The 144,179-nt window shown below is 43.8% G+C and overlaps 1 protein-coding gene across 2 annotated transcripts; it reads left to right on the top strand.

Moving 5' to 3' along the window:
- Nucleotides 1–9,339: 9,339 nt before the first annotated feature.
- On the top strand, nucleotides 9,340–110,314 carry SLC27A6 (solute carrier family 27 member 6; the record flags this gene model as incomplete). Of its 2 annotated transcripts, none has more annotated exons than XM_082243860.1 (11): nucleotides 9,340–9,479; nucleotides 9,625–10,227; nucleotides 19,357–19,566; nucleotides 25,743–25,901; nucleotides 41,816–41,940; nucleotides 61,565–61,759; nucleotides 64,139–64,229; nucleotides 80,049–80,247; nucleotides 104,821–104,918; nucleotides 107,528–107,658; nucleotides 110,138–110,314. In XM_082243860.1, the coding sequence occupies exons 2-11, from the start codon at nucleotides 9,747–9,749 to the stop codon at nucleotides 110,312–110,314; spliced, it is 1,866 nt and encodes a 621-aa protein (XP_082099986.1). In that variant the 5' UTR covers nucleotides 9,340–9,479; nucleotides 9,625–9,746. The 2 variants fall into 2 exon arrangements, with proteins under 2 accessions (XP_082099986.1, XP_082099987.1); XM_082243861.1 differs by having other exon boundaries at nucleotides 9,340–9,475.
- Nucleotides 110,315–144,179: the final 33,865 nt, after the last annotated feature.

A 144,179-nucleotide genomic window follows, 5' to 3' on the forward strand; every position in this document is an offset into this window, starting at 1 on the left:
GTCTGTAGTGGTTAGGAGTAAGCGAGTGTAAACTCGTGAAACGCGTCAACCTTTGTCCTTGTCCGTGATGTATTGATGTCCAGTTTGGATTTACAGTGGTGAATAAACTTCACATGTTTACTTACATCGGAGTGCGGTCATCACTTAATACTGCTCTGTCTCTCACCCCATCCATCTCCCACCCACTCGATACCAGTTACCAGTCCATCTCTCACCCACTTGCCGTAAGTGACACCCGGGTGATACCGCTCCGTCCGGCATACGATGATGGTCTCGGAGGTCACGTGGTCACACCGGGCGTGACCACGCATGTGACCTCCGAGATCGTAATGCCAGGCGGAGCGGTATCACCCGGGTGTAACTTATGACAAGTGGGTGAGAGACGGACTGGTATCGGGTGGGTAGGAGATGGAGGGGGTAAGAGACAGAGCAGTATTGAGTGGATGCCGAAAGGAGCGGTATCACCCGGGTATTACTTACGGAAAGTGGGTGAGAGATACCAATCTGCTAATGTGGAATTGCTTACATCTTTAATTTGCACATATGTGAGTGGCATATTGAATAACATTTGTAAACAGAATTATGCTATGTGACATCATTTTACCCTTAAATGAGCATCACCACCTAATGGTTGGAGGAGGAGAAGACTAGTCTCGGACCCTGACATATGCGATGTCCAAAATATCGGTATTGGCATGAAAAATATCGGTCAATCCCTAGTATGGACCCAGCTGATCACATGGTAAAGTCCTCAGTGGTCCCAGAGCATGCCTGCCGTGTGCCACAGGAGGTGCGTAGGGGGCAGGGTTCTGGTAAAAAGTCTTTTGACGCCCTCCCAGAACTGGAAGATCGTGCTGAAGTCGTCATTCTGCTATAGCGCAGTCGGCAAGTGGTTTAACAGTAACTACACTTTTGTTGAGATTGAGAACTTCCCCTCTGGGTGATCTATGTACATTGCAAATATTTTGAATGAATAGCTGTTTGTCTGTGTCCATGTGCCGAGTAAAACTGCATGGAAGCGGTTTTTATAATTATCAATCAGCTGCTGCACTTGCAGAGCTATAATGAGGACAGTGGCAAGGTTTGCATCCCTTTTTAGACATTATTTCCTTTGGGAATGTATCAGGGGATACCCAAATATTAATCAGATCTTAGTGCAGACTTGGTAAAATCAGTGAGGCAATCACACAAGCAGGAAATTACATTTTGGGGGGGTAGTCTGTTCACCATCTGTGTACAGAATGCCCTCAGGTAGCCATATTGCATTTTACAGAAAATTACAGAGCTGCAGATTGTAAAAGGAAAGGTAATTTTTTATAACATTCAGTTACAATATGACTTGTGTCGCAGTTGTATGTGATATATAGTTTTTAGTTGTTATATTTTCCCTCAAAAGTGGAGTTACCTTTTAACCATTTTCCGACCAGGCTTTTTCTGGCACTTTTTATTTACAATTTTAAATCAGTATTTTTTGCTACAAAAGTAACCCCCAAACATTATGCAATTTATTTATTTTTTTAAACAGAGACCCTGGGGAATAAAATGGCAATCGTTGCAAATTTTTATGTTACACGGTATTTTAGCAGCGGTTTTGCAAACGCAATTTTTTTTTTAAACAAAAAAAAAGTTACCACAATTTATTTGTATAATATGAAAGATGATGTTACGCAGAGTAAATAGATACCTAACATGTCATGCTTTAAAATTGAGCATGCTCCTGGAATGGTGACAAAGTACAGTACTTAAAAAATCTTCATATGTAGCATCCTCCTAGGTAGGTGCTAGTGAGAGAGTATCGTTTTGAGCTCTGTCTGCTTACCAGAGGAGCTGCAGGTAAATCTATATTGCTTTCTGCCTACCAGAGAGCAGGATCTGTTAGTGAGGTCTGCTCATTGTGCTCAGTATGTGGTTCATTCAGTCTAAAGAGTGTTTCACGCTGGTCCAATAGGGAGGCATGTTGGACAGTGGGTGGAAACCCGACGAATGGGTGCATAGGCTTTTGATACAGTCCTGGTGATTGTTAGAGGGCAGGTCGCCTTGGTGCATTCTGGGATACTGTATAAAAGCCGTGAGCACATGTGTCTTTGGCTGGAGAGCAGAGTCCCAGAGGGAGGGGGTGGCTGCCTCCTCCTATGAAGAGGTGCCATGTGGTCGCAGGAGGTCATCCTGAGGGCCTAAAGAATGGATGAGAGGAGCTGAACCCAGAGGTCCAAGAGAGATGACTGAGAGGGGGAGACACTGGAGACCCTGGGACCACAGTATTGTGAGTACAGGAACTGGTGTCAAGAGGCCTGACCTGAGGGGGGCCACCCCTAAGTGTAGGATAGTCAGTGGACGGGTGTCAACAATGAAGAAGAAAAAGGATGCTAGTAAGAATGTCCTGAAGATAATTGTTGGTTCACCAAGTCGTCTTAAGGGAAAGAGACTCAATCCAAGTTCATCCATAGTGGCAGGGTGAATAAACAGCCTGGCTGTATCGTAAGATAGGAGTCCTCAAGCATTGTCTATAGTTCAAATTGGAGTATCCCACTATTCCCTTCCCCTATCCTCATTAAAAATAAAACAAAAACAACAACCAAATACCACTGGACTGATTATTGGAGTGAGCCAAGGCAGGAGAAAATAAGAACTTCATACTGTCATTATTGTATGCTGGTAACCCAGGGGGACCCGTAAAGTGAAATCTGGCGGTCCTTACGGGGCAGTGCTACATTTAGGGGCATAGTCCGGGAGGTACCACTGGGTTACAGCATTGGTTGCTAGCGGCAAGGCCGACCAGTCGCATCAAGTAATGCCATGTTTTTCCAAGTAATGTGCTGGAGTGTCAGTGAAGAAAGTAATGTCTGCTCTACAGTGACCAGTGAAAGTGTGTCGATAAGTCATGATTGTAGCAGTGGTTGCTATGGGCAGCGAACGGACATTTACCAAAGAAACAGTATGTTTTCCCTAGTAAAGTGCTGGAGAGTTGATGGAGAAAAAATGCACTGTGTCTGCTTTACAGTAATTGGTGCAAGTGTGCTTTCAAGTGTTGACAGAGAAATCTCATCAAGGACGCAGAGATCGGTGCGTCGGGGGTCATGTCTGTACATGTACTGTGGAGAAAAGTGTTGGCCATGCAGTTAATGACAGCAGGACAGTTTTCACTAACAGTATGGGAAGTCAGTTGGCTTGTGAAGAAGGAAGTGCAACTGAGGCCCAAGTACAGATGGAGGAGGTGGATGTGTGTGTGTGTGTCGGTGAACACAGTCTGCAATGCAGTGCCATTCATGCTGACTGAGCAGAGCTATAGCAGCAGCGAAGGGGTTACTGCACTGAAGAGATCTGCCTTACAGGAGGATCCACTGCCAGAGAGTCACCTACTCTGGAGTCGTGGGCGGAGTCCCTGCCCGTGAACTGCCAATCCGAGTGGAGGAAGAGAGCTGAGACACCATTTACGCCATCGGGTGTAGCTAAGGAGCAGACACGTGTGTGGAGGAGCAAGATGGCGGATGCCGGAGTGAGCCGGAGTGCATGGGCTATACCATGTGTTGGCGGAGTACCTGGAGAGCAAACTGAATCACCAGATTCGGTCCTGTGAGATTCAGGAGTGCGATTAATGCCCATTGGGAGACTGGTGCTGTGCAGCAGGGGGGACAAGGAGCATCTGAGGCTGGTATGTAGCCGATGCTTGAATGTGTCCATGCAGCTGCGGACATGGAGTCAATGTGGGCACTGTGGTGATATGCTCGTGCAGGCGGTGCGGAATGATTGTCGGCCCAGAAAGCGGAGTATGAGCTGGGAGACAGGATTCACTCAAGAATTGCTGGTGCCTATGAGGATCCTGTGGGCAGAGGAAGAGGATTGTTGAAAGCACTGCTGGGGCCGGGACCAGTGGAGCAGACACACATTGTGTGTCCACAATGTCTGTGTGGAGGTGCACCGCCCAAACAGAAAAGGTCAGGCTTGGGCTGTTCGGGTACAGGACTCTACAGGGAAGACTGTTCGGGGTGCCGCACCCTGATTACTACTGTTGAAGGTACAGAGTTCATACCCCTGTAGAAGAGTTGTTGTGTCACAAGGCTGGCTAGCCTGGAAGTTTGTTGAAAAGGGGCTGGAGAGCCTGAAGAGAGTTCAACACGGAACAAAATTGTTGTTAGAGCCGGAAGCCCTATTTCCAAATCCCCCTTTCCCTTCTATGCTTGCAAAAGGGATTGGGAACCAGCAGAACAACCACAACTATGCAGTATTTTAAAGAGGGCAAACCCTCGAACCCACAAAGACCTCCTGTTCAGAGAACTTCAGTAGGAACTCAGCTTTGTGCCTTAGTTTGCTACCAGAAGAAAAGTTCACTGGTTATTTGTGAAGTACAGAAGAAGAGGACCCCTTTACTAAGATACTTTGTTCAAAGGATGAAGATCCTGTTGGGCCAGTGAGCAAGGTGAAAGGACTATGTGTAAGTTGCTACCTTGGGAAAGGAGGTAGTGGCTCATTGTCTCTTCAGAGAAGGGGATGCCAGAGTGAAGGGCCCCTTGAAGAGATTGCAAAACTCACAAGTTGAACAAGTTTGCTCAGGCTCCAGCAAAATAGCTTCTCGCAGAAGATGCGTTGCCTCTGTGTTACAGAAGGAGGGGACACTGTGAACACCAGTCGGGTGGACTCCGCATTTCTTTCATTCTGAACTTGTGGGTCTGACTATAATAGGAGAGAGTCGTTACCCTAGTGTTGGAGAGGGACTGTGCCTATATTATTTAGTCAACAAAATAGTTTTCAGAAAGAACTAATGGTTAGGTGTTAGATAGCTTGATAGGGTCTGTTTGTTGTCTATTTCAGGCATAACAACAGAACTTCGAATCAAGCGTGGCCTTAGGGGGCCTGGAATAAGGAAGATCTCTACAAGAATGTCACAGTTAGAAATAAATGTGGTGAGAAGGTCGCCTCTGAGGAGAGGGCAGTCTCACCGTGAGTAGGTAACAATGTATCAACTTGTGCTTAACTGTATTCCCTTTGCAGGCTTGCGTAGGACTTCCGGGTCTGGCTAGGCCCTCCGCTATTCAATGAACATTTCCATGCAATGTAGATATTGGATTTAGTTAGTCAGGGTACTGTCAAGCAGATTTATGTTTGGTGGGGGGTTCGTTGGTTTGAATGCACCTGGTATGTGTAATAAATATGTGAATATTTGTACAGTAGAGTCATATATGTTTCCACGTAATTTATTGTATCTACTGGCCACATATGGGGTATGCCCCATGGCCCTGTACATTTGTTATTTTCCCTTTTTCCCCCTTTTGCAAGTTTGTGGGATACTCCGTGAAATTTTTGTGCTTTAATTTTTTTATTTATTTTACTTTTGTTTTTTATTTTTACGCTGTCCCTTTTTTTTAGTTTATATATTTTTTGGATCACCTTTACTCCTATTACAAGGAATGTAAAACCTCCCTTGTAATAGAAATAAGGATGACCGGTCCTCTTTATGGAGAGATCTGGGGTCAAAAAGACCCCAAATCTTTTCTTTACTTGTTGATCTTTCGCTTAAAAGAAAAAAAACAAAACAAATTTTCTTCCAGCCTGGACCGATCATGATGTCGCTCTGGTCCTCCAAGGCCACAGAGTCAATTACGAGTGTTAACTCTTTGATCACCTATGGGAGTAGCCGGCCACACCGTCGTATGGTTTCTTGGGCTAACCGGATGTACAGCCATAATTCCGGTAAACCACTTTGAAACTGTAACGTGTATGTGTATTGCGATCAGCAAGTGGCCATACAAGAGAAGAATTTCACTAGAAACCTTTCACATCAAGAACATTCATTAATTAGTGGGGTCAAATTGACGTTCATTTTCGACCACATCGATCAGAAAATTTGAAGGAGCAGGATAGATAATTTTTCTCAAATTAATTTCAAACAGTAAGTATGATAAAGACATCCTGAAATCCTATATTAAAAGCAAACAAAATTTTGAAGTACTTTTTAAGAACATTCGTCATGTCATCGAATGAACTGATGAAAATTTTTGTATGAACGTTCGTTGGGAAAATTAATGGCCAGCTTTGGTCCAACTAATAACAGTATCTCTTTATGAAGTCATTTTAATCACCCCAGTGGTATTTGTTGTATGCTGAGATAAATCCTGATTTGATGACCTTCTGTACTGTAATAAAAGAAATTAACATTTTTGCTTCTCTGGTTTCATTCACTGCTGTTTGCCGCTTTGAAAAGGGTGATAGTATTTCTCGTCAGCAGTACTATATGCTCTAGAAGGCTGCACACCTTGTGCACTTTATTTATCAAATTAAGGTACAAAAATATAAAATCACAATGGGGGAAGGAAATATATTTATATTAGATATATTTGATGCATTTCGTGCTATACTAGAGCTTATTTAGCCACTTGCCCAACGCCTGCTGCAGATATACTTTGGCAGGCTGGCTCGGCTGCACAAACCGCCGTACCTATACGGCTTTTCACGAGAGCTCTCCCGGGGGCAGCGGTGAAGCCGATTCATGGGGCCGGCGCCCGCAATTGGTGCCGGGTGCACGCGATCGGTCCCTGTGGAGGTCAGCTGTTGTAAACACAGCAGATTGTTGTTCTCTCTGGAATGAACACAGGTCTTTGTGGTAATTCCACAAGTCCCTCCCCCATACAGTTAGAAACCACATGCGTGGTGCTGGGGGGCGAGCGCGCGCTGCCATCGGCGCGCTTCCGCTCCCACTAGGCAGCAGGGATGCTGATCCACAGGACCGGCAGCTGTGATTGCCGCCGGGCACGTGCGATCGCTCCCCGCTGAGAGAGGACGATCAGCTGTTGTAAACACAGCTGACCGTTCTTCTCTCTGAAATGATCACTGAGCACCTGTGATCCTTCTATATAGGATCACAGGTCTCTATGGTCATTTCACAAGTCCATCCCCCATACAGTTCTAAAACACTCCCCTAGGCTCACATTTAACCCTTTGATCGCCCTGGGTTAACCCCTTCCCTGCCAGTGTCATTATTACAGTAATAGTGCATATTTTTAGCACTGATTACTGTAGCAATGTCACTGGTCCACCCAAAAGTGTCAAAAATGTCAGTTAGGGGTCCGATCTGTCCGCCGCAATGTCGCAGACCTGCTAAAAATCACAGATCATCGCCATTACTAGCAAAAAAATACATAAATAGAAATGACATAAATCTTCCCCTAGTTTGTAGACGTGCTAACTTTTGCGCAAACCAAACAAACTACGCTTATTGGGATTTTTTTTTTACCAAAAATATGTAGCAGAATACAAATTGGCCTACAAGGATAAAAAAAATTAGATTTTTAATTTTTTTTTCTTTTTTGGGAATGTTATATAGCAGAAAGTGAATTTTTTTTTCAGAATTGTTGCTCTTTTTTTTTGGTTATAGCGCAATAAATAAAAATCGCAGAGGTGATCAAATACTAACAAAAGAAAGCTCTATTTGTGGGGAAAAAAGGACATCAATTTAATTTAGGTGCAGCATTGCACGACCGCGCAATAGTCCGTTAAAGTAACGCAGTGCTGAATCGCAAAAAATGTCCTGGTCATTAAGGGGGTAAATCCTTCCGGTCCTAAAGTGGTTAATACCAATAATTACGGTATTCATAACCATGAAGTGCTAGTCTAGTGTGAAACGCGTCAAATCTCTTTCCTTCCCCCCCCACTGTGATTTTATATTTACGTTTCTGAATTTAACCACTTGCCGACCGCCCACAGTATATTTACTGCGGCGGTCAGCCCCTCACAGGCAAAGCGACGTAGTACTACGCTGCTAGCCTGTGATGCTCTAGGGACCCCCCCCCCCCCCCCGCGCGCGCGATCGTCCGCTGTGAAGGGAGAAAAGGCGGCTAATGTAAACAAAGCCACCTGTCATTCTCCCCTGTGTAACAGCAGAGATCATACGGTCCTGCTATGCAGGATCGTATATCTCTGTTGTTACACAACCAACCACATCCCTGCACAGTTAGAAGCATGCCCCTAGGGACACACTTAACCCCTCCTTCTCCAATAAAGTTAACCCCTTCCCTGCCAGTGTCATTTTTACAGTAACAGTGCATATGTATAGCACTGATTACTATAGTAATGTCACTGGTAACCCCAAAAGTGTCAAAAATGTCAGTCAAGGGTCCGATCTGTCCGCCGCAATGTCGCAGTCCCGCAAAAAAAAAAAATGGCAGATCGCCGCCATTACATGTTAAAAAAACAACAAAAATGACAAAAATCTTTCCCCCAGCTAGTAAACGCAATAACTTTTGTGTAAACCAATCAAAATACACTTTTTACCAAATATATGTAGCAGAAAACAAATTGGCCTAAAATGTTAAAAAAAATTTGATTTTTACTTTTTTTTTTTTGGGAATTTCATATAAAAAAATCTGAAAAATATTGTTATTTTTGCAAAATTGGCATTCTTTTTTTGTTTATAGCGCATGATCAAAAAAAATAGCACAGGTGATCAAATACCACCAAAAGAAAGCTCTGTTTGTGTGAAAAAAAGGATGTCAAATTAGTTTAGGTACAGCGTCGCACGACCGCACAATTGTCCGTTAAAGTCACACAGTGCCGAATCGCAAAATAGGCCCTGGTCAGGAAGGGGGTAAAATCTTCCGGGGCTTAAGTTATTAATAAAATCCACAGGGTATTCAGCCATCTGGAGCTTCTCTTCATTTCTACAGTCAATAAAGATATTTTGTGTGAAAAGAAAAGTGCGCTGGTCTGTGATAAGCAGCTCCCAGAAAAAATGTAAAATGATAAGTAAAATGATGGTGCGCTTTATCTAATAATAGTGATATGCAATAAATATAAAACAATCACAAGTGCAATTTTGAATTGCACTTGTGATTGTTTTATATTTATTGCATATCACTATTATTAGATAAAGCCCACCATCATTTTACTTAATAAAGATATTTTACCTGTCCTCACTGGATGCTTCTGCATCCTCAGATAGGATTACTAGGGTTTAAAATTTCTTATACAGCATGCAATATCTGAATTAGTAGTTTGCCAACTAGTTGTGCTGAGTGAGCCTTCTCTGTCTAACTAGAAGCAACACGATTAATCAGCTTATTTGCTCTTATTAAATCTCCAAGCCTCGCATGTCCTCCACAGTAGCTATAACGTAACAGTTAATTGTATAACACAAGACACTTCCTCATTGCTAGTCTGCTCCCCCCTCCTGACAGGTTTCCTTTGCAGCAATGAGTGAGGCGTTTTATCTGGGTGTTATCTAAGCGTTGCCTTGTAAACAAGTAGGCTGTGTCTACTGATCAGTTGGGAGTGGATGGATTCCATAGCTCATCAGTCTCAGATCCCATCCCCTTTTTTTTTTTTGAAAGCCATGAAACCCACAATGCTTTCCTTTAAGGCTGAGTGGGGGATTTTCAGCACTGCAGACTTGCAGCGAAAACATGGAACTGAGAAGAAAGTCTTCCTCGCTTCCTTCGGTTATGTAAAGAATTATTTGTAGTAGGATCCTGCACAGAGCCTGAAAGTAGGTGAGAGGCAAGAGAAGAGATTACTATATTGACTCAGGTTTTACGCTTCCAGAGTATGAAGAGCTTCTGGGTCTTTTATTGCCGCTACTTTGCAAACCTTTCTTCTGTTGATGTCTGATTTTCTATTTTTCTACTTGTATTTTAGTTGATGAAGGCATGCTCGGTCGCTGTTCTTGGTGATCTATGGCATCTACTGGACCCACCTGTCTACTCATTCATCCTTCAATTGTATAACCTGTTCCATCTTGTGTTGTAACCTAGTCCACTATGGCTCTTTGTTGGATAACCGGATTTGTGACGGGCCTGGCAGCTCTCCATTTCCTGCAGAAGAAGTTTTTCCCGTACTTTTGGGTCGATCTGAGATACCTGTTGAAAGTAGTCCGCTACGGACTTCTGATTGAGACCTATAAAAAGACCGGTCATGTGGTGACTGTTGTAGATCGATTCATTCAGCAAGCTCAGCGTATCCCTGATAAGGCATTTATAATATTCCACGGAGATGTCTACACTTATCGAGATGTGGACAAGAGGAGCAATCAGGTGTCCCACTGTTTCCTGAAGCATTCGTCATTGAAAAAGGGGGATACGGTAGCTATGCTTATGAACAATGAACCAGATTTTCTGAATGTGTGGTTTGGGTTGGCAAAACTCGGCTGTCAGGTGGCATTTCTTAATTACAACATTCGATCCCGGTCCTTGCTGCATTGCTTCCACAGCTGTGGAGCCAAGATTCTTATTGTGGGAGCAGGTAATAGTCATTTAAGTATTTTCAGTTGTCTTGGTGATATAATTTACATATTTGTAAAGCACAGAATATTTACTGGTTAATCATGAATTCAGACAAAGCATTATTGCATTTGTAATCATTGCGGGCGTTCATTCCATTTAAAACTTATTTGTCACCTTGGACAATGTTTGCAAAACTGAGTAAGAATATACACACGAGGACATATGAATATGCTGCAACTAGTACGCAGGATCCTGCTGGCAGAAGTTGAAAGATCCTGTGTAAAAAGTGTTCTGCATGTTGTATGCATGTAATGTTTCCATGTGTACAAGGATACAGCAATAATGTAGCCAATTGGTTGCTAGGATGCAGATAGCTGATGCTGCCTAGCATCCTCAGTTGCTAGTACACAGGCAGCTATTGCCGTCTAGTATCCTTTGTTGCTAGGACGGAAGTGGCTATTTCCTTCCAACAACCTCCATAGGACGCAGGCAGCTCTTGCACCCCAACAGAGTACATTTAAACTAGGGATCGACCGATTATCGGCAATGCCGATATATCGGGGGCCGATATGCACTTTCCCCGTTATATCGGAATCGGCCCCTGAGGTTACCGATATTGCCGATATTTAGGGAAAGTGCTGTACCGGAGTGATGCCTGCAGCTACAGGCATCACCCCAGTACCGGCGTCCATAGCCGACGGTCGGCTGTCTTGTAATTGGAGACCCGGGCATCCTACCTGCACGGCCGCCGAAGAGAAGACCCGATCAATGCCGCATTCGGCTCTGATCGGGTCTCCATTTAAAAAACCCTGAAGAGATATCATGACATCGCACTCGGGTACTTGGCGGCAAATTCCAAAAAATGTGAGCATTCAAAACAGTCAAACTTGACTAAAGCTGGATACACACTGTACAACTTTTGTTGTCAGATTTCCTTTAGATTTACCTTTTCTATGTAGTGCAAGGGCCTGCCTGATTGCATACAAATTGAAAGTGTTTAGATTTGACCTCATATTATATGGTTTTGGTAAATCTAAAGGAAAAAGTCTAAAGAAAATTGTATAGTGTGTATGGCCCATTAGTGCAGAGGAGGGGTTTGGGTTTTTTTTTTAGAAACCCTCCCCCCCCCCCAGATCCCTCAACCACAGTACCTTTTTAATAAAAATTGGTACAGTGTAAATTATGGTCTAAATGTAGAGCTCCTCAGATGCAGATTTAAAAAAAAAAAGTTGTTTACAGATCTTTACGCAGTTGTGTGCACGGGCCCACAGAAAACCGTACACCTGCGTTCAGATCCATAAAAATGGACAAGATGCAGGATGTTTTTGTGGCCGTGTGCATGACCCTCAAACATTTAATATCCTGAAGACTTCAGAAAAACACTTAGACTGCATTCGCACTAGTCCGACTTGGACCGCGACTTCAGCCCATCGGCATTCTTCATCAAAGTCTGGTCACGCTCCCATTATGCGACACAGGAGCCGTTCTCCGACTTAGAAAAAGGGTCCTATACTACTTCGGGGCGACCTGGAGGCGACTTGCATAGACATTAATTTTATGAAGTCCGTGCAAGTTGCGCCGAAGTCACGCTGCACGTGACTTCACAGGTCGTCCCCTAAGTCGGAGCGACCTAGTGTGAACCGAGACTAAAATAGGAAAATGTAACATCTCCTGTCTAAACAAAGATACATGCATTCATTATGTGGATGCAAAACTGCACAAATACTCTTTCGCATGGTCGCATGGTAGCCTAGCACCTATATGAGTGGTGATCCACTTCACAGGGAGTATTGCTTCAAGCCTTGCTGCCCTCTAGGACTGGGGGTGTCCTTAGTGTCACTAGGAAATGGAAAGAAAGAGGGCGCACCAGCCTAGTGCATTATCCCACATGTATTTATTGCATAATAAAGTGATAACAAACTGCTCACAAGCATGAGAACATTAGTTTGCTCATACAAGCCACTTGTCCGTAGCTATATAGTCCTGCAATCAACAGTGTCCAGATTGTGGGGGGACCACGCAAGGGCCCCTGCTGACTGACGAGTATGGAAGGTTCGCTCAGAGCCTCTGAGGAAGAAAGAGAATCCTTCGATACGCGTTAGCCATCAGGGGCACTCTCGTGGTCCCCCCACATTCTGGACACTGTTGATTCCACGACTGTATAGATCTGGACAAGTGGCTTGTATGAGCGAACGAATGTCCTCATACTTGTGAGTAGTTTTTTATCATTCTATTATGCAATAAATACACGTGGGATAATGCACTAGGCTGCTGCGCCTTCTTTCTTTCCATTCTCTAATGCATTTATTATGCCCTGTTTTTATATTTTTCGGTACTAACTGCAAAAATGACTTTTAGTGCCGGTTCACACTACGTCGCTCCGACTTAGGGGGCGACCTGTGAAGTCACGGGCAGCGCGACTTCGGCGCGACTTGCACGGCCTTTATATAATGACTGTCTATGCAAGTCGCCTCCAGGTCGCCCTGAAGTAGTACAGGACCCTTTTTCTAAGTCGGAGGGACTTGTGTCGCTCCTATTAGAACCGGTCCTGTACTACTCAATGGACCGCGACGGTACACGACTTGCCAGGCTGACCAAGTCGCCTGACAAGTCGTATTAGTTTAAACCGGCACTTAGTCATATAGTGTGAAGTCCACTCAAAGAAATGTATGTTTGATGTGATTTGATACACAATAGCAAAACAGCATCTTCGAAAAACAAAAGTTTGCCCAATGCTAATATTTGTTTGCTGGTCTGTATTTACCACAATGCACGTGTGGCCCTATGTTTAGAGTCGGTTCACACTAAGAGCCCATTCAGACTAGCACGACACGACTTTGGGGGGCGACCTGTGAAATCGCGTGCACCGCGACTTCGGCGCGACTTGCAGAGACTTCACATAATGGAAGTCTATGCAAGTCGCTCCGAGGTCGCCCCAAAGTAGTACAGGACCCTTTTTCTAAGTCGGAGCGACTTGTGTCGCTCCTATTAGAACGGGTCCTGTGCTAATCAATGGACCGCGACTTGTCAGGCTGACAAGTCGCCTGACAAGTTGCGCTAAAGTGAATGGACTCTAATTCGACTCGGAAGTCTCCCCGTGCAGCGCGATTTCAGCGCGGCTTGCAACAACTTCTCATAATAGAAGTCAGTGCAAGTCGCTCCGACTTTGCAAATAAAATAGTGCAGGAACCTTTTTCTAAGTCGGAGCGACTTGAGTCGCTCTGATTAGAATGGTTCCATAGCACCGCATTGGAAGCTACTTGTCAGCCGACCAAGTCGCCTGACAAGTCTGATCAGTGTGAACCGGCAGTAGAGTACCTGGAGTAGAAGGGCAGTATCAACCCTCAGGCTGGTTTCACACTGGTACGATGTCAGGCAGCACATGTGATTCGCACCGCATTGCTGTGCACATTACATGCGATGTCTGAGCAATGTGAATTCAGCCATACAGTTTGTATGGCTAAAATCACATAGCATTCGCACCAAAATGGTGCAGGACTTTTTTTTTTTGATCCGCACTGCATTCGGATCGCATGGACCGTAGACAGACCTATGCGATCCAATTCCATCTGGTTTCACAGTTCGAACTGCGTCCTGCAAACGGATTTGGGGGTGTCATTAATTTTATATTGACATCCGCAGCGGTTTGCAGAGAGCAGTGTGAACTGCCTGCGAGTCAGATGCGATACGGGAACAAGCACAGGAATCGCTGTGGTTCCCACATCACACCATTGTGAACTCAGCCTCAAACTATACAAACTGTAATAAATGGGATTGTATTTTTACAAATCTATAAAATTGTGAGGCTTTTTAGATGTTGGAAACAAAATAAGTAGACTCTTTTCAGGGATAGGGGATTTTTTTTTTTTTTTTTTGGGGGGTGCGGGGGTCCACTGAGGTTCAGCTACAACTTTTATTTGTAGTAAATGTATGAAAGGACACACGGAGTAAGTGTAATCTAATTATATGTAATTGTATAAGTATTTTGCTGTTATCATAATTTCCATCTGACCAGTGCAAATTATAGCAAAATTGTTGGGGAAAAGGTTATTTTTTTGCCTTTTCCCCTTTAAATTTCACAGGCTGCAGTGAAAAGGTTAATATTTAGAATTTCTGAGCTGCTATTGAGGCCTCAGTTAGGGTACGCCCTGTTCCTGTGTTCACTGCCATGTGCTTCTTCTATTATGTACTTCATGCATTTCACAAAAGAACAAGAAACACGCCGCGCATATGTAAAGCCAGCACAGACCTTTTGGCTCTATCCTACAGCAATCTAGCAACAAAAATATGCAGAAGATAACGGTATATGAACAATCACATCGAAGATATCCCATTACCGTTCACTCCTGTGCATTTTTTAAGAAGATAACATTACTTGTCCTAACTTAAATGACAGTTCATAGAACACCGTGTGCATGAAGTTGCTTACCACTTCATATTGGGCAATGCAAAGCCTACTCAACTCTTAGGTGCCTATAATTCTGTTATGCTAGGCATTAGGCCCCTTTTTCACGGGCGGTTGTTGTGCCGCTGGTAAAAACATGTTTTGTTCTTTTGAAATTCCAACACTCCGGGCACTAAGATTATTCCCATTTCTACATTGCGATTTATGTGCGATTAATTGCGTTTACATGCTGCTGCGGTAATGAATTCTTGCCTTTTGTATAGCAACTGTTTACTTAATTTTTCTTTGTACTGCGATTAACTGAGTTTATATACAAATAGCTGCGGTACATCGCTCTTGGACGATGTCAACTTTATTTTTCTTAAACGCACAAAACCGCATGCTATGAAAACGTTGCTAAACGCAGTGTGTGAATGGGCTCAAAGGGATGCATTGTCTGCATTTAGCTGCGGTAAATAAGTGCCGGTTCACACTTGTGCGGTTTGCGAGATCGCATGTAATTTGGAGTGCACTGCTCCTTCATTACATGCGATCTCATGTGCGGAAGCGAGTTCAGCCATACACTTTGTATGGCTGAATTCGCAGCGCATCCGCAGCAAACTCGCACATGAGGCTTTTTTTGAGCCGCATCAGAATCGGATTGCACAGTGGTTCACATTTGTGCGATCCGATTCTGTGCGAACTTGCAGATCGCACTGCAATATGCGCTCGCAACTGGGGGTGTCGTTAACTTTTAATTGACACCCCCTGCATATCGTATATGGCAGTGTGAACTGCCAGATGTGCGGATGCGATGCGGGAACAGGCTGCATATTTGCAGCGTTCCCGCATCGCACAAGTGTGAACCGGCACTAAGTTCCTCTTTCCGCAGCTAAAAGCTGAATTCTAACCGTTCCTGTGAAAGGGACCCTAAAGTAGTTAAAGAGCAGCTATGATCCAAGTGTTATGTCCACTCGTTGAACAAATAATTATTTTGACATTTTAGCAATGTGATCAGACTGTGGCCTCATGCACACTGACGCAAAACAAATAAATTGCGTATTCATATCCTCTTCTTTTTTTTTTTTTTTTTTCTTTTTCCGCATCTGAATGCAGCTTATAAATCCAATGTGTCCATCTGTATAGGGGCATTTTTCCTCTGTTTACTAGAGGAGCATTCGGAACCGTAATCCTGAAAATCCCACATTCTGAGGAGACTTTGAGGCCTGGTTCACACCTATGCATTTTGTAAAGCGTTTTCAGTTTTGCTGAAACACACTACAGTTTATTTAACATAGTTTCCTATGGGTCAGTGTTCACATCTGTACATTTTATGAAAGGGCCAGGGACTTTTTTCTGGTTTTTGGTTCCATAGACTTCATTGGATCAAAAATGTGTATTGAAAAACGCAAAATGCACCTGGAATATGCAAACTGCAACCTGCATAGGTGTGAACCAAGCCTTATAGTGTTTGGTCACTGTGTGCATGTAAACATTTTTGATAAGATTTATAATGCGTATAGCATACAGTGAAAAATGCATTCTATTGGAGCTGCTTGGTTCCTAGCCAGGAAGGAGGCTGGGAGGTAGGCGGCCCTATTGGCCTTGGCCACTGCCAATTTTTAAATAATAGTGTCCAATTAGCAGGCAGTCCAGAATGAATGAGTCATTCATGCAGCGGGGCTGGTCACTCTCAACATGCGTGGTCACTGATGAATAATTCATTCATTTAGAGTTGATATTATTATAATACAGGATTTTTAAAGGGCCAAGAGTTTACACAGCACTTTAAAACATAAGGGCAGACAGTACAATTACAATACAGTAGGAATCAGAGGGTCCTGCTTCTTAGAGTTTACAATCCAAGAGATATGTAAACAAAGGAGGATGCATTCAGCATGGGGCATTGCGATTTCTCATCAAGTCCAGTTTGATGGCTGTTGACAGGAGCCGTTTCTTGTGTGTGTATAGTTTGATTAGCTGGTCGGGGGGAGCTGCGGGCAGAGCCATCATGGTTGGATAATCCACCATGTCTGATCTGATGGCTGGTGAGAAGAGCTGTATAATGGGACAGTAGGCAGGATTTACTATTATTAAAACTTAACTTAAGCGGAGTTCCAGCCTAATCACACACTCACCTGTCTAACGGTCCAGCGATGCGGCCGCCCGAAGCCTCGCTCTTCTCCCTCTCTGCTCTGCGGCGCCGGCATCACTGGTGTAGGCACTCGGCTGTGACAGTTTGCGGCTTCACAGCCGGGTACGCACTTCGCATGCGCGAGTTGCGCTACGCGTCGTGATTGACCGGCAATCTTCTGGGACCTCTGACATGTCCCAGAAGATTGCAGGGAGGGAGGGGGAGAGGAGAACTTCCGCTCATGGTGCCGCGGCGCTCCGAGCGGAAGTGGGAGCGGGTGCCTGTCAAAACTAGGTACCCGCTCCCCCCCCCCCCCCCCAAACAAAATGACATGCCAAATGTGGCATGTCAGGGGGTTAGGACTACCTAAAGCGGAAGTTCCACTTTTGGGTGGAGCTCCACTTTAACCACTTCCCGCCCGCCCTATTACAAATTGACGGCGGGAATGTGGTTGTTATCCTGACCGGACGTCATATGACGGCGGCAGGATAACACAGCTCTGGGCGCCCCCCGGGGGCACGCAGAGCGGCGATCGGTGATGCGAGGTGTCAGTCTGACACCCTGCATCTCTGATCTCGGTAAAGAGCCTCTGACGGAGGCTCTTTACCATGTGATCAGCCGTGTCCAATCACGGCTGGTCACATAGTAAATAGGAATAGCCGCTGATCGGCTTTCCTTAGTTCGTGCCTGACAGGCACGAGTAAAGCAGCGCCGATCAGCGGCTCCCCTGACAGGGGGGGGGGGGTCGGCACTGGTAATCAGATCATTGATTACCAGTGCAGACCCTCGGGGGGGATGCCACTAGATCCACCAGGGATGCCCACTATGACCCCAGGGATGCCCACTATGACCCCAGGGATGCCCACTATGGCCACCAGGGATGGCAATCAGGGCTCAGGGAGCCCCCCATTGCCCTCCCCATCAGTGATGCCCACCAGTGTCCTCCCTATCAGTGCTGCCCACAAGTGCCCATCATTGCCATCCTTTAGTGTCGCCCACCAGTGCCCATTATTGCCCACCAGTGCCGCCTATCAGTACCCATTAGTGCCCATCAGTGCCGCCCATCAGTGCCCACCAGTGCCGCCTATCAGTGCCACCTATCAGTGCCCGTCAGTGCCACCTATCAGTGTCCATCAATGCCGCCTATCAGTGCCCAGCAGTGCCGCCTATCAGTGCCCAACATAAACAAAAAAACTTTTTTTTTTTTTCAAACTTTTCGGTCTTTTTTTATTTGTTTAGCAAAAAGTAAAAATCGCACAGGTGATCAAATACCACCAAAAGAAAGCTCTATTTGTGGGGGGAAAATGACATAAATTTGGTGTAGGTACAGTGTTGTATGACCGCGCAATTGTCATTCAAAATGCAACAGCGCTAAAAGGGGAAAATTGGCCTGGGCAGGAAGGGAGGGAAGTGCCCTGTATTAAAGTGGTTAAATAAAAAGCAGACACCTGTATTCTAGTGGAAAAATTATTGGCCGCGGCCGTTTATTACTGGTTTTAAAACTTTCAATAAATATATAATAAAAACATCAACACTCTCAACAGCCTAGCCACCACGGCTCAGGCTGGATAAATAAAATTACAGTTAAAACCATAAACTTCTACTCAAATATAAACCGTCCCCCTTTGCTATAGCAAAGGTGACCCACCACATAATATACAGCCGCGACAAGGGAGGGGGGGTTGGGGAACTCACACCGCTGAGTCTTCTGAGGCGAATGAGCCCCTCTGAGGCGAGCTTCACTTTATATAGGGGCCTCAGATATCTCTAGAAGCTTCTACACTAAACCTATTCCTATAGGTGCTCTGACCCCTGCAAAAGTCACGCCCACTACAGCTGTTCCCTCAGGATACCCTGAATCTCCCTTCTTTTTTACCTGAGGGGAAAAAAGGAGGGAAATATTACCTCATGAACCAATTTTCTTTTCCAGCCACTCTCCCATCTCCCATGAGGAAAAGGGGGCTTATTACAGCCTTCCCTTTTCCTTTCATTAAATTCACCCTAGCCAAATTAAACACAGGTACAAACCGCTCCTCCCACTGGATGTCAAATCAGACCTGATAGGAAACTGATAGTGGATTCTCCAAAGAAAAATAGAAAGAACTAATGAGGTGAGTCAGAGGGGTAAGGGATCAGTGAAGGCCACGTTGGATATTTGGGTTTTTAACTTGACCCATAACCATTCAAAAATTATGCATTTAAATGTTCATGCAGTTTATCTTAAAGCCATAATTCCAGTTTCCCCAAATGGTTTTAGACAAAACCTCTTAGATTATGTCTGGTTCCCCTTTGGAACAGTTTGGCCTTACTTCCTGTCCAAAGGTCAATGGGAAAAGAATTAAGAAGATGGAGACCCAGACACCATAAATACGTGCAGAGGATCCAGTTCCTCCCCACTGTTCTGAATGGTTTTTATTGTGATGTGAGGCCCTACTGCGGAGAACTCTATTTTCTATCTTGTTAACCGCTGACCGCTGGGACAGGAAGCTAGAAAAAGTTTTCCCATAGAGGATATAGACAGTTTGTCAGAATCTAGAAAAATATTGATTTACTTTTTTAACAGAGTTCCATTTTATTGCTAACAAATCACCATACTTGTATTGATATATATATATATTTTTTCTTCCCAGACTTGCTTGATTCATTGGAAGAGATTCTACCAAGCCTGCAAGAAGACAATATTACAGTTTGGGTAATGGCTAGGGAATCTAGTCTCCCAGGGGTAAATACTGTCCTAGACAAACTGGATTCAGTACCAGATGAGCCTGTACCTGCACACCTGCGCTTTGTGGGCAGCACCAATGCTGCAACGCTTTATATCTTCACATCAGGGACTACAGGTATCATTGCGATGTCATTTCATGTAACTTGAAAAGTACTATCTGATGTAAAAATCATGATGTACCTTTCATATGTAGCACCCTTTTAGGTAGGTGCTAGAGAAAGAGTATGGTTTTGAATCCTGTCTGCTTACCAGAGGGATTGCAGGTAAATCTATATTGTTCTCTGCCTACCAGAGAGCAGGATCTGCTAGTGAGGTCTGCTCAATGTGCTCAGGTGCAACTCAGTCTGTCTGAAGAGGGTTTTACACTGGTCCAATAGGGAGGCATATTGTATAGTGGGAGTAAACCTGACAAATGAGTGCACAGGCATTTAGTACAGCCCTGGTGATTTGACAGAGGAGCGTGCATTGGTGCATGCTGGGATACTGTATAAATGTCAGGAGCACATGTGCTTTGTGTCTTTCATCTGGATAGTGGAGTCTCAAAGGGAGGGGGCAGCTGCCTCCTCCTCTGTAGAGGTTTAATGCGACCTCAGGTAGTAGACCTGAGGGCCTAAAGAGCTAGAGAGGAACTGAACCTGGAGGTCCTGTGGAGCTGACTGAGAGGGGAGACACTGAAGGATCTGATTCTGCAGTAGAGTGAGTAAAGATCTGTGTCAAGGGGCCTGACCTGAGGGGGGCCACCCCTGCAGCTAGAAGAGTCAGTGGATGAGTGTCGATATAGGGGATGCTAGAGAGTGTCCTGAAGAGAATGTAGATCACCAAGTCTATTGCTGGAGAAAGAGAAAGGAGACTTAACCCTTTCCGTACATGTGGCAGTATGGTTTAAGCAGTGTGACTGCTTCCACAAGCAATCTGGTAAGACCAAGTGAGAGTTGTCCTTATCCGATCTACATAGTTCAGCTGGAGTATCCCACTACTCCCTTCTCCCATCCAAGTTCCACAATAAATACTAAAAAACCAATACCCCTGAACTGTTTATTGAGCAATGAACCATTGGGACTAAGGATGATTGTGTGAACTGTACCCTAAGGCCCCTTTCACACAGGGAGTCCGTCAGGTGGACTCCGTTTTTCTCAACGGGGGATCGATCCGCACTCTGTGCGGAGACACAGCCGTCAGGTCCCGCTGTTCTCTATGGGGGAATCAGATGGGAACGGACCGCCTGTCCGTTCTCATTCGATCCGCTGGATGGATGGAAAATAGGGTTTCCATCCGTCCAGATTTGACGGATCGGATGGGATGTCAGAGGACATGTCTCCCCTGACATCCGATGCCCCATAGAGATACATGAGGCATCCATTCAGATCCCCCAAAAAAACGGACAGGCAGATCTGAACGGTCCACCTGTGTCAAAGGGGCCTAAGTGACTGTGTGCTGGTAATCAGAGGAGGCCCAAAAAGTTCTCACACAGCAAGCCCTATGGGAACAGTGATACACATAGGCAAAAATCCAAAACACAAAATGGCACTTTTTTGGCACTAGTTATCTGCGCCTAATTCAGGCATTCATTTGCGCCAGATTCAGTGTCAGGCAGTTTCTATAACCATTTTAGGAACTTTACAACAACAGATTCTTGGGGAGCTTCCACCAGTTTGCAGATTAGGAAACTGGCGGTAATTAAGACCAGCTCTGAGCTGGCTTGCAGAGCTATAACAGTACTGAGCTGGGCATGTCTGTACTGAGAAGCTGTCATTAATGTGGCAGCTTCCTGCTCAACACTGTATCCCCGTCTATATTCAGCTGTGGGATAAGGGATTACCTGGACCAGAGATAAATGTAAACAAAGTAGCTGGGGATACTGGTGATGTCATAACTCAAATATGGCAATTCCCATATTTGGGAAATTACTTCAGTAACTGCTTGGGCAGAGTTTGATGGGGAACTGAGAAACTAGTTCCCAAACAGGTCAGCCTAATAAAAAAAGGGCTGATTAGAAAACCTTGCACTGAATAGTGGCTATTGGCCTACCGGCTCCCATGTACTGTCAATCAACTAGTCGCTCAGTTCCCCTTGGGACTCCACCTACCCCTACTACAAAACTCCATGCCCATGCCTCTGTCAGTGTGACAAGTGCAGTGGCCAGGGAGGGAGTGTGCTGAGGAAGGAATGTCCACTATGCAAGAAGCTATCAAGTGAAAACCAAATTGGTCAGCACTGAAATTAAATAAAAAAATGATCACTCTAACTGTTCATAAAAATAATAAAATTATTGAAAATATTTAATTGTTAATAAAATATTTCTGACAAATATGCCTATTAGCATGTGGTAAATCATCCCTTTAACAGTCAACCCACTATTGCACTGTAACAATCTCATCTTGTCCCTTTGAAAAAAATAATGTAAAACAGAAACTAACACTGTTCTATCCTACAATCTCCTTATGCTGCATATTATGGATAGTAAAAAAAAAAAAAAAAAAATCATTAACCTTATTTCCATTTTCCTAATCTTTATTTTATTACAAAGCTTTACCGATTCATGTATACTTGATCTTTTTTTAATCTTTTTTAATGTGCTGTTCCTTCTGATCCTTAACAACTGACTTTTCGGTATTGCAGATATCCACCTAGGATGATGGCAGATCTTGTTGGAACATCTTAATTTCAATCAGTTTTTTTTTTTTTTTTATTTAAAGCCCATTTTCAGACAGAACAAAAATGCTTCCTTACAGTGGGATTGCCCCACACTGCAAGGGTTAAATGCTCATTTATGTCTAGCGGGTCCCAAAAAGGACTTCTACTTACGTGATCCTTGGCCCCCGGCAGCCCTCCTGCACTCTCCAATATTCCTATGCTCTATGGCAGTCTTCACATTCCATGCCTTGGTATGGGCTCTGCAATAATTGTAATGATGTCAGAGGGCCAGGGAATAGGTGAGAAGATACTTCAAGGATCAGGTAAATAAAAGTGCCTTATTAGCAGTGAGAGTCTCCCTACAATGGAGCATTTTACCCCGGAGTTCATATGTAAGTTTTCATACCCTGGCAGAATTTATGATTTCTTGGCCATTTTTCAGAGAATATAAATGAAAACACAAAAACTTTTCTTTCACTAAGTCCCCGTTCACACTGGGGCGACCTGTGAGGCCACCTGGTCGTCTCACAGGTCGCCTTCCATAGGGAAGCTGCGGACCCGTTCTAATAGGAGTGACACAAGTCGCTCCGACTTAGAAAAAGGGTCCGGAGCTTCTTTGGGGCGACCCGGAGCGACCGTCATAGACTTCAATGTTATGAAGTCCGTGCCGGCCGCTCCGAGGTCGCGGCGTGCTGCTCGCACCGCGACCTCGGAGGTCGCTCCGGGAAGTCGGATCGCCCCAGTGTGAACGGGGCCTCATGGTTAGTGTTTGGCAGAAGCCATTTATTATCAATCAACTGTGTTTACTCTTTTTAAATTATAATGACAACAGAAACTACCCAAATGACCCTGATCAAAAGTTTACATACCCCAGTTCTTAATACCGTGTATTGCCCCCTTTAACATCAATGAAAGTTTGAAGTCTTTTGTTTTTTAGCTTATGATAGACTTTTTTTGTTTTGTTTTTTGTTTATTTAATAATAAACATGTTATACTTACCTGCTGTGTGCAATGGTTGTGCACAGAGCAGGCTGGATCCTCGGGTCCCATGCCAGCACTCCTGGATCCTGCCGGATACCCCCACACAAACCGCTTGCTTTGGGGGCACCGTTACCGAGCCGAAGCTCTGTGTGTCCATTAACACACGGAGCTGTGGCTTGGCCCAGCCCCTCCATCTCCTGATTGGCTCACTGGCTGTGATTGACAGCAGCGATAGACAATGGCTCAGCTTCGGGCAAAAGCCAATCAGTAGTGTGAGTCCCCAAAGAGATAAGGCTCTTGTGGATATCGATGGACATAGGCGTGCGCACGGGGTGTGCCGGGTATGCCTGGGCACACCCTAATCACCATGTGTCTGTTAGTGTAGGGCCAGCTGTCTCCCAAGATCTCCATCTTTGGCACTAAGGGTAGTGAGATACTCGGTGGAGAGGCGGCTGTGCTGTTGGCTCCAGCAGATAGTGAGGCTTGCCAGAGCCGCTCAGTGTGTGTGACGCTGTCAGGTAATGTTAATGCTTGCAGGGAGAAAGACAAGCTGAAGCTCCGCCCCTTTCTTAAGCAGCCCAATCATTGGCTGGTGTTTGACAGCTGCTTGATCCCACCCACCCCCGACATCACCGCTGAGTTTTGACAGCTGGTCTTTCTCCCTGCAAGCAGTAACATTACATGACAGCGTCACACACTGAACGGCTCTGGCAAGCCTCACTATCTGCTGAATGTGAACCTCCCCCCTCTCCCCTGTTAGTGTCCATAAGTGGTTCCAAGTAGTGCCACCTCATCAGTGCCCACCAGTGCTGCCTCATCAGTGCCCAGTAGTGACACCTATCAGTGCCCACCAGTGCCGCCTCATCAGTGCCTATCAGTGTCACCTAACAACGCCTATCAGTGCCCAGTAGTGCCACCTATCAGTGCCCACCAGTGCTACCTCATCAGTGCCTATCGGTGCCACCTATCAGTGCCACCTCATCAGTGTCACCTATCAGTGCCCACCAGTGCTCCCTATCAGTGCCACCCTATCAATGCCTATCAGTGCTACCTATCAGTGCCACCAATCAGTGCCCACCAATGCCGCCTATAAGTAGCCATCAGTGCTGCCTATTAGTGCCCAGCAGTGCTGCCAATCAGCGCTGCCTATCAGTGCCACCTATCAGTACCCATCAGTGCTGCCAATAAGTGCCACCTCTCAGTGCTGCCAATCAGTGTCAATCAGTGCTGCCAATCAGTGACCATCAGTGCAGCCCCATCAGTGCCAATCAGTGCTGAGAACGAGTGCCCATTAGTGCTGCCTATCAGTCCCTATCAGTGCCTCACATGTAATTTCACCTGTAATACACATCAAAAGGAAAATAAGGCATACATCTTTTTCAAAACTTAGCAGGGATGGTGGAACCCCTCTACAGATATTTGCCATACAATTTAACTTAAGTGCAAAAACGTTTTAGTTGGAAGGTTTACACCAGTAGAGCACTTTATAATTTTTATTTTTTAGATTGTTACACTTAATTTTATATGTTTTAGTTACTATTATAATGTAAATTATTGCACTTGAAGTTAATTTTCCACCACCCATGCTAAGTCCATGTCTTTATGGACCTTGCTTTGTGCACTGATGCGCAGTCATGTTGGAACAGGAAGGGGCCATCCCCAAACTGTTACCACAAAGTTGGGAGCATGAAATTGTCCAAAATGTCTTAGTATGCTGATGCCCTAAGAGTCTAAGGGGCCAAACCCAGCCCCTGAAAAACACCCCACACTATAACCCCCCTCCACCAAATTATTTGGACCAGTGCACAAAGCAAGGTTCATAGAGACATGGATGAGCGAGTTTTAGGTGGAGGAACTTGACTGGCCTGCATAGAGTCCTGACATTCAACCCGATAGAACACCTTTGGGATGAATTAGAACAAAGACTACGAGACAGGCCTTCTCGTCCAACATCAGTACCTGACCTCACTAATTCGCTTCTGGAAAAATGGTAAAACATTCCCATAGACACACTCCTAAACCTTGTGGACAGCCTTCTCAGAAGAGTTGATGCTGGCATAGCTGCAAAGGGTGGGCCAACTCAATATTGAACCCTACGGACTAAGACTGGGATGCCATTAAAGTTCATGTGTGTGTAAAGGCAGGTGTCCCAATACTTTTGACAAGTGTGTATGTATATATAGTGTGTGTGTGTGTGTGTGTATGTATATGTGTGTATATATATATATATATATATATATATATATATATATATATATATATATATATAATACACACACGCGTGTGTGTGTTTGAGCTTTGGGGTGCACACCCTAATGCAATAGGCTACGCACACCTATGTCGATGGATCGAGAAGGGGGGGGGGGGGGCTGCTGCACACAAAAACACAAAAGGGTTTTTACCTTCATGCAATGCATGAAGGTAAAAAACCTTGTGCCTTTACAACAACTTGAGGAGTGAGTGGTGAATTGATATAGATCATTCATTTAAAATGACAAACTGAGGTTTAACTGCTAGGCAGGTGGTTTTATTAACTAGTTATGCTACTACTGTGAAATGTTAGTAAAGTAACAAAATTTGCTTTCAGTGTGTTGTATGCTTGGATCAAATGCATAAAACTGCACATCAGTAGGTAATGTTTTTTTTTTTTTGTTTGTTTTTTTTTTTTCTTTGTAGGTCTCCCAAAAGCAGCTGTTATCAGCCAGCTTCAAGCTCTGCGGGGTGCTGCTGGAATATGGGCATTCGGGGGCAATCCAGATGATATTGTATATATCACACTACCACTCTACCATAGTGCAGCCTCCCTCATTGGGATCGGTGGATGCGTCTACCTTGGTACGTTATCTGTATTCAGCTTTATCTTGAACATTTTATAAAGTATCTTTATATAAACCTGTATGATGAGAAGAAAAAAAATATTTTAGCCCTAACATTTCAAAAATCACTTTGACCTATGGCTTTAGTAAATGACTTGATTATGATGAGAATGCTCAAACACCCAGAATTGAGATAAAATGGGATCTATTTTGACATCATGGATCACTACTATTTTTGCCTGTATTATCGAGGTGTTTGACTTTTTAACAGACATTGGTGATACTCCCAAGGTATGCAGTTTTTACCATGCACAGTTATTGAGTCATAGCTAGTGTATAGTCAAACATAATTATTACCTATTATTGATGCTTCGTGGTAAATAAAAGACAAGGAGTTGAGAACCTTTACTCAGTACTCTGGGGTTGATTTACTGAAGGCAAATAGTGTGTGCACTTTGCAATTTCAGTTGCTCCAGAGCTTAGGCCGGCCCTACATTATGCAATTTTTTCTTTTCTTCAACTTTGGGTTAAAGGTAAGAGGATTGCTTAAGTAACTTCACCCAAACTTCACCCTCTGCCCTTCCCTCCCCACAGCCTTCTGGGACATGTCACAAGTCCCAGAGGACTGCGGGATCATTCACAAAGTGCAGCGTGGTTCAAGCATGCACAGTGAGCAGCCAGCTGTAAGCAGCCCAGCCAGCTGCCCACAGTTATGATGCTGGCGCCAGGAACCCAAAGTCGAATGAAAAACTAGCCCTGATGAGCACGGTGCTGGATCCAGGGGTGGATCCAGTGTCTAGTCTCGGAAGGGGCACTGCCAGAAAATAAGGTGTTGCTTAAAGAACTGTATTTAACGTATCATACAGTCCTAACCTTGTTTAAAACAGTGACACAAGTAGGGCTTGACTGTATAGAAAAAGAAAAACTTTGCAATTTATGATACACTGTGTGTTGTGCAATATAGAGCCGTTGTGAGGCAGCATTTAAAGGTGAGATGTTGTATAGTTTAAATGTCTACTTTAAATGTGAGCCTTTTGCAGTCCTTTGTACAGCAGAGCTCAGAGAGGGAAGTAGAAACAGCAAAGTAACTAACTAAACAGGTGTGTTGTAGTGCAAGGAGCAAACTGATAGGAGGAGAGAGCAGAGCAACAAAAAGACAAGCTCATCAGTCTGCTGCCTCTCCTTTTACTGTCCAATCCCAGGCTGCAGAGGGACAAGATCTGTAAGGCCGCTTTTTTACATGGGCTTAGAGATGCAGAAAAGTCTCACATACCAAAGCATAATGTTTTAACGCTTTCTTACAGTTGCAATTAATAATTCTGGAACATGACCACTGTTCTTTAAGGCTTCTTTCACACGGCCGCTCCGCTGCTTTAGTCCGCTGTGGGACTTTTTTTTTTTTTCACGGAGCGGATGACATTTGTGTCATCCGCTCCGTGTGCCCGCATATCATCCCATCCGTTTGCGGATGATATGCGGACATAATGTAAGTATATGGCATTGCGGATGTCAGCGGATGACACCGCTGACATCCGATTTTCCTTCCTTTCCCTTTTTTTACACGGATGAAAAAATAGGGTTCTGTTCCGTTCCAAAAAACGGAACACAACTGAAAGGAGGAAAATCGGATGTCAGCGGATGGTATTCCGCTGACATCCGCAGTGCCATTCACTTACATTATGTCCGCAAATCATCCGCAAAAAAATAGGATGATTTGCGGACACACGGAGCGGCCGTGTGAAAGGACCCTAACAGTGATCTCCTTTTTAAAATGTGAGCCACATCATACACTTTACAAATATTTGCAGGACATATTTCTCCTATTTCAGCTTTGTGGGTCCAATTTAGTCATGCCCGCAGTAACCCCCTTGTTGTGAGCTCTGAATGTCATCCTGTACTAAAGTAGATATGAAAGTGATACATTCCCTCACATGCACAGACTATATACTGTAAAAGTAAATGCATCATAAGGCTTTGCGTATTCCTAAAACCCCTATACAGTCAGACCACCCCTCCACCACTTATTCATGGAAGGAAGTGGCTCTTCACAGGCCATAGGATGCAATTCCAACCCATAGTTCTTTATAAAGCCACCTGGCCCCTTCCTGTGTCTGCTCTGGTAATCCAACCATATACCAATTAAGTATCTTCACTTTCCCAAAGGGCCTTCAGGGTTTATGGCTGATGTGTCAGAAATGATAAATTCTGCTCTGGGTTCTAGAGACTGGGCTGGAGTCTGGAGGCTTTGCAGAGCAGCAGAACTAGTTTGGGCAGGTTAAAGCCTTCAATACTCCACATCATCTTACTTAGAGATGATCTTTTTTCTTAGAGTGACTCTCAGCTGTCCAACAGTCTGCCTGCCTTTATGTAATGTGTGTGAGCACTGCAAGATGACTGATTCCTCCTGGCACCAGCTGGCAGGTTGGCAGGCACAGTTCTCTTCCCTCACTCACGTCACGCTGGTGCCAGGAGAAGATACAGGGAGGAGGTGGGTGGAGCCAACATTCACACTAGGCGTGGAGGAGGAAGAAGGTAAATCCTCCTCCGCTCTGAATGCTGGGACCTTGCTCTCCTCCTCCCCAGCTCGGATGTGACATCACTGGTCGCTAGACGCCAGGCGGCAGCCAATAGCAACCAGTTCAGGGGGCAGTAGAAGCCAGCGGCGCGGCGGTGCATCAACAAGAGTCTCTCGGCTCTGTTGCTGGCCTGCTGCTGATTCTGAATGTGACCGAGAGACTCGAGAGTCAGTAAGACTTTTTGGGGGGGGGGGGGGGCAATTGCCCCTGGCTGGATTCCTGGACGGGATTTGTAGCTGCTGACTTTTTTTTTCTAGAATGAAGAACCTTTTTAATTCCTCCTTCCCACTGCGCTATTGTATTATGACAGCGGGAGGTTTTCCCACCATCAGAATACAATGATTCTACAGCAGTAATCGCACAAAAAAATCCAGACCGGCTGGTTATACTAAAGATTGACTTCAGTACAACCAGCCTGCCCACGGATGGATGGAAATTCACCCGGTTCTTGCTGAACAGGATGAATTTCGGTCAGTCTATGACTGGCTTTAGTACATGAGGTGAAGCTCTGCTGACTTTAATAAGCTTCAAGCAAAAATGCTGTGTTTTTAATTTCCTTGCATTTGATTGGGTATTCTTTGCAAATTGAAGCCTATTTTCTAAGTACTAGGGCAACTGCACTTACAAAGTGCTCAATCTATAGCCTTTCCACATGCCTTTTTTAAATCATCCGCATAGTGTGACTATTCACTTAAACTATCCAATCATGTAAACAGCAAATTTCCTGTTCACTTTGGAGATTCATTCATGTGCTTTTAAAATAAGTGAACAGAAGTTTGCATTTCACATAACTGAACAAATCTCTGATACTGCAAAGGAATGATAAGCCTACTAAACAAAATAAGTAGCCCGGATACCTTATTCTATTGAATCAAAATAATGTTTAAATTAATCAGAGCAATGGTACTTTCTTGTACCACAGCGATTACTGCCCAACTCCACCCAAAACTTTTCTTTATCCTTTTTACCTTACTTCCTGTCTATTTAACACGTAGTAGGCCCATTTTGCACGTGCAGAGCCGCCTGCTCAGTGGAGGATCTGTCCACTGATCCCCACTAAGCAGGCGGATGACAGATCCGTGTCTGTTCCACTTATGCAGAGCAGACACTGACAAAGGCTGCTGTCCTCTATGGGCTATCAAATGTAAACAGACCGCTTGTCTGTTTACATCTAACTGTCATCCAATCCACTAGATCAGTGGTCTCCAAACTGTCCCGGGGCCAGATTTGGACAGATTGCTTGCTCTTATCTAGCCCTTGGGACACTATTCCTCCCACTGACATCAGTGGTGGGTCACTATTCCCCCCCACTGACGCCAGTGGTGGGGCACTATTCCTCCCACTGACGCCAGTGGTGGGGCCCTATTCCTCCCACTGACGCCAGTGGTGGGGCCCTATTCCTCCCACTGACGCCAGTGGTGGGGCCCTATTCCTCCCACTGACGCCAGTGGTGGGGCCCTATTCCTCCCACTGATGCCAGTGGTGGGGCCCTATTCCTCCTACTGACGCCAGTGGTGGGGCAATATTCCTCCCACTGACGCCAGTGGTGGAGCCCCCTATTCCTCCCACTGACGCCAGTGGTGGAGCCCCCTATTCCTCCCACTGACGCCAGTGGTGGGGCCCCCTATTCCTCCCACTGACGCCAGTGGTGGGGCCCCCTATTCCTCCCACTGACGCCAGTGGTGGGGCCCCCTATTCCTCCCACTGACGCCAGTGGTGGGGCCCCCTATTGTTCCCACTGACACCAGTGGTGGGGCACTATTGTTCCCACTAAAACCAATGATGGGGAATGGTTTACTCCCACTGATGCTGTGGCATTTTCTTCTCCAACTGGCCACAGTCTGGCCCCCCTGGAGTCTAAAGGACAATAAACTGGCTCTTTCTTTGGAACGCTTGGAGACCTCTGCATTAGATGGATGGGGAACAGGTCCCTTACCCTCTGTTTTTAGGGAATGCAGGTGGGTGTAAATGGACACCTGTCCATTTACATCCGCTGCTCTATAGAGGACAATGGATGCTCCAATCGGGTCTGCCTTAAAAACGAACAGGCGTACTGGATCAACCCCTCCATGTGAAAGGGGCCTTGGAACATGACACAAGGACAAATCTCTCCATTAGGGGCACAGATAGCAACATTTTTTTCTAGCAAAATTAGGAAGGATTAGAACCTTTGCAACTTTTTATTACTGTGTGCCCCCCCCCCCCCCCCCTTATGGAGCTTTCTCTTTACTTTAATCAAAGTGACGGTTGTCAACCAAATAAAGTTTGGGCAAAATCTCACCAGTGGGGGCACAATACATAATATGACCAAGGTTCTAACATTCACTCACTCTCTTTACAAAGCTTTCATTTTGTATAGAGCTCAGTTTTAACTGAAAATGTGAGTGCAAGTATAAAACAAAGAGTGTGATATGGGGGCTGCTAACCTTTTATCCTGCTAATCCAGTAGCTTCAGTTTGTTTGATCTGGAATACATGTAGATATGGAGATCTGATTTTGTATTGAAGTTGCTTGTTTCAGGTCGGCAACTAAAGGCCGGTACACACGATAAGAAAATTTGAAGTAAAATTTCGTCCTAGGAACGATCTGCCGATTTTCAGATCCTTAGTATGGTGCTTTTAATTATGAATTTTCGTACAACAATAACTGAATGTGCAGGCTATAAAATTTTTATTGTAAGTGAACACAACGTCCGATTTTTTTTTTTTTTTTTTTAATAGTTAGTACAGTTTTGGTCCAAAAACAATCGTAAGAGCAAGACTACGCATGCTCAGAAATGAAAGAATACATACAAAATAATTCAACACATTGCATCACTTCTGAATTTGAATTCTGTCGTATGAGAATTTTCTTATGAAAGTAACCTCTTCACTTTCCATATGAGACTAGCATGCAACAAAAAAATGGAGAAAAATCTGTCCGATAATCTAAACATGTGTACGAGGCTTTAGGGTGCATTCACACTTGCAAATGCACCATGCCAGCCATTATATGCAAGAACCCCAACATGGGTTCCTGCGATGAGCTGCAAGAGGCTGCCCCATTGAAAGCAATGGAAGGCTGCCGGCTTCTGCAGATAATTTTAGTCTTACCCACTGACATGTAATCTCTCTCATGCAGCGAGAACATGCAAATGATTGGCCCTGGACACAGACAGGCAGCTGCATGTATTTGCCTAGCAGATGCATTGCCAAGCATGAATGCACTCGTAAGCTGGGTATACATAAGTCATTTCTTAAACAAAAATGTTAGTTTTAAGAACATTCGTTTGGTTTTCTAATTGTTTGTTGGATGAAATCAACGTTCATTTTTGAGCACGATGATGAGAAAATTTGAAGCAGCAGGATGGAACATTTTTATTAAATGAACGCTTTTCTACGACTGTATGTGGGTTTCGTTCAGGAAACTATGTTCATTTAAAAATCGAATGTTAATAGCAAACAAGATTTTGAATGATATTTGTCAAGCCATTGAGAATTTTCTTACAAATCTTCGTGCAAATTTTTGGAGTTTTTGTTCAAAAATCTAATGTATATTCAGTTTAAGTAATTATTGAAGCCAGTGAAAGCTTGGCAGATAGTCCTTTCACGCAGAGGTCACTAATTGCAACCTTCTTATGTTGCCCAGTTTAGGTTTCCATTAAATGATGATAGTTTTAGAACACATGCATTATAATTGTATCCAAAGAGAACAAACGACATTGAATATCTGACTTCTGTCTGCATTTCTTTCTCTATTCTAGAAAAACTGTCTTTACAGGTGCAGGTCAGTATAGACATTTCTGGTTTGTGACCTTTCTAGTGTTTGGAGCACAGTGTAGTAGACAAATCATACATTTTTGTCTCCAAGCTCTAAAGGCATCAAACAAACAAGTAGCTGCTACCCTCTTGATGGTGTCATTAATCAATGCAGACAAGCAGAGCACTGAATGTAAATAAAGCAATGCTTACATTAACCTGGGCTGGTAATGACCGCTTTTAAAGAAGGAAAGCAAAGGGCAGAGGTGAGAGATTATTTGTAAAGTTGCTTGGTGATCCTTGTTATATTAAAATGGCTAATGTGTTTTCCAACCAAGTTATCCTTTAAGTCATACTGTGACTATGGCATGTAAAGTCTGACACTATTTAACCACACCTTCTAAAACCACTCCCATGTTGGGACCACAGTGCTAGCTACAATGTTTGTTTGTCTTGTAAGGGTTGCCAAGCTTACCCTAAGGGTCCTTTCACACTGGCTTTCCGCCAGACGGACTCCGTTTTGCTCAGTGGGGATCGATCCGCTGATCCCCGCTGAGCAGGCGGATGACAAGTCCATACTGCTTACTTTGCAGAGACAGACCTTTCAGATCCCTGCTTTCCTCTATGGGAGATCGAATGAAAATGGACTGCCTGTCTGTTTTCATCAGATCCTATCTGACCCGATCCTCCAGACGGATGGAAAATAGGATTTCTATCCATCTGGATTTCACAGACAGGATTGGATCGGATAACAGTGGGTGTCAGCGGACATGTCACCGCTAACATTCCGCCGCTCCATAGGGGTGCATGCAGCATCCGATCAGGTCCGCCTGAAAAACTGACAGGCGGACCTGATTGGAAAGCCCGTGTAGGGGCCTAAAGCCCCATACACACACGCAGATCGTCGTCATACAAATGTTCATCTTTTCTCCCCGGGATGTCGGTGTCTGTTGAAAAGTGCAAAGACAGCACAAGGACAGCACAAGAATTTTGTCTGCAGACTTCAGCTGACTGCAGAAGTGATGTCATGTAATGGTTAACTTTCCCTGTGTTTTTTATTTTCTGAGCATGCCCAGTCTTGCAAATCTGCGGTCTGTCGGCTGATTTCTGTACTGACAGGCAAACAATTGTCCGTTCTGGTGTCTGCAGACAAAAATTTTCATGTTTGCAAGAAAGACTCTTGTCCGCAGATTGTGTGCAGACATCTGTCGGAGGCACCATACTAACACGCATACAATCGGCAGATCTTTCGTCCGCCGACGTTTGTATGAAGACGATCTGCGTGTGTGTACGGGGCTTAAGACTTTTATAGTCACATCAATGCTCCAGGATGAACACTTATATGCACTTGGACCAATGATTAGTACACCCACCCCCCCCCCCTCCCCCACAACTCCCCAGCAAAATTGTATTCATTCAATGGTAAAGAAAATATTAATGTAACTGTGTACTGAAAACAAATATGCCTCAATGCACGCTTTTACTTCATAACTTTAGTTTGATTTTTTGCAGCCTACGGTCAAATAAAACCAAACTCCAGAAAAACTGCTCAATACGTGGCTATTTACAGTGTCTTGTGAAAGTATTCGGCCCCTTGAACTTTTCGACCTTTTGCCACATTTTAGGCTTCAAACATAAAGATATAAAACTGTAATTTTTTGTGAAGAATCAACAACAAGTGGGACACAATCATGAAGTGGAATGAAATTTATTGGATATTTCAAACTTTTTTTTAACAAATAAAAAAACTGAAAAATTGGGTGTGCAAAATTATTCAGCCCCCTTAAGTTAATACTTTGTAGCGCCACCTTTTGCTGCGATTACAGCTGTAAGTCGCTTGGGGTATGTCTCTATCGGTTTTGCACATCGAGAGACTGAAATTTTTGCCCATTCCTCCTTGCTAAACAGCTCGAGCTCAGTGAGGTTGGATGGAAAGCGTTTTGTGAACAGCAGTTTTCAGTTCTTTCCACAGATTCTCGATTGGATTCAGGTCTGGACTTTGACTTGGCCATTCTAACACCTGGATATGTTTATTTGTGAACCATTCCATTGTAGATTTTGCTTTATGTTTTGGATCATTGTCTTGTTGGAAGACAAATCTCTGTCCCAGTCTCAGGTCTTTTGCAGATTCCATCAGGTTTTCTTCCAGAATGGTCCTGTATTTGGCTCCATCCATCTTCCCATCAATTTTAACCATCTTCCCTGTCCCTGCTGAAGAAAAGCAGGCCCAAACCATGATGCTGCCACCACCATGTTTGACAGTGGGGATGGTGTGTTCAGGGTGATGAGCTGTGTTGCTTTTACGCCAAACATAACGTTTTTCATTGTTCCCAAAAAGTTTGATTTTGGTTTCATCTGACCAGAGCACCTTCTTCCACATGTTTGGTGTGTCTCCCAGGTGGCTTGTGGCAAACTTTAAATGACACTTTTTATGGATATCTTTAAGAAATGGCTTTCTTCTTGCCACTCTTCCATAAAGGCCAGATTTGTGCAGTATACGACTGATTGTTGTCCTATGGACAGAGTCTTCCCACCTCAGCTGTAGATCTCTGCAGTTCATCCAGAGTGATCATGGGCCTCTTGGCTGCATCTCTGATCAGTCTTCTCCTTGTATGAGCTGAAAGTTTAGAGGGACGGCCAGGTCTTCGTAGATTTGCAGTGGTCTGATACTCCTTCCATTTCAATATTATCGCTTGCACAGTGCTCCTTGGGATGTTTAAAGCTTGGGAAATCTTTTGTATCCAAATCCGGATTTAAACTTCTCCACAACAGTATCTCAAACCTGCCTGGTGTGTTCCTTGTTCTTCATGATGCTCTCTGCGCTTTAAACGGACCTCTGATACTATCACAGTGCAGGTGCATTCATACAGAGACTTGATTACACACAGGTGGATTCTATTTATCATCATTAGTGATTTAGGTAAACATTGGATCATTCAGAGATCCTCACTGAACTTCTGGAGAGAGTTTGCTGCACTGAAAGTAAAGGGGCTGAATAATTTTGGACGCCCAATTATTCAGTTTTTTATTTGTTAACAAAGTTTGAAATATCCAATAAATTTTGTTCCACTTCATGATTGTGTCCCACTTGTTGATTCTTCACAAAAAAGTACAGTTTTATATCTTTATGTTTGAAGCCTAAAATGTGGCAAAAGGTTGAAAAGTTCAAGGGGGCCGAATACTTTCGCAAGGCACTGTATTTGGGAAATAATTTGGCTGCTAAGTTTTTTTGTTCTTTTTCACACAATCCTGATGTCTCTGCCAGTCAGCATAATCAGGTCACTGGTCTTGCTTTTCTCCATTGCTGTAAAGCAATGCAGCTTGGTCACTAGCCCACCACCAGCATGCTGACTGTACATAGAAGGAGCATCATTACACAGATGTTGTCTTCACTCGCTCTTTCCATGTTAATAAGCTCAATGTTTTATACTGACAGAGAAAGGGGGACTCACAGTGCTGCTCTTTCCCAGTTGGCCTAATGTTTGTGTCTATGTATGTATGCAAGTGAGATAGGGACATTAGTTTGTAAGCTCCTTGAGGCCGTGGACTTATGTAAATGTAGAGTATGTAAAATGTTGCATAAAATGGCACTCCTACATAAATGGCTGTAAAAACATAGACTAGCTAATGTGCAGATATAAACACAGTGAGGTAAAACATTTGATCCCCTGCTGATTTTGTACGTTGTCCCACTGACAAAGAAATGATCGGTCTAGAATTTTAATGGTAGGTTTATTTTAACAGTGAGAGACAGAATAACAACAAAAAAAAAATCTAGAAAAACACATTTCAAAAAAGTTATAAATTCATTTGCATTTTAATGAGTGAAATAAGTATTTGACCCCTTCGCAAAACATGATCTAGTATTTGGTGACAAAACCCTTTTTGGCAATCACAGAGTTCAGAGGTTTCTTGCAGTTGGTCACCAGGTTTGCACACATCTTAGGAGGGATTTTGTCCCACTCCTCTTTACAGATCCCCTTCAAGTTATTAGGGTTTTGAGGCTGACGAACCTTGAACTTTCAGCTTCCCCCACGTATTTTCTATGGGTTTAAGGTCTGGAGATTGGCAAAGCCACTCCAGGATCTTAATGTGTTTCTTCTTGAGCCACTCCTTTGTTGCCTTGGCCGTGAATTTTTGGTCATTGTCATGCTGAAATACCCATCTCACCCAAGATTGGACGGTACATGGCCTGGTCCATCATCCCGTTGATGTGGTGAAGTTGTCCTGTCCCCTTAGCAGAAAAACACCCCCAAAGCATAATGTTTCCACCTCCCATGTTTGATAGTGGGGATGGTTTTCTTGGGGTCATAGGCAGCATTCCCTCTCCTCCAAACACGACAAGTTGAGCTGATGCCAAAGAGTTTGATTTTGGTCCCATCTGAACACTTTTACCCAGTTCTCCTATGGATAATTCAGATGTTTATTAGCATTCTTAAGACAGGCCTGTACATGTGCTTTCTTGAGCAGGTGGACCTTGCAGGTGCTGCAGGATTTCAGTCTTTCACAGCGTAGTGTGTTACCAATTGTTTTCTTAGTGACAAGATTCTCCTGTGTAGCTCTGGGCTGATTCCTCACCATTCTCATGATCTTTGAAACTTCACAAGGTGAGATCTTGCATGAAGCCCCAGACTGAGGGAGATTGACAGTTTATTTGGTGTTTTCTTCCAGTTGCGAATAATCACACCAACTGTTGTCACCCTCTCACCAAGCTGCTTGGCAATGGTTTTGTAGCCCATTCCAGCTTTGTGTAGGCCTACAACCTTTTCCCTGACGTCCTTGGAACAGCTCTTTGGTCTTGGCCATGGTGGAGAGATTGGAATCTGATTGATTGCTTCCATTGAAATGAAATCTGAAAGACAGGTGTCTTTTATACAGGTAACAAGCTGAGACTAGGAGCACTCCCTTTAAGAGAATGCTCCTAATCTCAGCTCGTTAACTGAGAGCCAGAAATCTTGCTGATTGTTAGAGATCAAATGATTATTTCACTTATTTAAAATGCAAATCAATTTATAATGCTTTTGAAATGCATTTTTTCTTGGGGTTTTTTGCTGTTATTCTGTCTCTCACTGTCAAAATAAACCAGACCACTTCACTCATATATAGTGGGCGGCCCTTCAGTGGGAAATCGCATACCTGTACGTGATTTTTTTTTTTCTTCGGGTCGGGAGCGCACATGCGCGCTGCTGGCAGCCCACTTCCACTGTGATTGGACACAGCGGAAGCCAATCAGCGGGTCATGGGAACCCAATGTCTGCCGAGACCCGACGATTGTTCCCAAGGTAGACAGAGCAGCGGTCTGCCTATGGTAAACAAGACGGAACGCTGTTCTGTCAGAGGGGAAGATGGAGATCCTGTGTTTCTGCGAAGCAGGAACACAGATCTCTGTCTTCCCCCAGTCAAAGCACATCCCCCCCCCTCCACCCAAAGTTGTCTACTGCAATATCGCAGTCCTGATCAAAATCACTGACTGCCGCCATTACTAGTAAAAAAAAAAAATAATTAAAAATACCATAAATATATCCCACAGTTTGTAGACTGTATAACTTTTGTGCAAACCAATCAATATACGCTTATTGGGATTTTTTTTACCAAAAATATGTAACAGAATATATATTGGGCTAAATTGATGAATACATTTGATTTTTTTTACATATCTTTTTATTGGGTATGTTTTACAGCAGGAGGTAAAAAAAATATATATTTTTTTTTTTCAAAATTGATGGTCTTTTTTTTTTTTTTTTTTATAGCGCAAAAAATAAAAACCGCAGAGGTGATCAAATACCACCAAAAGAAAGCTCTATTTTTGAGAAAAAAAAAGGACATCAGTTTATTTGGGTACAGCGTCCCATGACCACGCAATTGTCAATTAAAGTAACCCAATGCTGTACCGCAAAAAATGACCTGGTCATGAAGGGGGGTAAATCTTCCTGAGCTGAAGTAGTTAAAATTATAGACTGATCATTTCTTCGTCAGTGGGTAAATGTACAAAATCAGCAGGGTATAAAACACTTTTTTCCTCACTGTATATATAAAAAAGTCCTCCACAAACCACTGGCTATGGCTAAAACCCTTCCAGATCTCTTGTGAAAGCGGGCAATTCTTGCAGTAGACCCTGGCAATTCTAGTCTTACCATGACCCTTACAGACCAAAATGGAGGTTGAAGGCCCTCTTTAAAGCCCCGACATGCAACCTGCAGTTAGTTCTTTGGCAGTGTACCAGACCACCTTGGTTTGGATTAAACGCATTACGAGATCCTAGTTCCATCCTAGCAGATGTCTCAGTCCACAGTCAATTAGACCATTCACCTCAGCCTTCCACTACTGGGGGAACGGCTTAGCTGACACACTTTGTCACATAGCTAGGATGAGTCTTCTCTCCATTCAAATTCAAATGCCTGTTAGGTACCTCCTTGGAGAAGTACATGAGAGAGATTACAGGCGGTAAGACTACTCTCCTCCCCCCAGAAAAAGAAGGCACGTGCCTCCACAAGTAGGACTTCTACTCATGATGAAGTTAGGAAAGTTCCTTTTGTCCCTTTCAGTCTTCCAGTTTCAAACCAAAGGCAGGTACATACTCTCTAAAGATGACATAGCCCTCCAACTTAGCTAAGGGTGATTTAGGGGCTTCCAAGATGTGAGAGGACATCTGTGGCCTTTTTGGCCCTCTGAAACCAGAAAATCTTACCAGGCACTTAGGTCCAGACTGTTATTTCCATGGGCTACAAACTGGAGTTTCATACTCTACCTTTATTCCTGCTTCATGCTTTCAAACTTGCCTTTTTCCCCATTACAATGGGCATATCTTCTTTCTGCTGTCCAGCAGATCTTCTATCAAGGGGTCATTACACATGTGCCACCAGAAGAATGCTTTCAAGGCTTCTACTCAAACCTCTTTATGCTTTCAAAATGAAAGGGAGGAGTCCAGCCCATTGTGTATCTAAAGAATTTCAAATTGTTTTTGCAGGTTCAAAAATTCTGCATAGAAACTGCCATGTCTCTTAATGGCTTCCTAACATCTACAGGATTTTCTGGGTTCAGTAGAGGGAAGCTTACTTGCATATTCCCATCTTTCTTTCTGGATCAACACTGTCTGCCTTTCATAGTGGGCGATCAGCATTACCAATTTATCACCACACATACACATACACATACACATACACACACACACACACACACACACACACACCAGTCCTTCCTATCCCAGTAAGCCAACATGTAGCACGCTGTACTACAGACTCTGCAGAGCATTGGTTGGATACCTAATCTGAGGAAGTCATCCCTGTTCCATCTCACAGATTGGAGTACTTGGACCTGACACTAGTCATGGTCCTGTCCAGGATCTTCCTGCCTTGGAACAAACTTTTGTACCTGTGCTCTCATACCAAGACCTTCCCAGCCCCAGGACGTTTCTTGCTTTGTACCTACATGGGCCTAATGTTTGCCTCCCATTGAGGCTTTTTTGAACACCCAGTTCCACTCCAGACCATTGGAACTCAATATTCAGGCAGCATGGAAAAAACAGACTTGTCCCTTGAACTGCTCTTGCATCTGACCCTAAATCCAGGTTTTTTTTACCCTAAATCCAGGTTCCCTGTATCGTGGTCCGTTTTCAACCCAGTAACAAAGAAATGGCCCCTGCCCCATCTATAACGTGCCTTCACAGCAAGGAGCACATGGAAGGATAAACGCATAAAAGGTAAAACCAGAGAAAATTCTCAACTGACCAACCGGTCTACTTACCAACCAAATTAATCTGTCCAACAGTATGCGTTAAACAGGGGTTTAGTTAGCACACATTTGCAAACGCATGTGTAAGCTGCAAGATCCCTTCATGGCACCCTATATTACTTGGAGGCCTAACCCTTCATAAACCCTTCTAAATTTATGAGAGTCTCTACAGTAGAGGCACATGCATTCTAATGGATAGATAAAGGGCAGGTGGGCCTGGAGGTAGCCCAGTCCTCCTTAAAGGCACAAAACCAGAGAAAATTCCAAGCTCAACTCACCAAACAGACTGCTTAATGCTTACCAACCAAATTAACCTGTCCAACAGTATGCATTAGAAACAGGGGTTTAGTTAGCACACATTTGCAAATACATGTATAAGCAGACTGGTTGGTGAGTTGAGCTGGGAATTTTCTCTTGTTTTATCTTTCATGCGTTTGCCCTTCCATGTGCTCCTTGCTGTGAATGCCAGTTGTAGCTGGGGGCAGGGGACATTTCTTTGTTACTGGTGTAAACATTGATGAGGGGACACACTGGACACCTTTGCTGCCATTGTGCTATGTGCTGGGTGTCCACAGTGCCCCTGCCCCTTTAAGAAGGAGTGGACTACCAGGCCCACCTGCCCCTTATCTATCCATTAAAGTGCATGTGCTTCCACTGTGGAGCCTCTCATGAATTTAGAAGGGTTAGAACTGCAAGTAATAGAGGGGGCCTTGCAGCTTATACATGCATTTGCAAATGTTTGCTAGATAAACCCCTGTTTTTAATGCCTACTGTTGGACAGGTTAATTTGGTTTGTAAGCAGACTGGTTGGTGAGTTGAGCAGAGAATTTTCTCTGGTTTTGTCTTTCAGTTTTTAACCCAGTGCTGGGGTCAGGTAAACTCTTTTCCACAAAGAGGCGAAAAGTTCTCATGCTGGGTGCCAGCCTGGAAGCTCTCTTAGTGCAGGGGACTTGATTGATGGGAAAGCCCATCTTCCCATCAACAATCCAGAGCTCAGACCACTTCTGTTATCCCTTCAATGTTGGACCCCCTCAATTGTGAGGGCATCCATTGAGAATCCAGGACAATGCAATGGCCTTGACTACATGAACCATCAAGGTACATAGTACACGATGGGCTACAAGTATACTGATGTTTGACAATTAATGGCACCCCCCTCGCATCTGCTAAACAGCAGTGAGTTTTTCCTACTGGTGTGGGAATGCGTGCGATTTACACACCACCTTGTACCCTCAATAGTGTTCACCTAGTCTTTTTCACAACCTAAAGCCTACACATGGTGGCTTCTTCTTGCCAGCAAACAGAGAAGTAGAGTCAGGAAGAAAACTACAAGCAACTGCAGGAACCACCATTAAAGCGACATTAAAACTTCAGGTTTTCTTTTCCTTTTAACCCTCTCTTTTGAGGTCCCCCGGCAGTGCCTCTAGTTTCTTCTATTTGGCTAGTGCCCCCATGGGAAGCCGAGACAGGGCGACTCTGCCCCGCCTCCGCTCACTCATCATAGAATATGATTGACAGCAGTGGGAGCCAATGGTGCCTGCTTCTATCAATCTGTATAGTGAGGCAGGAGAGAGTAGGGAAAGCTGTTGCTTTAATGCACATCGCTGGAACAGGATCGGGCTTGGGTTAGGTTTAAGGGGGTGCTGGGTAAACCCATGTAGCAAAGAAGGTTTTTTGCATAGGATTCATTAAGGTAAAAAACCCTAAGCCTCTACAACCTCTTTAAAGTAAACCTTCAACTTTGTCCTAAATGAACAAGAACAGTTTCCCTGTAAATATAAGGTCATGAGTACTGTTCTGTTGGTAACATTCTCTTGCTTTTAAACCTATGATGTTCAATTAATGATGATTGCAATTTTAAATGTATGATGCTTAAATAATATATGCAGGTGCAACGTGTGTACTAAGGAAGAAGTTTTCAGCAAGTCAATTTTGGATCGACTGCAAAAAGAATAATGTTACAGTGTTCCAGTACATTGGTGAACTGTGTCGTTACTTATGTAAACAGCCTGTGGTAAGTTAAAATATACATGTGTACTAGCTACAAAAAATAGAACAGATCAATAAGATAAATTTAGTAATATACTGTACTAAGAAATGAACTTGAGGAACTTTGTGCCATAGGCTCTATTCACACCCGAGCTTTATGTAGCTTGATGCACCAAAGCTACATGAGCTACTTTTGCAACAGAATTAGGCATTTTTGGATGCACATACTTGAATGGGAACTCCTGAAAATATGCAAATCAGTTGGTTTTTGTGTGTTTTTCCAGGCTTTTTCTTTCTTTTCTCTTTTTTTTTTTTTTTTAGCCTGTAAAAACTGGTCTTCTCCCCCAAGTGCTTTTCATTGTCTAAAACAAAAAAAATGTCTGAAGCTTGAATACACATGTAAAAGGCTTGAAATGTGCTTCTAAAATGCATGTATATGCATGCGAAAATGCTAAACAAAAATAGAGTTTGACACATGATACTCTTAATACACTGAAAAACATGCAATATAGAAGTATTACCAAAGTCCAAAAAGGCCAACATCTTAGTGTGGCGTTCTAATTTTCAATAAGTTAATTGATGGACCAAAAGAGGAATTCCAGATGTACTTGCTAAACAAAATTGAAATTAGAGTGTGCAAACTTCTGATGTCACGCGTGTTCTTCACTTCAGAATTTTTGAACAGCATGAACTTTCTGAGTTCATGATCCCTGACTCTCATTTCAAATAGCAACAATCCTCAAAATACAAGAAGTATCTATATTCCTGTCAAACAGTCTTTTAAATATTAGGTTGATTTTTAGTTACTTCTGCAGTTCAAGGGACGCCAAGTCCTTTCCCTCAAAAATTACATGTTGAAGACCGGGGTAGTCAGAGGTGTAGCACTACCGATGCAGGAGGCGCTTGGTAGATTGGGTTCTCTGTCCCTCTGCCTCAACTCTGAGAACAACCTCAATCGCACTGGCAAACCAGATTAAGCAAACAGATACTGTACTGCTCTGCTACTGGAAGCACGAATATAGATACCCTGCACACATAGGTACAGTATAAAAAAAGTAAACATCAGACAGGTCAGTGGTAAATGAACCCAATGTAATGTCACAGGTTGCAGTAAATAGCAGTATGCTCCTAAATGATTAGGGTCATCTCAGTTCACTAAACAATATTTTCACTAGGCTATGACAGCACTGAATGGTGTTCTATGCAGCTAAATTAGAGTAAACCTGGTAATCCACAAAATGAGCAATAGATAATGCCATTAGAAAACCATAACCGCAATCATAATCAATACTGCAATAACTCCTCTGCTAAGAGTGGGCTATATCCACTTTAGAGGGCACTCTACATGAATGGCAGAAATTAAATTTAAAACTCCCTAAAGAGGTGCCTCTTACTATGGATAATAGGCATAGTTCTTGTGAAGCAGTGGGTAGTCTTTGTTCTTTAGCCCTAGTTCTTCGGCTGGCTAGTGTTGGGGCTCAGTCTTTAGGTGGGGTGTATGAGTTCAGTCCCAGTAAAGAATGCTGCTAGTTAGAACGGCCAGTCCCTATGTGCTCATTCTCTGCTAGAACCAACAGGTTAATGACAGCAGTGTCCACTCACCAGTCCCAGGGATACAGCCACTGGGGTCTTACTGTTCAGATGTCAGCTCACTTCTGGATTTGCCTGGAGCGACTCCCGTCCTTAGCACATGGCTGCAGGCTTGTAGTAGATTGATGTGCACGCAGGCGTAGCTATTTGCACACCCCAGTCTCCTTGCACTAAAGAGAGTCCCCCAGTACTATGCCTGTTAAATACAGCTCTCTTTTTGCCCGGCTCACATTGGGAATTGAAGTCAAATCGTTCATAGACTGCAATATTACAGTTTCTTTTCTGAAGTTCATCTCCCATGATTCAAAACTGCCAACCAGCCAGTCTCTTAAGCTCCTTCTGCTTATCAGCTCCCCTTAGTGGATGGAGACTAGGTAACGTTAACCCATTCAGCTGAAGTTCATTGGGAGCACAGAGAGCACCCCGGGTCAGTGTCCTAAATCACTCTTTGTCTCTAGCCAAGCACCTGGCTACAGAGTACATTTTAAGTATCCCAAGGACATCACTGGTAACAGCATAGGCTCCTCTATTCTATATCTTGCTCTTTGGTACACCACAAGATCTAAAGGAAGAAAAGTGTGCTATAAAAAAAAAAAAAGAAATGGTGCCCATTGGAACCAGTCAGTCCAGGTATAAAAATGGAACTGTGGGCAAAATAAAAAATGACATGTATGATGTAGTCTCACGTTGGCATTAACACAGCAGTCCTTTTTTTTTTTTTGATTAATCCTGCCAGTAAGTCTGTTATTTTTCAGCTTTCTTTAACCGCCCTAGTTGTCCAACAAAAATAAAAGTTCAAATGATGAGACAAACCAGTTGACACTAACAGGTATGCTTGCAATGTTCAGATTTTATTAATTTAGCTAAAACCTTTATCCCACAAGGAAATAAAAACCGGTTGATGTAACTGCTTAAAAAACATTAGCTGGAGTTAGGTTCTAATTTGTCAGTCACTTAGGTAAAGTCATTTTTACTTCTAGCAGTCCATTTCACACTACCCTCTCTACAGTTTGATATTGATGCTGAACAAGGGTGGCTAGTATGCTCTCCATATATACAGTGGAGTGTAGCCACCCAAAAGCTGGCCGTTGCAGTAGGTTTTTCTTCTTTTTTTTTTTTTCATTCATCTAGTGGCCTGATGGGAAAACAAAATAAGATTCCTATGTCCACCTCTTTTGTGGGGGGGATTTCCTCCCACTGGGACATTGTATTCTGACAACTGCACCCAAGACTGTCAGCAAACACTGATCAGCAGCTGCAGCCACTGATTAATGGGCCATACACACTATACAATTGTCTTTAGGTTTTTTCCTTTAGATTTACCAAATCCATATAATATGAGGGCAAACCTAAACATTTTTAATTTGTATGCAATCAGGCAGGCCCCTGCACTACATAGTTGAAGGTAAATCTAAAGGAAATCTAACAACAAAAGTTTTATAGTGTGTATCCAGCTTAAGAAATGTTTTTCCAAACTCCCTCGACAGAAGTCCATCAAACAATCAATTTCTGTCTGGCAGGGATGGCCACTATTTGAAATTTGGCTGGTCCAGCCTAACGCAGGAAGTGTTTTTCTGGCCAGATCACCAAAAATGAATGCAACCACCACATCTGAAGATTGATAATCTGTTGTATATTACATTTTTGTTTTAAGGTTAGAGTGTCCTGACTGCCATTGGCTGGATGAAACATTCCAGTTAGTACACTTTTCATACATCATTCACTGTGAGATCTTACCATCCTCAGAATTTCTTGTTTAGTGCCACCTTGATATCTTGCTTTTTACTCGTTGAGGGTAAAGACCCTTAGCCCTCATTCACATTGACTGCGGCTTTGAAATTGTGCAACGTCATCTGAAATTGCACAATTTCAAAGCCGCGTGTCAGTGAAACTTCGGGAGTGACTTTGTGCGGCTTCATGCACATATGTCTATGCAAGTCACACCCAAAATAGCCATAAGTAGTGCAGGAACTACTTTTTTAAATTGATGTGACACCGCAAAGTCAGCATCGCACTGATTTAAACTGCTGGCAATAAGATGCGACTTGTCATTTGATTTGAAGTTGCTCCAATGTGAACGAGGGCTCAAAGAGGGATGAAAAATCTTATACAAAAATTGTAGCTATGAAAGGATGATTTGCCAGCATGTGTAAAATTTCTTCAGAACGTAGAATCAATGTATTCAGCACATGGAATCAAATGTAACTAAAACTAAGCGCGAACTGAATACAGTGTTTAGAACCATGGTTAAACTGCAATAGAAAATTGTAACCTAGGCCTTTTGTCTGTCCAGTCTTTGTTACATTGTTGAATAGGGGTTACATAGAGATCTTATTACATCATCCTAAACAATGCTATACTGTGCTTCCTGACCAGAAAAATGCTTGATTATTCCATCAGCCTAAATCACTCAAAGGACCACCTTTGACAAACCTATTGTATTCTGGTAATTGTATGTGTCTAATAGTTTTCTGTATGTCTCAGTAGTTTTTTTGATTCACATGCTTTTATCCTTGAATTTCCTGCTGTCTAGAAAATATCACAGTGACAGAGGTTGGGAGAAACTATAAAAGCTCACTACACTTTACCATCTGATTTGTACAAATTTCTACTTTACCGTAATGCGAGGTTCTGCCTAATAAGATTCCGATTTTTTTTTTTTGTAAAGTTTGAGTACTCATATTTCAAAGTTTTGGTAAATTTAAAGTTGTACAAAGAACGTATAGTCAGATTGTAATGCGGACGGGGACACTAACATGAACTAAGTGTTTTAAATCACATTTTCTTTCAGGCTTTTTTATTTTAAAGGAAAAAAAAACAGCACACGGATCACAAAGGTTCCCCAAATTACATTCCCTATGTATTCTGGGAGACCTTTGGGGTCTGTGTGCTGAAGTTTAATTTGCTGGCAATTTCAACCATCCCTTTTTTTTTTTTTTTCATAAATGTCACTTTTTCTGTAGCACATCCTAAAGCAAGAATGGAAAAAAAATTGCATACACTCCCCCAGAATGCATAGTATACCATTTTGAGTCTGGTATGGATTTTAGGAGGGCACACCGCATTAAAATCTATACCAGACCCTTTTGGACTGGTGCAGAAAATTGATGGGCTGCACACAAAATCAAACAAAAATGTAGTGCAAAGTTTCCTTATAAATCGATACTAGACCCGTAATGCAAGCATGTAGCCTGACTGGTAAGGAAATGGCACGAAGATGAGTGTGAGACCACTCAGCAAGAGGGGGGTACCTTGCCTTTAACAATGAGGGGGCCCCCAGATAACACTCCCCTACATAAATGAGTATGGGGTATTCCTTGATGTAAATCTAAATCCATTGTCAATCACAATGCCCACAGACACGCAGCAAAAAAAAAAAATCTAGATGACCTGATGCACACAACTGATCCTGATGAGACGCTAAGCTGTCATCAACTTTATAATAGAGGGGGCTAGGATAGTGATGACATCATTACCAAATATGGCCATGGCCATTTTTTGGCAGTAATGTCAGCACTGTCCTTGCCCCTTTGCTCACATGGCAGGGACTGCTGGTGAAATCCGTGGTTTTTAGGGACACAGTAGATGCAAACACCCACTGCTTCCTTGGCAATCATTGACTGTGAAAAGCTGTCCTATAAAGAAGCCATAGAAATACTGCTTCTACATATGTTTTTCTCCTGCGTCCCTTCTCCGCAGCTCACCTCTGCGTCCCTTCTCTGCAGCTCACCTCTGCGTCCCTTCTCCACAGCTCACCTCCTGCATCCCTTCTTCACAGCACACCTCTGCGTCCCTTCTTCACAGCACACCTCTGCGTCCCTTCTTCACAGCACACCTCTGCGTCCCTTCTTCACAGCACACCTCTGCGTCCCTTCTTCACAGCACACCTCTGCGTCCCTTCTCTACAGCTCACCTCTGCGTCCCTTCTCTACAGCTCACCTCTGCGTCCCTTCTCTACAGCTCACCTCTGCGTCCCTTCTCTACAGCTCACCTCTGCGTCCCTTCTCTACAGCTCATCTCTGCGTCCCTTCTCTACAGCTCACCTGTGCGTCCCTTCTCTACAGCTCACCTGTGCGTCCCTTCTCTACAGCTCACCTGTGCGTCCCTTCTCTACAGCTCACCTCTGCGTCCCTTCACTACAGCTCACCTCTGCGTCCCTTCTCTACAGCTCACCTCTGCGTCCCTTCTCTACAGCTCACCTCTGCGTCCCTTCTCTACAGCTCATCTCTGTGTCCCTTCTCTACAGCTCATCTCTGCGTCCCTTCTCTACAGCTCATCTCTGCGTCCCTTCTCTACAGCTCATCTCTGCGTCCCTTCTCTACAGCTCATCTCTGCGTCCCTTCTCTACAGCTCATCTCTGAATACCTTCTCTACAGCTCATCTCTGAATACCTTCTCCACGGGTCATCTTTGCCCCCCACACCCCACTCTGGCAACTTCTGTCAACAGCCATCTATAGTTTTTACCTCGGCACTTGGCAGTTCCCCTTCCCTCCTATATTTATCCCTCTCTCCTGTGCCCAGCACCCTGACCACCCATCCACGTCTACTTTTAGTTGCTTCACACTCTAGTCTTTATAAATCTCATTGCCTCTTCTCCTCATAGCAGCTGACATGGTTTCAGTAGGCAGCGGCCAGCACACTCTCTGCTCTGCCTCTCTCGTTCAGTGGCAATGTGCAGGGAAGCATTGCTGGTGGGTGACATTGGCAACCGGAGCAACAGACTTAGAATGAGGCAGAGACATGAAACCAGCACTAATTTCTGTCCAATCTGAATGCAGCCAAATTCTTTCAATGGGCCTGTACACACACAGATGCCTATATAGCAGTATACTAGATCATCACAGAGGACAAGGGGGCACTCTTTATGCCTGGAGGAAAAGAGATTTAACCTCCAAATACGGAAAGGCTTCTTCACAGTAAGAGCTCACAGTAAGAGTAAGGTTCTGTCCAGCTCAGTAGATTGCTTTAAAAAAGGCCTGGATTCTTTCCTAAATGTACATAATATAACTGGATACTAAAGGTTATAGGTAAAGTTGATCCAGGGAATATCCAAAAGCCTCTTTGGGGATCAGGAGGGATTTTTTTCCCCTGCTGGAGCAAATTGGATCATGCTTTGCTTGTGTTTTTTTTTTTTTTGCCTTCTTCTGGATCAACTGTGGGTATGGAATTGTGTATAAAGGATTGTAAAATTGTTATTCCCCCACCCCCTTTTTATTGAACTAGATGGACTTGTGTATTTTTTTCAACCAGACTAACTATGTAACTAGCACAGCGTTTAGATCAGTAAAAAAACAAAATATATGTTACCAGTCAGTATTTTATGCGCGTACATGCAAATGCGTCCATAAATCGCCACTCGTAAATGTTTACGTGCCTATATAGATTATACTCCTGTTTTTGGGCAGCAACTCTCTGCCAGGAAGATTTGGCATTCATACATCAGTATTGCATGCAAGGCCCATTTAAGCCCCGTACACACGTACCGATCGTCGGCCGAACGATCGGCCGTCTTTTGTCCAGGGCTGTCGTGTCTGTTGAAAACTGCAAAAGACTGCACACGAATTTTGTCGGCCAACAACAGCCGACTGCAGAAGTGATGTCATGTGATGGTTAACTTTCCGTGTGTTTTTTCTTCTCTGAGCATGCCCAGTCTTGCAAATCTGCTGTCTGTCGGCCGAATTCTGTACTGACTGGCGAACAATCGGCCGTTCTGGTGTCGGCATACAAAAATTTTAATGCTTGCACGACAGATTCTGTTCGGCCGAAAGTGCGCTGTCGGCTGTCGGAAGCATCATACTAACAAGCCGAAAATTGGCCGATCGTTCGGCGGCCGAACAGTTTCGGCCGACAAACGGTACGTGTGTACGGGCCTCTGGATCCACTTTTTAAACTGTAGGATGAAAACAAATAATGAATTGCTATTCAGTAGGATTAACCAACTAAAACCCCTCTATAAACTATTCAAATGATGTTGGTCAGAGTTCAACTTTAAGGCTGAGCTCTAGGCAGATATAACAAGTCACAAATAACTAATGCAGCTCTGTGATCATTAATATATCATTAAATATATTTTTAAATGATCACAGTGCAAGTACTTAAATTTGGTCCGGTATTGGCCCCTGGTAGTGCCTATACAGCAAGGCTGGACTGTGAGGAAGAAAACAGTACTAAGTGGAAATCAGTTCATGTGTTGACAAGGAGCATCCTGATAGAAAGGGAAAGCAGAGTGACAAAAAAGTTCATAATTGTGCTGCTACTCTTTTCACAGTCATGGGCTGGTGTGGGTCCAGGACAACCCAGGCTCAGAGGAAATAAATTGAATAGTGTTAACCATCAGACTGGGGACACCTAGTGACAGAAAACGTAACCTCTGGGTTAAAGCTTAAAGGAGTTGTAAAGTCAGGAAGGTTTTTTATCCTAATGCATTCTATGCATTAAGATAAAAAGCCTTCTGTGTGTAGCAGCCTCCCCAGCACCCCTATTACTTATCTGTGCCCCCCTCTCTGTCCAGCGATGTCCACGAGTCCCTCGGCCATCCTGGGACTCTCCCTCCTGATTGGCTGAGATACAGTCCCCACCCCATTGGCTCCCGTGGCTGTCAATCAGTCAGTGAGCCAATCAGGAGAGAAAGGGGGCAGGGCCGAACAGTAGCCTTGTGTCTGAATGGACACACGGAGATGCAGCTCGGCTCGGGTGCCCCCATAGTAAGCTGCTTGCTGTGGGGGAACTCGATAGGAACGAGGGACCCGAGAAGAGGAAAATCCGGGCTTCTCTGTGCAAAACCAACTGCACAGAGGAGGTAAGTATCACCTGTTTGTTTTTGTTTTTTAAAACAAGACTTTACAATCACTTTAATAATGCTGCAAAAGCTGGTTTTGCTGTATTATCTCTTAATGCTTTAATACATTTTTTTATTTGTTAATCTTGTCTGTAGTTCTACATTAAGAGATGGCCTCCTACTTAATAAGTGATATGAAATGCCACCAAAAATTCTATGCCAATGCCAATTGCTGATAGTCAGAGTTTTCATAGGGCTAAGCAAACCCCTACACATCTGCCCTTTATACACAAAACAGTACTCTAGCCTAGCGATTGGTTGAGTCCTGCATTGTGGGAGGCTGGAAGATGTGTACATAAGTGCCTCATACCTCTTTTACTTGAGGTTCAGTTCAGAGGATCGAGGGGGAAATCAGTAATTTAAAGTATAGTGGAGAGGGATTAGAATGCTTGTCAGTTTTTCTTGCTGTCTGTGCCCCTGTTAAGGAGATTCACTCTATTTGTCCTGTTTACCATTATTATTTAAAGTGAAAGTAAAAAAATCCCAAATTTTGGGTTGTCCCCATAAAAGTAATAAAGGGGAAATCTTCCAATGGGGACACTCATTTTGGTCCTCCCTGGGACTGATGCTCCCACTAAAAGACACTGTCACATGCTCCCTCAGGATTTATTCTCAATCCCAGGATGCATTGCAGCAATGCCCGCCAACTGGGACAGTCATAAACCCTGGTGTGCTATTGGCTAGGTTTCCTCCACTGTCCAACAAGATCCCTCATTGGATACAGTGGGGAGACTCCCCAGACTCAACAGACCACACCTGGAAGCATGTGACAGATTAGCTAACAGATCAGGCCCCCCTGATAAGAAGATAGGGCCATATATATGCTTTTTCTCTTTCGTCCTCCGACAGTCGCCGCCTCTCCATATTCGTCACTATGGGGTTATTGACCTTTTCTCCGTAGGAGTAGCTAGGCAACAGAATATGTCAATATTAAAGCTTTTAGCATATCCCACCCCCAGGGGGTGGTCCCCTCATTCAATACCCTCCTGCTTCCTGTATCCATACCTCAGTTTCATTGTCTAGCTATCAGGAGTAGCAGGCTGTTTCTGTGCTGGGGCATTTTGTCTCAGCCTTTCTCTATTCTTTTTTGATTTTTGTTTGAGTTTTTTCTCTCTCTTTACTTAGCTGTTATTTTTGTCAGCATTAGTTAGTTCTTCTGATGAAGAGGATTTGTGCGGGCTGGGTCTCGGGCTGGCCCCCCTGGTCGCAGGTTGTGGGCCAGTGGCTTCCCAGCCTGCCATCGAGCGTTCAGTCAGGTTTTTTCCTGGCATGTGTGAACGACCTATCCCTGTTCGCTGCAGGGATGCTGCGGTGAGGTGGCTACCTCACTGGACGCCATGCGGTTTCGCACCGCAGTTCTACTGCGTCCTGGCTGCGACTCTCCCTGTCCTCTGTGCAGCAGCTTGATCGCTTGTGCGGGCTCCCCACGCCATTCAGAAGGTAAGTGTACTCTGTGTGGGGACCTGTCTGTTTAGTGGGTGTCAGTCTGGGACTGTGTAACCCTGCATTTCTGTACACACTATTGGGCTCCCTGTCTGGTTTGCTGCCTTCTGTGGGCTGCAAGGAGGGGGGCTATCCTGCACTGTTCTGTGTTACAGGCTGTATGTTTTTCTGTGTGACATGCTGTATGCTGTGGGGCATGATGTGAGACATGTTTTTCCTGGGTTGTTGCTCCTGTTGAGCAAAGTTTTTTTCATGCTGCCCAGCTGGTTTCCTTCCTTTGGTAAGGTTCCTTTTTTTCTGCTGTGGGTACTGCGTTGCCTTAGGCGCGGCTGCGTTTCCCACCCCTCATGTATGCACTGCTTTGGGACGTCCCCATAGTGACGAATATGGAGAGGCGGCGACTGTTGGAGGACATAAGAGAAAACGGAATTTTTGTAAAATCTTACCTGTAAAATTCCTTTCTCTGAGTCCTCCGACAGTCGCCGCCCCCCGTCCCTCTTTTGGGGTTTGTTTATGTACTCTACTGCTATTCTACTGAAACTGAGGTATGGATACAGGAAGCAGGAGGGTATTGACTGAGGGGACCACCCCCTGGGGGTGGGATATGCTAAAAGCTTTAATATTGACATATTCTGTTGCCTAGCTACTCCTACGGAGAAAAGGTCAATAACCCCATAGTGACGAATATGGAGAGGCGGCGACTGTCGGAGGACTCAGAGAAAGGAATTTTACAGGTAAGATTTTACAAAAATTCTGTTTTTCTACCACCTACCTAGGAGGGTGCTAAACAATATAGAAAACAAATGTGCCTATAGTTCTACTTTTAGATAGAAGCAGGAACTTTAATGTTCCTGCTGTACACTGCCAGTGAGTGTTTTTGTAAAGTAAATTCAAGTTTGCTTTTAACTTGTACTATGGCCAAAAACACTAAAAATGTTTGATTACTACAAACTACCATCCTGTTTCATAAACCATTTACCATTAGTTATCTGTAACTATCAAGGTTCAAGCACAAACTGTATTAAATGAGGCAGCCCCTGTAGTTTCTTACGGTCCCTCTAAAATGTAAAAAAAAAAACGCAGTGGGTCCCCCCCCAGAATCCATACCAGACCCTTGTCCGAGTATGCAGCCTGGCAGGTCAGGAAAGGGGGGGGGGGGATGAGCGAGCAGCCCCAGCCCTCCTGAACCATACCAATATATAGACACTTACCTGTCCAGGGAGACCATGATGTCAGCACCCCAGCCAATTTTTGGGTCAGCTGCCATGTGCTGCCGCCGCTATTCGTTCTAAGGGAAACTGGCAGCGAAGCCTTTCCACTTCACAGCCAGTTCCCTACTACACATACTGCGAAGCGTGCTGCGCATTCTAATTGGCTTGGCAGCGGGGGAAGGAAAAGGGGCCGAACTTCAGAGGGACAGTGCCGCGGCGCTGTCTCCCGGAAGTGGGGAAGGATACCTGTCAAAAACAGGTACCTGTTCCCCCCCCTCCCCCCCTGAAAGGTGCCAAATGTGGCACCAGAGGGGGGGGGGGGCAGGAAGCAGATTCCACTTTTGGGTGGAACTCCGCTTTAACATTAGCATCTATGGGAAATACTGGTTACATGGCACTGCTCCCTGGTTTTAATATTGGCATCTATTGGAAATCTTTGTCAGCTTGACATGGCACTGCTCACGAACCATAAGTGACAGGGACACCAAACTTGGGGAGCACCGGGAGGGGACCCAGGACTACAACATATCCATATCGGCAGGTGAACTTCTCCCTGAGCGCCCCATTTGTTTGTGTGTTCAGCGAACACATAAACAGCTGACTCGACTCGAACACACAGCCCATCCCTACAAGATACTAGTTCCCTATCAGGTCTGCCTTGCTTTCTATTGGCAGTAGCAGTGGGTGGATTAAGAAAACGCTATTAAACTGAATAGCAGCTGTGGATCTGCCCACTTTTGTGCCCTTTCAGCGAAAAGAAAGGCGGTCCGGATGGGGAACTAGTCTCTCAGTTCCAAATAGGCTCTGTCCACTCTGACAGGTACATGAATCTGGCACAAACACTGCCAATTTTAGGGTTAAGGCACAATGGAATTCTAAAGGGTAGTGTTGTTTATTATGTAAAATGCATGTGTAATTATGTTATTTTTAAGAAGGTTATTATTTTGAATCAAACGGTTTTCTGTATAATACAGATTTTAGGTGTTTTGCAGAAAAATACATTTTATCAACCTTTTTTAACAAAATGAGTCTGAAAGAATTTGAACCCAGTTAGGCTGTCTGAACGAAATATGTAGGTGTCTGTTTTCTGCCAGCTGCCTGAAAGCCTATCTTTGTTGTCTTCTGCTAATATTCTAGAATATTGCAGTATATTCAGGAATGTCACCAACTCCTGCTCAGTGAGCTATGCTTCTGCTCTCACAGCTATGTATGCTAGGGCAGCGTGAACTAGATATTCATTCACATAAAAATCGAATTTATCAGAGCTTCATTTTGCTACTAGCTGATTTCTTTGCATTAGATGTGTGAAGCTTGTGAAGGTTTACAATAACTTTGCAGATTTTGAAAACCGAAGGAACAATAAACTGTTACCAACACCGGCTAATCAGACCCCTTTTCAATATCTTTAATATTTTTATCGACCTTATTTTTACAATGCTGAAAAATATCAGCAGATTAATACATTGTATTATAAAAATGCCAACAAACCATCAGTTTTATATTGTAAATCCAACAAAATATTAAACAAGTAAACCTAAAGTATATGAAAACACCCACCTTGTAAACTGTTGTTTAAAGAGGAAGTAAACCCTCCTCTGACACTTTTACCTATAGGTAAGCCTATATTAAGGCTTACCTATAGGTGCTGTAAATATCTCCTAACATGTACCGTTTAGGAGATATTTACCTTACATGCAGCCAGTGACGTCACTGGCACATGCACTCTGAAGGAAAGGCCGCTGGTGCCGTTTCTTCAGAGCCCCGTGCCGTGACTGTCGGCTCCCGAGCGCGTGCGTGATGTCACCGCGGCTCCGGCCAATCAGATGGCCGGATGCCGCGATCCCGGAAGACGGGCGACTGGACATGTCGCCTGTCATAGAGGTAAGCGGGCGGCACGGCAGGGGCTCGTTCGAAGGTAAGTATTTCATAATGAGCTAGTATGCGATGCATACTAGCTCATTATGTCTTTCTCTTACAGGTTGCAAAAAAAAAAAAAGTTGTATGGGTTTACAACCTCTTTAAAATAGAAATGAAAGGCAAAACGTGTGTATATGTATTGTGACATAGGGTAGTTAGCTCTTGTGGTAGATGCATTTATACAGTGAATCCACAGCAGACAGGAACTATATTTAAGGGCCTGGTAGCCCACTTTTATTAAAACGGCTGAAAATTAAACAGTCCAACATAAAGTTTCCCACGCAGGGGATCTTCTCCATCTTCAGCAGAATACAAACATTGGAAAATGTCAAGCCACCTGGCTCATAAGCTCTTTCAGCTTCAACTGCAGAACCACACTGCACCTCTTGCCAGTCTCTCTGACTGATCTGTTGTCAAGTCTCCTGGATATTTGGCTATCTACCCTTTAGTCGCAACACCCTGCTGCACAGCCCACTTCTGACCAATGGATTGGGGTTCTCCTAACATCCTGATAGGAGCCAACTTGACTCCTGGAATGAGACCTGCTGTCTCCTGGCTTCTATCTGGGCTCTTCTGACCCCTTGATGAGACCCTCTGTCTCCTGGCTTCTGGCTGGGGCCCCTTGATCCCTGAGTGAGACCTTCAGTTTCCCACACTGGGAGCAGTCTTCAAACTCTGAGCTATCCTCAGACCTAAGTATATAATGGCCCTGCAAACCTGTGTACTCATCCAGGTTGCAGGGGTCTAGCAAAACCCAGACACAGGATTGAGTGTTCTGATTCAGCACTATAGAACATTCGATCATGTGTCTGGGTTTTTACTAGAACCCTGGAACCTGGAGTACACAGGTGCATAGGGTTGTTATATACTCATGTCTGTATAAAACATTATAAATACCTTTTTTTCCTTTTTTATATGTGATCAAATAATCTCTGTTCTCAGCTGTCTAACCACTGGAGGAGGAAAAACCGCAGCATGCTTATCTTCCCAGTGAATGGCTGCACATGGGGATATGTGTCGTTATGAGTCTGATCATTGGAGGAGAGCAGGAAGAGGTCCCAGCACAGCTAGAGAACTGACAATGCTGTGCTTTTAGACCTAGTGTGGTCAGTTTTTGATAAGGCAGGAACACCAGGTATTCCACACAAAGGAAGCAATACAAGGAGAATATGATACCTTTTCATACAAGTACATGGTACAGCAGGCTCATATTAGAAATACCAAATGTTGGATTTACATTCTTTAACCCATTACTGGAGTTAGAGAGGTGGTTACGGCTATCTCTTGTATCTTTGATCTGCAGTAATGGGGAATACTAAAAGAAAAAAAAAAAGCTGTGCTGTAAAAGTCAATTGACACAATAATTATGAATAAACATCAAGATGAACTGTGAAACACAAAAATATAAAAAATTGATAATCACACAAAAATTTTAAAAAATAAATTAAAAATGGATGTATTAAGTCCAAGACGGGTGAAAGATTAGACAAATACTGTACAAGTGAACAAAAATGATCAGTGACTTAAATTGTCCACCACCAGTTCAGTGTATCCACCACCACACAGATTGATTGCTTACCAGAAGGGGACACCCAGAGGGTCAAACACGCCAAAGGTAAGCAGATGGATAAGTAACCAGAAGGGCCTCACTGTTGTACTCATTGAAGGTAGATTCTGCATGGTATCAAATGGCCAGAAGAGAAGGCTCGATGTAGATCTGACACGTCACGGGTATATGGGATATATGACCAGTATAAATCTCCGCTGCAATCCTCAAAGGGTATTCAACTTGGCAGCCAATGACGGTTCGTGATGATGCTACCGAGTACAGCGTTATCTCAGAAGGATGGGTGCTAGTAATTGCCGGCCAGCTTCTTTTTATGTCCGATGTTTACTTCTTTGATGTAAGTGCAATATTTACGTTTTAACAAAGTGTTACTCTATGGCGGTTTTATGCTTTTATCTATAGGGATCATTGGCTGCCAAGTTGAATTTGTCTATTATCTATTTATTGTTATAAAGAATGCACCACACAAAGCTCAAAATCATTACTTGGCCAAAAGTCAAGACCTACATGGTTTTTATGGTATTCAGAGCAAGGAACCCACGCCAGAGTGATTGTGAGAAATAGCAAGCCACCTGCTCATCCAATATACTGTAGATACATTTTTGAATATTTAAGGGGCTGGTGGACAGTAATGATGGAAGATCTCCAGCGTAGCAAGTAAATGATTCAAAATTCCAAGCCAAAAGCACTATTGTGTTCTGATTACATGGATTAATGAAATCTTGCTGTGGGTTATAAGGCTTTGTGTACATCCTTCTTACTTATTAAGCTTGTACTTTATATAAGTGCCAAGTGACATACACAGCCAAATAAGCGAGCCTTGAAGATATACTAACAAGGAGGAACATGTGGAACAAAGTGTCATCAGGTTGGAATTTAAAAATCCAATTAATAGAGACTTACAGTGTGCATGTCATTACGTTACGAGTCAAAGAAATATGAAAAGCAGGTAGAGGTAGCATTTGTGAAATTATGAATAAAGTCAAAGGGAGTACGAAGATAAAATAAAGTTACAAGAAGATCTAGGACAGGGTCATTTGCACAACACCAAAAAGCCAAGAAAAACAAACATAGGCGTGCACACAGGGTGTGCCGGGTGTGCCTGGGCACACCCTAATCACCTAGGGCACATTAGCATTATCGCTCTGTTTGCCAGTGAGGAGATGGGAAAGATCTCCCTCGGACCTGCTCTGCCATAAGAGAAGTGCCACACACTTCTATTTCACTTTGCCAGCAGGGAGAGTAATGTACCGGGGCTAAATACATGTAGGCAAACACATGCATGTGTATTTAAACTTTGGGGTGCACACCCTAATGCAATAGGCTGCGCACACCTATGAAAACAAAGCTGTTGTTAAAGGTTGAATCTACCCAAAATGAATTCCGTTTTTGTAGATGCTTGCAAGCTAAACCACCTGAGAGCTGTATATCTCTAGGAGGCTCTGTTGATGAGATCTTTAGCCTTAAATTCTTTGATCTGCACGCTTGTACTCTCAATGAGATTAATTCATTTTAAGACTGTAGGTGCTGTAAAACTCCAATGTGGATGTGATCAACCAATCGCGTGGACAAGAATGGCTAGGAATAATGGCAGGGTGATCTACGGTTGGCTCTTTCAGATGTATGCAAAAGAAATACTGGAAAAAAACACAAATATTAAAGTGACAGTGAAGGCTAATTGATTTTTTTTCTAATAACAAACGTCATACTTACCTGATCTATGCAGTTGGTTTTGCACAGAGCAGCCCTGATCCTCCTCCTCTCTGGTCACCCGTCAGTGCTCCTGGCCTATCCCTCCTGCTGAGTGCCCCTACAGCAAGCAGCTTCCTATGGAGGCAGCCGAGCAGCCTAGCTCCCGAGCCACTTCTCTGTCTGTCCATGTAGACACAGAGCACGGTTGGCTCTGCTCTCTCCTCATTGGCACACTGGCTGTGATTAACAGTAGCAGGAGGTCCCGCTGCTGTCTTAGCCAATGAGGTGGCAGAGACCCTAGACAGATTCTGCTCTCATGCACATCGCTGGATTGAGATGGGGTTCAGGTAAGTATTAGGTGGGGGGGGCTTCTGCACATGGAAGCTTTTTTACCTTAATGCATACTCCTGTATATGTAAACCAGTAACCTCAAAAAAAGAGTAAAAAGGCCAAATGTTGATGTTCTTAATTAAAGCTGAACTCTGTGAAAAGTAAAATTCCCCCTTGTAGTGGGGCTGCCCCCACACTGCAATGGTTAAATGCTCATTTATGTCTAAGTAACTGATAAAAGCAGTTGCACTTACCTGATCCTTCGTCCCCCTGCCCACCCCCCCCCCCCCCAGGTTGCTCTGCACTGCAAGTCCGATCCCCACAGCCTCTTGTCCCCCGTACTATGGCAGTCAGATGCCTTCTGACATCTTTAACCACTTTAAGACCAGAAGGATTTCACACTAGACGCGTTTCACACTAGACTAGCACTTTATGGTTATGAATAATTATTGGTATTAACCACTTCTGGACCGGAAAGATTTGCCCCCTTAATGACCAGGCCATTTTTTTTGCGATTCAGCACTGCGTAAATTTAACGGACAATTGCGCGGTCGTGCGATGCTGTACCCAAATAAAATTGATGTACTTTTTTTCCCACAAATAGATCTTTCTTTGGGTGGTATTTGATCACCTGTGCGATTTTTTTTTTTTTTTTTTTTTTTTTTTTTTTGCACTATAAACAAAAAAAGAGTGACAATTTTGAAAAAAAAAAAAAAAAAAACAATATTTTTCATATTCTGTTATATGACATTCTCAAAAAAAAATGTAAAAATCTAAATTTTTTTTAACATTTTAGGCCAATTTGTTTTCTGCTACATATTTTTGGTAGAAAAAAATCGCAATAAGCGTATTTTGATTGGTTTGTTATCGCGTCTACTAACTAAGGGAAAGATTTGTCATTTTATATTGTAGTTTTTTTTTTTTTTTTTTTTTCTTTTTTTTGTGGGACTGTGACATTGCGGCGGACCGATCGGACCCCTAACTGACATTTTTTACACTTTTAGGGGAACCAGTGACATTACTACAGTAATCAGTGCTAAAACTTTGCACTGTTACTTTAATAATGACCCTGGCAGGGAAGGGGTTAACCCTATAGGTGATCAATGGGTTAAATGCCTAGGGGAGTGATTCTAACTCTGGAGGGGCGTGGCTTGTGAAAGGACCATAGAGACATATGATCCTATATAGAAGGATAACATGAGCTCTGTGAACATTTCAGGGAGAAGAACGGTTGGCTGTGTTTACAACAGTCGACTGTCCTTCTCTCTCAGCGGGTAGCGATCGCGGGTGTCGGGTGGCAATCGGAGCATCCTGAAACACGCATCGGCTTCCCCGCTGCCGAGTGGGGGCGGGAGCGTGTCGGCGGCGGCAGCGCGCTCGCCCCCTAGCTTCCCGTGCACGTCAATTTGCGCAGGAGAGCCACCCTGCCGCAGTAGAAAGGCGATGGGTGGTTGGGAAGTGGTTAAGATCAATGCAGGACCCATAGCACTGCATTGGACATGAGTATGCTGGGAAACAGTCCACCCCTGGAACACTCAGTGCCATCTGCTAGGGAGTGAAGTAATGGGTAAAGGCCCGTACACACGATAAGGAAATCGGAAAGTAAAATTTTGTCTGACGAACGATCTGCCGATTTTCGGATCGATAGTATAGTGCTTTCGACAGCTGATTGTGAATTTTCCTTTGACAAAAGCTATACAATTTTTAATGTACGTGAACACAACGTCCGATGTTCGTTTCATTAGTATAGGTTTCATCTGAAAAAAATTGTAAGAGCAAGACTACGTGTACTCGGAAACGAAAAAATACATATAAAAATTCAACACATGAAATCACGTCTGAAGTTATATTGTGTCGTACAAAAGCAATCTCTTCACTTTCGATATGAGACTAGCATGCAACAAAAAATGGACGAAAATTAGTCTGATAATCTGATCATGTGTACTAAACTTAAGTAAAACTGCTTTTTGATCTGCTTCGGCACTTTTTTTTTTTTTTTACGGACACGGATGACACCTGTGTCATCCGGTCCGTATGTCCATTTATCTCCCATCCGTTTGCGGATGATAAACGGAGATAATGTATGTCAATGGGATTGCGGATGTCAGCGGATGACACCGCTGACATCCCTTTTTGCGTCTGTTCCGTTTTTTTAAACGGAAGAAAAATAGGGTTCTCTTCCGTTCCAAAAAATGGAACTGATCAGAAAGGACGCAAATCGGATGTCAGCGGATGGTCATCCGCTGACATCCGCAATCCCATTGACATGCATTATGTCTGTTTTTCATCCGCAAAAAAACGGGATGAAAAACGGACATACGGACCGCCCGCGTGAAAGGACCCTAAAGGCCCGTACACACTTGACGGAAATCGGACGAAATATCCTCCTATTTTCTCTCTTGCTCAGGGTTCATAACCGTTTTTAGTTGACAGTGCATAAATGTTCACAAAATTTCTCGTCCGATTTTTTTTTTTTTTGGGACATTTTGTTCCTAGACTTCCGGGTTGTCAGCAACTTCAGATCAAGCGCGGTCCTTCGTATCCGATTTTTCGCGGACGTACTGAATACATATTAAACGAAAATTGGTCGTCTGGGGACGGACGATAAAAAGTTTGGTGTTTGTCCCTCTGTTTTTTTTCGTTGTAAATGTCGGCATCGGCTGCTGAAAGTTGTGTACAAACTAGCCGAAAATCGTACGATTTTACCTCGGACGGGAATTTTCGGCAGATTTTCTACTAGTGTGTACCCCACTTAAGGGAGGATTTTTACTTTTTCCTAGAGCTGTGCTTAGAGTTTAAGTTGACATAAAGTAAAGAGAGCTATTAACAAAGGGATAGATAAAATACAAAAACAATCAAGTCCTTTAAACATGATTAAATAACTGAATCAGATTTCTCAAACTGTAGAAAATGTATTTAGACTATATTGAATTACAAATCAAATGGCAAAAGTTACTTTATTTTAGTCCAATTAAGATGATGAATTACTAAACATCAACATTTCAGTAAAAAGGAAATGTTAAGCCCTTTGTACGTATTTATTTCTTTTTTATTTTTTAGAGCGAAAGAGAAAAGGATCACAAGGTCCGTATGGCTGTTGGTAATGGTGTTCGCAGTGATGTATGGAAAGAATTCATTGCAAGGTTTGGTGACATCAAGATGTGTGAGCTGTACGGAGCAACTGAAGGGAACATTTGTTTCATGAACCATACTGGAAAAATTGGATCTGTTGGGCGCACCAATTTCTTTTATAAGGTAATATACTTAAGATTTATGTGATTTTCTTCTACAAAGCATGGAAACCATTGAAAGTGTTTTGTTACAATTGTTCTATTAGTGCAAAAAATACTGACCTGTGCATGCTTACAGGGTTATTACAAGGAAAGGAATTAGCCCTCCTAGTTGTTATCTTGAGACTACAAAATGATTAGCCTTTATGTTGCAGAGATGGGAGAGTGGGTCTGAGTAATTTAGCAAAAAATATTTCTAACGTCACTTACTGTAAGTCTGGTATACACTATAGGTTTAAGCAGGCCGGAACCCACTGATGGAATGCTGGTTTTCTAGATTCTGGTGGAGGAGGAGCTGCACACATGGGCCAAAGTGCACTTTTTTTTTTCTCTGTACTTGCAGGGTTTTTATTCACTTGACCCCAGGCCAATTCTGACATTACTCACATACATCTAAAAGAAATCTGCATTTTTTTCTAGAAAATTACTTAGAACCCACAAGCATTTTATACTTTTTTTTATATATATAAGCAGAGACCCTGTAGACTAAATTGGTGGGTGTTGCAATTTTTTTTTTTGTCACACAATATATTGTGCATTGGTTTTTTTTTAAAACGCAACTTTTTTGGGAAAAAAATCTTCTTTTAATTAATTTTATAGAACACAAATAAAATAGAATACCCTTTTTTTTTTTTTTTGGTCAAATATAAAAGATGGTGTTAGGCTGAGTAAATGAATGCAAAACATGTCTTTGCTTTAAAATTGCACACGCCCGTAGAACAGAGCCAAACTATGATATATTAAATGATCCACAGGCGATGTTGTAAGAGCTTTTACAGGTTACCAGTTTAGAGTTGCACAGGATGTCTAACCCCAGACTTATTGCTCTTACTCTGACGTTTGTGGTGATACCTCACATGTGTGGTGCAATCGCCGTTTAAATATGTGCATGGAACCCATGTGCTTTTTGCATGTGAACACAGGGGTGCTTTTAAATTTATTTTATTTACTTTACTTATTTATTTACTTTTTTTTTTCACTGTCCCTTTTATTTTATTTTTTTCAACTTTATTGCTTTTACAAGGGATGAATAACATCCATTATGATAGTATGAGCTGTGACAGGTCCTCTTTATGGAGAGATCTGGGGTCTAATATATCTCTCGAAAACAACTAGCCACTGCCCCCACCTATACCTTTCCTTCGCGGCAAGAAACACATGGAAGGGCAATGCATGCAAAACAAAACCAAAGAAAATTCCCAGCTCAACTCACAGCCAGTCTGCGTGTTTTCATGCAGACTTTTTGCATGTTTGCATTTAAACACAGGGGTTTCGTTTGCACACATTTGCAAATACATGCGTAAGCTGCAGTGCCGCTCCAAGACACCCTAATATTATCTACAGTCTTAAATTTATGAGAGCCTCCGTAGTAGAAGGACATGCATTCTAGACGATAGATAGAGGGCAAGTGAGCCTAGAGGTAGCCACCTCTCCTTAAAGGCACAGGTACACACTGGCCTCCCAGCATATAGCACTGACCTCTGACCTCCAAAGTATAAACACTGAGTTTGGCTTGATCAAATGCTGTACAAGCTGTCAACAGCTTGTAAAGTAAATAAACCAACCAAAACCGGAAGTGATTCAATTCTCATCGCTTCAGGTATCTGATGTGAAACAGTGGGAGGAACAACATGAGTTCCTCTCTGTGTACGGCCCCAAACATAGCATTTGGGGCTACTTACTCACATCTGCACACCTGTCAAATGAAAACCCACCGCTGTGTACATACGGCCAATGCATCCCAATAGAGGAACAGGCGGCTCTAGTCACACAAACAAACCCCACATTCACGCTGTATGGCCTAGAGAACTTGTGTGAATGAGCCCTTCATTTTTAAAATGACTTTGCAATTTCTATAACAATCCAGTTGGGTGGGGGAGGGGCTTTGGTGAAAGACCCTTGATGTCTCACTTTTGAGACACAGTAAGTGATTGAGGACACCGAATCCTCAATCCATTTCTCTGTCTGCAGCCTCAGATATACTGCAGAATGAATGAACAGAAAGCACTATGTACCTGGCAAGGGGGAGGGGGTGATCATTGTGGTGGGGGAGGAATTACTGGAGCTGATCCCCCTTTGGTTCCCCCTGCTTCAACTGTTAGCCATCAGAAGAGAGAGGATGATAAGGAGGCTGTGCTGCAGGGGAAGCCACAGGGGAATAAGTTTTAGGTAATTGCCCTTCCCCTGCCACACTGATCACCCTCCCTACAAATGTGCAGGCATTTATAGGATTTATTTTGACTATAGATGACGCACTGACACAGTCTGTGTTTATCAAATAACAAATAATTTTATAATTACAACTTGAGCACTAGTAACCTTATATCATTTATCTCCTGCACAGCTTGCTTTTCCCTTTGAACTAATAAAATATGATATTCAGAAAGACGAACCAATAAAAAATAAATATGGCTGGTGTGAAAGAGTCAAGAAAGGTAACCCATTTTTTTTCTTATTATGCTTTCTTGAGCACATTCTTTCCTGTATATATTTAAAGCTTAATTGTACATTAAAAAAAATAAACTAATGCAGGTTACAATAATACAGCACTATTTTTTTTCTTTTTTTCCCCAAAGTTCCCTTGGTCCCAGCAGAAAATGTCATCCCTGTCTGGAGGCTATAGCTATAGACCACTACAATTGATGTATAAGCAGTGATCTGTGTACAGCAGTCCGACATGCTCCCTGCCTTGTCACCACTCCAGTGTTAAAATCAGCAGGGAGCACGAGCATTGAAGCTGCTTATAATGATGGTGTCTTGTATTTAAAGTGGTTGTAAACCTCAGGCATGAAATCTGAACAAAGCATATCCCTCTATAGTGTGTACTTGTCTCAATTAAGAGAACAAAGTGTCACTTGTGTGTGATGCTTCGTTCCACTGCTATCAGTATAAGTCAGTTCTGACAAGTTTTCCTGACACCAGGAGAAAAATGGTGACAAGGGAGGGACCTCCAGCTGATTGACAGATTCAGCTCTGTTTCTGTGTGCTGTGTGGAGGGGGTGTGTCCCTTCCCTGTAATCAGAGCTCTTCTCACTGAGCTTTGCAGAGTGTAACTCCAGCTCTCCTTCCCCTTTTTGTCTGAACTCTCAGACAACCTTTAAAAGTCAGTACTTTGAACAGATGTAGAGAAGAGAGAGCTGCAGATAGCTACAACCTATGTAGGAGGATCTGTTTCATCTCTGTATCACCTGAGACCAGTCACTTCACTGGGTATATGTGAGGGTTTACAACCAATTAAATTTTTCCATAAAACAATGGCCTGGCCAATCCTGTCAACACCACAGTCCAAAACATAGAAACATGAAAAAATAGGAGACCGCTGGACTTTTACGGTGTTGGCCTCCACCTTCAGAAAGACTCAAAATAAGCAATTCTGTCATAAAAAAATATTGCTTTAGTCAATTACAAACATAAAAAGGTTTAAACGAAATTTGGTCGTAGACCACATGACGTAAAATCAGATCCAAAAAATATTACATATCATAATGGGTAACTCATGATAATACCACCTACAAGCTAAAGGAGATCCCCCCCCCCCCCCCCCTTCCAAATTTGCTGTATATTACAGTAAAACCAGAATGTGAAGAGGACAGCAAACTCCTTCCGACGTGTTTCACCTTTTGTCTTCTTCGGGGGTGTCTGTAAAGAGGGTTCAAGTGGGTTGCTAAAGACACAAAGAAAAAACACACTAATACAAAATACATTTCTATATGATACACACTGCACTTAAAGCGGAGTTCCGGGCACAGAAATGATTTTTCAACAAACATACCCCCGGAACAGTCAGGGATAGTACATTCCACAATGGCTAGCCTCTGATCTGTCCCGGTTTGCACTTACCTTTTAGAAGAAATACTTACTTATAAAATTTCCACAAGACAGGCCCTTAGTAAACATACCTCGTCTCCAAAAAGATATGGTAGGAAGAGAGGAGTCAGTCATATTGCTTATGCTCTCACGGAAGAAGTAATAGGTCCAAAATATACCTATTTAAACAGACAGACAAAAAGGGGTATACATTTCCGTTTCTAGAGTACAATCCAAGCAAAATCACTGATGCCCCATCCACGTACAGGTATCCAAAAATATATTACCTCCAAACACTGCCACTAACTCCAGACACTGCATCAAACTACCACTCAAACGTCTTCCTCTGACTCCTCTCTCTAAACTCAGTCTTTTTTATAGAGGATGGTGTCAAATCATCTCCCCGCTCCACCCACCGCCATCGCTGCCTCCAGCGTGTATGCGCCGGAAGACTGCATGTAAGAAAATGCTATTGTGCATGCTCGACAATGGCGGGACATATGGTCACTGCCCTCCCGCCGCGTCATTCACCTCCTCAGCCGCAAGGGCGTACGTCGCGTAATTATCGCGCATGTGTGAGAGATCCCGCATACACGCTGGAGGCGGCCATGGTGGGGGGTTGAGCGGGGAGACAATTTGATGCCAATAATCCTCTATAAAGAGACTGAGTTTTGAGAGAGAAATTAGAGGCAGACGTTTTAGGGGACCTGTGCTGAGGTGTCTGGAGTTAGTGGCAGTGTTGGGAAGTAATATATTTTTGGATACCTGTACATGGATGGGGCATCAGTGATTTTGTTTGGATTGTACTCTAGAAATATAAATTTACACCCCTCTTTGTCTGTCTTTGTTTCCTCCTCTTCTTCTGCCCTGATTGGATGCCTATTTTGGGTGGGTCTCCCCTCCCTCCGGGCGTGGATTCACTCTACCTTGATCCCTTGGTCATTGGGGGACCACCTGACCGAACTGAAGCGAGTACCTATAACTCCTCTGAGATTACAACTCAATTTTGTAAGTTACAATAATCTTGAATTTTAAGTGTGTGTCATATAGAAATGTATTTTGTATTGGTGTGTTTACAAACACCCTTGAAGAAGCCAAAATGCAAAATGCGTCGGGAAGAGTTTTCTGTCTTCTTCACATTCTGGTTTTACTGTAATATAAGGCAGATTTGGAAGGAGGGATCTCCTTTAGTTTGCAGGTAGTGTTATCATGAGTTACCCATTATGATATGTAATATCATTTTTGGATCTGGTTTTACATCATGTAGTCTACTACCAAATTTCTTTTAAACCTTTTTATGTTTGTAATTGAATAAAGCAATATTTTTTATGATATAATTGCCTATTTTGAGTCTTACTGAAGGGGGAGAACAACACCGTAAAATGTCCCGCTGTCTCCTATTTTTTCATGCTTACAACAACTTTATTTACACAGAGTACACTATCCTATATGAAATTGAAGTGCTTTCACTTTGTCTTTGTGGGTTTTGTTCATTATACTCAAGTTTCTTCTGAATTAAAAAAAATTATAGTAGGTAGTTTAGCTGCCATGTGATCAGACTGACTTTAGGGTATATGTGTGCATCTTGATGGCAGTCTCAGAAAAAGAAAGCGTAGAAAGCATTATGATGGCTACTAACAGAGTTTTATCAAGTACCATACCAGTTTGGTGCCACTCCAAGTCCACTGTATCCGTCTCTTGGTTTTTCACTCTGTATTCAGGTGCTGGCAGATCTTGTTTTTAAAATACAATATAGAATTCAAGTATTGCTGTACACTGGATTCCGCTCCAGTGTAAATTAAATGAAAGACATGCCTCAGCTCAAATCTCTGCCCATTGGTCATGCTCCTCTGACATGCTTCACCCACATTGGGCTTAATCATAAAGGCCAATTCACACTGGAGTTGGAATACAGTGGGGTTGATTTACTAAAACTGGAGAGTACAAAGTCTGGTGCAGCTCTGCATAGAAACCAGCTTCCAGTTATTTTTGTCAAAGCTTAATTGAACAAGCAGAAGTTAGCAGCTGATTGGCTACCTTGCACAGCTGCACCACATTTTTCACTCTCCAGTTTTAGTAAATCAACCCCAGTGTGTGGCGATACTCATTTGCTACGACACTTCATAGAATTGTTTGGTCGCTAATCTGACAAACTTGGAACTACCGGTCCTGGAAATTTACAATGAAGATTCTACGGATAAGAGATTGTGTATGGAGTGTCTACAAGGGTACAGAACAAACTCCCCTACAGGAGTGGACAGAGAGAGACCAAAAAGCTCAAATTACTAAATCTCTAAGCATTATCGTAACATGCAGCATGAAACCTTTGAATGTTTTGTATGCAGAAAGACAGATCAATTAAAGGCAAGCTACAAAATTTGGAAAGCTAAAATGAACCAACAAGAGACAAGTTCAACAAGAGGCCACAAATGTTAAAGAAGAAATAGAAGAACCTTCAGATACTAGGGCTAGGTTCACACTGATGCGGTGCAGGTTAAATCCGTTTTGCAGTGCGATTTCAAGGATCAGCTCCAGTGCGAGTTGATGCAATTCAGATGCAATTCTGATGGGTTTTTAACATGATTTGGATACATCTGTGGTGATTTTTTTTTTTTTTTTTTTTTCCTCTCCCTCGCTCTCTCTCATGGTCCAGGGAAAAGAGGTGAGGAGGAAAGCTATGACTTCTGAAAATTCTAGAATCGTGTTACTATAGGACAGAAAAGGGAAGTGCAAGTCTATGGAGCTAAAAAAAATTGCACCACACTAAATTTGTACAGGACCCTTTTTATTATCGCTTTAGATTTGTACTGCATATATGTGAACGGTCTCCACAGAAACTCATGTTATTTCACTTGTCATACGATCCCATGCATTCTGGAATGCATCAGAAATTGTATAAGTGTAAACCAAGACTAATGTGCCTTTCACTCCAAAGAGATCACCTCATCATTTTTTTACCTGGAGCAATGACTCTGGGGGGCTACAAATCATATGACCAATTATAAAAGTGTTTTTTTTTTTTTTGTTTGTTTTTTACTCACCTGGATCAAAGCAAGACAGAAAAACATTACACCAGATAATTGCCAGTATATGGTCTGATGGAATTGGGAAAGGTTATATACAGTACACTGTCCTCTATCTCAGTCACCAGAAGAACACATGTTAAATTTGTACTATATCTTCCTCTTGAATGCCACCTATTGCCAGTGAAAAAGCTCACCAACAAGGAAATGTAGTGACATTCACAGGTAATAGAGGTAGTATCCCAAAAGGAATCCATGCACTACCAAAAAGAAAATCACAAATTAACTGTATCAGCTTAAGTGCAGTCAAGTGGTAACTCTGTGAAATGGGAAAAACATTTGAGCGGTATTCATACCAGGTGCTTCCTGATACCCAGGAATCCTGAAACTTTTAGGACTCTATCTGAAGATCAGCATGCCAGTGATATAAAAATTGACCCATGCGGTAAAAAAATGGTGCACCAATTGCATAAAGGGGAAAAATTACCAGAAAATCGTTTCCCAAAAGTAGCAACAGCAGAGCCTGACAGCCCCTGGACCTAAATCACCCTATCTATGTGGTGCTTTGAAAACTCAAGATTTCAGAAAAAAACATACTGATGATTACACAGCAGATGAAGTTCCAGATAAACCTGAATATTGTCTTGCCCAAGTAAGCAACAAATTTGACAAAAGGCCTAAAATACTCCCATGCAGATAATGGCAGAGTACACAAGTGTTAAAGCACAAGCTATTTTGAAGAAGTATAGAATTATATTTTCTCTGTCCTTCGACAGTCGCCGCCTCCTCTAAGTCATCACTGTTGGGTATTGACTTCCGCTCCGCAGGAGTAGCTAGGCATAAAGACTTAGTCAAAAGAACAAAGGCATTTGCATATACACACCCAAGGGGGCTGTCCCATCTGTTCAATACCCCCCTGCAGTGACCACTTCCAACTCAGTTTCATTCTGCCTAGCGTCAGGAGTAGTTAGGCTTCCCTGTGCTGGGGCTACAGTCTCAGCCTATCTAATCTTTTTTTAGTTGATTTTCTTTTGAAAATGTCAGTTTTTTTCTTACTTTACTAGCTGTTTATTTTGTCAGCTTTAGTTTTAGTCGATTCTTCAGAAAAAGATGGATTCATGCGGTGCTGGGATTTGGACTGACCGCTCTGATTCTCCAGGGCAGAGGGTCAGATGGACCCCCAGCCCGCCATTGAGCGTTCAGCCATGGTTCATCCTGGCACTATGAACGACCCATCCCTGTTCGCAGCAGGGATGCAGCCGTGAGGTGGCTACCTCACAGGACACATCTGCGATGCTGCAGTGTCATGTCCCTGGCTAACGGCACTCCCTGTCAGATGAGGACAGCGGCTTTCCGTTCATAGAGGCACCCCATGCCATCTGGTACAGGTAAGTACTTCTGTGTGGGGCCTCTGTCTGGGGTGGCAGTCTGTGTTGCTGTGTGTCCCCCATGTCTGTGCCTGTGTGACTCTGCGGGGATCGCTTGTGCATGCGCTGCGGTGCTGTATGTTTTTGGGGGTCCCCTTCCCTGTGTCACTTCGGTGCTTGTTGGGGGTGCAGACTGTGTGTGTGGCGGCCGCAGCGGGGAAGATCCGCGCGGTCCGCCATTTTAGGTATGGGCAGGCATGTTTGGCTTCTCTATGGGCAATATACATGCTGTTTTTTGGCGCCATCCGCCGCCATTTTGCGGTAGCAGAACAATCGTTCCGACCGCATGCTCGGCGGCCATTTTGGCGGAGCCTTCCATGCTTTCCTATGGGGCAGCCATTTTCCTGAGTCATGCAGCCTATAAGTTCAGCCTACTCTAGCAGCACTTCCTTTTCCTCTGAAGCAGGACATCGGTGGCAACACTCTGCGGGGCTCTGCAGGTTATTGCTCTCAATATCTTTCTGAACGTGCTGCTAAAAAGAGGCCCAGATTGTCTCTCTCTCCTCTGATTCAGATGGTGATATGGCTGCTGCTGCTGCGAGCGTGCCCTTTTCAGGGTCTCGCTCATCCTTGGACCCGCTGGGGTCTGAGGGGGAGGCAGAGGTGGAAGGGGTTGATACCTCTTCCTTGGGGTTGCCTGAAGAGCGGGCGACCATGGATGAATTAATTGTTTCTGTTAAGGAAACACTACATTTGGAGGATGAGCCCTGTCCTCCGGGCGTTGTGTCCTCATTTGGGATGCACAGGACCCGCAAGTCGGCGCAGGTTTTTCCCTGCCCAGCTGAGTTTCATTACACTGTTAATGAAATGTGGCGCACGTTATAACGTCCATTCCTGGTGCCTAGTCGGTTCAAATTGCTTTATCCCTTTGCACCGGCTACGGAATCACGATGATGTGTGCCTCCACAGGTAGATCACACTGTGGCCATGTTAAACAAGGCTACCTTGGTTCCTTCTGAGGACACCCCGGTTTTCCGGGATCCCACGGACCGGCGGTTGCAGTCTCTAGCCCGCCATTCCTATACGGTGGCGGGCTCGTTGCTCAGACCCATTTTCGCGTCCGTTTTGGTGGCTCAGGCGGTGGCTGATTGGACGAAGGTGCTTAGGAGCAACCTCGTGTCTGATGATGTTCCGCCTGCCCGGCTGGAAATGGTGGATCAAATTCACCAAGGAATCATGTATTTGTGTGATGCGGCCTTAAATGAGGCCCCTTTAGTGGCACACCTCTCTAGTGTCTCGGGGCTTAACTGGCGACTGATATGGCTGAAGAGCTGGTCAGCTGACCAGTCCTCGCGGAAAACAGTTGCTGATTTTCCCTATGCTGGCTCTCGCCTTTTTGGCGAGGCGTTGAATACCCTGGTAAAAGGCGTCACGGGGGCAAGAGCACCTTGCTGCCCCAGAACCCGAAGATCAAGTCCTTTCGAGGCAAGCGGGGTTCTGCGCCTAGATCCACTCAGGGGTCCTTTCGTGCCTTTCGGAACCAATCCAAACGCAAGCCCTTCAAGGCCCAGGGCAGTCAGAAGAAGCCCTGGGCGGGTAAGCAAAAGTCAGGCAATGCCGGCTCGGCGGGTCAGTCCGCCTCTGCCTGAAGGGGCGCCCTCACCCGTTTCAGGGGTGGGGGGGCGTTTGCGCGGTTTCCTCCAACCTTGGCTGCTTCGGGTATCGGACAGGTGGGTTCTGGAAATCGTTCGATCGGGATACAAGATCGAATTCCTTTCCCGGCCGGGCGGACAGATTCTTTCCCTCAAATCTTCATTTGCCTCTGGGGCATCTGCAGGACCTGCACCAAGCGGTGCAGGACCTTCTTGCTCAGGGGGTGATTGTCCCGGTGCCTCATCTGGACAAGTTTCGGGGGTTTTATTCAAATCTGTTCACTGTGCCCAGAAAGGAGGGCAAAGTGCATCCTATTCTGGACCTGACAGCGCTGAACCGCTTTGTGCATGTTCGGAAGTTCCGTATGGAGTCTCTCCGTTCAGTGGTGGCCTCCTTGAGTCCAGGAGAATTCCTGGCCTCGATAGATCTAAAAGATGCGTACCTGCACATCCCCATTTTCGAGGGTCATCAGCGGTACCTTCGATTTGCTATCGCAGAGGACCACTACCAGTTTGTGGCGTTACCTTTCGGTCTAGCTTCGGCACCAAGGGTTTTTACCAAAGTGTTGGTGCCGGTTCTGGGCCTGCTGAGGGCTCAGGGCATTGCGGTCTTGGGTTACCTGGACGATCTACTTCTGAGATCACGTGCCAGCGAGGACCTAGTGCGCGATCTGTCCACCACGGTACAGACGCTCCAGGAGTTCGGATGGACCATCAACGTTCAGAAATCGACGTTGTCTCCATTGATTCGTCTTCCCTACCTGGGAATGCTTCTGGACTCTGCTCAGGCAAAGGTGTTCTTGCCGGAGGACAAGCTCCGGACTTTGCGGGACGAGATCAGGTCCCTCAGGGACAGCCAATCCTCGTCACTCAGGGCCTGTATGCGGGACCTGGGGTTGATGGTTTCGGCCTTCGAGGTGATACCCTTTGCTCATTCACACGCGGGCTCTCCAAGTGGAGATCCTGGACAGGTGGGACAGACTGCCTCAGTCCCTGGATCTGAGTGTCTCCTTGAGTCGTCAGACCAGATTGGCTCTTCCGTGGTGGCTCCAGTCCCGGTCGGTGGCGGAAGGCAAGTCCTTCCGTTCGTTGGTGTGGACAGTGATTACCACGGATGCCAGCCTGTCAGGCTGGGGTGGAGTCCTGGGCAACCTGTCTGCCCAGGGCACTTGGTCGGAGGAGGAGTCCTCCCTCCCGATTAAATGTGCTGGAATTGCGAGCGATAAAACTCTGTCTCTTCCAGTGGTCGGACCGTCTTTGGGGCCGTCCTGTCCGGGTACAGACGGACAATGCTACCGCGGTGGCTTTCATCAACCACCAAGGGGGCACCAGGAGTGCTCCAGCGGCCCGGGAGGTGACCGACATTCTGTCTTGGGCCGAGAATCATGTCCCGGCAATTTCAGCAGTCCACATTCCGGGTGAGGAGAATTTGCAGGCCGACTATCTGAGCCGCCAGGCCCTGGACCAGGGGGAATGGTCCCTACACCCGGAGGTCTTCCAAATGCTGTATGCGAAGTGGGGATATCCCCAGACGTGGATCTGTTTGCATCTCGGCTAAACCGAAAGGTGGAAAGGTTTGTGGCAAGAACGCGCGATCCGCTGGCGGACGCCTCGGATGCGTTAGTGGCCCCTTGGCATCTGTATCGTCTGATGTATGCCTTTCCTCCGATTCAGTTGCTATCCAGGTTCCTCCGCAGGTTAGCCTCAGAACCGCACCTGGTGATTCTGGTGGCGCCGAACTGGCCACGCCGGTCCTGGTACGCGACGTTGTTCACCTGGCAGTGGCGCCTGCCTCTGCGGGAAGATCTCCTGTCTCAGGGTCTGATCTTCCATCCTGCTTTACAGTCGCTGGCTTTAACGGCCTGGCTGTTGAGACCCAGGTCCTGAGGGACAGGGGTCTCTCCTCTGAGGTCATTCCTACCCTTGTCAAGGCTAGAAAAACCTCCTCTGGTAAAATCTATTACCGTACCTGGAAGGCTTATTTCGCCTGGTGTGAGTCCAGGGGGTTCTCCCCTCACTCGTACTCGGTGTCGAGAGTTTTGGCCTTCCTCCAGTCTGGTGTGGACCAGCGCCTGGCGCTGGCCACGATCAAGGGCCAGGTGTCCGCACTGGCTATTCTTTTCCAACGCCCTGTGGCGTCTCATTCTCTGGTTCGCACCTTCATTCAAGGTGTGCGACATTTGGCTCCTCCCAGGAAGGAGCCTTTACCTCCATGGGACTTGAACTTGGTTCTGTCCGTGTTACAGCGGGCTCCCTTTGAAAATATTCGGGATATATCGTTGCCTCTGCTGTCTAAGAAGGTTGCCTTTTTGGTGGCGATCACTTCGGCTCGCAGGGTGTTGGAACTGGCAGCGTTATCTTGCCGTTCTCCATACTTGGTGATTCACCGGGATAAGTGGGTCTTGCATCCGCATCCCTCCTTTCTTCCTAAGGTGGTCTGAGTTCCACATTAATGAGGACATTGTCCTACCTTCGCTTTGTACGAAGCCTAAGCATCCTAAGGAGGTTGCTCTGCATTCCTTGGATGTTGTCAGGGCGATCAGGGTTTACCTGTCGTCTACGGAGTCCTTTCGGGAAGACGGACTCACTCTTTGCCCTTCCTGAGGGACCTCGGAAGGGCATGGCTGCATCTGCAGCGACTATTGCCAAATGGATCAGACAGACCATTGAACAGGCTTATGCTTTGAAGGAACGGGTTCCACCCTTCCCTGTTAAGGCGCACTCTTCCAGATCTGTGAGTGTGTCCTGGGCCTATTGGCATCGGGCCTCGGTGGCCCAGGTGTGCAAGGCTGCGACTTGGTCGTTGGTGCAAACTTTTTCCAAATTCTACAAAGTAGATGTTCTGGCATCAGCTGATGCCTCCTTTGGCCGCAAGGTTCTCAGTGCGGCAGTGCCATGAAGGACCCTTGTTTTTTATGGGTCCCTGGCTGTTGGTATTTGCTTTCCTGGGCTCTTGCTCCTGTTGAGCACTGTTTTCTGTTGCCCAGAGGTTCTCTTACTGTGCATGTAAGGTTCCTTTCTCTGATGTGGGTACTGCGTTGCCTTTTCTACGGTTGCGTCTCCCACCCCTCATGTCTATACTGCTTTGGGACATCCCAACAGTGATGACTTAGAGGAGGCGGCGACTGTCGGAGGACGTAAGAGAAAACTGAATTCTTGTAAAATCTTACCTGTAAAATTCCTTTCTCTGAGTCCTCCGACAGTCGCCGCCCCCGTCCCTCTTTTGGGGTTCTTATTACCTACTGCTATGCTACCAAACTGAGTTGGGAGTGGTCACTGCAGGGGGGTATTGACCAGATGGGACAGCCCCCATGGGTGTGTATATGCAAATGCCTTTGTTCTTTTGACTAAGTCTTTATGCCTAGCTACTCCTGCGGAGCGGAAGTCAATACCCAACAGTGATGACTTAGAGGAGGCGGCGACTTTCGGAGGACTCAGAGAAAGGAATTTTACAGGGAAGATTTTACAAAAATTCAGTTTTTATCCTACTGTACCATACAATCCAGAGCAAAATGGTGTTTCAAAAAGAATGAACCGCACCATATGTGAAAGTCGCAAAACCATTCTTTTTGATGCAGATAGGTCAAAAACATACTGGGGAGATACCATTTTGACAACCTGCTATCTTCAAAACCACTTCCCTGAAAAACAAACAAAAAAATGTTTATGATTTATGGGATGAAAATTAAGCCTGACCTGAAACACATTAAAATCTTTGGAAGCAAATCGTACCTGCATGTTCCTAAAGAAAATACCACAAAATTAGAACCTTGCGCTAAGGAAAATATACTGTATGTGAGGCTACGATGAGTCTCAAAATGGTTACAGAATTCTACACCCAGACACCAGTATGGTAACAATAAGTAAAAGTGTAATTAATGAAACCCTTACGTGTCAAAAGCTTCATAAAATGGCAGTGTCAGCATTGCCTGAAGGACAACCTAAGCAAGAAGCCTAGTACTGCTCGATAAAGAACAGAACAACTAAAATTGTGTAGCGCACCCCACGTAGGAGCTGCAGGTTAAAGGGATCCCCCCACTCATGCACACTGAATCTTCATAAGCATCAAAGAGACAGAGAACAGTCCATAGCTTTGGTTTTATGTTTTTTTAGACAGTTGTAACTTGGATAACGATGGGAGGTTATGGGATGCCCACTTGACTTCAACAACTTCAGGGACAACTTCCTATATACAGTCTCTCTATATACAGCTTCCACTTCTCCAGCCACCTGCACACACTTGATTCCTTCTTCTCTCCTCATCTTCTGTTGGCTCACTTCTTTAGGGGAGCTGACAAGGCCTTCTTGTCAGCTCAGCGACAGCCCATTACAGGAAGGAACTCAAAGTCCCTTAACAGTAGCACACTGGAGTGACACCACTAATGCTTTCTCCTTTACTTCCTTTGTGGTCACTGAGCCCTGCACCACCTCTTCAGGCAATGCCAGCCCACCTGGCTGAATCTGCCCCTCTACACCAGCCCATCCGGATGACTCTCAGGATATCTGTAGGCAAAGGCCTGAAGATTGAAGCAAATAACTGTTTTCAAGGGAGACTGACTATGTGTGGGAGTCTCCCCCCCTTTGTAGCCCCCACAGTGCTACTCACTCTGTCCTCTCTTGCTCCCGTGCCTTCAGGAAGGGCTTCCTCTTGTGTGTTGTAGAAGGATCCTTCCAGCACCTGAGCCCTGGCCCAAGGTCACCCCCCAGACTAGGGGGCACGCCTAAGGGCCACCAACTCTCTCTTTAGTGCTTCGTCTCTATCTTTCACCTGACTTTCGGCATGGCCCATGTCTATTTATGAGGTAAGCTCTGCCCCCTGCCAGCCCCTCCTTACTTCCACCCTCTAGTTCTGGAAATGTTTACAAACTTCCAGACCAGGGGGAAGTGCCAGAGAGAGCTGGCAGATGTCATCCAGCCCTGAGTCACTAAACCCAGACCCAGATTCCACAACTCTGGCTTAGCCCTGAGCTAAATTAAATTTTGCCTACTCAAACACAACCTACACTATTTCTAGCACAAACTTGAGGGTGCTACACTTGAATTTGGCATCAGTTATTTATCTGTAAAGGAAGAGACTGAACCACCTGCATCATCTGTGAGATCCAGTAAGGGTTTCCCAACTATATGCATGTCATAAACAGTATGTACCACAGCCTGATCCAACACCATGTGAAGAAAGGTGAAAGCTACCTGTTTATGACAAGCAGATGTATGCTTGGGAATTTACAGAAGATCTTCTACACAACAGTAGACAATACAGACAAACAGTGCGGATGCTCTTAAACTGTACATTGTGTAGCACCCTCCTGGGTAGGTGCTAGTGAGAAAGTATAGTTTGAGCTCTGTAGGCTTACCAGAAGAGCTGCAGGTAAATCTATATTGTTCTCTGTCTACCAGAGAGCAGGATCTGTTAGTGAAGTCTGCTCATTGTGCTCAGGATGTAACTCATTCTGTCGAGAGTGTTTCACACTGGTCCAATAGGGAGGCATGTTGGACAGTGGAAGGTAACCTGACGAATGGGTGCATGGGCTTTGGATACAGTCCAGATGATTGACGAAGGGAAAGTGCCTCGGCACATGTTGGGAAACTGTATAAAAGCCAGGATCACGTGTGCTCATGGTCTTTCTTCTGGATAGCGGAGTCCCAGAGGCAGGGGGGCTGCTGCCACCTCCTCTGTAGAGGTATAATGCGGCCTCAGGGGGTCATCCTGAGGGCCTGGAGAGTAGCAATGAGGAACTGAACCCAGAGGTCCAGAGAAGCTGACTGAGAGGGGAGACACTGGATGATCTGTCTGTGCAGTACAGTGAGTACAGAACCTCATGTCAAGGGGCCTAACCTGAGGGGGGCCACCCCTGCTCTTGAGATAGTCAGTATACGGGTGTCAGTTGAAAGGGGATACTAGTGAGAGTGTCCTGAAGGTAAGTTTTCTTCCACCAAGTTGTCTTGTCAGAGAGTGAAGAGAGCAAGAGACTTAACCCTTTCTACACTTTGGTAGTGTGGATTACAGCCTGGCTGTTTCTAATTGATATGAAAGTCCAGAAGATAGAAGTCTTCAACCAATGCGAATAGTTCAGTTAGAGTATCCTACTTTTCCCTTCTCCTATCCCAATCACAAATAAACAACAAAAAACCAACACCCCTAGACTTTTCGTTTATGTGAGGAGCCATCAGGAGCAAGGAGGGATCCAGGACTATATCTAAAGGTAACCATGTGCTGGTAATCAGAGGAGCCCGTCAAGACACTATTTAGCAGGCCCATCAGGGACAGTGCTACAATTGCAACTACCATCAAAGCCTAAGTTTGAAGAACATTAAAAGAAGATAATGGTTGCTGAGTGGGGGTATTACTTTGCTGTTATACCAATATAGGTTCAACAAGCATTCTCATTACATCTGTATAGTGTGATTACTAGATCTGCCACTAGGTGATAGTGTTCTTGAATAATGTAATATTATTTCTAGTGGAACTACATAGTTATGTTGTTTACCATCTCTGTGTTTTGTTGTTTTTCCAATAAAACAAGTGCTTAGCCACATGTATAGTTCCCAACTGTTCTGGATTTCGAGGGACTGTGCCTGATTTGGGACAAAGTCCCCCGGCCCTTCTTTCTTCCTCATTTTGTCCCTCATTTTGGTCTGATCTATATAGTTGTATATAAAATGCACTTTTTGTCTTTCAAAAAGTGTTTCCCAGTCCATCCAATTTAAATTTGCTACATTTGTAAATCTCAAAAGCCAGTATAAAGGAATGGTAGTGGTAAAAAAAAACACTTTTGGGTTTAATTTGTAGCACACCCCTCGAGAGCTGCTGAATTGGGGTTCCCCACTACTACACAGTCAGTAACACAGCAATTCCTTCATGCACTCAAACACAGAAAACAGTCCTGCTGAATCACTTCATGTTTTTTTTTTTAGTTAATTCAGCAACATACTATTACAGGCTAGGGACATCCTGTCCCTTTGTGGATAAAGTAGCACATTGTGGAGTAAACAGCATCACCTTCTGCTTTCCTGTAGATTCTGAGCCCAGTTCTCCTGCTGCAGAATATAGCAGCCCACCTGGCTGCTTGCTTTCCTCAGTCATCCTAAATGGTACACTTCCCCAGCCATTCTGACTGGCACACTACACATGGAGATCTCCCAGGGCAAGGTTAGATGAAGACTTGGCACACCGCAGTCTTCAAGAGAGACCTGTTACAGCTGACAGTCTCTCCCCTTGTCTGTCCCTGCATGTTCTGAACTATTCACTGTCTCTGCTGCTACTTCCTCCTGCATCTCTGGTCTGAATCCCTCCACGGCCTCCCAGGTCAGCTTTCCTGAGCTCCCAGCCTGGGTCCCCCCCAGCCTGGTGTCCAATATTCTAGACACCAGATGGAAGTCCCAGAGAGCTGCCCGAAAGAGTCATCCAGACCTGGCCTCCAATAACCCTGACCCAATTAATTGACTCCTAGAGCCAGACAATGCTTTTACCTGCACTACATTTTATAGAAGCACACACTAGAGGGTGCTACAAACTTAATCTTTTTTCTCCTTTTAAAAATCATGGCATGGGGTGTGTCCAATGCCTACATACTGTTGCTAATGGGTATCCCTCATTCCCATCTTAAAAAGTTGGAAGGCATGCATGTGTCCAGCAACATCTTGATTGGTAAGAGTCATATCTGCAGCAGCTTTCTAACATGAAGGAAGGCAGAAGATGTTTCTATGTACATACAGTATCTAGGTGGAGGCCTGTTCAATGCAGAGACTGATGTAAATAGTCAATGCACAGACTGATGTAAATAGACAAAAAGTAGTCCATGATGATGATTTTATTAATCAGTGGTTATGAGATCAGAGTACAATGCATATTTCACACACAAAGCACTAACATGCTAGCTGAGGCTCCAACTAAAGATGAACAAATTGTTCTGTTTGAATCCAGGTCTTGCATGGGTCATCCTCACTTGACTGCTCACAGACAAGAGGATGGAATGCTAATCTCTACTGAAAATGCATTTCAGTATATCAAAGCCAGGCTTACACTTTTTATATCCTCATGTATTTATTGTAATTGAAAGGAGCAGGACCTGTATACGTATTTTATGTATGGCTAGCATTATTATATAGTCAAGAGTGCTATGAAATTTAAATGGGGACTATACCCTTTGTAATATTTGTGCTGCAATTTTTCTTGTTTTTTTTTTTTTAATTTTTGCTTTGCTGATCATCCACTGTTGATTTATGTTTATTGGTTTATTGTAAATTTTAAGGTCAGGTCAACTAGGTGGTCTGCCAATAACAAATAAATTATTTGTGGCTGTCAATTTGTTATTTGCTCACTACTCTTGCAAGTACATTCAAACTATTTCTGCTGTACATCCATTAATAATAACACTGATTCCTATTTGCTTTCCATACAATAGGTGAAACTGGACTGCTCATATCTAAAGTGAATCATACCAACCCTTTTTTTGGTTATGCTGGAAATAAAAAACACACAACAAAGAAGTTAATGTGTGACGTGTTCAAAAAAGGAGATGTCTATTTTAATACCGGTGACTTGATGATGCAGGATCCTGATAATTTTCTGTACTTTCGAGACAGAATTGGAGATACTTTCAGGTAATATATTCTTCTATTTTAAATATGTTGGCTTTTCAGTTACAAATGAAATGACATATTTATGCAGTTTTGGAACGAACAATGTTTTTTTCATGCAAATCAGAGATGCTTTTGGGAACCAGTCTGCTGTGTTTTACAAAAGTCCAAAATTCCATTCGCCCTCGTATACATGTAGTTGACAATGGTTATGGAACTTGTTCTAAAAGGCAGCATATGAAAAAAAAAAAGTGAATCTATTTCCGATCCCAACTCTAGTAAGAAGGCCTTTAAAAATTATTCCATATCAATTATGTATATTGCAAGGCTTTGGCACAGTTCTTTGCAGACTCTTTCCTGCTCTTGCTTAATGGAAAACGGATTCCAGTTATTTCCTGCATTCTCTAAACTGAAGTGGAAAGCAAGTCAAAGCTTAATGCCTGATACACATGGTAAGTTCTTTTTTTTATTTGTTCAGCCCAAAAAAAACAAAAAAAAAAAAAATCTGAGGAGCTCACTGTACTAACAATGCAATAGTACTACAGCCATCTTCCCGCTGTGCTATTGTGTTCTGACAGGGGGACCACTCCCCGACAGGACACATCGGTCAGCGCTCACAGCCATTGGTGGCAAGCACCGATCAGATTCCGACTGGCTGCTGGTTTTCCAGCTTGCCCATTCAACATATGTTAGGCCACCTTCTGTCAGACAGGCTGTTCTGTTGAACCGGCCGGTATTCAGCCTGTCTGTACCAGCCTTTACTAAGCTTAAATCTACTCCCAACTAAAATTCTAAGCCTATTATATCTACACTGTAAAAGGAAAGATGCCAATATTTTCCTATACTGAAGTCGTTCCGGTCTGGTCACAGGATCTCTCCAGATCTGGCTTCAGTGAAGAGGAGAGATTGCCGACAATGGCTGCAGAGCCTGTGCAATTATGTCACCTATAGGCTTGCGGATTTCCCCGCATCCAATTCGAATGACAGGAGACACTTGACCAGCTCTCAATGGAGCCGGTTCACACATCTTCAGGGTGGCCGCCAAGCACAATGCAAAGGGCCCTGTGCTACTTTGGCTCCGTGCACAAGAGCAGCAGCTCTCTCACCCCTCATAGGCTCAGAGATGGCAGCAGGAACCGTTGGTTGCTCTGGACACAGTGTACAGAATGTTCAATACATGCAAGCAAAATGGAAAAATAAAAATAATGTTCTACTTTCTGAAAATGCTAGTACTTTTGCTGCACAAAGATAAAGCCATTCCCTTAAACAGGTAGAAGGGAACTTCTCCACTAATCTTAAACACAACACATACACCCAAACCCAGGTGGATCCAAGCTCTACCTCCTCCTATATATTCGAAATTATATGGGTTCCTATTATACCTGTAAGCACCATCAACCCAATTCACTATGAAGTTGACGGAGAATAAGTGGTTAATAATGTGCGGCTACACCCATTTGCATAATGGTTTTAACCTCCTATCCGACATAGGAATGTTGGGATGCGGAGATGTGTAATGTGTAATTACTGTTCCTATATAGTGGAAGGTGATAGATTGGTCTTGCCGACGGGAAGGACCCTCAGGTGCAATCAAAAGGCGACATGTGACACCACGGGGGTTGTCAAAAACGTTTGCAGGATCATATTTATGATATTGAAACGAATCATCATAAAGCCTCTATTGCCTGTCATGTGTGTCTACAACACAACAGGGATTCAAGATGCTTAAGCATTCGGGTAATCAAAGCAATTCCAGACAAAAGGAGAGGGGTTAGTATGATCGCATTGTCCTGCAGCAAGAAGCAAGATGGATTTGGGAGCTTGAGGCAACAAAGCCCCTTGACCTCAATGATAGCTTGAGATTTTCTCCATTTCTACCCTGAAATAATTCTTTAACATCATTTTTTTTATTTTTTTTTTATTTATTTTTTTTAAAGTGTTTTTTATTGAGTTTTTCAAATACAGTAAATAAGCAACGTACATAAACATATGAAACCATATTTGCAATGCGATTAACGTACATTGAAGTATAAAGATAAATATCTATAAGCACTGTTAGTATCACAGTGATTGTAAAGACCCACAATATAGGATGAACTTTCACATCTTGAACAATAACACATTGAAACCGTATGAACCTGTTTGTCCAGGGAAGGAGGAGAGGGGGCAAATACCCGTCATTTGCAACCTTTATAGTGGACAACGCCACCGGGAAAGGACGCCCCATAAGGGAACATAATGCGTCCTCCCTTCAAACGCCCACTCCCTCTCCCCCCCCCAGGACCCCAGCAAATTCAACAATACTGCAAACAATCATCAGAAATCATTGGGGGCCATGATACCCTACATAAGTGGTCCATATGGACCACCTGGAGTGAAATTGTTGTAACGTGAACGCCTGTAAGGCCAGAGTCTTCTCATACACACACGACTCCCCTACTATTTGGATGACCTCCCTCCGAGTTGGGGGGTCGGCACACTTCCACTTACGTGCTATGGACAACCTAGCAACGAACAAAATATTCTGGACCACTGTCCTATATTGGGGTGGGTATTTGTCCATATTCACACCCAAAATCGCCTGTTCAACTGAAATTTTGTTAAGTATCCCGGTGACTTCTGCTATCAATGTGGAAATGGAGGCCCAGAAGCTTCTCAGGGAAATGCACGTCCACAAAACATGAAGTAGAGTGCCAACCTGTCCGCACTGTCTCCAGCATAAATTAGAGGTGTCTGGATAGAATTTAGCAATGGTGTAGGGTGTCTTGTACCACCTAAGGTGAATTTTCAGCAATCCCTCCCTAAAGTTGGAACATTTGGTATGGGTAAGCGTATGTTTATAGGCTCTCAACCATTGCTCCTCTGTAAAAACTTGACCAATTTCGCCCTCCCATTTCATGTGGTATGTGTTTTTTTGGAAGGTTTTCTTGTCGTGCAGGGAGATGTAGAATTTGCCTATACCGCTTTGCCGCACATTTTTTCCAAAACAGAGGGCATAGATCTGTTCCGGGAAGGAAATGTGTGTCGATGACATAGATGAAATCAAGTGTGATACACGAATAAGTGTGAGGTATTCCTTGGCAAATGACGGAAATTTGTCGCACCATAAGGAAAAGGAAAAACCCTGGGGGCCCTGTGCGATGTCTCGGATTGTCCTAAGTCCAAAAGAGGACCAATGCGCCACGTTTAAGTCTGGGGAGAGGAAGGAGAGAGCAGTCAGAGGCACAGGAACTTCCACCCTCCCAGCTTGCGCGGTGCTATGTGTGTAAAAATATTGCCAAGCCAGTACTGTAGCTGAGATGCTGGGATGGCCCATACGGAAACTACATTTAGATAAGGGGATACTGAGTATGAGATCAGCAAGAGAGCCCTGTATCACCTCCAACTGTTCAATCTGTCTCCAATTAGGTGCCTGAGTCGGATGCAGCCAATAGAGGGACTGGGAAAGGATAGCAGCCATATGGTAGTCCCATACATCTGGAATCCCCATACCTCCCACCGTGGGGTGCTGGACCAAATATCTATGGGCGCAACGAGGCTTCTTCCCGTCCCATAGGAATTTAGATACCAAAGATTGAACCTTACGGTAAAACGATAAGGGGATTTGAATGGGGAGAGCTCTTAGCAGGTATAAAAGTTTTGGAAACGTCAGCATTTTGAATGCTGCATTCCTACCTGACCATGAAAGATAGTATTTGCCCAGTCTAGTCAGTTCGTGCGTTAGAGTGTCAAGGAAAGGAGCAAAATTGGCTTTGAAGAGATCCCCAATCCGGTTTGTGAGCTTGATACCTAGATAGTCAATGTGACCACTACCCCACTGAAATGGAACTATACTCTGAATATGTTGTGTGAGATCAGCTGATATGTTAACACCTAACATGTTTGATTTGGTTTCATTAACCTTGTAGTAGGAGACAGAACTAAATTCCCTGAGAACCTCCTGGGCCGCTGGTAAGGATGATAAGGGATAGGTCAGAGACAAAATAACATTGTCCGCAAACAACGATATCTTGTTGGAGGAACCTCTAATGTCTATGCCCCGAATACCTGGATGAGTTCTGATGCGCTCCGCAAATGGCTCCATTAGGAGAACAAACACCAAAGGTGACAGTGGGCACCCCTGACGGGTACCGTTTGTTATGGCAAATTTTGTGGAGAACAGACCCTCTGTATAGACATATGCCGAAGGAGCCGTGTACAAGGCCAGCACGGCATTCAGTATCTCACCCGCCATGCCGAAACGTTGTAGAACTTTTCGTAGATAACCCCAGTGTATCCTGTCAAAGGCCTTCTCGGCATCAAGGGACAGGAACACTGTAGGAGTATGAGTGGATTCGGCATGGTGGATGAGATTCAACATCCTTCTTGTGGCATCGGTCGCTTGGCGGCCTGTGACAAACCCCACCTGGTCTTGCCGAATGAGGTTTGGTAGAAACTTAGAAATGCGGGTAGCCAGTATTTTCGCGTAGACCTTCAGGTCCACATTGAGTAAAGATATGGGCCTGAAATTCTTCGCACAATCCGGGGGTTTCCCCGGTTTGGGTAGTGTTACTACTGTAGCCTCCAGCATCTCTGGAGGAAAGGAAGCAGAGGAGGCTGCCCTGTGGAACACCCTACGCAATCTAGGGGCCAGTAGATGTATGTATTTTTTGTAGTACTCCGAAGAGAACCCGTCAGGGCCCAGAGCTTTGTTAAGGGGCAAGGACTGGATCGCCCTAGTGACTTCTAAGTCAGTGATTGGGAGATTTAATTCCGTCACTTCTGCCAGTCGTAATGTGGGAAGGGAGACTGAATCCAAGAAACTGTCAATGATCTCAGGAGATGGCTGGGGTGTGGACTGGTCATCCTTCAAGTTATAAAGCGAGCCATAATAGTGGCTGAAGGCGTCGGCAATGTCTTTAGGATTCGTTAAGGACAGTCCGGTAGAATGATGCGTCAATTTAGAGATACGTTGACGAGCATGAACGTCCTTCACATGGGTAGCCAATAATTTACCGGCTTTGTTGCCATGTGCATAAAAATTTGCCTTAAGCCTACGAACACTAGCTTGGTGTTGTCCAATCAAGAGAGAACGTAGGTCATTTTGAGCTTGAGTCAACTGGTTACTAACGTCTGGGAGTGGGTTAGTTTTATTGGTCTGTTCTAGGGTTCGGATCAGGTTCAACAGATCCTCCATACGCTGCCTCCTCTGCCTCCGTATGGTGGCACTCTTAGACATCAAGATACCTCGCATAAATGCCTTATGGGCATTCCAGATATTGAAAGGACACACATCTCCGCTGTCATTTAACTTGAAGAATTCCTCCAGGGCCGCATGGACCTCAGAGGAAGTCCCCCGGGTCACAAAAAATATGAACATCATTTTTCCATCTGTTGGCCCTCGTTGTAAAAGCCCGAGGACCGACAGTTATGGAAACAGGAGCGTGGTCCGACCACGTTATTTGGCCTATAGAGGAGTCCACAATTTTTTGCAGTAAGAATTTGTCCGTGAAGAACATGTCTATGCGGGAGTAAGAGCAGTGGACCTTTGAAAAGAAAGAGTAGTCCTTCTCTGTAGAATGGTAACAGCGCCAAACATCCTGTAAGCCCGAGGCCGACAGGAAGCCCGCAAGATCTGATCTGCGGGGACACCCCTGGGGTCCCCCAGAAACGTCTTGACGCATGTTTGCGACCATGTTCATGTCCCCCCCAAAGATCACGTGGCCCCTTATATCCACCTTGAGACGTTTCCAAAGTTTACGCAGATATGTAATTTGTTTCACATTTGGGGCGTACACATTAAGGATGGAATACTCAATATTGTTGAGTTCACAGTGTAAAAGGATGAAACGGCCATCAGGATCCGATATATGGGAGAGATACTTGTAGGCCACAGAGTCCTTTATAAGAATGGCCACTCCTCCCTTTTTCTTGGGGCCATTAGCAAAGTATGCATGAGGGAATTGTTTGTTTGTGAGTCTAGGAGGAGCTGTAGCACAAAAATGGGTCTCTTGGATGAGCATAACATCACATCCCTGGGATTTGATCTCCCTCCATAACATATGACGTTTACCAGGGCTGTTCAATCCATGCACGTTCAGGGAGGTTAGTTTGAAGGCCATGGTGAAGTGGTATAAAATAGTTCGTTGGTAGGAGTCCAGGTGTAGGGACTATGTCCCCACCAAGTAAGGGCAGAAAGAAAGTATATAAAACCTTACCCGAGATCGCAGAGTCCGGGACAGTGCAAGTTCGTGGCCGACTGGAGGAGTCCGCGTGTGCTGAAAAGTTAACGGTTGGAACTTGAGAGGGTATGGCTGATGAAGCACTCGTTGCTGTGTGTCACAGGTAATGTACAAAAAGAGAAACAATAATAAGAAGGGCAAGAAAAACAATCTACCAATGACAGTCGTGACAATCAAGTAGGTATTACTGCAATGCCAAGTTCTCTAAGCAAAACAATATGGATATGGCACTGGGCGCAGGAACTTTAACTGCGCCAAACTTTGTTTAAAAAAGGACGATAACCAAGTGGAAATCTGAGCAGTTATCCAACTGCTAACACGGGGAAACTGGTAAAAAAAGGGAAAAAGAAAAAAAACAAAACACCATTCGTAGCCGAACAGAACACTCGGAGACTGTAGATCAGGCAGTTAGAACATCAGAGGGTCATCTGACATATAGCTGGAAGGGCCCTGTCAGCCCGCCGTCTCATCTTGGTGGTGAGGTTGTCGGAACCCTGTCAGGAGAATGATCTCCAGGGGGGGTATCATCCTCCAAAATCCCCCACTGGCGCAGGAGCTCAATTCCACGTTCAAGAGAAGAGATCTTGAATTCCTTGTCCCCTCTTGTAACAATGAGGGTGGCAGGATAATTCCAGCGATACTGGATGTGGTGATTCCTGAGAGGTTTAGTGATTGTCACAAGGTTTCTCCTGCGGTTCATGGTGTGGGCAGATAGATCTGCGTAAAAGGACAGGCCTTGCATGCTAGCTGGGAGATCCACCGCCTTTCTTACTCTCGCCATCAGTTGTTCTTTCACAGTATAAAAGTGAATTCTTGCAATGGCGTCCCGTGGATATGTGGCGGGGATATGCTTAGGCTTCGGGAGCCTGTGTATCCTATCAATGGCCAGGTCTCCCAAGGTTGCATCAGGAAGGATTTCCTGCATAAGGGCGGTGAGGAACGCTGCCAGGTCGGGAGGTTTAATAGATTCAGGGATCCCCCTGATTTTCACATTGTTTCTCCTGGAGCGATCCTCAAGATCCGCCACTTTAGATTTTAGCCACTCCAGGTCATCGTCATGGTCATTGTGAGCATCCACCATGCTATTGAATGTGTCCGCAAATTCACCCATTTTGTTCTCAATGATGGATACTCGATCAGCGACAGCAGCGACAGCTGTGTTGCAGCGGGACACCAGTTGCAGCATATCAGAGTGAATTGCAGACCGTAGGGATAGCATCATCTCCTTAAACATGGATGCCATCACGGGATGATCCCCTGCAGGGATGGCTGCAATGGAGTCTTGAAACTCCAGGGTGTCATCTACTGTGATGCCGGGGCTGGAGAGCGGCCTATCATGGAAAGTCTTTTGCTTGGATTTGGCAGGGCTGGAAGGCTGTGATTCTGCAGCCACCTGTGGGGAGAGTCCCGTGGGGTCAGCTTGGGTGCCCGTGAGATGTCTCGGCTGGTGCAGATCAGTCCGGTGTGACAGATGGGGTTGCCTATTAGAGGAGTGTGGCGGGCCGGCGCCATCTTGGCTGCGCGGCCTGGTGTTGGGGGAGAAGAAGTCGATCATCTTACCCGGCTTGTGTCGATCTTTCCGCTTGGGTGGCATGTTCCAGTGATGCCCGGGGTTGACAGGAGTGCAAATGAACTATTTTGGAGTGACCCTCTCCGTGGAAATTGCTCCGAACGATCTGCTTAGCAAGGAGCTGTTAGCTCACGCTGCCATCTGCCTTGCTAGCTGGCTCCGCCCCCCCCATTTTTTTTATTTTTAATGTGTTTTATTTAAAAAGGAGGAGAGGAATGAAGAATACATAATTTTGGGTCATGTGGATATTGATTTATGTGCGGTCTCCCAGTATGCCTATAAATGTCTTCATCTTCGGTATTGTTCTATTTGAACAAGCAGCAGAGGGCATGTGAAGCAATCCTAATAAAAGCAGAGGATCATAGTGTTTTTGGAGACATCTAGTGGATAATTAATGGGATCACTGCATTTTCTCCAATTGACCTCTGCATATATATATATCTTGAATAGGGAGGGTGGATAGTGATGACGTTACAGCGCCATGCACAGGGCTGCTGATAGAAATTGTGGGGCCCTGTACAGACTACCTGACAGGGCCCCCCCAAGAAAATATTGAGGTATATTTCGAAAAAAAATACATTAAGATCAATATTAGCAGGCACAGATACAACATAACTCACAGAATTCCTGCTAAATCTAAAAGATGAAACTGAGTTGATCGATAAATCTCTGTGTGTGGAGGAGGTGTTGGGGCTCATGCACATGGGTGCTGTGGTCTGTATAGTGTAAATCAGTGGTTTATGTGGCTTGAACCACGTGGAGCTGTACAAACACAGCTGCAGGTCCTAATCTGACAGGCGTGGGGATGCAGGTGTACAGCCTGAACACAGACAGTGTGCATTTTGGGGTTACTCACCTGCACACCTGTCCAATTAGAGCCTGCGGCTGTATTCATACAGATGCTGCATCGCCAAAGAATGACAGGTGGCCCCAGCCCAAACCCCTCCTTCACACAGCCAGAGTACCTGTGAGAATGAGCCCCTAATTTTTTTTTTTCTAACCTAAAAAAACTGATCTCTCCAGTGGTGTGCTGTCACTACTACGAGGGATTTCATCTTCCTCTGGTTTTCTCTCTGGTTTTTAGGACTCCAGTCATTTGGCCAAACTGCGATGATATAACTCACACACATGCGCGCAGGTATCATGGTCACAGCACAGCACAGCTCTCTCAATGGGTGGTATGTCATCCATTGTGAGCACAGTGCACATGCACTGGTGCTATCCCTGGCTGTTAGGTCTAGGAGATATTCACTGAACCTACAGGTAAGCCCTATTATAGGCTTACCTGTAGATAGAAGATTAAAAAATGGAGTTTACTACTGCCAGATCAGTTAGTAAATGGTTAAATAGAAGGAGTTGATGCAGAGGGAACTGACAGTGAAGGGGAGAAGAAGCAAAGTAACATAGGTCAGGAAGTAGTCTGAGGGAGAGGAGGGGGAAGTCCAGCTACATAAAGCACACTAAACTGCACTGGGGCAAGATAACAGACAGCTATGGAACCGGTGTAACAGTAAACTCTTCACCCCATGGGAATACAGCTGATCAGCTGTGACAGTGTCAGGTAGACAAAGCAATGGGGGGGAGAGAGATGAAAAAAAAATATGCAAGCTGGGACAAGGAGTATAGGAGAAACTGCAAAGAAAGAAACAAAGTTTCAGGGATGAAAAACTCAGGAGTAGAGCTAACATTAGAGCCAGGGCTGGGACAACTGTCTCTTTCTCAGCAGATAAAACCTGGCAGCAGGTAAAGGGGGAGAGATCAGCTTTCAGCTGCTGGATGAGGATTTCTGTAAATGTCGTTCATCACAAATCCCCCTCCCTTTGTGGGCCCCCATGTGTTGCCCTGGCCATGCTTATTAATGAGCGATTTTTCGGCAATGTTGTAAAGTTTAGCCCCATATAAACAGGAAGTGAAACTTCTAGTGCATAATGGCTTATGAAGCAGCCGGAACACCTGGCGAAACCGGTCAGGTTCTTGGCAGTGAAAAACAAAAATTAAACCCGCGCTACACAACGTGAAAATTTAAATAAAAATAAATGCAATAATGGGCAGCTGCTGCAGACACTAAGAAAGTCTTAGGAAATATGATGAAAAAACGAATTTATGCAGCGCTAGCTCAAATAAAGTGTAAAGTGCTGTGATATAAATTCAATATTTTTTATAAAGTGCACACTGTATGATCAAATGTAAAAGTGCTATGTGCTAAAAAAATCTCTATGCAATAACAAATAAATAAATATATAAATAGATATATTAGTGCACAATAAACAAAATAAGTGGTTGGAAATAATCCAAATAAATATTCAGTGCTTGAAAAAAAGTCCTTAAAGTGATCCAATTAAGGTGCCAAGGTGCCAAATAATTAAGGTGCTTGCAGAGTGATATGGTGCCCCTCAAGGTTCCCCACTCACCAGATTGCAGATAATATTAGACCTTCAAAATTATTGCACATTGCCCGGGATCTTTACAGGACCAGAACTTCTCCTATGTAGCCTTGGAACTTTTTTGGGTCAGCTTCCGCTTCCACCGTTAAACAAAAGAATGGCCATACATGGTGAAGTAAGTATGAACAATTTTTATTGCCAAAAAATGTTCAGATGGGTACTTACAAGCATAAATAGAACTCAGGCATATACAGGGAACTCGTGTGGCGCCGCTCGCGGCGTGCGTTCCACACACAGGAAGTTCCTGACCGGAAGTGACGTTTGTTTTGGTCCGCAACCGGAAGTGCGTCAACGCGTTTCGCCGTCAATACAGTGTCTTCAAAGACATCACTTCCTGTTAGCGGAGGCTCTTTATATCGTAGCCTCTCGATGCTAATTTCCGGAATCTAATTGTTTATACTTTAACAATCGATCGTAAACCATATAGCTTATCTAATGGTATTGTTATAGTGGAATTACTCATCTATAACCTTTGTTATTTAATTGATAAATCCATAATATTCATGAATGATTGATACGTCCGGGCATCACTTCCTGTACACAAAGCTTATTTAACCCATTGTTAATCCTGCTGTTTTACAATGTTAAAAACATTAAAAATATTAATATTTTATAGTGTTCTCATTATCTAATTATTCAATTTTATTACTAAGTTTAATGATGATAATAAAAATATTAAAAATATTAAAAAACGTTAAAATCAATCTTGAATAAACATTAAAAAAATATATTAATGATAAGAAATTATAATAATAGAAAAACCTATAATATATTCCTATAAATATTGGGACAATTAATATTTTATTAATATGATATACACAAATCATTGGAACCATTATGTAAAAATTGATATATAATCTTGAGTTCTAAAAACATATATATATGTGTATGGAGAGGAAAAATGGTCATTGGAGGAATGTAATAATATAATAGTATACATAGTCAGATGTAAATTTCTATACTAAAACTAATATATAAAGAGTTGATTAAAAACAGTTGAGAGGAGATTGTATTATATGCATTTTTACCATTAAAGGAATAAAAAATATATTTTGGGAGGGCTACCAATTGGATAGGAAACAGTTAACATCTAAGTCTACGTTCAATCCTTTGGGTTTGAGTGTCTCCAAACGATGGATCCACTGGGTCTCATTTTGTGACACTGCTTTTTTTAGGTTGCCACCCCTCCAGTGGGGTTCTATTTTGTCTATGGCACAGAAGGACAAGAGGGTGGGGTCACTATGATGGAACAATTTGAAATGGTGGGAAAGGCTGTGGTTTTTAAACCCTTTCTTTATATTGGAGACATGTTCTCTCAGTCTCACCTTCAGTTCCCTAGTGGTCCTACCCACATATTGTAGTCCACATGGACAAGAGAGAAGGTAAGTCACATGTGTGGATGAACAAGTTATAAATTTATTGATTTTATACATTTTACCATTAAAAAATGATTTAAAATTCATATTTTTCCTTTTTCTAAACCTAGAGGTGCGGCAGATCATACACCTGCCGCAGCTAAAAAACCCATTCTGATCCCAGAATGTGCCTATTTTTTTAGGTGGATTAACCACATTATGTGCTAATTGTAATCTGAGGGTTTTAGGTTTAGTATAAATGAACTGAGGTTTCGAGGGAAGTAAAGTTTTAAGAACATTATCTTTTAATAAAAGGTGCCAATGCTTTTTTAAAATCTTCTCCATTTTGGTGTGTTGTCTTGAAAAGCTGGTGAGGAATGCCATACTAAAATCTCTATTTGTCTTTTCTTTTTTCTTAAATAGATCCTTACGTTCAATATTTTTAACTTTTTTCTTGATTTTCTCCAAATCTCTTTTCTTATATCCCTTTTCAGAGAATTTATTTATGATTACTTCTGCTTGTTCATCGTAATCACTTTCTTTGTCGCAATTCCTTCTTATCCTCATTAGTTGGCTACTAGGAATTGTATTGAGCCATCTGGGATGGTGGCAGCTACCTATGGGGATGTAGCCATGGTCCCAGATGGCTCAATACAATTCCTAGTAGCCAACTAATGAGGATAAGAAGGAATTGCGACAAAGAAAGTGATTACGATGAACAAGCAGAAGTAATCATAAATAAATTCTCTGAAAAGGGATATAAGAAAAGAGATTTGGAGAAAATCAAGAAAAAAGTTAAAAATATTGAACGTAAGGATCTATTTAAGAAAAAAGAAAAGACAAATAGAGATTTTAGTATGGCATTCCTCACCAGCTTTTCAAGACAACACACCAAAATGGAGAAGATTTTAAAAAAGCATTGGCACCTTTTATTAAAAGATAATGTTCTTAAAACTTTACTTCCCTCGAAACCTCAGTTCATTTATACTAAACCTAAAACCCTCAAGCCCCATACACACACGCAGATCGTCGTCATACAAATGTTCATCTTTTCTCCCCGGGATGTCGGTGTCTGTTGAAAAGTGCAAAGACAGCACAAGGACAGCACAAGAATTTTGTCTGCAGACTTCAGCTGACTGCAGAAGTGATGTCATGTAATGGTTAACTTTCCCTGTGTTTTTTATTTTCTGAGCATGCCCAGTCTTGCAAATCTGCGGTCTGTCGGCTGATTTCTGTACTGACAGGCAAACAATTGTCCGTTCTGGTGTCTGCAGACAAAAATTTTCATGTTTGCAAGAAAGACTCTTGTCCGCAGATTGTGTGCAGACATCTGTCGGAGGCACCATACTAACACGCATACAATCGGCAGATCTTTCGTCCGCAGACGTTTGTATGAAGACAATCTGCGTGTGTGTACGGGGCTTTAGATTACAATTAGCACATAATGTGGTTAATCCACCTAAAAAAATAGGCACATTCTGGGATCAGAATGGGTTTTTTAGCTGCGGCAGGTGTATGATCTGCCGCACCTCTAGGTTTAGAAAAAGGAAAAATATGAATTTTAAATCATTTTTTAATGGTAAAATGTATAAAATCAATAAATTTATAACTTGTTCATCCACACATGTGACTTACCTTCTCTCTTGTCCATGTGGACTACAATATGTGGGTAGGACCACTAGGGAACTGAAGGTGAGACTGAGAGAACATGTCTCCAATATAAAGAAAGGGTTTAAAAACCACAGCCTTTCCCACCATTTCAAATTGTTCCATCATAGTGACCCCACCCTCTTGTCCTTCTGTGCCATAGACAAAATAGAACCCCACTGGAGGGGTGGCAACCTAAAAAAAGCAGTGTCACAAAATGAGACCCAGTGGATCCATCGTTTGGAGACACTCAAACCCAAAGGATTGAACGTAGACTTGGATGTTAACTGTTTCCTATCCAATTGGTAGCCCTCCCAAAATATATTTTTTATTCCTTTAATGGTAAAAATGCATATAATACAATCTCCTCTCAACTGTTTTTAATCAACTCTTTATATATTAGTTTTAGTATAGAAATTTACATCTGACTATGTATACTATTATATTATTACATTCCTCCAATGACCATTTTTCCTCTCCATACACATATATATATGTTTTTAGAACTCAAGATTATATATCAATCTTTACATAATGGTTCCAATGATTTGTGTATATCATATTAATAAAATATTAATTGTCCCAATATTTATAGGAATATATTATAGGTTTTTCTATTATTATAATTTCTTATCATTAATATATTTTTTTAATGTTTATTCAAGATTGATTTTAACGTTTTTTAATATTTTTAATATTTTTATTATCATCATTAAACTTAGTAATAAAATTGAATAATTAGATAATGAGAACACTATAAAATATTAATATTTTTAATGTTTTTAACATTGTAAAACAGCAGGATTAACAATGGGTTAAATAAGCTTTGTGTACAGGAAGTGATGCCCGGACGTATCAATCGTTCATGAATATTATGGATGTATCAATTAAATAACAAAGGTTATAGATGAGTAATTCCACTATAACAATACCATTAGATAAGCTATATGGTTTACGATCGATTGTTAAAGTATAAACAATTAGATTCCGGAAATTAGCATCGAGAGGCTACGATATAAAGAGCCTCCGCTAACAGGAAGTGATGTCTTTGAAGACACTGTATTGACGGCGAAACGCGTTGACGCACTTCCGGTTGCGGACCAAAACAAACGTCACTTCCGGTCAGGAACTTCCTGTGTGTGGAACGCACGCCGCGAGCGGCGCCACACGAGTTCCCTGTATATGCCTGAGTTCTATTTATGCTTGTAAGTACCCATCTGAACATTTTTTGGCAATAAAAATTGTTCATACTTACTTCACCATGTATGGCCATTCTTTTGTTTAACGGTGGAAGCGGAAGCTGACCCAAAAAAGTTCCAAGGCTACATAGGAGAAGTTCTGGTCCTGTAAAGATCCCGGGCAATGTGCAATAATTTTGAAGGTCTAATATTATCTGCAATCTGGTGAGTGGGGAACCTTGAGGGGCACCATATCACTCTGCAAGCACCTTAATTATTTGGCACCTTGGCACCTTAATTGGATCACTTTAAGGACTTTTTTTCAAGCACTGAATATTTATTTGGATTATTTCCAACCACTTATTTTGTTTATTGTGCACTAATATATCTATTTATATATTTATTTATTTGTTATTGCATAGAGATTTTTTTAGCACATAGCACTTTTACATTTGATCATACAGTGTGCACTTTATAAAAAATATTGAATTTATATCACAGCACTTTACACTTTATTTGAGCTAGCGCTGCATAAATTCGTTTTTTCATCAGGTTCTTGGCAGTGTCTTTTCACCTGCTTCCCTGGACCTCTTGGCACCCTTGGTGAATGGAATGTAAAGACCAACTTATGATACAACATTTTGAGGAACGGTTGCCAGTAAAGACTCCGAAGGATAAGTACCTTTTGATCCCATGGGGATTTGCCAAATACACAAATGTTTGCCTAATAGCAAAAGGACTTGATCATGGCATGTGTTACAGAGTATCATGCTCTTTCCAAAGAGGACCGATATGTGATTTGGGTCTCTGGCACCTCAAAATGAAAGTTACCAAATAGCTTAAGTGTATAAGATGTACATCATTGGAAGGTTACACAAATGAGATATGCTTTTTGAGTGGGGAACATTCATCTGTACATCACTGGGACTGTTCATTCCATATACACTCGTGTGAGGGAGGTAAAGATTTCATCATCTGTTTCTGGAGAGGATCCATATTATATCATTAGTATACCTCTTCTAGACCATGAGTGTAAGTGAACTCCATCTTCATTATATAATCCATCAATTCTGGACTTAAAGTAAAAGAGCCATCAATTCCATTTTTTAGATTTTTTTGATCTCCAGAGGTACTTAAACTATTGAACATATTTACTTCCCAAGGAATGATTGATATCCGAAACAGGAAGCCTAATTTCTAGTCCCCTCACGTTGTTAGAAGAAGCCAACACACAAAAAACCCATGGGAGAACATGCACAAAAGGAGTTTTCCTTGGAGTCACGGTGTTTGAGGGATGAACTTTTATACAAATCATGAAGGCCATTGGGAGATCACCTATCTGCCACATGTTTGAAATAATATGAAAAGTATAGCATGCAATTTAGATATATTACATACATGTATACATGCAGATATAGGCAGGCCAATAGGGAGCAGAGAAGAAGTTAGGACTTGTTTTTGTTTCTTGTCATTCATATTTTTGTGGATTTTTATGCTTGTTTTAATTAAAGATGATTAATTTTTGTATGCAAATGGAAGTAGCCGCACATTATTAACCATTCATTCTCCTTAAACTTCATCCTTCAACTTCATCCACCTGAGTTTGGGTGTATGTGTAGTACTTTTGCTGCCAGTGTATTTAATATTTTGAGATTCTTTCACTCAGCGTAAGCATGCAACAAGTAAAGTCAGAAATCCAGTATTATCTCAATAACTAACCAAAAACAAGCATTTTGGAGAGCTATGGCAATGGCAGCTTTGATTTTATTTTTATATTTCATATCACTTTATTGAAGCAATCTAATGAAGATACCTCCACCCACTGTTTTTAGTGCAGTCAGCTACAAGATGCTTAATTAGAAGGGCAGAAAAAGGCATTCATGATTGTAACAGATCCCCAATACTTGGACCAAGTATTCCTGTCTTAGGGCCCCAGGGATCTCCAGTGATGCAGTCCTGGCCCCTCAATTCCCCCCAAACATCAGCCTCCAGCTTGATGAAGGTTAAAACAAAAATGACACTTTATTCACCAACTCAACCTCCAATATACAGTGGGTACGGAAAGTATTCAGACCCCCTTAAATTTTTCACTCTTTGTTATATTGCAGCCATTTGCTAAAATCATTTAGGTTCATTCTTCTTCCTCATGAATGTACACATAGCACCCCATACTGACAGAAAAACACAGAATTGTTGACATTGTTGCAGATTAAAAAAGAAAAACTGAAATATCACATGGTCCTAAGTATTCAGACCCTTTGCTGTGACACTCATATATTTAACTCAGGTGCTTTCCATTTCTTCTGATCATCCTTGAGATGGTTCTACACCTTCATTTGAGTCCAGTTGTGTTTGATTATACTGATTGGACTTGATTAGGAAAGCCACACACCTGTCTATATAAAACCTTCCAGATCACAATGCATGTCAGAGCAAATGAGAATCATGAGGTCAAAGGAACTGCCTGAAGAGCTCAGAGACAGAATTGTGGCAAGGCACAGATCTGGCCAAGGTTACACAAAGATTTCTGCTGTACTTAAGGTTCCTAAGAGCACAGTGGCCTCCATAATCCTCAAATGGAAGATGTTTGGGACGACCAGAACCCTTCCTAGAGCTGGCCGTCCGGCCAAACTGAGCTATCGGGGGAGAAGAGCCTTAGTGAAGAGGTAAAGAAGAACCCAAAGATCACTGTGGCTGAGCTCCAGAGATGCAGTCAGGAGATGGGAGAAAGTTGTAGAAAGTCAACCATCACTGCAGCCCTCCACCAGTCGGAAGCCTCTCCTCAGTGTAAGACACATGAAAGCCCGCATGGAGTTTGCTAAAAAACACCCGAAGGACTCCAAGATGGTGAGAAATAAGATTCTCTGGTCTGATGAGACCAAAATAGAACTTTTTGGCCTTAATTCTAAGCGGTATGTGTGGAGAAAACCAGGCACTGCTCATCACCTGTCCAATACAGTCCCAACAGTGAAACATGGTGGTGGCAGCATCATGCTGTGGGGGTGTTTTTCAGCTGCAGGGACAGGACGACTGGTTGCAATCGAGAGAAAGATGAATGCGGCCAAGTACAGGGATATCCTGGACAAAAACCTTCTCCAGAGTGCTCTGGACCTCAGACTGGGCCGAAGGTTTACCTTCCAACAAGACAATGACCCTAAGCACACAGCTAAAATAACGAAGGAGTGGCTTCACAACAACTCAGAGCCCTGACTTAAACCCAATTGAGCATCTCTGGAGAGACCTAAAAATGGCTGTCCACCAACGATTACCATCCAACCTGACAGAACTGGAGAGGATCTGCAAGGAGGAATGGCAGAGGATCCCCAAATCCAGGTGTGAAAGACTTGTTGCATCTTTCCCAAATAGACTCCTGGCTGTATTAGATCAAAAGGGGGCTTCTACTAAATACTGAGCAAAGGGTCTGAATACTTAGGACCATGTGATATTTCAGTTTTTCTTTTTTAATAAATCTGCAACAATGTCAACAATTCTGTGTTTTTCTGTCAGTATGGGGTGCTATGTGTACATTCATGAGGAAGAAGAATAAACTTAAATGATTTTAGCAAATGGCTGCAATATAACAAAGAGTGAAAAATTTAAGGGGGTCTGAATACTTTCCGTACCCACTGTATATCCAGTAATTAACATACCGGGCCATCTGGACAGACACAGGTGAATGACAGTGCAACATTATCATAATTAATTCAACAAACAACAAGCCCAAAACATAGCCGAATACACATTCCTAGAAGTGTGAACACATTTAACCTCTAAACAGATAAAAGCAGGAGACATAGGCTCTCAGAAAGCTCGTCTCCATATACAACACACCTTAGTAGAACTGTCAATACACATCCCTCCAGTTTACCAAAGCTGAGTCTTATGTCATTAGCATCTGTTTAGTCTCTCATGGTGTGAAGTTCTTTGCAGCTTAGGCCCAAAGTCTGTGTCGCTTGGGGTGACAGGGACTTGAATTCAAAGTAACAGTACTCCAAGGGTCCCCCCGCATACACCCCCCAAAGAGAGCCGCACTCCCCTACAAGCCAGGGCCATAGTCCGTGGGCAGGAGGCTGGCCTCCACACTCCTCCAGTAGCCCGTGGCGAACGTTCCAATAAATGGGCGTTCGTCACATATCTCCCTCCTCCTGGGGAGACGAACCAGACCCCAGACCTCAAACTGGTTTGGGTCTGTGTTAGTCTGGTGTCTTTTGCCAGACTGTGCCATGCCCCAGAGGGCCTCCTGCCCTATGTCCCAATTATAATATCTGGGGTCTTCCTGAGCAGGGCACCAGCTATAATCCACTCCAGAGGCATTCCATTGTTGCTGGAGGGGCAAAATCAGGGTGGCATGGGCCCCCATACTAGGGGGTTGGGGATCTGGGCCGATTACCCAGCATCTCTGTAATCCAGGGGTCGAGGCCACAGCCCCATCCACCCCTTCCATGCCAAAAGCTGCATGGACTGGTGGGCAGATATCAGTGGGGTTATGCCCGGCTGCTAGCTCTTCCGCTGGGTAGGCACTCAGCTGCTGGGACAAGGGACCTACAATCGCCTCTCCCGCTAAGGCTGGCTGGTCCTGGGTAGTGGGCACGACCATCTCCACCCCCAGTGCTGTTGGCTGCTGCTGGGACGAGGGACCTACAATCGCCTCTCCCAGGAATGCTGGCTGGTCCTGGGTAGTGGGCACGACCATCTCCACCCCCAGTGCTGTTGGCTGCTGCTAGGACGAGGGACCTACAATCGCCTCTCCTGGTAACGCTGGCTGGTGCTGGGTAGTGGGCACGACCATCTCCACCCCCAGTGCTGTTGGCTGCTGCTGGGACGAGGGACCTACAATCGCCTCTCCCGGTACCGCTGGCTGGTCCTGGGTAGTGGGCACGACCATCTCCACTCCCAGTGTTGTTGGCTGCTGCTGGGACAAGGGACCTACAATCACCTCTCCCAGTATCGCTGGCTGGTCCTGGGTAGTGGGCACGACCATCTCCACCCCCAGTGCTGTTGGCTGCTGCTGGGGCGAGGGACCTACAATCGCCTCTCCCGGTAACGCTGGCTGGTGCTGGGTAGTGGGCATGACCATCTCCACTCCCAGTGTTGTTGGCTGCTGCTGGGACAAGGGACCTACAATCACCTCTCCCAGTATCGCTGGCTGGTCCTGGGCAGTGGGCACGGCCATCTCCACCCCCAGGGCTGTGGGCTGCTGCTGGACCAAGTCTAGGAGGTGTTGGTAGTCCTGTTCCAATCCCCACTCGATCATAACAAGGTAGATGAGGTCTAGTCTCAGCTCCAACAACAACTGGGCTGGTAGCATCCTTCTCCAGTAATAATAAATAGCCCAGAACCACGACATCTCAGGACTGCCAAAATCATCATCCTCCTCCATGGCCTTCCACAACAGGCCTGGACCATCATAGCCCCCCCCCCCCCCTCTGGTTGAATGCCTTCTGCCAACCAAGGGTCTCATTGGACTGCGTACCACCATAGTGCCCGGTACGAGTCGTCCAGCATAATTTCTCTCTGGACCAGGCACTCAAGGTGCCTTTCCCACTGCATCAAAGGTTGTTCTCCCAAGATAAACATCCGCTGGCTCACCTGTTCCTGCCAGCGTTGCGCTGTACTTGGAAGCTTCTCTTTCCGCCGAAGCTGTGCTACCTCCATGGACTCCTGCCAGAGTTCTTGCATTACATTTTTTCTCCAGTTCCCCTTGTCCTTGGCTGACATATGGCCCTGTTCCTTTGCCAGTATGTCTTGTAGCCTCCGCTAGAACTCCACCTCATATGGGGACACTGCCCGGGGGCTAGCTCGCTCCATCTTCTGAGTTCCTCCTTAGACCGAGATGCTGCTGGGCTCCTCACTGCATTCCTGGTTTGGGATCTATTCCGAGAAGAATCCCACCATTTGCCACCAGTGTAACAGATCCCCAATACTTGGACCAAGTATTCCTGTCTTAGGTCCCCAGAATCTCCAGTGATGCAGTCCTGGCCCCTCAATTCCCCCCAAACATCAGCCTCCAGCTTGATGAAGGTTAAAACAAAAATGACACTTTATTCACCAACTCAACCTCCAATATATATCCAGTAATTAACATACCTGGCCATCTGGACAGACACAGGTGAATGACATTGCAACATTATCATAATTAATTCAACAAACAACAAGCCCAAAACATAGCCGAATACACATTCCTAGAAGTGTGAACACACTTAACCTCTAAACAGATAAAAGCAGGAGACATAGGCTCTCAGACAGCTCGTCTCCATATACAACACACCTTAGTAGAACTGTCAATACACATGCTTCCAGTATACCAAAGCTGAGTCTTATGTCATTAGCATCTGTTTAGTCTCTCATGGTGTGAAGTCCTTTGCAGCTTAGGTCTGTGTCGCTTGGGGTGACAGGAACTTGAATTCAAAGTAACAGTACTCCAAGGGTCCCCCCGCATACACCCCCAACCAGAGCCGCGCTCCCCTACAAGCCAGGGCCATAGTCCGTGGGCAGGAGGCTGGCCTCCACACTCCTCCAGTAGCCCGTGGCGAACGATCCAGCAAATGGGCCTTCGTCACAATGATAGTCGCACATATCCAGATTTCATCCATATTTTTATACTTGGCCCAAATTATTGTATACTTGTGTGCTTTTTCAATTGTATTTCTTACCGCAAGCTAATATTTGTGATTGATGCAAATTAAGTTAATGTCCTATTATTACAAAAAAGAAGAATTCTTAGTTTTATAGAGCACTGCATTTTAAAAGCAACACACACACACACCTTTTTTATTTATTTTTTTAATTCAATTTTCCTGTTGATACATTTTGCTGGTAAGCTCACAAGGAAAGAAAGATGAAAATATGTTAAAAAAACAAAAAAACTTTTTGACCCTGTTCACACAGGGGCGACGCTACTTGCTGGGGCGACCTGTGAAGTCGCGGTGCACGGACTTCATATCATTGAAGTCAATGCAGGTCGCCTCCAGGTCGCCCCAAAGTAGTACAGGACCCTATTTCTAAGTCGGAGCGACTTGTGTCGCTCCTATTAGAACGGGTCCTGTGCTAATCTATGGCAGGCGACCCACCGCGACTTGTCAGGCGACCAAGTCGCCTGACAAGTCGCGCTAGTGTGAACCGGGTCTTAGACTTCACATGCAACAACATAATTAGTTTAGGTGTGAGCATTTAGGTACACTTTTAGATATAACTATATATGGGCATTTTCTTGAAATAAACTACAAACAACAATACCAAAACACAGCATAACATTTAGCCTACTGAGTTAGAGGAACAGTGTATATGTGTTTAAAGGGAAATAGAAGTAATGATATTGCAGCAGAATATTATGCAACTGGGCTTGCGCTTCTATGACTCAAAGTCATCACAAGACTATTGTTTGTCAAAACACAGAATAACACGCTAACTTTTACAACAGAAAGCACAGTGTGTAAAGTGTCAAGCCGATGGCAGCAGTTTTCAGTTTTCGGTCAAAGACCATGATCCTATATATTCCATGATCCTATATATATTTATAATGTGATGGTCTTAGGCTACATTCACATTTGAACTTTTTGTTTAATATATTTTTATTCGAAAAAATAACATAGTTTTACAACAATAGACAGTCATGTAAAAAATGAAAATGACAGTTTCTGAGAGTACAAGATGACACAATTATGAGTCAAAACAGGATCGCAAAGATGTGACGTTGTTTAATCGCCTGGGACCAAGTCAGGTATAACATCAGTAAAACAGTGTCAAGCAGTGATGGAATCAAAAGTGTGAATGAGGATAAAACAGTCAAGTAATAGTCATGGTATAGGCATATTGAAAATAGAAAAAGAGAGAATAAAGGGAGAGGAGAGATGAGTAGGAAACTGAGAGAAATGGCAGGAAGAGCATAGAAGAGGTGGGAGAGAGAGGAATGGAGAGTATGGGGGGGGGGGGGGGAGGGGAGTGGCTGGACAGCGGTGGAGCACGTCCCTGTAAGAAGGATCAATACATGCAATTAATAGTAAGCACTGATAGGTAGCATCATGAAAGTCTCGAACCAAGGGGGTCAGGGGCGGGACCCCCTCCCCCCCGGGCTCAAACGGGGTCATCATCAAGGCAGTATAAGTATCAGAGGTTTTGAAAGCAAACCAACCGGCCCATATTCTGGCGTGTGTAGTAGTCACCTCTGGCAACATATGTTGGGTCCTCCAGGAGACAAAGTTAATTTACTTTCCGGAGCCATTGATGCACTGTAGGGACCTCTGGACGACCCCACAGAACAGGAATAGAAGCCTTTGCAGTGTTTAATAAGTGAGGCAAGATGGAATGCCTATATGGGCTGATAGGTTCATGGGTACAATGAAACAAAATAAACTACAGGTCAAAAGGTACAGACAGTTGAGAAATACGTTGTATAAAAGCAACAACCTCTAACCAGTATTTGTGAATCCTAGGGCAAGTCCACCAGATATGGGAATGAGATGCAATGTTCCCACAACCCCTCCAGCATAACGGGGAGTTGGAGGGGAACATCCTGTGTAGTTTTAGTGGTGTGTAGTGCCATCTTGCCAGAAGTTTGTAGTTGAGTTCGGCAGTTTTTGAGGCCATGGATGAGGACTGTGATAGTAAAAGTATGGTATCTTTTTCAGTGTCTGTTAGTGAGCGTTGAAGTTCGGCTTGCCATTTGTCCAGGTATGTTGGGTAGGAAAGGAGTCCAATTCCACTAACGTTTTAAAGAATAGCGACAATCTGTGTGAGGGTAGATTCTTATGGTTGAAAATAGCTTCCAGTGGTATCAGTTCATTTAAATCTCTCAACAGTTGAGGTAGAGCGCGTATAAATTGCGCAAGCTGATTATATTGCCATTTGTCCATGAATGTGGTAGTATCGGATCGCACCAAGAGAGAAGGGGGGTCTTTCGGAGACCAATCTGTGAATCCTTTGTCCAGTGAGCCTGGGAGGAAGTAATCATGGTGTAGCAACGGCATTAGGGGGGAATTGTAAGACCAGGAGTATTTTGCATGCAATGAGTCTCAAACGGCTAGCGAGGAAATTGTCAGAGAGGATATTGAGTTCAAGTGATGTTTAGCTGATTTGGGTATCCAAGGGGTAGTTCCAAGATCCGAGCCGGCTAATTGCATTTCCAATTGGACCCAAAGTTTCGTATCTTCATCAAACTTCCAGTCTAGGATACGAGTAAGTACCGAAGCTTTGATATTTGGGAGGGCAAGACCACCAGAGTTCACATTTGAACTAAGCGTCTTTGGTCATTTTTAACCACTTCAGCCCCAGAAGATTTTACCCCCTTCCTGACCAGGCCCTATTTTGTGATTCAGCACTGCGTTATTTTAACGGACAATTGCGTGGCCGTGCGATGAGGTACCCAAATGAAATTTACGTCCTTTTTTTCCCCACAAATAGAGGTTTCTTTTGGTGGTATTTGATCACCTGTGCGCTTTTTAATTTTTGAGCTATAAACAAAAAAAGAGCTATATAAAATTCCCCCAAAAAAATTAAAAATCAAAATTTTTTAACATTTTAGGCCAATTTGTTTTCTGCTACATATGTTTGGTAAAAAAAATTGCAACAAGCATATTTTGATTGGTTTGCGCAAAAGTTATTGCGTTTACTAACTACAGGAAAGATTTATGTCATTTTTATTGTTTTTTTTTACTAGTAATGGCGGCGATCTGTGAATTTTTATGTTACCATTGTGACTTTTAATGTTTTATATTAAAATTTATCATTTTTAATTTTTATATTTGTGGTGTTACTTTTGGCCTTCAAAGTCCCGTTCCCTTAGGGGGGGTTCCTTCTTGCTGTTTGCAATTGGGGATGTTGGCCATTTAACACCCCACTCTGCCTAGATGAGTGCCCTCTAGATTATATGGTTGTAAAGGATAGCAGGGTTCAGTTCCACTTTAACAACCAGACTAACTTGGATTAAAAAGTAGCTACTACCAAGAGTCAAACTTGACCAAATGTCACTGCATGGAGGCCCTAAACCAGGGTAACTTGCAGTATGCAAATGTTTACTTTCAAGTGTATTGAAAGCCAAAAGGACATTCTGCAAGAACATTTTGACAAACGGAGGGTAAGTACAAAAAATTGTTTGATTATAAATGGAATGTTTAAAGGTCTTTGAACAGCATTGGCTGTAATTAAGTATGGAATGCACCATAACCCAGCTGTTTCTGTTTCTAGGTGGAAAGGAGAAAATGTTGCTACTACTGAGGTCTCTGATATTATTGGGATGCTGGACTTCATACAGGAAGCTAATGTCTATGGAGTGAGTGTTCCAGGTAATAACGGACACCGCTAACATAAGATGGGGAAATTGTCATTTTTTCCACAGAAACTGGTGCTTGGAGTGTAACTTTGTTCCCAAAAGGGGGTTGTTTTCAGATTAAACAACCCCCACAGCTTTTCCATGCAGAACTGCAGTTTTTGTTTTCTGTGTTTATTTATTTGGCCCTGCTGCCATTTTGGTTTAGGCCAGAATAAAGTCTCTAGTACTGCAGCCTTGTTAGGGGATACTTACATCACATAGTGGCCAGGTGGGGCTCAGCATGTTCTCTGCTGATCCAGCCAATTGTATATGACCGTAGGCTATGGGTAACATTTTTTCTTTACTAATCGCCAATGTGCCTTACAATAACAAAAAAAATATATATTTTATATACTTTCCATTTCATATCATTATGGCATCATGGTTCTCAACTTTTCTATACTGTATACACTTTAATGCCATCAAATATTTAAAGCTCAATTTTCAGTTAACCATTGCTAAATACACTGCTCACAAAAATGAAAGGAACACTTTTTAATCAGAGTATAGCATCAAGTCATTTAAACTCCTGGGATCTACATCTGGTCAGTTAAGTAGCAGAGGGGATTGTTAATCAGTTTCAGCTGCTTTGGTGTTAACGGAATTAACAACAGGTGCAGTCGATGGGCAACAATGAGACGACCTCCAAAACAGGAATGGTTTTACAGGTGGAGGCCACTGACATTTGTTTTCCATACACGTTTTCTGACTTTAGTTTTGCAATTGGCTAGGGTCAGTGTCACTACTGGTAGCATGAGGCGATACCTGGACCCTATAGAGGTTTCACAGGCAGTCCAACTCTTCAAGGATGGCACATCAATATGTGCCATGGCCAGAAGGTTTGTTGTGTCTCCCAGCACAGCCTCAAAAGCATGGAGGAGATTCCAAGAGACTGGCAGTTACTCTAGGAGAGCTGGACAGGGCCATAGAAGGTCCTAAATTATCAGCAGGACCGATATCTGCTTCTTTGTGCAAGGAGGAACAGGATGAGTGCTGCCAGAGCCCTACAAAATGACTCCCAGCAGGCCACTGGTATGAATACCTCTGACCAAACAATCAGAAACAAACTTCATGAGGGTGGCCTGAGGGCCCGACATCCTCTAGTGAGCCCTGTGCTCACTGCCTGGAACCGTGGAGCTCGACTGGCATTTGCAATTTTAAACCAGAATTGGCAGGTCCACCACTGGCGCCCTGTGCTTTTCACAGATGAGAGCAGGTTCACCCTGAGCACATGCGACAGACGTTAAAGGGTCTGGAGAAACCGTAGAGAATTTTATGCTGCCTGTAACATCGTTCAGCATGACCGGTTTGGTGGTAGGTCAGTGATGGTCTGGGGAGGCATATCTATGGAGGGCTGCACAGACCTCTACAGGCTAGACAATGGCACCCTTACTGCCATTAGGTATCAGGATGAAATCCTTGAACCCATTGTCAAACCCTATGCTGCAGTGGGTCCTGGGTTCCTCCTGGTGCACAACAATGCCTGGCCTCAGGGGGTGAGAGTATGCAGCTAGTTCCTGGAGGATAAGGAAATGGAGGACATCATTGAATTGCCCCACGCTTCCCTGACCTAAATACAATTGAACACCTCTGGGACATTATGTTTCGATCCATCCAATGCCGCCAGGTTGCACTTCTGTCTGTTCAGGAGGTAAGTGATGCCTGGTCAAGATCTGGGAGGAAATACCCCAGAACACCATCCGTCGTCTAATTAGGAGCATGCCCGATGTTGTCAGGCATGCATACAAGCACGTGGGGGCCATAAAACTACTGAGTACCATTTTGAGTTGCTGCAATTACATTTCTGCAATATGCAATAGCCTGCTGCATCATTTTTTTACTTTGATTTTTGGGGTGTTCTTTAATTCACCCCTCTATTTGTTGATCATTTTCATTTCCATCAAACAATGTGGCATCTGTCCTTTTCTACAGCAAGCTGGAAGAGGAGAAGCTTTTTTACTCTAGACTAGACTGTGGCTACTCTCTAAAGAAAACCAACAGCAGTGTGTGTTTGGATGACAGCAGTTTAAGGACATACCTGCTTAGAGTTCAGCTTTAAATAATGAAAAAAGTACCTAGCAGAGTTTAAATCCGACATATAATGTTGATTATAAATTAACAAGCAGAAGAACCTTCTGAAGCTGTCAAATGTATCCTAGGAAACATGGCTTGATAAAGTGTCATATAAATTCTGAAAGCTTATTAACCTCTTGCCTCCGTGGGATCCCAAGCTAACCAGCTTTCATTCATTCTCACTCACTCTGTCTACAGTCATGTTTGCACAGAAGAAACAAAGGACATGATTTATAATGGGTTATATCACAAATTTGTATTGTACAGTATTTTTTTTTTTCTCCTTTGTTCTACATTTGGTTGCTATATCTGCTGTAATGATAGTGTAGCACATTTTCTCTATGCCATTCATGCATGAAATAAGCATTTAAATTCAAAGTGAATGCAAACGAATATTAGAATATCAGTGTAAATAAATTATACTGCTCTACCTTATTGATCTGGAATACAAATCCTACATTTTATGGGGTAAAAATACTTGACCTGTGTGTTTTTGCATTTTTGTTTTAGGACATGAAGGCAAAGTGGGCATGGCATCCATTATTATAAAGCCTGGTCAGTCTTTAGATTTAAAAAGCATCATTGAGCACTGTACAGCCTATCTACCTGCATATGCTTTTCCACGATTTCTAAGACTGCAGGTACATTTTTCAAGTATTTCCTGTTTATTAATTGAATGAAAAACAGACAAAATAATTCAATAGTGACCCATCTGCATAAGTAAAAAAATGTATGAAATAGCTTAATTATTCAATTGACCCAGGAGTATACACTTTTTAAACAATGCGGTTGACATACTAAAACTGGAGAGTGCACAATCTGGTGCAGTTGTGCATGGTAGCCAATCAGCTTCTAACTTAGGCTTGTTTGAAAAAGCTTTGACAAAAAAACAAAAAAATACAAACTGGTTACTATGCAGAGCTGCACCAGACATTTGCAGTGTCCAGATTTAGTAAATCAACCCAATGCATTATTTCCTTAAAGATTGGCCTGCTGAGGAGCCAGACTGTAGCTAGTAGGTAATTCGGGCAAAAAAAAGAAAAAAATCACCAGTGTTGGAAGTTAGTGGAAGTAAAAAATGGCCTACCATCGGAGGTTTCAGGAGCCATGTTTTTTATGTGTATAGCTGTGGCCCATAGACCCTCACAGATATTTTATATCACTGGCACACTGCAGGATCACTGAGGTCATTTAAAACGAATAAAGCACCAGACAAATGAATGTAGGAAAAGTTTGGCAGGGTTTTGCACTGTGGTCTTGATTTTTTTCCATTTATATGAGATGATCCTGTTAATATGAGTCCTCTTTAAAACTTCCTGCCCTAGCGTGACAACTGTGTCTTAGAGTGAAAATGCTTGTGTTCGCATTTTCCTCCTAAGATAGAAAGTTACAGAGAGGGCTTACACTGGCAAGAATGAAGTAAACAATAAATCAGTGCAATCAACAATAAATTACAGTGAAATGTGTAAATCCTAGTGGCAGTTTACATAAAGTGTCTTTCACTAAACACAGAGCAAAATTAAACAAAAATCAATGCAGCGCCAAAACCTACAAATTAGGTGCATATTATGTGCAAATCAATAGTTAATCATCCATAAAAAGGTGCAATATTTAAATATATAAGTGCATAAAAAGTCCATATAAGCCAAAATCCTGGGAAAATTATCTTTAGTGCAGTTCCACCATGCCGTGCCTTTAACATCAATAAAGTGCTGGCACAATAATCCACAAACTAAAGTGCTGGTGTGTGCTTCCACCTATGCTCGCAAGCTGCTCACCTCAACATTTAACCTCCCTGGTGGTATGATTGTTTCCGATATTAGGTGCTGAAAGAGGTAACATTATTTTGCATGTAATTTTTAAAGACGAGCAGCCCAAACCAACTATTTTACATATGATTTTTTTTTTTACTGTGCGCTCTTCATTATAACATCTCATGTATGATAGTTTGAAACACAAAATCATAAATTATAATATAATAAATAACTATAAAAAAGTTAAAGTGTGTGTGTGTGTGTATATGTATATATATGTATGTGTATATGTATGTGTGTGTGTGTATGTATATATATATATATATATATATATATATATATATATATATATATATATATATATATATGTGTATATATATATATATATATATATATATATATATATATACATACATACATACATACACACATACATACACACACACACACACACACACACACACACACACACACACACACACACACACACATATATATATATATATATTACAGTAAAACTGCGGGCAAGGGCACTGGGGGGCAAACTAATGTCAGTTTATTTTACTTAGTAATGTAATCCAATAGGATTACAATATGTCAGTGTGTTTGTGTGTTTTACTTTTCAAATTTGCCGCCGGTTCCACCCCCTGCGAAGTGACGCTCGCAGGGAACGGAAGTCGGGGCACAGAGCATCAGGTGGAAGATCCGTCCGCCGTATGCTGCCGGAATACATTGCAGGATCCCAGGGACAAGGTAAGTAACCCCTCTTCCAGGATCCAGCGATGCTCCCTGGCGGTACCCCGAGTGTGGCTCAGGGTTACTGCTAATGGCACTGAAATTCCACCCTGAGCCACACTCGAGAATACCGCTAAGGAGGTTAAATCATGTTTTACCAATGAGCCAAATGCAGCTTTTCCACTCTGGGGAAAACAACCAGGAATATTGCTCACTCCTCTCCTCCTTCCTCTGGTAAGCTCAGACGTCGCTCCACGTTATATATAGGGAACATAAAAAGACCCTCTAGTGCTCTCTGTAAAAGTGTTTATTATGCTCATAGATGCATGCGAGCTTGACAGGCAATACAACAGGCAAGTCCGAATATCTTTAGTGCAGCTGAGCCCAGAGACCGAAAGAGGTTAACCCCCACAGCACCAGAAGTTCAGCAGGAAGAGGACAGAGCAGCCCTGTAGTGAAGATTTCTACAGAATCCAGCAGCCTGCACATCATTGGATGTACTTCATTACAAAAACATTTTTGACTGTTTTTTTAACTGAACTTAAGCTTTAAGGAATGCAATTTTGTGAGTCCATTATGACTGTGCAGCAATAATAGAGTGCCCTAATTGTTTACTTCTTTTTGTTTGAAGGAAAACATGGAAGTAACTGGTACATTTAAACAACAGAAATTTCGTCTCGTGGAACAAGGATTTGACCCATCAGCAATATCAGATCCACTCTATTTCTTGGACGATTCAAAAAAGTCATATGTGCCAATGAACAAAGACATTTATGACAAAATCACAAATGGCCTGCTAAAACTCTAATATTTTTTTTGTTCAGGTATACATAATATTTTTGGATGAAAATACTGATACTGTGATGCTTTAACCACTGCCATTACAGGTTTATTACACAAAAATGACACCACATGGTATGCCTAAAACTAAGTCTAGCTGCTAAAATGTGAGGTATGATTTACATTTTTCTCTATAACAAAAACATTTTGACTACATTATGCAGGTATAGCATGTTTTAAAACCTGTTGTTGAAGGCACACTAACTTTATTTTTCCCTTCCTGTTTTTTTAATAAGTTTGTTAAAATTTTTTGGGTTTCTTGCAGTCCAGACACACTATCGGTCTTAATCATGAAACATATCAGTATCGTGCTTGGGAGGAATGCCTTAGAGAGGTTGGTTTAATGCATTCCTTCTTAAACTTTTTTGCCATTACCCTCTCTGAAGCAGTTGAACTTTGACTTTCCCCCTACCTCACCTACATTTTTTGGATCAGTCATGCATGACAGAGTTTAAAAACAAAATGAGACAAATTCTTATTATTAGCACTAAACCTCTTTGAAAAATGCTAGTTTTTACCCAGGGTACCATTAAAGACAGTTTTACTTACCTCAGCTCTGGATTCCGCAGGGTTCTTCTTTCATATGATTGATCCCCTGAAGCCACTTCTCTTCAGATCTATATGTACAATGCAGGACCAACAGTCCTGCATTGTAAATGAGAACACAAAGGCACGTTCACAACCGGGAGTGTTGGTGGGAGGAAGAAAGCACTGGCTGCCAGAGGAACAAGGAATGTGGTATATAAAGAATGCTTTTAATGCTTTTAATGTTCCACTAGACAAAAACAAACAATCCTTGTGATCTGAGGGGGAACCTCACTGAAATGGTTGTGTTGTAATGTGCCTGGAGTTCATATATAAGCTAAAATAACATGACCATCAACTGCATTTCTAGACCCCAGAAAAAGGAATCAGGGTTCGGCCTTGTGCATTCAGTGGCACGCTTATATTTTATAGGTTCCAGATGCCCATTATCATGGCTAAATCCTTGCACAACCACCATCTTCAAATAGCATATAGCAAATGGCAGCTAAAGTCCACAGCTGCAGACACCTTTTGGTCCACGTTGCACCTCTTATTCTGCATAGTGCTGCGTTCAGTGGATGACACTCTGCCACATGACTTCTGCCCCGTCAGATCTCTATGGGACACTTAATGTGTTCTCATAGAAATCCTTGCCTGCTTGGTAATTTTACCAACCATGGCACCGCTGGGCAGATACATGCAGTAACCACCTATATGCACCTTCTCTCCTGCAGCACCTTTGTGTCCCCTGAGGGGGAAAGTGCCACACACAATGAGAATCACTGGTTTATTGTCACTGGAAAATGTAATTGCTTAACTGAACTAGTAGCCAAGTGAAAGTTGAAAAAGGACAATGATACAGATAAAATTGTCAAAGTGTTTGTAATGTGTACAAAAAAATTAAAAAGTATATTTTGATGAAACAATATATATATTTTTTATGTTGTGAGGTTAACTTTGTTAAATGTATTCATTACACTGGAATAGTATTTTATATTGTGATCTATATCCGACATCTTAGGAATGCAGGTTTCCACATGCTGCTCCAATGTGACTTCTAATATCGTGGCTAATATGTTGAAACTATGTAAATCCCTCCAATGCCAAGAGCATAGTGTTGTAGAATTGGCTGAAACACCACAATTTTTTTGTTCAATAAGTGTTTATTGATATAGATAATACAATGGAATACAAAAAAAAATGTAAACATAACAAGACAAATATGCCATTATATTAAAAACTACAATATTAACCAAGTACGGATTATTACATTGGGGAATACCAAGCAACCAGAATTGCATTTTAACAATGTAAACCACCATAAGCCCCTAAATTGTGCTTAGTATGGCCCTAAGAAATGCTCAGCAAAAGGCATATGTCTCCGAGCAATGAAAAAAAGAGAGAGAAGAAAGGAAGAAAGAAAAGGAGGGCGGGGAGGGAAGGAAGTGGAGTGAGGAGAATGAAGGATAAGAAAGGTCAAGAGTAGGAGGGAAAAAAAAAAATCATGACACACTTTTTGTTTTTTCCTTAAGGTTGTTGCTTAGATTTAGCCATAATCTCCGCATAGACCGAATAGAACGTTAAGGCGACCCAGCAGGCCCAGACTTTTTGAGAAATGTGGTTTTGATTTCTAAATTCGTATGGGAGATCCTCCATATGATATATGTGGCCTACCGTTTTCAGCCATTGTCATAGTGATGGGATAGTGGATTGTTTCCAAAATTTAGGTATCAACAATTTTGCTGCATTTAAGAGATGTGGGGTGATGGATTTATTGTATCGGCCTACTGGTTCGCCCGTGCAGTGAAACAATACAGACCATGAATCATTTGGTATGTCAGAACCCTGAATGATTCTAATCCAATGCAGAACCGACGCCCAGTATGGGTGTATTAATGGGAAGTGCCACCATATGTGAGCGTGGGAAGCGATTTCGCCACAACCTCTCCAGCACAGATCAGAGGAGTCCGAAAAGAAGGTGTGAAGGAGTGCAGGAGTGTAGTGCAATCTGGTCAGGAGTTTATAATTGGATTCTGAGAATTTTGATGAAATAGAGGAAATATGGGCCACCTGGATAACAGTGGAGCGTTGTTGGTCAGTTAGTGGAATTTTCAAGTAATTTTCCTATTGTGTGATGAATTTGGGGCAAGATTTAGTGTTCAATGACAGAAGGGCTTTATAAAATAAAGATAAGCCAGAATGCGACGGGGGTATTTCCACCAGAGTGAGATTAGATAAGGTGCGTATTGTTTTTTTAAGGTTTTGATAAACATGGACAATTGCTGATATCTCCAATGATCGAGGTTTGAGGCTGTAGAAGTTGTTTAGTAGTAAGTTCAATGGTAGAATTCCGTTGGATGAAGTAACTTGGTGTACCAAGATGGTTGAGGAAGTAAGCCATTTATTAAGAGACGGGTCTAAGTTTCCAGGTGGGAAGAATGAGTGACCCATCAAGGGCATCAAAGGTGAGTTATAACTCCAGCCGTTAGTCTTGTACATAGCATCCCAAACAGCGAGAGTGGAGATCATTAGTGGAGAGGCGTATTCTGATAAGGAGCAGTAATTCCTAGGTATCCAAATTTGAGTAAATGATTCAGTTTTGCTGAGATCATGTTCCAGCTGGACCCAAAGCTTGAAGTCCCTATGGTGTTTTCAGTCTAGGATTCTGAGTAGAACAGATGCTGTAAAGTATTTTCAAAAATCCGGTAGGGCCAGACCACCTTCTCTCTATGGCCTACAGAGATGAGCCCTCGAAATCCGCGGACGCTTCTGGTGCCAAATATATTTGCATATCAGAGAAGACAAAGTTGTGAAAAAACCCGGTGGAACATTGTATGGAAGCATTTGAAACAGAAATAATACCTTAGGTAAAATATTCATCTTTATAACATTGATCCTACCCAACCAAGAGTGAGCAAGCTGAGACCATTTATGGAGGTCCTGGCTGATAGAATTAAGCAAGGGGATGTCGTTTTTGTGGAATAACAGTGTAGGGTTAGAGGTAAGAAAAATTCCTAAGTATTTCGAGCTGCATTTTTGCAAGGAAAAGGGAAAAAGAAGGTTTCAAAAGTGCAGCCATATTAGATGGGACCAAAATATTCAGAATTTCCAACATTGATAGATTAATTTTGAAATTAGATACAGCTCCAAAGGTCTCAAAGGCTGACATAAGATTTGGTAAATTGATATTAGGCTGTTGAATATAAAACAATATGTCATCTGCATAGGCTGCGTAGTTATGTTAACGTGACCCCACCTTAATTCCATGAATGTTCACTATATGGTGGACAGTTGCTAGGAAAGGTTCTAAGGAGAAGGAGAGGGCAAACAAAATTGGAGATAGGGGACAGCCCTGTCTAGTGCCATTGTGTAGTGTAAAGGACTCACTTAAGGTACCGTTTATTCTGAGTTGTGCTGTCGGGGAGTTATAGAGTGCAGCGACCCTGTTTAACATGGTAGGGTCTAGGCCAAAGGAGGACAGGGTCAACATCAGATTTTCCCAGTCCACTCTACCAAAAGCTTTTTCAGCATCCGTGGAAAGTAATTAGGTGGGCTGGGAAGTCCCACGTACATGCGAGATCAAGGATAGAGTGCGGAGGGCATTGTCATGCACCTCTCTACCAGGGATGAAATCCGTTTGAACACAAGATAAACTATGTAGCTTTTTTTCTGCTGTAATGATCTTGCTAAAAGGCAACTAGGTTTGTCACCATATTCACATATGCGTTGGGAAGCCAGGCAAAATCGTTTCTTTTGTTCCGAATGTAGGAGGGATTTCAATTCCTCTCTATTTTGGGTAAGGGAATGCAACAGGGGCATGGATTGTAAAGCTTTATGACTCTTTTCCAATTTATTAATTTCCTGAATTAGCAAAGATTTGAGGTTGTTTCGCTGCTTCTTCTTTCTAGAACCCAATTCTATTAATTTGCCTCGAACGTGAGATTTATGCTCTTCCCAGAGCACGCCTGGGGAGATATTTGGATCTTCATTTGTTTTAAAGAAAAAGGACAATTCCTCACCAATCTGTGTCTCGTCAACAGGATCTGTTAGAAGAGATTCATTAAGTTTCCAATTAGTGGCTTTGAGAGGCATTGAGGGGGTGTTAAAGCTTAGACAAATCAGAAATAGTAGAAACTTCTATGGAGGAGTTCCAGGTGGTAGTGGTCGATAAATATGTAATCAATTGTAGAGTAAGATTTGTGTGGGTGGGAAAAGTGGGAATAGTCCCTCTCTTTTGGGTGCATCACTCTCCATGTGTCCATTGGAGATGTGAGAAGTGCCTTTGGAAAATCTTTGGTTCTAGTGGAATATTCAGATCCCCTGCGAGTATAATACACCCCTTTGAAAAACCTCTCAGTTTGCATAAGACCGTTGATATAAATCCTGCCTGGTCCTGGTTGGGTGCATAAATGTTTGCCAATGTACATGGAAAATTACCTAAAGTACCTTGCAGAAAAACATATCTACTGTATACATCTATCATAGATGACTCTAACATAAAAGTTGTTGCCCTGTGAAAGCCAATGGCGACACCCTTCGCTTTATGCACATCAGAAAGGCTATAATACCATGTTGAGAAGGATAGTGAGGATAATTTAACAGTAGTGGTGTGGGTAAGATGGGTTTCTTGCAGGAAAACGATGTCTCCTTGAAGACATTTAATTTCTCTGTACAGTTGGTGTCGTTTCCCAGGTGCATATAGGCCTCTAACGTTAAAGGGATACCAAATTAACTGTTGCCATGGACTCTAAAAAATTTTGAATCGTGAAATTCTCCTATTTAAACAGTTACTCATGAGGCGGGAAGAAGGGGTTGAGGAAGGAACAGGAGGGTAGAGTAAAGAAGAGAGAGGAAAGAGGAAAAAACAGAAAGAGAAGAGGGGGAGAATGAAATGAAAATTGAAATGTGCACACAAGGCCTTGCAGTGCAGGGTCAGGGAGGCGTTCCAGTCGGTAACCCAGCCAGGTACCATCCCAAAATGGGATGTGTCTCGCCTAGGCAGAGCTGGGTTGAGTCCCTTGGTGGGGGGACGAGCTCCTGGGTGAGCAGGACACGCATCCATAAAGAAGAGGTTTTTGACCAATTGGTCGCTCCCTGGGTGGTACTTATCCTAAGGTAAGGGTCACATATGAAACAAAACATTGCTCCAACCAGAAGTTACACTTTAGAATAAGCCATCCAACTCTGCAATGGGTGGGCATGACAAAGATAAAATAACTCCTCTGAAAGACCCATCCACATGCATCACTGTCCAATTATCCTTGAAACTTAAAAAATGTCAAAAAGAAACATAAAATAGCAAAAAAAGAAACAGCTAGGGTAATGGTTGATTAACATGGAGAAACATGCAAAAACAGGGGTAACATGCGAACCTCTCACTGAGGTGACTAATATAGTGCAGATTCAGCCAAAGTGTGAAGAGGATGCAGGTGTGGCGGACCAACGTTTTCTGACAACTTTCTGCCATTGAACATCTGGCGGCGGAGCCAAGGAAGGGATGTCCTCTTGCCACCCAGGCAGATATTGAGGTCACGACAGAATTTTTCCAAGTCTTCGGTAAATCGCAGTGTAGCAATTATACCATCTCGATTTGCTATAAAGCAGGATGGGAAACCCCAACGATAGCTGATAGCATTAGAACGGAGCTTCTCCATAAGAGGTTTAGGGCACTGCGTCTGTCCAGTGTCTCCTTCGCCAGATCAGGGAAAAAAGTCAGCATGGCTCCATCAAAATCTAAAGTGGTTGCCTCCCTGGCATTCTCCATTAACCTCTCCTTCTCCACAAAGTAGTGCACCCGACAAATGACATCCCTCGGCGCCTCAGCAGAGAGATTATGTGGGCGCAGGACTCGATTCACTCGGTCCAATTTCAGCTGATGATCTGCTGGGTTGCAGAGTAGGCTATTAAATATACCTCTAATAGTAGCCTCTGGGAGACCCTGAATGCAAATTTTATTTTGCCGATTGCGATTCTCCTGGTCCTCCAATTAATAAAGGGCCATTCTGTGGGCAATGGTTAAACTTCTAGTGCGGGCCTGCAGGTTTTTAATGGCCTCTGCATGTAAATCCAACCACTGTTCAGATTCCCCCACCTGGAACAATACTTGTGATAGGTCGGACCTGACAGCAGAAACCTCCTTCTTAAAAGCCCTGTAATGGAACCGCAACCCACACTGTACTTGTGGACTTCCATTAGTATACGGCTTCCTCCCAGTCGTGAACATAGATATCAGATTTTCCCAGCCGCCCCATACAAAGCTAGCCGACAACTTACAGTAGCTTGTACTGGAATCTCAGTTTATTGAACACAGAAATTATATACAGCATGGACCTCCCCCTCCTGATCAGATTACCACACACAGGTCAGGGGTTGCCTGATTACATTACCATATGCAGATGAAATTGTATACAGAAATAGAAATAACCTCAACTAATTATCTAGATAACAGAAGAGTGGGCATCCAGGCCTAGTGTCGCTGATCTATGCCTGCAACAATTGGTGATCCAGGAAGTCATTAACATTTAACAATGGAATAGACAGACTTAACACAATCCACATCACACCTCAATAGACAGACAATAGGGAGAGCCTGCCAGTGACAGTCTGTCCGTCTCCTACATTGAAGTACATGGAATACACATCTAAGCATTGATTTGATTATTTAGGAGTTGCAGACTTCATGGCAACAGGCTATAGGTCTCACAGTGTAAAGTGGGATTAAATCTACATATTTCTTGAGAGATATTGTTGATAAATATTACTCTCCCATTTGAAGTTATCCAAACCATTTTCTTAGTGTCCATCAAGTATCTGTTTTGCACTCCCAGTGACGGTGAGTACCGTCACATATTTCCCCCCCCCAAAGGTAGACTTACCAGGTACCAGACCTCCAATTGGTCTGTGCCTGAGTTAGTCTGGTAACAAGTCCTAAAGAGTCAATCCATCATGGCAGCTTCCTTGACAAAGTTCTACATAGTTTGTAAGTTTGTCTCAGCAGGGTGCATGGAGCTCTCATAGCCGATCAGTCTGTGGTTTGGCAGGCCAGACTGGGCTTCTTGGTCACCCTGTGTCCCTAATAGACACAGGGTGACTTAGACATAAGAGGGGCCTAGGGGGCTGAGAGAGGTATTTCCCAACCTCTCTAAGGTAAGCTGTGTTTCAGTGGCCCCCAAAACAAAGTGACTCTCGTCACATCTCTCCCCTTTCAGAGGGAGACTAACACAGGAAGGGACCCCAAACGGGTTGACTTTGAAGGTAGTCTGTAGTTCCAGTCCCCCAATGTCTGTACCCACACAGTACCCCAAGCAAATTGTCTAAAACGGAGCATTACTCACCCAACCAACTTCTGCCTCTCTCGTAAACATACCCGCTGCGGGGAGAAGCGTGGACTGGCCCTTCTCCCTGGAGTCCTTTCAGCCGCTGGAGAGAAAACAAACAGTGGCTTGGCTCACACCCTCATGCTGTTGGGGATCTGGGCCGACTGCCCAGCATCTCTGGGATATAGAGGTGAAGACCACAGTCCCATCCACTACCACAGGAACTCCATCTTTTGTACATTGAGGGCCGGGGCCAGCTGCACTCTGCTCTGTTGCCAGCTCTTCTGCTGGTTTGGTGTCATCATCATTCTGGGACACCGTCTTCTGCTGGGAAGGGGAGTCAGCTGCTCCATCTTCCTTACCCTCATCTGGCAGTTGGAACAACCTTTCTGTTAGCATACAAGGTTTGTATTTAATCAGCAACAACCACTGTATGTCATTGCTGTGTGCCTATTACATTGTATGACCACTAGATGGCAGTGTTACATTTGTGAGTTCATGTTTTGTCTATGCCTCAAAAGAGTAATAAAAAGAATAGTTCCTGCTCCGAAAGAAAAGCAGCGTTCAGTGAAACAACAGACTGTCTGCCTGTACTTTGTTTAGCCCCAAAAGGTTATATCTAACAGGTTATGGGCCCAGGACATGTTACAGAAGCCCAGGATATAATACAGATTACCCCCGGATATAGCCAGATACAGTGAGCTAAAGCAAGTAAGTGCAGGAGACAGCAACAGAAAGACGAACAGCAGAAATGGCTGCTGCCATCCCCTCAGCGAAGTTCTCCATTGCAAATCTGACAAATCAGAACTACCAATCTTGGAAATTCAAGATGAAAATGCTGCTTATAAGAGAAGGTACGTGGAAATGTATAAATGAACCAAGACCTGGACAGCCCACAGAGGAGTGGTTAGACAGAGATCAGAAAGCACAGAGCACAATCTCCCTGTGCATAGATGATGATCAAATCATACATATATGTAACTGTCAGACTGCTAAAGACATGTGGGAAGAGTTACAGAAAGCACATGAAAGAGTTAATCTCAACAATAAACTGTATTTAATCAGAAAGCTCTATCAGACTAAGCTACAGAAAGACCAGGACATGCAGGACAATATAAGACAGACCTTAGAGATGGTGGAGAGACTGAGAGGGATTGGAGAAGAGATAAAAGATTTCCATGTTGCAGCGCTGTTATTAAGTGGACTTCCTGAAAGTTATGAGACACTTGTCACAGCACTAGATGCATGTCCAGATGATGATCTGACACTGGAATATGTTAAAGGCAAGCTTGTGGATGAATACAAGCGCAAAACTGAAAGCATGAGTAATGTGAGTGTGTGTTCAGAGACAGCTTTAAAGACAAAAATCAAAAATAAACACAGTAACGTGCAGCTAGAAAAGCGGGAATGCTTTGTGTGCAAGAAACCAGGACACCTAAAATCAGATTGTAGAATCTGGAAAGCTAGAATGCAAAAACAAAGTGCATTGCAACAAGCTAAGAATGTCATAGAAACAAAGGAGTATGCATTCGGATCCAAAAATGGTGTCACCTCTGTGCAAGCATGGTGTGTGGACTCAGGTGCTACAAGTCACATGACAAATGACCGAAGTTTCTTCACTCAGCTTGATGAAAGCAAAACAGAAGGCATAACTACAGCTAATGGACAATTTATGAAATCAGTGGGAATAGGAGATGGCTTTCTATACTGTCCTATCTCTCCAGATATCACTAAAAAGATCCATATGAGGAATGTTCTGTATGTGCCAGATCTTGAAAGCAACCTTTTGTCAGTAAAGAAACTCACTAACCAAGGCAATGTAGTCACATTTCAGGGTGACAGTTGTATCATAACAAAAGGGGATTTTTCCAAGTCTTCGGTAAATCGCAGTGTAGCAATTATACCATCTCGATTTGCTATAAAGCAGGATGGGAAACCCCAACGATAGCTGATAGCATTAGAACGGAGCTTCTCCGTAAGAGGTTTAGGGCACTGCGTCTGTCCAGTGTCTCCTTCGCCAGATCAGGGAAAAAATTCAGCATGGCTCCATCAAAATCTAAAGTGGTTGCCTCCCTGGCCTTCTCCATTAACCTCTCCTTCTCCACAAAGTAGTGCACCCGACAAATGACATCCCTCGGCGCCTCAGCAGAGAGATTATGTGGGCGCAGGACTCGATTCACTCGGTCCAATTTCAGCTGATGATCTGCTGGGTTGCAGAGTAGGCTATTAAATATACCTCTAATAGTAGCCTCTGGGAGACCCTGAATGCAAATTTTATTTTGCCGATTGCGATTCTCCTGGTCCTCCAATTAATAAAGGGCCATTCTGTGGGCAATGGTTAGACTTCTAGTGCGGGCCTGCAGGTTTTTAATGGCCTCTGCATGTAAATCCAACCACTGTTCAGATTCCCCCACCTGGAACAATACTTGTGATAGGTCGGACCTGACAGCAGAAACCTCCTTCTTAATAGCCCTGTAATGGAACCGCAACCCACACTGTACTTGTGGACTTCCATTAGTATACGGCTTCCTCCCAGTCGTGAACATAGATATCAGATTTTCCCAGCCGCCCCATACAAAGCTAGCCGACAACTTACAGTAGCTTGTACTGGAATCTCAGTTTATTGAACAGTCACACAGAAATTATATACAGCATGGACCTCCCCCTCCTGATCAGATTACCACACACAGGTCAGGGGTTGCCTGATTACATTACCATATGCAGATGAAATTGTATACAGAAATAGAATTAGCCTCAACTAATTATCTAGATAACAGAAGAGTGGGAATCCAGGCCTAGTGTCGCTGATCTATGCCTGCAACAATTGGTGATCCAGGAAGTCATTAACATTTAACAATGGAATAGACAGACTTAACACAATCTACATCACACCTCAATAGACAGACAATAGGGAGAAATACAAAAGGGGGAGGAATAAATGGACTTTGAAGGCACCGTAATAAAAAAACACAACACTTTATTTTGGATAAGTATTAAAACCACAAAAGTATGTATCAACCGATCAACATGGGCAATTTCATTGATCAGAGGATACAAATGATAGGTGAAATGGGGAGGACCTCACCACCTAGAGCATACAATGCAACAAACAATACAAGATTGCATTTGAATGATAAACAAAGGAGAAGTAGGGCGCTATACGCTGCACACAGGCCGCACCACGGTGCAGGCAACGCAGAGCGTCCTGTACAATATAATAACAGCTTCCAAAAGGAAATAAACCAATATATCCAATTGCTCTACATGTTTCGCCTGGTGTTCAGACTTCATCCGGAGCGGTTTGGAATATAGATTCTGTGTGGTAGGATACAATGAGATTAGTATAATAACATACCATCAGAAAAATGAACATTGATGTCACAAGTTGAGTATGTCCAACCGATTAACACATGTCGCCAATTAGAACACTAACTGGCAAATTGCAAGAATGTTCTCATAATTAACATCTAGAATAGTACAGCTGGCACAGAGGAGGGGGAGAGGATGGTATGCTCCCCTCCAGTCATGGTCAAACTGGGTGGGCTATGGATCACTGATTCAAGGGTCTCAGGAGTAAAGGGGTCACTATGGGGAACAAGGGAGAAAATAGCAAGACAAAAAAGGATCGTGTAAGTCAGGTAACAATACCTACCCATAGGAAGATGTTGCTGGAGCCAACCAATAGGCACCAGAAGAATAATAAACCAATCTTGTAATTAGTAATCACGAGGGGTGACCTGTTGAGGTAGCTGGAGGAGCACGCACTGCTTATGGCCAGATTAAGAGGGAATCGGGTAATCACAATATAGAGTATGCCTGTGGTAAGGAGTAAGATGTCATAGGGCCAGTTAAAGTAGTGGATAACGGCATCAAAAAGATGTAACAAGGGGTAATTATAGCGACAAGTAGCAATATACCCAAGCCAAGAAATATCCCACGGAAATAGATGATGCAGAAAGCATACATAGCAGCATTGACAAGAACCAGCACCCACAGGGTTAATGAACCCTAATCAGGAAAGTAAATTGGATATATGGAACACCAACACCTAAAGAGTAAAACCAAAGGGGGAAGTGCCAAATGTCTAAGGACAGAGGCCGTGAAGGGTGGCCAATGTCGGTATTAAAGCCAATGTATACTCACCTGTCCCATACATAGCCGGACATAGGGCATAGAGTAAAATAGCAGGCAGTTCCTCCAAAACGAAAAAGCTAGCAACGAGTAGACAGTTAGAGACTAGACTGGAGCTCTAGATAGGCAAAGAGGTAAAGTAGGGAGATAAGAATTACCATGCAGCGCGTCCTCCAGATGCTCCTCAAGGATACAGATCAGTGACCCCCGGATGGGGAATGACCACCATAACGGAGGCTGGGTAGCTGCCTCCTTTATAGCTCAATTGTTCCCGGGTCAGTGAGTCACCCGGAAGTGACGTTAGTCTGACCCCGGCCGTCCAACCCACGCATGCGCCAAAGTGCCGTGCGTAAAAGGGCAGGAAACGCCGGACTGGCAGATCGTGGGAGGGGAGGAGCCCACCAAAAGCCCTAGGGTCTAATGGGCTCATATGCCACATCTAAAGCCTCCATCAGGAAGCGTTACAATGTGGCTCCCCGGCCACACAGTGAAACCTAATATACTCGAGCAGACCGTTGGCAGTGAAGCAGCGCCACCCAGTGGAACCAGGACATAACAACATCCCCCAATGACAGCCGCACCTATAGAAAGAAAAGAAGAGAAAACAGGAATATATTATATTGAATATCAGATCCATGAATGAATGATGTTAGATATAGAGAGGTAAACAAATAAAATTCCAGCCATGGCAAAAGCCCAACCATATGGGCGTCTGCAATGAGAAGGAACAACCTTCAAACTGAAAAAATATATCGAACAGTAGGGGCGCAGAAAATGCGCACCAGGTCCAATGAACCATATATGAATCACAGGAATAGTCCAAAGAAGGGAGAGGAGGGGGGGAGGTTTAAGGAAGGGGAAGGTAGGGGGGAGTGGTAGGATTACAGAAAGGATTTGAAAGACTGTGCCTCATTCAACCCCGGGCGGCAGGTGGCATTGAGGCGTAGGATCCAGAGTGCCTCACGTTGTAGGACACGCCTGTTCCAGTCGCCTCCACGAGGGTCTTGAGGAATCACCTCTAGAATAAAAAAATGTGCACACCGGTTATTAAATCTGTGGTGCAGATCTAAATGTCTGGTGACAGGGGTAAGCATCTTCCCTTTAGAAGAACAATATACATGGTCGTTAATACGACGTCTGAATGGGCGTACCGTCTTCCCTACATAGAAGACCCCACAGTCGCAGTACATTAAGTAGATCACCCCTTGGGTATTGCAATCCGCTCGAAATGTTGGAAATAAGGTCTCACCATTGGGTAACAAAAATTGGGTGCCCTCAGCAACCCAGGGGCAGAAAGCACACTGATGGCATCTAAAAGTGCCCCTGTTCCTGGGAGGGGGTACTCTAGACGGTTGATAAAAACTGCTTGTCAAGCGATCGCGCAAGGAGCGCGTCCGCCTGAAAGTCACCTGTGGGGTGGGATTAATGTGTTTGCGGACAATGGGGTCTTCACCGAGCATGTGCCAGTGTCTATTCAGAATGCTTCTAAGTAAACCTAGTTAGACAATAGGGAGAGCCTGCCAGTGACAGTCTGTCCATCTCCTACATTGAAGTACATGGAATACACATCTAAGCATTGATTTGATTATTTAGGAGTTGCAGACTTCATGGCAACAGGCTATAGGTCTCACAGTGTAAAGTGGGATTAAATCTACATATTTCTTGACAGATATTGTTGATAAATATTACTCTCCCATTTGAAGTTATCCAAACCATTTTCTCAGTGTCCATCAAGTATCTGTTTTGCACTCCCAGTGACGGTGAGTACCGTCACATATTTCCCCCCCCCCAAAGGTAGACTTACCAGGTACCAGACCTCCAATCGGTCTGTGCCTGAGTTAGTCTGGTAACAAGTCCTAAAGAGTCAATCCATCATGGCAGCTTCCTTGACAAAGTTCTACATAGTTTGGAAGTTTGTCTCAGCAGGGTGCATGGAGCTCTCATAGCCGATCAGTCTGTGGTTTGGCAGGCCAGACTGGGCTTCTTGGTCACCCTGTGTCCCTAATAGACACAGGGTGACTTAGACATAAGAGGGGCCTAGGGGGCTGAGAGAGGTATTTCCCAATCTCTCTAAGGTAAGCTGTGTTTCAGTGGCCCCCAAAACAAAGTGACTCTCGTCACATCTCTCCCCTTTCAGAGGGAGACTAACACAGGAAGGGACCCCAAACGGGTTGACTTTGAAGGTAGTCTGTAGTTCCAGTCCCCCAATGTCTGTACCCACACAGTACCCCAAGCAAATTGTCTAAAACGGAGCATTACTCACCCAACCAACTTCTGCCTCTCTCGTAAACATACCCGCTGCGGGGAGAAGAGTGGACTGGCCCTTCTCCCTGGAGTCCTTTCAGCCGCTGGAGAGAAAACAAACAGTGGCTTGGTTCACACCCTCATGCTGTTGGGGATCTGGGCCGACTGCCCAGCATCTCTGGGATATAGAGGTGAAGACCACAGTCCCATCCACTACCACAGGAACTCCATCTTTTGTACATTGAGGGCCGGGGCCAGCCGCACTCTGCTCTGTTGCCAGCTCTTCTGCTGGGTTGGTGTCATCATCATTCTGGGGCACCGTCTGCTGCTGGGAAGGGGAGTCAGCTGCTCCATCTTCCTTACCCTCATCTGGCAGTTGGAACAACCTTTCTGTTAGCATACAAGGTTTGTATTTAATCAGCAACAACCACTGTATGTCATTGCTGTGTGCCTATTACATTGTATGACCACTAGATGGCAGTGTTACATTTGTGAGTTCATGTTTTGTCTATGCCTCAAAAGAGTAATAAAAAGAATAGTTCCTGCTCCGAAAGAAAAGCAGCGTTCAGTGAAACAACAGACTGTCTGCCTGTACTTTGTTTAGCCCCAAAAGGTTATATCCAACAGGTTATGAGCCCAGGACATGTTACAGAAGCCCAGGATATAATACAGATTACCCCCGGATATAGCCAGATACAGTGAGCTAAAGCAAGTAAGTGCAGGAGACAGCAACAGAAAGACGAACAGCAGAAATGGCTGCTGCCATCCCCTCAGTGAAGTTCTCCATTGCAAATCTGACAAATCAGAACTACCAATCTTGGAAATTCAAGATGAAAATGCTGCTTATAAGAGAAGGTACGTGGAAATGTATAAATTAACCAAGACCTGGACAGCCCACAGAGGAGTGGTTAGACAGAGATCAGAAAGCACAGAGCACAATCTCCCTGTGCATAGATGATGATCAAATCATACATATATGTAACTGTCAGACTGCTAAAGACATGTGGGAAGAGTTACAGAAAGCACATGAAAGAGTTAATCTCAACAATAAACTGTATTTAATCAGAAATCTCTATCAGACTAAGCTACAGAAAGACCAGGACATGCAGGACTATATAAGACAGACCTTAGAGATGGTGGAGAGACTGAGAGGGATTGGAGAAGAGATAAAAGATTTCCATGTTGCAGCGCTGTTATTAAGTGGACTTCCTGAAAGTTATGAGACACTTGTCACAGCACTAGATGCACGTCCAGATGATGATCTGACACTGGAATATGATAAAGGCAAGCTTGTGGATGAATACAAGCGCAAAACTGAAAGCATGAGTAATGTGAGTGTGTGTTCAGAGACAGCTTTAAAGACAAAAATAAAAAATAAACACAGTAACGTGCAGCTAGAAAAGCGGCAATGCTTTGTGTGCAAGAAACCAGGACACCTAAAAGCAGATTGTAGAATCTGGAAAGCTAGAATGAAAAAACAAAGTGCATTGCAACAAGCTAAGAATGTCATAGAAACAAAGGAGTATGCATTCGGATCCAAAAATGGTGTCACCTCTGTGCAAGCATGGTGTGTGGACTCAGGTGCTACAAGTCACATGACAAATGACCGAAGTTTCTTCACTCAGCTTGATGAAAGCAAAACAGAAGGGATAACTACGTGTTGTCACATGAAAAGATATAATAAAATATTTACGAAAATGTGAGGGGTGTACTCACTTTTGTGAGATACTGTATGTCTGTGGGACTCACATGTTCATGCTGCATGTTCTGTTTTGTTTAACCACCCCTTTAAGTCCCTCCCACCATTAACATAATTGGCCACACCCACTGTTCACCATGGCATGCTACGTGAACCGCATTATTCTTCTACTTGGTGTGCCCAAAGGTGCCCCAGGTCCCTTACAATCCTAGCAACACCCCTGCACAATGAACACCATGCTTAAACTCTTCACTGTGCCACACTAACGACACCACTTTTTTTTTTTTTTTAATTAAGCAGCCGGCCCAACCTATGATTTTGCACACAGGCCCACTGATTTCATAAACCGCCCCTCATATGACAGAATCAGTCCTGTGATTGGCTGGTCCCCCCCTGCCTTCCCCCTACCAGGGTAAGACTCTGTCATAGGGGGGGGGGGGGGTTAAGCATAACAAACATATAGCAATTGAAGGTACAGTATGAAAATCTATAAAACAATGATAAGAATATAGGAAAACCATACATTAATATTCCTACTACATTAGTCCCTTGTTTTCTCTCCCGGCCAATGCAAACATATCAGCTGATGTCAGGCTGGTGTATGACCCCCTTAGCGAGTGACCCGTCTCCTGTCTGATCTCAGGGCTGATAAATGATAAGCTTTCTGGGCAAAACTGACAGTTAACAAAGCCTCTGCTTAGCTGGTCTTATGATTCACAAACCCCTGCCACAATGCAAAGCCAAGCAAGTGACACCAATACCTCCTGTTGCAAATTCTTTTGTTACCCACCGACTCATTTAAACATGAAAGTGCATTATCACACCACTAAAAATACTTGTTACCAGCTTCCCGAGTCACTGAAATTTAGTAAGTTGGCATAACTGCCAGGCAACCAGCATTTTTATACGAAGGCCAACAATAGTCATTCCTGTGTCCCTGTCATTTTGGGTTTATTTATTGTTCCTGGCACTGAATTTTTCTCTGTATAATTTGATGTTGTAGGAAGAAAATATATATGAAATGTAGACGACGGTGCTAAATCTGATTTTTCTTTTCTATTGCAGATGAAGGCGGAAATTTATTGCAGACAGAGCCCATGCAACAGGCCTGCCCCAGTGAGCAACACCGTGACATCCACATTGACGGCCAAGCAAAATGTGATGTACACATTGAGACGCCAGAAGAATGTGACGTTCCTGTTGAGACTTCAGCAGAATGTGGCATTCCCACTGAGACTCAGGCAGAATGTGACATACCTGTTGTGACTTCAACAGAATGTGACGTTCCCGAGACTCCAGAAGAAAGAGACGTTCATGTTGAAACTTCATCACAATATGACATTGACATTGAGACAGCTCCAGAATGGGACATTCACAATGGTACTCCTCCAGAATGTGATGTTGAGAATGAGACTTCTCAAGAATGTGACGTTCAGATTGAGACTTCTCCAGAATTTCACCATCACAATGAGTCTCCTCCAGAATGTGATGTTCCCGCTGAGACTTGGGCAGAATTTGATATTCCCGCTGAGACTCCGGCAAAATGTGATGTTCCTGCATACACTTCGGAAGAAAGTGATGTTCCCGCTGACACTCCGGAAGAATGGGATGATCACATTGAGACTCCAAAACAATGTGACATTTACACTGAGACATCTCCAGAATGTGACGTTCACAATGGTATTCCTCCAGAATGTGATGTTCACAATGAGTCTCCTCCAGAATGTGACCTTCCCGCTGAGTCTTTGGCAGAATGTGACCTTCCCGCTGAGACCCCGGCAGAATGTGATGTTCCCGCATACACTGCGGAAGAATGTGATGTTCCCGCTGACACTCGGGAAGAATGTGATGTTCACGTAAATAATCCACCAGAATGTCATGTTCACATTGAAACTTCACCAGAATGTGACATTCACTTTGAAACACCACCAGAATGTGATGTTCACGTTGAGGCTGTAGCACAATGTGACGTTCATGTTGAGAAACCTCCAAAATACCAGGGGAGCCATGGGATCACCTCCCCTAGTGAAGATGGGGGCAAGCTTAAAGAAAAGGATACGCAGATACTGGTGGTAGGGGATTCAGTTCTTAAAGGGACAGAGAGGGCAATCTGCCAGAAAGACCGTGATCAACGAACAGTATGTTATTTCCCAGGTGCACGGGTTCGGGACATTGCAGAACAGATGGACAAATTGTTGGATGGGGCTGGGGAGGACCCAGCTGTCATGGTACATATTGGTACTAATGACAAAGTTAGAGGAAGATGGAACGCCCTAACAAGTGATTTCAGAGACTTAGGAGCTATATTGAAGAAAAGGATCTCCAAGGCAGTATTTTCAGAAATACTGCCTGTACCTCGAACCACACCAGAGAGGCAGCAGGAGCTTCGGGAGCTTAATAAGTGGCTGAGGAACTGGTGCAGGGAGGAGGGGTTTGGCTTCATGGAGAACTGGGCTGACTTTTCAGTCAATTACCATCTCTATGGCATCGATGGAATGCACTTAAATGTGAGGGGTGCAGCTTTTTTGGGAGTGAAGATGGCCAAAACGTTGGAAGAAATTTTAAACTAGGTGTCAGGGCCTGAACCTGAACCTGGGACCTTTGTTGTATCTGGAAAACGACTATTCTCGCTGAGCTTGTTTACCAACTACAGCTCTGTTTGATCATTACCTTCTATATATCCTATATATGCTACTGGACCCTGGCTTGCTCACCTCCTGGTGGGGCAATCCTGAGGACAGCGACCTGGTACTAAAATGCAGCAAACTCCATCTCCACCATCAGGAGCTCTGGTGAACACCAGTTAGTACTTAGACTTCGTACCTCAGGTGAACTTATGTCATTTGCCAGGGTGACCTGCTTCTATACCAATCCTGCTGTATGGTGGGAGTCCAACTACTGCTATAGCTACTGGTCTCAGAGCCTGACCTGTGATTGTGTCAGAATAATCTGGCTCAAAAAATGGAGACCGCTATTGCAAATGTGTGTGTGTGTGTGTGTGTGTGTGTGTGTGGTAAGTTTAGTGGTGTGCTGTGTGATTAGTTTAGTGGTGTGCTGTGTGATTAGTTTAGTGGTGTGCTGTGTAATTAGTTTAGTGGTGTGCTGTGTGATTAGTTTAGTGGTGTGCTGTGTGGTTAGTTTAGTGGTGTGCACAAAATAAACAAAACCATTAAAAAACAAAACCATAAAAAAAAAAAAAAGGCTCCATAGCTCAGGGGTTAGAGCACTGGTCTTGTAAACCAGGGGTCGCAAGTTCAAATCTCGCTGGGGCCTCCCTGCAAGTGTTGGCGACTGTATCTCAAAAAACAAAACCATTAAGAACAAAGAACAAATCCATTAAAACATGGGGTGTCAGGAGGGCATACCATGGGGTGTCAGGAGAGAACACACTGAGGGGGGAGGTGTTGGGAGGGCATACTATGGGGATTTATTTATCATACTTTGTACCTATACAGTAGGTATTCACCTTTTTACAGGTTTGACACTGCAGCACTTTATTTATTTATTTATTTATTTATTTATTCATTATATTCTTATACCACAGAAGGATTTCACCTTTTCACAGGATTTATTATCACATAATTTATTTACAAATCATAATTTTGTGGCACTGCTTTACAGCTATATCATATTGTATGCCATGTATGTATAAGTGTGTTGTTATATGTTTACCATATGTCACACCAATAACACTATAACAGATACATCATCACATACCAGTGTTAAATATACCAACATATATTAGAAGTAGCGCCCATACCCTTTACTATCAATATTTCAATTTTATACTTCTCACTTGGGTGAGAAGTATTCTAGGAGGCTGCAAACTTCAGGATTATATCTTTCTTTTAACATTTTTCCTAATTGCGCGGGATTACCATATCATCATCTAGTTTAAGCACTTCCCGACCGCGCTACAGCCAAAACACGGCTATAGCGCAGATGTCCGGTTCTTTGAGGGGGTCCATGGATGTCATCCCAGAACCCTGCCCTCTGGGGCATACATCAGGCACGCTCTGCGACCGCTGTGTCCTTTGGACACAGCTCATCCCAGATCAGAGTAAAGGACCATGGGATCTGTTATGTCCAATCACAGCTGATTACACATAAACAGATTTACCGGTAATCAGCTCTCCTTTGCTCACGCGCTGTGTCTGTGTTAGAAAAGGAGACCTGATAACCAGCAAGGCTGTAAGTACATTGTTTACACTGAGAATCAAGGTCAGTGCCATGATTATCTATGCAGCCCCATCAGCGCCCCTCAGTGCAGCCTCATCAGCCTCATCCCCATAACAGTGCCCTCTTACATCAGGTGTCCCCATAACAGTGCCCCTTTTCCTTTACATCAGGTGTCCCCATAACAGTGCCCTCTTACATCAGGTGTTCCCATAACAGTGCCATCTTACATCAGGTGTCCCCATAACAGTGCCCCTTACATCAGGGGTCCCCATAACAGTGCCCTCTTAAGTCAGGTGTCCCCATAACAGTGCCCTCTTACATCAGGTGTCCCCATAACAGTTCCCTCTTACATCAGGTGTCCCCATAACAGTGCCCCCTTACATGAGGTGTTCCCATAACAGTGCCCCCTTACATTAGGTGTTCCCATAACAGTGCCAACTTACATCTGGTGCCCCCTTACATCAGTTGTCCCCATACCAGTGCCCCCACACATCAGGTGTCCCCATACCAGTGCCCCCTTACATCAAGTGTTCCCATAACAGTGCCCTCTTACATCAGATGTCCCCATCAAATTACCCCTAGAAATCCATACCCCAATCAGAAAATATCTTCATGTATCAATTGCCCCCTTCAATGTGCCCCCATATATCAATACCCCATAGAGGTACCCCCATAATACAGCCTCCCCATAGACTAGCTGCCTCATTACATAAGGTGTTCCCATCTTATGTACACCCGTAAAGCAGGGGCCTCATCAGAATACCTTCATACATTGTTTATCCCAAACAGAGCATCCCCATAGATCAGTTACCCCCATCACTGTGCCCCCTTACATCAGGTGTTCTTCTTCACAGTGCCCCCTTATATCAGGAACCCCAATCAGAGTACCCCCATAGATCAGTTGCCCCATCAAAATACTCCCATAGATCAGTTTCCCTCATCAGAGTGCCTTCACAAATCACTTGCTCCATCACAGTGCTCCCATAGATCAGTTATCCCATCAGAATGTCCCCTTAGATTAGTTGCAGCCTTAGATTATCCATCAGAGTACATACACTATATTGTCAAAAGTATTGGGACACCTGCCTTAACACGCACATGAAATTTAATGGCATCCCAGTCTTAGTCCATAGGGTTCAATATCGAGTTGGCCCACCCTTTGCAGCTATTACAGCTTCAACTCTTCTGGGAAGGCTGTCCACAGGGTTTAGGAGTGTGTCTATGGGAATGTTTGACCATTCTTCCACAAGAGCATTTGTGAGGTCAGGCACTGATGTTGAATGAAAAGGCCTGGCTCCCAGTTTCCGCTTCAATTCATCCAAAAGGTGTTCTATCAGGTTGAGGTCAGGACTCTGCAGACCAGTCAAATTCCTCCACCCCAAACTCGGTCATCCAAAGACTGGGATGAAATTAAAATTCATATGTGTGTAAAGTCATGTGTCCCAAAACGTTTGACAATATAGTATATATAGATTAGTTGCCCTCATCACAGTGCCCCAATAAGATAAGTTGTACTGACAAATCAGTTGCCCCATCACAGTACCCCCATCAATTTGTTGCCCCATCAGAGTACATATATACATTAGTTGCCCCATCACAGTCTCCCCATAGATTACTTGCCCCAATCACATTGCCCCCATAGAGTAGTTGCCCTCATCACAATGTCCCCATAGATCAGTTGCCCTATCAAAGTTTCCCCCATAGATTAGTTGCCCCCCATCACAGTGTCCCCATTGATTAGTTGCTTCATCATAGTGTCCCTGTAGATCAGTTGCCGCCCATCAGAGTACCCCCATAGATGAGTTGCCCCCCCATCACTGTGTCCCGATGAATTAGTTTCCCCCATCCAAGTACCCCCATAGATCAGTTGCCCCATCACAGTGCTTAGTGTAACTGTAGGAGAAATCCCTATAGCCTGACAGGAAGGAGGTAGGAACTAGCAGGAGAAACATGCACACAGCATGCATGTGAAGTCATTGGTTGCTAGGGATGCCGGCATCCCTAGCAACCAATGACTGCTGCTCACAGGACCAGGACCTGTGGTGCTCCACCATATTAGTGAAGGCTTTATGAACCTATGAGCCTGTGCAGGAGGTGGAGCAAGGGAGTCGAAAATCACCATTTACATATGTGTGCAGGAGTAACGTATTACTTCGCATTTCTGTGTAAGCACGGTGGGACGGGGGAGCTTTATTCATTTTTTTATTATTTATTTTATTTTTAAAAATATATATATTTTTTACACTTTTTTATTTATTTATTTATTTATTTGTTTTTTGTAATAACTTCATTGCTATCACAAGGGATGAACAACATCTCCTGTGACAGCATGGGCTGTGACAGGTCCTCTTTATGGAGAGATTTGGGATCTATTAGACCCCAAATCTCTCCTCTGGCCCCCAATGCAGCCAATCAGACTGAGATCGGTCCGATCAGCTGCTTCTCCGGCCATTGGTAGACAGGTAAACAAAGGGGGCGGAACCAGGAAGTGATGAATACTTGTGGCTCCCGGTTTCCAGGGTTACAGAGAGAGGGGAATGACGTCAGTTTCTCTCTCTCTGTACAGGACAGCCATCGCCGCCGACCGCATCGCTCCTAGCCTCTGCGATGGGACTGGATAGACGGGGGCGGGGGAGAGGAGTGGGACCCCCTTCCACCACCCCTATAAGTGATCGAGGTTCAAGTAGCTAATTGGCCCCTCAGATCACTTCTACCTTGTAGAGAATTTGCTGGCTGAAAACAATGATACAGAGATGATGCCTGTAGGTGCACCCACCATCCCAGTATAAACCCGAGGACGTACGGGTACGTACATTTGGGGGAAGTGGTTAAAGGTAAAGAAGAGATTTGGGGTCTTTTTGACCCTAGAGCTCCCCAAAAAGAGGACCTGTCATCCTTATTTATCCTTGTATTCTATTACAAGCGATACCTACATTCCTTGTAATAGGAATAAAAGTGACAAAAATGAAAGGGACAGTGTAAAATAAAGAATAAAATAGATAAGGGAAAAAAATCCTTTAGTGCCTGGATCCCTCAGTACTCACGCGCAGAAGAGAATTCAAACCACACATGTGAGGTATCGCTGAGAACAATACATCGAGAACAATAAAAAAAGTGACCCGGAACATGCCATGCGCTACTTTGCCATGTTTGTCGCACATAGGGCAGCCACTTTGAAATCAGTAGACTGCTCTATGCTTGTTGGGTAAAAAAAAAAAAAAAACGCTTGAAAAAATGGGTGTTTCCCATACAGGTGTATGTCAGAGGTGTGACTGGGGCCTTCATCATTTCACAAACTATGGAATGCTTTGAAGTCAGAAATGAGCAGTTAGCACACGTGAAAAAATGAAAATACATAAACAGTGAAGGGGTTAAAATGACCCTTAAAATGACTATCTGAGCACTCACCCCTTCCCCTCTCTGAAAGTAGCAGATGCTCGTGTCTACAGACACTACACCCCCACTGAGCCCCATGTGTAAGCCCCCTCTTTCAGACTCCTCATCATCCCCCACATACAAGTTAAAAGTTGAAATAGAACTAAAGACAATTTTTTTCCCATTTAGAATAGTGTAAGGGAGGGATAAAACCTCTGTCAGGGTTACTTTGCCATCTGTGTCCCCATTGGGGAGATTTCCCTTCACTTCCTGTCCCATAGCCAAAAACATAAGTTAGAGAAATCCCCCAAAATTACATAATCCCAGGGTGTCACCAGAACTAGTGTCCCCATTGGAAGATTTCCCAGCTAATTCTGCTTCTAGTGACAACCCAAATATATTAGAATTTTCTTTCACTTTGGGTGATAAGGGTAAACATGAAACACAAATAGGGTGAATATCCCTAAAGGGGGCACACACAGCGATAAAAACCTAACAGGTGTTCTAATCCCTCTCCACTCCATGCAAAACTAAAAATAAAAACATTTTCCTTTATTTATATCTTAACCACTTGCCTACTGTGCACTTAAACACCCTTCCCATCCAGTCCAATTTTCAGCTTTCAGCGCTGTCACACTTTGACTGACAATTGCGCGGTCATGCTACACTGTACCCATATGAAATTTTTATCATTTTTTTCACACAAATAGAGCTTTCTTTTGGTGGTATGTAATCACCTCTGGGTTTTTTATTTTTTACAAAAAAAAAAGAATAAAGACAGAAAATTTTGAAAAAAAAAAAAAGTTTTTCTTATTTTCTGCGAGTAAATTTTGAAAATAAATTTTTCTCCTTCACTGATGTGCGCTGATGAGGCGGCACTGATGGGCACTGATAGGCTGCACTGATGGGCACTGATGAGGTGGCACTTATGGGCACTGATGAGGTGGCACTTATGGGCACTGATGAGGAGGTACTAATATGCCGCACTGATGAGCACTGATAGGCGGCATTGATAGGTGGCACTGATAGGCGGCACTGATAGGCGGCACTGATGAGCACTGATAGGCGGCACTGCTGGGCACTGAGAGGTGGCACTGCTGGGCACTGAGAGGTGGCACTGAGGTGGCACTGCTGGGCACTGAGAGGCGGCACTGACGGGCGGCACTGATGGGCACTGAGAGGCGGCACTGATGGGCACTGGTGGATGGCACTGATGGACACTGACGGGTGGCACTGGTGAGCACTGATGGGCGGCACTGATGAGCACTGATGGGCAGCACCATCAGTGCCCACACTCAGTGCCTATAGTGCTGCCAGTCAGTGCTCATCAGTGCCTAGATGAGCAGGCACTGACTGGCAGCACTATGGGCACTGATTGTGGGCATTGATGGGGGGCACTGATGGCGGGCACTGTGGGCACTGTTGGGGGCAATGTGTGTATGTTTTTTTACCTTGCAGTAATCAGGGCACTGGTGATCAGTGCCCTGATTACATGTCTCTGTGTCCCCGGCGCTGTGAGGCTCCCCCTCCTTCCTCACACTGCAGGCTCCATGTGAGGAAGGAGCGCCGGCGATGAGAGATGATCTCATATGTTTACATATGAGATCATCTCTCATTGGATGGTCCGATCATGAATGGCCGCTGTGATTGGCCATTCACCATGATCTGTGATCGGCTGTGTACAAGGGACACGGCCGACACAGATTCTCCCCGATGCGCGCTCGCGGTAGCGTGCGGGGAGCCTGCTTCTGGGAGGCCGTTTAAAAACGGCCTCCCGAAAATTCGAGTCCGCGCTGCAGCCGTATATAGGCTGTAGCGCGGATGGGAGAAAGTTAACATATGGGCAAGAAATGAAAAAAAAAGAAAAAAGATTTGGCAGCAGTGAAAGGGTTAATAAACGAAAAAGGGGGAAGGCATTGGTTTTACAGTTAAAGGTTTAAAAAATAAATGAAATATATAGTTTGGTAGTGAGAGGGTTAAAAGTTGAAAGGGGAAAAAATGGATTGGCATGTAAAGGGTTAAAATGGAAAATAATTGGTTTGTAAGAATGATCAAATAAAAGAGAAGCGGGAAAGAAATGAGAATATTTGATTTTGATTTTGATTCTAGGGAGGATTTATAAGGCTCTATTCACTGTGTTATAGGAATACAGACCTTTATTTCAGCCATGGGACTGTAAGGGTTAAATCTCAATCAAAATAACTGTCACTTCCAGAAAAACATGTTATTACAGGAGCCGTATCCCTATTAGATCTGTATACTGAGCCTACAGGCTGAATTCACACAGCTCACAAACAAGGACGAGGCTCCTATAAAAAAAATCGGCAGTTATTTTTTTGCTGAGTCATCAAAAAAAAAAAAAAAAAAAAAGGTCACATGACCAGACCTCAGAGCTCAGCCTATATAAGGAGCTGCTGCAGGAGAGAATGTTCTGTAGACAAGTGTTTGCTGACCAGTGAAGACCTGTCTATATCTCTGCTGATTCAGCTGAGATATTTCTTGCGATTTCATTGGATTTGATTTCATTTGAATTCAATTTCATTGTGATTTCATTGTTGTACGTTTAAAGCGTGTTTCATTATTCTTAATAATGAACCAATTTAAATGTAAACAGATTGTTTCTCTGAAAAACACCAAAGAGAAACCCACCATAGGAAGAGCAGCTATGGAAGGAGCTATCAGTGACCAGCCTGCAGATACTCCAACCAAGAAGCCCACCAAAATGAAGAAGGCTCGGGCTTTTGTGCGCGGCTGCTTCAGAGCCGTTGTTAGATCTATTGGTTCTGGCCGTAAAGCCAATATACCTCACCGAAATACAGACACTGGGATTGGTAAGTATTGTGGATATTGATAGATACAAGATAACTGACACCCTTTTATTTGATCCTTCTTTCCTATTGATGACAGGTCACCCCCCTCCCCCCATATGTACACCTGTATAGGGATTGCCATGAACATTGATGACAGGTCACCCCCCTCCCCCCATATGTACACCTGTAAAGGGATTGCCATGAACATTGATGACAGGTCACCCCCCTCCCCCATATGTACACCTGTATAGGGATTGCCATGAATATTGATGACAGGTCACCCCCCTCCCCCATATGTACACTTGTATAGGGTTTGCCATGGATATTGATGACAGGTCACCCCCCTCCCCCATATGTACACTTGTATAGGGATTGCCATGGATATTGATGACAGGTCACCCCCCTCCCCCATATGTACACCTGTATAGGGATTGCCATGAATATTGATGACAGGTCACCCCCCTCCCCCATACAGTATGTACACCTGTATAGGGATTGCCATGGATATTGATGACAGCCCCCCCCCCCCTCTCCCATATGTACACCTGTATAGGGATTGCCATGGATATTGATGACAGGTCACCCCCCTCCCCCATATGTACACCTGTATAGGGATTGCCATGAATATTGATGACAGGTCACCCCCTTCCCCCATATGTACACCTGTATAGGGATTGCCATGAATATTGATGACAGGTCACCCCCTCCCCCATATGTACACCTGTAAAGGGATTGCCATGGATATTGATGACAGGTCACCCCCCGCCCCCATATGTACACTTGTATAGGGATTGCCATGAACATTGCTGGCTTTTGTCTTGTAAACAGCAATCTGCAGATTTATTAATCAAGAGAAACAAACTGTAAATCTTGGAGCTTTCACTCTCCCCCCCCCCCCTCAACTCTCTCTCTACACCTGTTAGCTGCCAACTGATTTTTTTTTTTTAAACTGTCAGTGTGAAGGAGACCTGCATGGTACCAGGGATCTGCTAATCTCAGGTGCAATGCTTTACAGGCTCCTGAAACAAAAAAAAAGCAAATGTACATTTTTTTAACTGCTAAAAATTGCCATTTATTATTCTTAGCTAAAAGGTGAAGGAATCCTTTATGGTCGGCTCAGATTGAGCCCCGGTTCACACTTATGCGAGTGCGGGGTTCGCATGTAATGTCGGAGCGCACTGCTCCTTCATTACATGCAATCGGCTGTGCGGTGTGAGTTTAGCTATACACTTTGTATGGCTAAATTCGCACCGCACCCGCAGCAAACACGCACAGGACCCTTTTTTGCAGCCGCATCAGGATCGGATCGCACAGCGGTTCACACTTGTGCGATCCGATCCTGTGCGATCTGCAAGATCGCACTGCGATATGCGATCAAACTGGGGGTGTCGTTAAGATTACATTGACACCCCCAGCGTATCGCATATGGCAGTGTGAACTGCCAGGGGTGCGAGTGCGATGCGGGAACAGGCTGCGAATTCGCAGCCTTCCCGCATCGCATAAGTGTGAACCGGACCTAAGTGTTAGCTCTCTATTTATTTTCAATGTACACAAAATCAGACACAATGGAAGAGTTTTATTTTTATTTTTTAAATAATTATCATTTTTATTTTAAATAATTGTGATGAGTTTTATACAGTATCTCACAAAAGTAAGTACACCCCTCACATTTTTGTAAAACCTGTTATTCATGTGATGAAAACAATCTGAAGAAATGACACCTTGCTACAATGTAAAGTAGTGAGTGTACAGCTTGTATAACAGTGTAAATTTGCTGTCCCCTTATAATAACTCACAGCCATTAATGTCTAAACCGCTGGCAACAAAAGTGAGTACACCCCCTAGGTGAAAATGTCTAAATTGGGCCCAATTAGCCATTTTCCCTCCCTGGTGTCATGTGACTCGTTACTGATACTCAGTTAAAACCCTCTTCATATCCCCCCACAGCACTGCCCCCTTCACCCCCTCGCCCCCACAGCACTGCCCCCTTCACATCCCCCCAAAGGAAAACCCTCTTCATATCCTCACACAGCACTGCCCCTTCACATTTGCCCGACAGCACTGCCCTCTTCACATCCCCCCGCCCCCTTTACATTCCGCCTACAGCAGCCAATCATCTCCTGGTTAATGTGAAAAGTTAATTCAGGCAGCTGGCTCTCTCCAGGCAGTGCTGGTCCCGCCCCCGGTTCAGAATTGTCCCTCCTCCCACCGCCCCCCTCTGCTCTGTAACGACAGCGGGGGAGGGTGGGAAAAAAAAGCATTAGCTAAATGACGCGGTCACAGCGCTCCAGATAGAACAGTAGCTTGGGCCGGACGCGCACCGTGGGCCGCCATTTAGTGATGCCCGTTCATATAAGGAGGTCCATTCGCTGAAATTTTCTTTGGGCCGAGGTCCGAATCTCAAGTCTGTGCTATGACTCAGAAAGATGGGCAAAACAAAATGTGTCCATCAGCGTTGCTCTTAACATAAAATATTCCCATTAGAGTGCCCCTTAACATAAAATGTGCCCATCAGCGTGACGCTTAACATAGAATATGCCCATCAGCGTGACCCTTAACATAAAATAAGGGGCACGCTAATGGGCACATTTTATGTTAGGGGGCACTCTGATGGGCACATTATATGTTAAGGGGCACACTGCTGATGGGCAAAACAATACGTGTCCATCAGCGTTGCTATTAACATAAAATATGCCCAGTAGAGTGCCCCTTAACATAAAATATGCCCATCAGCGTTCCCCTTATTTTATGTTAAGGGTCACGGTGATGGGCACATTTTATGTTAGGGGGCACTCTGATGGGCACATTTTATGTTAAGGTTCACGCTGATGTGCACATTTTATGTTAAGGTTCACGCTGATGGGCACATTTTATGTTAAGGGGCACTCTGATGGGCACTTTTTATGTTAAGGAGAATGCTGCTGATGGGCAAAACAAAACGTGTCCATCAGCGTTACTCTTAACATAAAATATGCCCATTAGCGTGCCCCTTAACATAAAATATGCCCATTAGAGTGCCCCTAACATAAAATATGCCCATTAGAGTGCCCTTTAACGTAAAATGTGCCCATTAGCATGATCCTTAACATAAAATATGCCCATCAGAGTGACCCTTAGCGTAAAATATGCCCATCAGCGTGACCCTTAGCATAAAATATGCGCATCAGCATGACCCTTAGCATTAATTATGCCCATCAGCGTGACCCTTAGCATAAAATTTGCCTGTGACATACTGAAGCAGAGCATGATCCCCCTCCCTTCTGGGACTGGGCCGCAGGGCAGTATTCCAACATGATATTGACCTCAAACACACCTCCAAGACGACCACTTCCTTCCTAAAGAAGCTGAGGGTAAAGGTGATGGACTGGCTAAGCATGTCTCCAGACCTAAACCCTATTAAGCATCTGTGGGGCATTCTCCAGCGGAAAGTGGAGGAGCGCAAGGTCTCTAAAATCCACCAGCTCTGCGATGTTGTCATGGAGGAGTGGAAGGACTCCAGTGGCAACAAGAGGGTTAAGGTAGTACTGGAAAACAATGGTGGCCACACAAAATATTGACACTTTGGGCCCAATTGGGATGTTCACTTAGAGGTATACTCACTTTTGTTGCCAGCAGTTTAGACATTAGAGGCTGTGTGTTGAGTTATTTTCAGGGGACCGCAAATTTACACTGTTAAACAAGCTGTACACTCACTACTTTATATTGTAGCAAAGTATAATTTCTTCAGTGTTGTCACATGAAAAGATATAATAAAATATTTACGAAAATGTGAGGGGTGTACTCACTTTTGTGAGATACTGTATGTCTGTGGGACTCACATGTTCATGCTGCATGTTCTGTTTTGTTTAACCACCCCTTTAAGTCCCTCCCACCATTAACATAATTGGCCACACCCACTGTTCACCATGGCATGCTACGTGAACCGCATTATTCTTCTACTTGGTGTGCCCAAAGGTGCCCCAGGTCCCTTACAATCCTAGCAACACCCCTGCACAATGAACACCATGCTTAAACTCTTCACTGTGCCACACTAACGACACCACTTTTTTTTTTTTTTTTTTTTAAATTAAGCAGCCGGCCCAACCTATGATTTTGCACACAGGCCCACTGATTTCATAAACCGCCCCTCATATGACAGAATCAGTCCTGTGATTGGCTGGTCCCCCCCTGCCTTCCCCCTACCAGGGTAAGACTCTGTCAAAGGGGGGGGGGGGGTTAAGCATAACAAACATATAGCAATTGAAGGTACAGTATGAAAATCTATAAAACAATGATAAGAATATAGGAAAACCATACATTAATATTCCTACTACATTAGTCACTTGTTTTCTCTCCCGGCCAATGCAAACATGTCAGCTGATGTCAGGCTGGTGTATGACCCCCTTAGCGAGTGACCCGTCTCCTGTCTGATCTCAGGGCTGATAAATGATAAGCTTTCTGGGCAAAACTGACAGTTAACAAAGCCTCTGCTTAGCTGGTCTTATGATTCACAAACCCCTGCCACAATGCAAAGCCAAGCAAGTGACACCAATACCTCCTGTTGCAACTTCTTTTGTTACCCACCGACTCATTTAAACATGAAAGTGCATTATCACACCACTAAAAATACTTGTTACCAGCTTCCCGAGTCACTGAAATTTAGTAAGTTGGCATAACTGCCAGGCAACCAGCATTTTTATACGAAGGCCAACAATAGTCATTCCTGTGTCCCTGTCATTTTGGGTTTATTTATTGTTCCTGGCACTGAATTTTTCTCTGTATAATTTGATGTTGTAGGAAGAAAATATATATGAAATGTAGACGACGGTGCTAAATCTGATTTTTCTTTTCTATTGCAGATGAAGGCGGAAATTTATTGCAGACAGAGCCCATGCAACAGGCCTGCCCCAGTGAGCAACACCGTGACATCCACATTGACGGCCAAGCAAAATGTGATGTACACATTGAGACGCCAGAAGAATGTGACGTTCCTGTTGAGACTTCAGCAGAATGTGGCATTCCCACTGAGACTCAGGCAGAATGTGACATACCTGTTGTGACTTCAACAGAATGTGACGTTCCCGAGACTCCAGAAGAAAGAGACGTTCATGTTGAAACTTCATCACAATATGACATTGACATTGAGACAGCTCCAGAATGGGACATTCACAATGGTACTCCTCCAGAATGTGATGTTGAGAATGAGACTTCTCAAGAATGTGACGTTCAGATTGAGACTTCTCCAGAATTTCACCATCACAATGAGTCTCCTCCAGAATGTGATGTTCCCGCTGAGACTTGGGCAGAATTTGATATTCCCGCTGAGACTCCGGCAAAATGTGATGTTCCTGCATACACTTCGGAAGAAAGTGATGTTCCCGCTGACACTCGGGAAGAATGTGATGTTCAAGAAAATAATCCACCAGAATGTCATGTTCACATTGAAACTTCACCAGAATGTGACATTCACTTTGAAACACCACCAGAATGTGATGTTCACGTTGAGGCTGTAGCAAAATGTGACGTTCATGTTGAGAAACCTCCAAAATACCAGGGGAGCCATGGGATCACCTCCCCTAGTGAAGATGGGGGCAAGCTTAAAGAAAAGGATACGCAGATACTGGTGGTAGGGGATTCAGTTATTAAAGGGACAGAGAGGGCAATCTGCCAGAAAGACCGTGATCAACGAACAGTATGTTATTTCCCAGGTGCACAGGTTCGGGACATTGCAGAACAGATGGACAAATTGTTGGATGGGGCTGGGGAGGACCCAGCTGTCATGGTACATATTGGCACCAACGACAACATTAGAAGATGGAGCGTCCTACAAAATGATTTTAGGGCCTTAGGGGCTATATTGAAGAGAAGGACCACCAAGGCAGTATTTTCAGAAATACTGCCTGTACCTCGAGCCACAACAAGGAGGCAGCAGGAGCTCAAGGAGCTTAACAGGTGGCTGAAGAACTGGTGCAAGAAGGAGGGTTTTGGCTTCATGGAGAACTGGACTGACTTTTCAATTAATTATTACCTGCTCTACAGCAGGGACGGATTTCACTTAAATGAACAGGGTGCAGCTCTGTTAGGAAAGAAAATGGCCAAAAAGTTGGAAAAAATGTTGAATTCACCAAAATGTGTTATTCACGTTGATACTTTTCCAGAATATAACAGTTCCGTGGAGGCTCTGGCAGAATGTGACATTCCTGCTGACACTCCAGCAGATTGTGACATTCCCACTAGGACTGCAGCAGTATGTGAGGATCTCGTTGAGACTCCAGCAGAATGTGACATTCCCATTGAGACCTCAACAGTATGTGACATTACCGCTGAGACTCCGGTAGAATGCGACATTCCCGCTGAGACTCCAGAAGAATGCGACATTCCTAATCAGACACCGTCGGAATGTGAAGTTCCTATTGAGACTTCGGAAGAATGTGAAGTTCCCACTAAGACTCCATCAGATTGTGACATTCCCACTGTGAATCCAGTAGATTGTGACGTTCCCACTGAGACTACGACAAATTGTGATGTTCCTGTTGAGACGCAGACAGAATGTGAAGTTCCCGTTGAGACTCCAAAAGAATGCAACTTTCTCAATGAGACTCTACCACAATCCGATGTTCACATTGTGACTCCACCTGCATGCGACATTCACATTGCGACTCCACCAGAATGTGATGTTCATGTTGAGACTTCACCAAAATGCCAGGGGAACATCTCCTCAAGTGAAGTTGGGGCCACAGTTACAATAAAGGATCGGCAGATACTTGTGGTAGGGGACTCAATCATTAGAAGGATAGAAAGGGCAATCTGTCACAAAGACCGCTATCGCCGAACAGTATGTTGTTTACCGGGCGCTAGGGTTCGGGACATTGTAGATTGCATGGACAGATTGTTGGATGGGGCTGGGGAGGACCCAGCTGTCATGGTACATATTGGTACTAACGACAATGTTAGAGGAAGATGGAATGCCCTACAAAATGATTTCAGAGACTTAGGGACTATATTGAAAAAAAGGACCTCCAAGGCAGTATTTTCAGAAATGCTGCCTGTACCTGGAGCCACACCAGAGAGGCAGCAAGAGCTTGGGGCACTTAACAAGTGGCTGAGGAACTGGTGCAGGAAAGAAGGATTTGGGTTTCTGGAAAACTGGGCTGACTTTTCATACCGTTACTGGCTCTATACCAGGGATGGACTGCACTTAAATGAGGAAGGTGCTGCTCTATTGGGAGAGAAGATGACCAAAAAGCTGGAAGAACTTCAAGTTGAGACTCCACCAAAATACCAGAGGAACCATGGGAACAACTCCTCCAGTAAAGATGGGGGCAAGGATACAGGAAAGAATAGGCAGATTTTGGTGGTAGGGGATTCAATTATTAGAGGAACTGAGAGGGCAATCTGTCACAATGACCGTTCTCGCCGAACAGTATGTTGTTTACCAGGCTCTCGAGTTCGGGACATTGTAGACTGCATGGACAGATTGTTGGATGGGGCTGGGGAGGACCCAGCTGTCATGGTACATATTGGTACTAATGACAAAGTTAGAGGAAGATGGAACGCCCTAACAAGTGATTTCAG

This window comes from Pelophylax lessonae (assembly GCF_965119305.1).
Source record: "Pelophylax lessonae genome assembly, chromosome: 1".
In the NCBI taxonomy this organism is placed as follows: domain Eukaryota; kingdom Metazoa; phylum Chordata; class Amphibia; order Anura; family Ranidae; genus Pelophylax; species Pelophylax lessonae.